General features: G+C 37.8%; 10 protein-coding genes, 1 long non-coding RNA gene and 2 other non-coding genes across 13 annotated transcripts; 9 read left to right on the plus strand and 4 right to left on the minus strand.

The window, feature by feature from the left end:
- Positions 1–7,999: 7,999 nt before the first annotated feature.
- Positions 8,000–9,434, minus strand: LOC126618468 (uncharacterized). The gene has a single exon (XM_050286546.1). The coding sequence runs from the start codon at positions 9,180–9,182 to the stop codon at positions 8,211–8,213; it is 972 nt and encodes a 323-aa protein (XP_050142503.1). The 5' UTR covers positions 9,183–9,434; the 3' UTR covers positions 8,000–8,210.
- Positions 9,435–11,777: 2,343 nt separating this feature from the next.
- On the plus strand, positions 11,778–11,848 carry TRNAG-GCC (transfer RNA glycine (anticodon GCC)). Its single transcript has one exon. It is a non-coding gene; the product is annotated as a tRNA-Gly (tRNA).
- An 8,859-nt stretch (positions 11,849–20,707) lies between these two features.
- LOC126618470 (uncharacterized) lies at positions 20,708–21,961 on the plus strand. The gene has a single exon (XM_050286548.1). The coding sequence runs from the start codon at positions 20,776–20,778 to the stop codon at positions 21,238–21,240; it is 465 nt and encodes a 154-aa protein (XP_050142505.1). The 5' UTR covers positions 20,708–20,775; the 3' UTR covers positions 21,241–21,961.
- Positions 21,962–35,118: 13,157 nt separating this feature from the next.
- LOC126618469 (probable proteasome inhibitor) lies at positions 35,119–38,330 on the plus strand. Its single transcript, XM_050286547.1, has 8 exons — positions 35,119–35,437; positions 35,537–35,708; positions 35,805–35,957; positions 36,168–36,260; positions 37,282–37,359; positions 37,470–37,498; positions 37,592–37,739; positions 38,041–38,330. The coding sequence occupies exons 1-8, from the start codon at positions 35,263–35,265 to the stop codon at positions 38,114–38,116; spliced, it is 924 nt and encodes a 307-aa protein (XP_050142504.1). The 5' UTR covers positions 35,119–35,262; the 3' UTR covers positions 38,117–38,330.
- Positions 38,331–39,097: 767 nt separating this feature from the next.
- LOC126618471 (uncharacterized) lies at positions 39,098–40,310 on the plus strand. Its single transcript, XR_007621727.1, has 2 exons — positions 39,098–39,763; positions 39,976–40,310. It is a non-coding gene; the product is annotated as an uncharacterized LOC126618471 (long non-coding RNA).
- A 35,956-nt stretch (positions 40,311–76,266) lies between these two features.
- On the plus strand, positions 76,267–79,409 carry LOC126619581 (uncharacterized). The gene is made up of 6 exons (XM_050287987.1): positions 76,267–76,709; positions 77,284–77,371; positions 77,967–78,148; positions 78,446–78,506; positions 78,603–78,651; positions 79,160–79,409. The coding sequence occupies exons 1-5, from the start codon at positions 76,584–76,586 to the stop codon at positions 78,617–78,619; spliced, it is 474 nt and encodes a 157-aa protein (XP_050143944.1). The 5' UTR covers positions 76,267–76,583; the 3' UTR covers positions 78,620–78,651; positions 79,160–79,409.
- A 2,121-nt stretch (positions 79,410–81,530) lies between these two features.
- On the minus strand, positions 81,531–82,727 carry LOC126619872 (uncharacterized). The gene is made up of 2 exons (XM_050288292.1): positions 82,060–82,727; positions 81,531–81,744 (listed from the first exon to the last, which is right to left on the minus strand). Exons 1-2 carry the CDS (start codon positions 82,397–82,399, stop codon positions 81,728–81,730), a joined length of 357 nt encoding a protein of 118 aa, XP_050144249.1. The 5' UTR covers positions 82,400–82,727; the 3' UTR covers positions 81,531–81,727.
- A 673-nt stretch (positions 82,728–83,400) lies between these two features.
- Positions 83,401–83,472, plus strand: TRNAP-AGG (transfer RNA proline (anticodon AGG)). The gene has a single exon. It is a non-coding gene; the product is annotated as a tRNA-Pro (tRNA).
- A 256-nt stretch (positions 83,473–83,728) lies between these two features.
- On the minus strand, positions 83,729–87,349 carry LOC126619871 (rop guanine nucleotide exchange factor 7-like). The gene is made up of 7 exons (XM_050288291.1): positions 86,566–87,349; positions 86,175–86,291; positions 85,891–86,045; positions 85,443–85,517; positions 85,073–85,363; positions 84,638–84,994; positions 83,729–84,546 (listed from the first exon to the last, which is right to left on the minus strand). Exons 1-7 carry the CDS (start codon positions 87,179–87,181, stop codon positions 84,040–84,042), a joined length of 2,118 nt encoding a protein of 705 aa, XP_050144248.1. The 5' UTR covers positions 87,182–87,349; the 3' UTR covers positions 83,729–84,039.
- Positions 87,350–92,244: 4,895 nt separating this feature from the next.
- LOC126619601 (probable glutathione S-transferase) lies at positions 92,245–94,062 on the plus strand. Its single transcript, XM_050288013.1, has 2 exons — positions 92,245–92,708; positions 93,432–94,062. Exons 1-2 carry the CDS (start codon positions 92,397–92,399, stop codon positions 93,783–93,785), a joined length of 666 nt encoding a protein of 221 aa, XP_050143970.1. The 5' UTR covers positions 92,245–92,396; the 3' UTR covers positions 93,786–94,062.
- Positions 94,063–99,522: 5,460 nt separating this feature from the next.
- Positions 99,523–109,765, plus strand: LOC126619600 (glutathione S-transferase U8-like). Its single transcript, XM_050288012.1, has 2 exons — positions 99,523–99,971; positions 109,200–109,765. The coding sequence occupies exons 1-2, from the start codon at positions 99,657–99,659 to the stop codon at positions 109,551–109,553; spliced, it is 669 nt and encodes a 222-aa protein (XP_050143969.1). The 5' UTR covers positions 99,523–99,656; the 3' UTR covers positions 109,554–109,765.
- Positions 109,766–113,930: 4,165 nt separating this feature from the next.
- Positions 113,931–115,531, plus strand: LOC126619602 (probable glutathione S-transferase). Its single transcript, XM_050288014.1, has 2 exons — positions 113,931–114,288; positions 114,949–115,531. Exons 1-2 carry the CDS (start codon positions 113,974–113,976, stop codon positions 115,297–115,299), a joined length of 666 nt encoding a protein of 221 aa, XP_050143971.1. The 5' UTR covers positions 113,931–113,973; the 3' UTR covers positions 115,300–115,531.
- A 21,929-nt stretch (positions 115,532–137,460) lies between these two features.
- Positions 137,461–138,761, minus strand: LOC126620086 (universal stress protein PHOS32-like). Its single transcript, XM_050288561.1, has 4 exons — positions 138,465–138,761; positions 138,162–138,271; positions 137,957–138,075; positions 137,461–137,689 (listed from the first exon to the last, which is right to left on the minus strand). Exons 1-4 carry the CDS (start codon positions 138,637–138,639, stop codon positions 137,599–137,601), a joined length of 495 nt encoding a protein of 164 aa, XP_050144518.1. The 5' UTR covers positions 138,640–138,761; the 3' UTR covers positions 137,461–137,598.
- Positions 138,762–144,179: the final 5,418 nt, after the last annotated feature.

Genomic DNA, 144,179 nt, shown 5'->3' on the forward strand with positions numbered 1-144,179 from the left:
CAAATGACATTAGGAAATATTGTGAGAGAATGATCTCCTTTTATAGAAGAGAGTTTCTAGCTTTGTTCTTACTTTGACTCGTGTCGTGCTGTAATTGACCTCTGATGTTGACACGTGTCGCGCTATGATTGGTTTCTGATGTCGACACGTGTCGCGCTGTTATTGGCCTCCTGGTTGAAGGGAAACTTTTCTGGGTCCTTGACGATATAACGTTGACCGGTGCTCGGTAGTTTCGAGATTGGTCAAGTATGGTACAAACAGTATGTATTTGGTACGTTTATATTTATTTATAAAAAACCATATTTAGTACATATATTTCCTCTTGATTAAACATATATTTCTCCTTGGTACATATTTGGTACGTTACTTTATATATCTTCTTGGTACGTATTTGGTACGTTCATATTTCTTTTTTGTATGTATTTTGTACATTTATATATTATTTTGGTACGTTTATATTTATTTTAAAAAAACATATTTGGTACGTACCAGCCTCAAGCCTCCGAAAATAGAGAATACGTCTAATTATCTCACATGATATCAATATAAAATAGTGAAAACAACCACTAATTGAAATTGATAAGTCCATTCAAAATTCAAAAATGAGGATCACAGAATTCTAACGTGGGAGAAGAAACCAACGCCTCAAAAGTGGGAGAAGAACTGGCTTCCTAAAAAAAAGGCCACATACATAAATATATCAACCTAAAAGGATATATATGGAATTTAATAACTAACATTTTAAATTTAAAAAACACAATAATTACATGTAATCTAAATAAATATAAAAATGCTGACATGGCTATTGTTTAGGTTTCCTAATCAAATTTCAAAATAGAACCAATGTTTAATCTAAAGAGTATTAGAAAAATGCAGGGATTCTAATTTTCCCAAAAAAAAATATGGGTACAAATTAAATAACAAATATGAGTATATATTAAAATTCAGAATTATGAGTAAAAATTAAAACTAAAAAGAATATTGGTAGAAATTAAAAAAAAAAGATACAAATTATAAATAGAAATATATGAAAAAATAATAAAAATTGAATTTGGAAATAATTAATAAGTTTTTTTATTTTTAATATTAACACATGATGACTTGTAAATAATTTAATATTCAAATAATAACATGAAGAAAAGTCAAGAGAACTTGATCAGAAAATGAAAAAGAAATAAAGTTTCATTGAATGAGAAAGAAATGAGGGATGGAAACTGTCACGCCCCGACCCGAGCTCGACTCCGCCATAGCACGATATTGTCCGCTTTGGGCTCGACCACACCCTCATGGTTTTGTTTTTAGGAACTCACGCGAGCAGAACTTCCCAGTGGGTCACCCATCCTAAGAATTCTCTAGCCCTTTTCTCGCTTAACTTCGGAGTTCCTACTAAACCCGAAGCCAATGAGCTCCCAAAAAACCTCATGTTAATTGGAGGTGGGTATGTACATATAAGGCATAGATGATCCACTCTCCTGGGCGATGTGGGATTTAACAATCCACCCCTCTTAAGAGCTCGACGTCCTCGTCGGCACACTCGCACCGAACGGCAGAGTGTCGCTGATACCATTTTGTCTCATCCCAGTCTCCAAGGGAGTCATCTGGGGAGGACGAAGTAAGGACTGAATGTCATTAGCAATGGCTTCCCCAAGTTGAGCAATATCGGGAAAATTAGACTCAGATGAAGCACGTGGCTCTCTACGAGGCGGCATGGTTCTGACATAAACCATCAAAATGATTAGAATACTCACAAAATATGTAGGACTGCCAAACCTAGGCTCTGATACCAAACTGACACACCCCAACCGGAATCGAGGTATGATGGCCGTCACGTGAGGATAACGTAGCCATAAGAGCAATGCAGAAGTGACAGTGATATGAAAATGTGAGTAAGTAAAAACCAACTAGCTAATTCACACTAGACAAGTAAATAAATACGAGTGGAGATGTTTAGAGTATAGCTACACATAATCAGAGCATAGGTAACCTAAGTGCAGTCGAGCAGGCTAAGTATTAATTATACAGGACATGAAAGAAAGAAAGTTCCGACATTATTTGAAGTCTGTCAGACCTGCCGTAGAATCCTCGTAAGCCACCAACACGAACTTCTACCTAGATACTGGAAGGGCGCAAAACAGAAAACGTGAGTGGGCTTTTGGTTTTCTATATATACGTATATATGCTTTGCGTTTTCCCAGAAATTGTTTTAAATGGATTTATGATTTTAAATGCCATGTCAATTGCATTATGCTTTAAAGTATGCATTAATATAGATATGCATATTGTTGCTTGATGCTGCAGACGCCCAGGTAAGCTTCAAGTGAGTATATATTGATGATAGTGGATGCATTGTTTGTGATTATACGTAGATGCATTTAGAGCTCATTATCCTGCACTCCGGTGTTAGTGCTTCCGCTCGTAGCTAGGGCATAGTCCTTCAAGTGATGTTCACCTCCCGCACCGCATGCTCACCTTGGATCCAAGTTTGATGCACAACCTTGTCGTATAGACCACAATAAGTGGTTCCGACTCGTAGGTGACCCACGATTTATCGCACAGCCTTCACGTGATCGTAGCACTTGAGCGTACTTATTTACACCCAACCTTGTCATCCAGACCACAATAAGTGGTTCCGACTCGTGTGCAGGCATATCTGATGAGCTATAGGTTTAGCCGTACATGTCACGTTAGGTGACTCCGGCTGACATATCATTTATATTGATTTATTTCACCTGGCTTACTTACTTATTTCATTGCTGAGATACTTGACATGGCATATACTCGGTTTTCATTACTCTCGAGCATGATTTCTACATACGTATGTATTACTATTTTCTAGGAAATTATACGGGTTTTACGGTGAGGGGTTATTACTTTTGGAAAGAGAAATGGTTTTGAAAAGCTTTGTTTTTTCCCACTCACGTTTTCTGTTTTGCGTCCCTCCAGGTTCTAGGTAGAAGTTCGTGTTGGTGGCTTACGAGAATTCTACGGCGGTTCTGACAAACTTTAAATAATGTAGGAACTTTCTTTCTTTCATGTCCTGTATAATAAATACTTAGCATGCTGGACTGCACTTAGGTTACCTATGCTTTGATTATGTGTAGCTATACTCTAAACATCTCCACTCACACTTATTTACTTGTCTAGTGTGAATTAGCTAGTTGGTTTTTAATTACTCACATTTTCATATCACTGTCACTTTCGCACTGCGCTTATGGCTATGTCATCCTCACGTGACAGCCAACATGTCTCGATTTCGGTCAAGGTGTGTCAGAAACCTAATTTATTTTTAAATTTATCACAATCCAAATATTTTAGCATGAAGTATAGTTTGAAGTATATGACCTTTGTTAGTACACTTCAGTAATTAAAGAAAGGATAAACTAACACTTCTTTAGTCTCTTACACATCCTTAATTAAACTTGTCTATTTGTTTTTGTTTGATTTATTTAATTTGATGATAAAAAATAAATAAAAGTGTGTGAAAATTACCTCCCCAATCAATATTAAAAGGTTGACATGGGGAGGCCAATGGTGTAAATTTTTTAATTATAAGGTTATGTTTGTCAATTTATAAACGACAAAGTCTAAGTTGACCTAATTTATTGATTACAATATATATTTTACACTAAGAGAATGGAGAAAGTTTGAACTGAGAACGCAATAAGTAAAAAAAAAAAAACAGGCCTAACCACCAGGACGATCCACCTCGTGTGAATTGACCTTATTTAACTGAGGTTTAGTGGTATTCCTCTTTACTTGTAAGTGGGAGGTCTTAGGTTCGATTCTAGCCAAAGGTAAATTTGAACTACATTATTGTTAGTCAATTGTGAGGCTAATCTCATCCCCTCATCCCTTAATGTAAATAATATTATCTTTTAAAAAAAAACTAAGAATTTTGTAGAAGCTTTATCAAATTCAACTAGTCAGTGATTAAAGTAAAATTAAAAGGAGAGTGACTAAAGGTGGATTTATTCAGACAATTTGCTTTTTTATTTATTTGAAACGTGTTGTCAGTGTCTTCATAAAAGTTAATTGCTAAGAAATAGTATGCATATTTTAAACATGTTGTAAAGTTTTGGTCGAGGAGTCATCGTCTCTTTGAATGCTTCCAAGTTTCAACATACATTACCAATATGCCAACATTACTCCAAGATCTTTTTGGCAGCTTTCCCTAATCTTAGGTAAATTAAAATTTTAAACTAACTTTACAAATTAAATGATATGTCACTAATAAAAAATAAACACGTTAGTCAACACTTAAGTAGTAATCCAATCATCAACAACTACATTATTTAGTTTACAAAATTTAGTGTCCCTAATGTTGGTCCCAATAAGCATGTAATTATCAAATCAGAACCAAAACTAGATATATATTTCATTTCAATGAATTCAATATAAATTTGTATAAACAATTCAACAATCTTAAAACATACATGATAAACTATTTAATTGATAATGCTGTGGATGTAGGAAGACCAAATTTCTAAACCGAATTTTATAAGCCAAGATGTGGATGTAAATGATTGGATCAGTACTTAAGTGGTAATTAACGTGCTAATTCTCTATTGGTGACATATAATTTGGTTTGCAAATTTGACCTCCCAGCATTATACTTTGATTAATATGTCGCCGTTATATGATTTTAACCAGTCCAACAATTGAGATTCATTGTGACGACCTGGACGGTGGCTGGCCAGTTTCCGTTGTGGCTACCACAGCGGCGGCTGCACTCGTCCATCAGCAGGGGTTCTTTCTTTTTTGTCTTCCCTGGTTTTAGAGTTTTGTATGGGCCTTTGGGGTGTCCCTGTGGACCTCCTTTTTAAGTGTTGATTTGTTGTGTTAGTTTTGTGTTCTCATTTCAGTTTTCATTTGAATTTAACTGAACAAATTCAAACGTTTCCAAAACAGGCGTGGAGAAATGAAGTTAACATCAAAGTAAAAGAACATACGCAATCACGACTCAGTTACGTCGATTTCTTATCTGCAAACTACAAACTAAACACCAAAAGTCAGCAAACTAATCCTCAATTATTCCATCATCCAAATCAGATCTTCACATTAATGATTACAGAATTTCACTGATAAGATAGAATCCACTAAGAACGATTCGAGAGTATAATGTGTGGAAGTTGACTGCGTTAGGCAAGTGGTGCTTCTAGACATGATTGCTAAATCTGACCTTTGTTATATTGAAAACTTTGAATGCTTGAGGAGATTTCAGGTATCAACTTATGAGTGGAGCTATACCTAACATTCCCAGAAAGTAAGGATTGTGACTGAACGTACAGATCAGGATGGATAAGGACGACGCTCCTGATAAAATTGATGCATCCTGGTAAGAGTTCAACTATACATGCATCGATGGGAATAATATGACACAGAATTTAATCAACTACAATGTAAGGTATGACAGAAAGTAAATCCACAGAGAACATCAATAGGTGATAACATAGTATATGCACAAACCTTTCAATCTTTGTGACAAGGTAATGTGACGTGAAAACTCACATCAAGCTTCGAGAAGGCTTAGAACCCTGGAGTATCTGTATTTCTCTTACAGTTTTCAAGCCTACCGTCTTTCTCAAATGCAATTGTGACCCAAGAAATAGAAAATACAATTGTGACTTCCAGATGTATTTACTAGCATCATGTGGGAAAACCAGGAAGCAATGGGGTACATATTCAAATAAACTACAAATAAACATTTCAAATGCATCATCATTTCCAGCACCAGCATCATCCTTTCAAATGTGTCATCCTTTCAAATGTGTCAACAGTTCTGCAGGTACTCTCTTCATTGAATACCTATTTGCACTACCCACCTAGTCCACTAGACAACCACAGGCAAATGATCGATTCCAAAGTGGCTCTATCATCTAAAGTAATCAATTAAATCAACATTGACTACATTATCCAGAAGGGAAGTCGATAAGAGAAAAACAATAGGCAAAAGGAACTGGTGTGGCCCAAAATCATGAGAAGCCTATTCATATCCATGTCAAAAAATGTTTTCCCATGATTAAAGGAGGTGGACATAAACCTCAAATACAAACTACTTTACAATGAAATCATCACGGTGTCAGTGCTCTGAGATACCCTTTGAGCCAAATATATGGTTGGGATAACCATATCTTCATACTGAAAAATATTCCTTATGCAATATGTCCACCAATAGACAATTTGTCAATTTTAATGTTTTAATTGTGGGGTGGGCATAAAAACAGTCAAACCAGAAAACCGAATCGAATTGTGAGAAAAAAAAAACCCGTAAAAAACTGCGTTAACCAAAAAAGTTAAAACCGAAACAAAAACCAAACCGAACCGTTTCAAATGGTTTTGGTTTGGAAATATTAAGAACCAGGTTTGGAAATAAATTAGGGTAAATTACATAGTAGCCCCTCAGGTTTGAGGTCTATTACAACCCCATACAACATCTTTAAAACATTTCACTTTCATACCTCACGTATTATTTTATTTCAAAATAATACATCCGTTACATTTTCCATTCATTGATCCGTTAAGCGTTGACATGGCTGCCACATTTGTGCCACGTGTCTATCAAATATGTGACGCATGGCAAAAAAATAATTTTTTAATTTAAAAAAAAAAAAAACCAAAACTCATCCCATCTCCCTGTAAACCCCCCTTCCCCCACCACCACAAACCAAACATAGATCCCTTAAAAAAATAAAAAAAACGAGACCCATCTCCTCGTAACCTCCCCGCCCCCCCCCCACCCATCCCATCTCCCCGTAACCCTCCCCCCTCCTCCGGGACCCAGCTCACCCACAACCCAACCCCCACCCCCTTTATCCCTTCTTTCATTTGCAACCCCACCCACCCTTTTTTACTCTCTGCAACTCGCTCACACTCATCTTTCTCTCTCATCCGAACCTGTAAGTCGGCGAGTCGGTCGGCTTCGACAACGAGGTATGTATTTAATTTTGTCCTTCAAATTTAGAATTTTTTCGATGCTTGGTTGGTGGTGGAGTTAGGTTTGCTAAGGGTGGGTGGAGTTGCAGATGAGAGAAGGGAGAAAGGGGGTAGGGGTGAGGAGGAGAAAGAGATCGGGGAAGGTGGGGGTTTGCTGGGTTTTTTGATGGGAGGAGAGGTGAAGAGAGAGTGGAGGAAAGGGAGGTGGGTTGGGGGGGTGGGGGATGGGGGTTAAGCTTTCTGGGTTTGTTTGTGGGGGTGGGAGGTTATGAGAGGTGGTTTTTAGTTTTTTTTTATTTTTTTTTAAAAAGAAGATTCAGGTAGTTTTTTTTTATAATTAAAAAAAAATTCCATGTGGTGTGCCACGTCAAAACTTACCAAATCAATAGATGGAAAATGTAACGAATGTATTATATTGAAATATAAGACCATGTGCATAAGCTCAATATTTTTCTTCACTTCTCTCCCCCTCCTTTGTTGTTTTATCACTTTTCTTTCCCTACATTATTTTTTTCCATTCTTTTCTAGTATATTATGCATTATGTACATTTTAGTTTTAGTTTAAGATCTACACTTTGGTCTTGATACGAGTCTTTTTATCTTTTGATTTATATTTATATGCACATTTTCTATCTTCCGGTCACAATTCTTATAGATCAAGTAGTGGAAACTCAGATTTACTTGAATTTGTGGTTGAAATGTGTTTGGTATTAGGAGTAGAAAATTAGAAAAAAAAACATATATATAATTTTGGTTAGAACCGTAAACCGATATGAACCGAACCATACAATTTTAGTAATAAATTTAAGCGGACCACACCGAACCGAATCGATGAAATTTTTCGATTCTAGTTTTATTTTGAGGATGGAATCTGGCCGAACCGGACCATGCCTACCATTAATTGTGATCAATCTGTGGTGACGATATCTGTAGGCAAAATAAGGAAGAGAAATGCTAATATCTACCACCTGTGTGGTTCATCAATCATCCCTCGTAACATGTCGTAACATTCTTTCTTTTTCTAAAGAGCACATCAATCTTCTTAAAATCTGACATTGAACTGCAGTTCCAAAATAAGCTGCCATTGAGTTTATTGAAAAATCATGTATAACAAGCATCACGTAGACTAAAGAGAAAATAAAACAAACATCTGTAGCGTGTAAGTGGGTGTTATTGTGTAAGTGCGGGTGGTACAATTGCTGAGCATGAAATGGCCCTTGCCATTCACTTAATTCTATGCAAATGGCTCTTGCCAGACCAACTTATGAGGAAAAAATTCATGGCTTGCCGTTATGCTCTCTAAGTTCATAGCTTCCATCTTGCTGCAAGCTCATATCAAAAACTTCAGATCCTGAATCATTTCGCTTGCTACTCCGAGTCTTTCTTGTTGGACTCTGCCCTCTCCGTTTCCTATCAGAACCAGCTTCTGCACCGCGCATTGTGGGACTCGGTCCTCTCTGTTTCCTATCAAAACCGGCTTCCGCATTATCAAACCCAACTGAAGACTTAGAATTTCTCCTATTCCCTCTCTCCACCACTCTGCCATCGTACTTCTTCCCACTTTGGCCATTCACACTCAACGATTCCAGAGCATGTTTCAGATTCAAACCCTCCCCATCTGATTCCTCTGAATCGAACGACCCACTTCCCAATTTCCCCTTACCCTTAAACCCATCTCCCAATTCCTCAGCTCCTCCAAATCCTCCATCTTCAAGCTCCAAACTCTCCAATTCCTCCGGCCCAGAAATCCTTTTATACGGCCTCACACTATGAACAACCCCTTTGGGGAAAAACCTCGCGGAGGGTAAGTCCTCCATGGTATGAAACAGCTGCGGGCCGTCCCTCTCCGTCCACAAATCGAATCCACCAGGCTTCTGAAACCTATCAGCCAAGACCTTGACTTGCTCGTCGGCGTTGACAGAAAACAAGTTCGGAGCTTTCTCGACAACCTCCCATGGCCGCTCAAGCTCGGACACGGCGGCTTTGAGCTCGGCCCTCTTTCGCATCTCGTAGATTTGGCGCTCGCGGCAGAGCCGCGCCTTGAGGAGCTGCTTGGCTTTTTTCGCCTGCATGCGCTTCCACTGCCACTTGGATACGCCGCCGGGGAAGGTTCTGGGCCCGCCGCCCATCCGGATTATCATGGGTTTGGGTGTTAGAGTTAGGGATTGGAGGGAGAGGTGGGAGAGCTCCGTGTGGAGGAAGAGAGGGGTTGGGGACGTTAAGGCATTGGAGAACGAGAGGCGCTGCATTTGGGAAACGAATTAGGGATTGAGTGGAGAAATAGGGGGAAGTTGGAGAATTGAAATTAGGGTTTGCAGAGATTGGAACGGAGGAAGAAGATGGCGGGAAGTGAGGGCAGCGAAGCCACTGTGTTCCACTGTGGAGTGTGGAGTTTCCGAATGTGTGGCGGTCGGCTTTCTTAGCATTTTGGATGAGGGAGTAGGGAAACAACCCGACCCGGACCGGCTCATCTATAAATCTTAGGCTTATCTTTCGGGCCCTTAACAATCTGTGGGCCGGTAATATATTGAAATTTAGCTCACTTTTTTTCACGCACTTAATCAAATCTTGAATTACGATAATTAGGATTAAGCAGTAAAGCAAAAGAACTTTCCCCGGAAATCTCATGGGCTTATAAAATTGTTGTTGTATACTCTAACATTAATTGTTGGTACATTTCAAAAAGTTATTGGTGTACTTGTCACAAAGTACTATTGACCAGTCTGATCTATGTACTAAAATAAAATTGATATATAAGAAAGATATGGTAAAATTAATAAATAGATACAAATATTGATGGTGTATACGTTGGAAGTGATGAGGTTGGGTAAGGCGTAGAAATAGGCCAAGTGCAGCCGTCAGAATCTTCCAATGTTAAAAAGTAAAATTGGATACAAATATTGTAATAGTGAATTGGTAGTAACGTATCGCATCATAACGCTCACACCAAGAAATCTTGAACTTGAATGTTGAACCAAAAATCAAGAGTTTGATCTTGTGCAAAGGTGTCCAAGCTTGATCCCATATGTTCATCTCCAATAACTATTAAAATTTAGGTATATTGGTCGATTTGTCTTCGAACTTATATGAAACTGAAATTGGCAGCTCTATACAAGTTGGGAGTGCAAATCAACAAGTACCTCTAAAATTTATGCTTCCAAAATCAAATTTTAGCATATTTTTTCCCAACTAAAATTTAGCATCTCAACTATATCAATTGTTGAACAATTGTTTTAGCCTCAATTTTTTTTATTGTATATATTAGTCTCGATTTTCTTCAACAATAATCCAACTGAATCAAATTTCTCTTTTCAATTAAAATCAAATAAAAAAAAGAATAAATAACATTTTGCATCCTCAATTTTTAGTGTAATTGCAAGATTAACACCCTAAAAAGAAATACTCATCTCATAGAATCAATTCGAGTCATTCTCTTGTTTTACAACAAAAGAAAAAAGAAAAGAATATTGCAACAACTAAGAGATCATGGCTCACTCCTATTGAATGTTGCAACAATTAAAAGATCATGGCTTACTCTTATTAACTATTTGTTCAAATTGATCTTGTCGTGTGGTTGGTGACCAAGTGTTAGCATGGCGCAAAAATGTTGGGAGAAGAAATAGTGCTAAAAAACAAATATGGAAATTTCCCATTGCGAGTTGAAGATGGTCTAGATGGTCTAAGGCATACATACTATAGCTAACACCCCTTGATTAACTACGATTGCTTAGAAAGAAGAGGTAATGTAGCCAAAGGCACTAGGAGATAATTAAAGTAACGCCAAATTGAACAATTTCGGTATCATCCACCATCTCATGATGTGCGGTTCGGTTGAGCAAGACATGAGAAGAAGGTGGAGTGGAGGAAATGCTACCAAGATTAGTTATCAAAAATAATATCCTGTGTATAAGAAAGAAAAGGAGAATTACATAAGGAGACTAGATCGGTTTAAAATTGAATGACTACTTCTAACAATCATTAATAACCATCGTTCTTTCAAAAAAGTTAAACATGAATTTGATAGTTCACAAGAAAACCCTCATCATCAATTTTTTGTGATCGGTAATTTGGTAGTCATGGAAGATGAAGCAGCGAAACTTCCATGCTCGTTTGAGTCATTTCAATTTTCATGACTTCGAGAGGATAATTAATAATGAGTTATCTAATAGCTTTTATTTTGACAGTATTGATCAACACTACTTGGCTCTTCTATCCAATCACAAACGGACATTTATCCAAATAATTGAAATTATAAACATGGATTGAATACATGTCCATATGTGATTAAGTTAAAAGTATGAGTAGTTGTTGAATTTGTAGTAGCCAAATAGTGTTTTTTTTTTCATCTATTAAAAAAAAAATTATATATATATATATAGGAGAGCAATTAATTTCTCTTTATCCTACAAACGGGATGTTTTTTTTCTTTATTTTTATATTTTAGTTAGTTTTTGTTGGTTTACCGTTATACTTTTGTTTATGAAAACACCTAAGGGAGAGTGTGATACGTAGAGGGATCTTTTACAAAAAAAATAAAAGAAGCTATTATTTGGCAGTTGGATTAACAACATTTTACACTTTTCAAGTTTAAAGTGAATTTAAAATGAATCGCTAAGTTTTAATTTTTTCACATTGTACACAAAGATGATTTGAAATCATATCAAGTTATGTTTTGTCTGTTTAATCGTATGGTCTTTCGTTAAATTGAGAAAATTGCAACTGTGGAACCCGTTTCTACACTAGATAGAAGCCACACTTGCATCACCATAATTCTGAAGGTAATTATGGAATTACCTCTTAGTAGTTAATTTGTAATAATGATAAACTAACCTTCATAACGTAAAGCACCAGTGGTCTAGTGGTAGAATAGTACCCTGCCACGGTACAGACCCGGGTTCGATTCCCGGCTGGTGCACTTATTTTTTCAACCTTTTTCTAGATCCATCTTTCTTTTTTGGCACTTTTCCAACTAAGATTTCTGATCGAACAATGTTACATCGAGATTCAGCAACCAACTTAATCTGCCTGGCTCGAGAGTTGAAGCCTGGAGGCACGTGTGTTCTTGACAGTGAGGAGCCTCTGCGCACGTGAAACTGCAGCCAATCTCTTGCCCTACTAGGGTTTGACTATCACCATTCACCAGTCGATCGATGAGCTGGCTTATAAAAATGAAGGCAAGCAACCCTAATCCAATCACACACCCTTCGTGCACAGACAGTGACTTACAATTTGACAGAAACCTTGTAATTCATATGAGACACACCGTGCCGCGGTCTCAAGTTGTCCAAAACAGTTGTTTCCTGCTGCATGACAATCGAACACATCTTCCTAATCTAAATTTTTAATCACTAAACAAGTACTTGATTTCATAAAAACTAAATTAAAATATTGCATGAGAAGTTACGCAGCAACAGAGAGTAGGTGCTTAAAATATCATGAAACCCTAGCGCTGTGTCTCTGATTTCCCAAACACTACCACAATCCAGGCTTGTAGATTCCATGCTGCTGCTATTATTTATCACCAACTCTATCGAAAGAGTTCTTATATACAAACAGACCAAGATATACGATCGATGTACATATTTAGTAGACATGCTCATATTCCTAGCTAGATCATGAAAATGCACCCCCGGCTGTATGATCGAACCATTCGAAGCGACCATTATCTTATACGTTCATAATTCCAGAAAGCAAAACTCAATGCATGAATGCTTGAACATGGCAGTCATAGTGTTAATAGCATGTAACCATGTTCTATTCAAGAGTGAGAATTCCGACGTTCTTAAGATGTTCACAGAAGATGCAACCTTGTACTAATTTCTTGGAGACCATGTTGATGTACAAATTAATTACTTATTTAATCCATTTTGGAGTTGTTATTTAAAAGTAATTTTACCAATCTGTTGACGCTTGGTGGCTGGGACTAGATCAAATTTGAATTCCAATTTGTCGATATGTAAGACACAATGTGTTGAACTGTTGTCTAATTTAATAAGTATGCACAATCTCAGTATTTATTATACAACAACAACAACAACAAAGCCTTTTCCCACTAAGTGGGGTCGGCTATATGAATCCTAGAACGCCATTGCGCTCGGTTTTGTGTCATGCCCTCCGTTAGATCCAAGTACTCTAAGTCTTTTCTTAGAGTCTCTTCCAAAGTTTTCCTAGGTCTTCCTCTACCCCTTCGGCCCTGAACCTCTGTCCCGTAGTCACATCTTCGAACCGGAGCGTCAGTCGGCCTTCTTTGCAAATGTCCAAATCACCAGAGCCGATTTTCTCTCATCTTTCCTACAATTTCGGCTACTCCTACTTTACCTCGGATATCCTCATTCCCAATCTTATCCTTTCTCGTGTGCCCACACATCCCACGAAGCATCCTCATCTCCGCTACACCCATTTTGTGTACGTGTTGATGCTTCACCACCCAACATTCTCTGCCATACAACATCGCTGGCCTTATTGCCGTCCTATAAAACTTTCCCTTGAGCTTCAGTGGCCTACGACGGTCACACAACACGCCGGATGCACTCTTTCCATCCAGCTCGTATTCTATGGTTGAGATCTCCATCTAATTCTCCGTTCTCTTGCAAGATAGATCCTAGGTAACGAAAACGGTCGCTTTTTGTGATCTTCGCTAGATTGCTCCGGTCATTAGTGTGGATAAGTATATAAATGGATAGAGATAGGAAAGCAAACACAAGATGTACGTGGTTCACCCAGATTGGCTACGCCCACGGAATAGAAGAGTTCTCATTAATTGTGAAGGGTTTACACAAGTACATAGGTTCAAGCTCTCCTTTAGTGAGTACGAGTGAATGATTTAGTACAAATGACATTAGGAAATATTGTGGGATAATGATCTCGTAATCACGAAACTTCTAAGTATCGGAGTGTGGTGTCGTCTTGACTTGCCTTATCTGTCTCATAGGTAGATGTGGCATCTTCTCTGGAAGTACTCTTCCTCCATCCAGGGGTGGTATCTTTAACTGGTGGAGATGCACAAGGTAATGTATCAATTTCACTTGAAGCTTACTTGTAGTTTCAGGCTTGGTCAAGCGCGATACAAACCATGTAGTAGGAGTCCCCCAAGTCGCCGAGCTAGGGGGTCTGCTGAAAGAGGTGACAGACAAGGTAAGCAATCAGAGCTCCGACTGATTGTTCACCTTCTCCCCATCTTGCAGCAGCATGAAGGATAAAGAGAAGAAAAATGAGAAGAGATGATATGAGATACTTTTGCTTTTGAAGAAGTAACTTTCCACAGGCTTATTCTTGAACTGAGCTGGAGGGTTTTCTGGTTTCCTCCAGAGTATAGGGCCGACTGAAAAATTTGAGGGTCAAAACAAGTCCATCAAATCTAGAGTACGTTCCACCCTGCTGATATGGGATACTTTTGCTTTTGACAGAGTAATGGATGTATCGGCACGTGTGCTGTTACGCTTGTCTCCACATGCTTCCTTGTATCCTTCGCACTTGCCCTATCTGTTCCTCAAGCAGATGCGGAATCTTCCCTGGAAACATAAGATGATGAAGATGAGTACTCGAGAGCAATGCCAGGTAAGTAATCAGGTAAGGGGTTCCAGGCAGTCAGTTCCTGGCTGGAAGCTTGATTCCAAGTACTGACTGATTGCTCTCTTTCTCCTTGTCTTGCAGGTAAAAACAAGGCCAAAAGAAAAAATAGGAAAAAAGCATGATATGGGATACTCTTGCTTTTAACCCTGATGATATGAGATATTCTTGCTCTAGTATAGCTTGTTTGCAGAGGTATTATCGGGGGGAAAGAAAGCTGAATATTTCGAAAGGCTTTGTTGGGAGTGCCCTCTCAGATATGATGAAGGGTTGAGCATTTTTGCAGGTCTGCCTGTCCGTTGGGGATGGAGGTCGACATATATAGGAGTCTCCCTAACAACAAGTAGTAATGCTATTCCTTTACCCTGCTTGGTCATAGCACGGTAGTGGGAGCTGCCAGTTTCACATGTTTTAACTCTGTCAGAGCACTTTGAAAAAGTGGTCTGTGGTATCTGGCTCTCGAGATTCGGAGAACGATGCCTCTTCGATTTTTGAGAAAGCAATCATGCTGGGGGTCTGATTCTCGAGATTCGGAGAGCAGTGTCTCTTCGATTTTTGAGGAAGTAATCATGTTGGGAGTCTGGCTCTCGAGATTCGGAAGGCGGTGCCTCTTCGATTTTGGAGCAAGCAATCTTGTTGGGAGTGTTGTCTCGAATGTGAGTAAAGGTTGGACATGTTTGCTAGTCTACCTTGCCACGAAGCACAAAGGTTGACACACAGGGACTTTCCAATTATCCAGCAATGGTACTGTTCCTTTACCCTCTCTTCGATTTTGAGAAAGTAGTCATGTTGGGAGTCTGGCTCTCGAGATTCGGAAGACGGTGCCTCTTCGATTTTGGAGCAAGCAATCTTGTTGGGACTGTTTTCTCGAATGTGAGTAAAGGTTGGGCATGTTTGCTAGTCTACCTTGCCACGAAGCACAGAGGTTGACACACAGGGACTTTCCAATTATCCAGCAGTGGTACTGTTCCTTTACCCTTGTGGGTAATAATATGGTAGCTAGACCTTCAAAATTTATGTGTCTAAACTTTGTTAGTGCTGTTTCTTTGCTATTCTTTTACCTTTCTTGGTCAGAGCGATGTAGTGGGAGCTGCAAGCTTCACGTGTTCAACTTTGGCAGAGAACTTTGGCAAAGTGATCTGTGGTACCCATGAGTTATTGTTGCGTGTGGGAAGTGGGTGATTGAACAGTAAGATTCATGTGCTTTCTACTTCACCAGAAGTCTTCGACAAAATGCCCATAATTTCTGCAAAGCTGAGTGTGCGTGTGACAGGTGCTGACAAGGCTAGAAAAGTAGGTGCCTCTTCGATTTCTAAGATCGGCCCTCGTGGTCTCTGAGCAGCCCAGCTTTTGAGAAAGCGAGCGCCTCTTCGATTGATTCGGAGAACGGTGCCTCACCGATTTTTGAGAAAGCAATCATGCTGGGGGTCTGGCTCTCGAGATTCGGGGAGCAGTGTCTCTTCGATTTTTGAGAAAGTAATCATGTTGGGAGAGTGGCTCTCGAGATTCGGAGGGTGGTGCCTCTTCGATTTTGGAGCAAGCAATCTTGTTGGGAGTGTTTTCTCGAATGTGAGTAAAGGTTGGGCATGTTTGCTAGTCTACCTTGCCACGAAGCACAGAGGTTGACACACAGGGACTTTCCAATTATCCAGCAATGGTACTGTTCCTTTACCCGCTCTTCGATTTTTAAGAAAGTAGTCATGTTAGGAGTCTGGCTCTTTAGATTCGGAGGACGGTGCCTCTTCGATTTTGGAGCAAGCAATCTTATTGGGAGTGTTTTCTCGAATGTGAGTAAAGGTTGGGCATGTTTGCTAGTCTACCTTGCCACGAAGCACAGAGGTTGACATACATGGACTTTCCAATTATCCAGCAGTGGTACTGTTCCTTTACCCTTGTGGGTAATAATATGGTAGCTAGACCTTCAAAATTTATGGGTCTAAACTTTGTTAGTGCTGTTTCTTTGCTATTCTTTTACCCTTCTTGGTCAGAGCGATGTAGTGGGAGCTGCAAGCTTCACGTGCTCAACTTTGGCAGAGAACTTTGGCAAAGTTATCTGTGGTACCCATGAGCTATTGTTGCGTGTGGGAAGTGGGTGATTGAACAGTAAGATTCATGTGTTTTCTACTTCCCCAGAAGTCTTTGACAGAATGCCCATAATTTCCGCAAAGCTGAGTGTGCGTGTGACAGGTGCTGACAAGGCTGGAAAAGTAGGTGCCTCTTCGATTTCTGATATCGGCCCTCGTGGTCTCTAGGGAGCCCAGCTTTTGAGAAAGCGAGCGCCTCTTCGATTTCTGAGATCGGCCTTCGTGGTCTTTGAGCAGCCCAACTTTTGAGAAAGCAAACGCCTCTTCGATTTCTGAGCAGGCGCCTCTTTGATTTCTGAAGCTCCGTCGAGTGCAGATTTTTATAGAGGCTGGCATTAAGTTCCAAAGCACACTTGAATCTCCACCAGTAGAAGCTTCATTCTTGCACTTCTAATATCTTGATTTGTCCGACCTCTTCTCTCTTCAACACCTTTGAAAATGTCTGGCCCCTCCGACCGTCGTTTTGACTTGAACCTTGTTGAAGAGGCAGCCCCGCCTTCTCCAGACAACATATGGCGCCCATCCTTCGTCTCCCCAACTGGTCCTCTTACCGTTGGGGATTCCGTGATGAAGAATGATATGACCGCTGCAGTGGTGGCCAGGAACCTTCTCACTCCCAAAGATAACAGACTACTTTCCAAACGGTCTGATGAGTTAGCTGTTAAGGATTCGCTGGCTCTCAGTGTTCAGTGTGCAGGTTCTGTGTCTAATATGGCCCAACGCCTATTTGCTCGAACCCGCCAAGTTGAATCATTGGCGGCTGAAGTGATGAGTCTCAAACAGGAGATTAGAGGGCTCAAGCATGAGAATAAACAGTTGCACCGGCTCGCACATGACTATGCTACAAACATGAAGAGGAAGCTTGACCAGATGAAGGAAACTGATGGTCAGGTTTTACTTGATCATCAGAGATTTGTGGGTTTGTTCCAAAGGCATTTATTGCCTTCGTCTTCTGAGGCTGTACCGCGTAATGAAGCTCCAAATGATCAACCTCTGATGCCTCCTCCTCCTAGGGTTCTGTCCAGTACTGAGGCTCCAAATGATCCCCCTCCGGTGCCTTCTCTTTCTGGGGCTCTACCGACTGCTGAGACTTCTCCTAAGCAACCTTTGTGAAGGCTCCCTCTTGTGTGTTTATTTTGACTCATGTATATGTACATATTTGTAGCTTATCGGGGATATCAATAAATAAGCTTTCCTTCATTTCAACGTATTGTGTTAAATACACCAAAGCCTTCTTCGCTAAGTTCTTTGAATTTTCTTTTGTTGAAGCTTGTATGTTGAAGCTTTCTGAGTGGAGCATGTAGGTTGAGGTAGTGTTCCCTTAATTTCCCGAGTGAGGAAAACTTCTTGGTTGGAGACTTGGAAAATCCAAGTCACTGAGTGGGATCGGCTATATGAATCTTAGAACGCCATTGTGCTCGATCCTGTGTCATGTCCTTCGTTAGATCCAAGTACTCTAAGTCTTTTCTTAGAGTCTCTTCCAAAGTTTTCCTAGGTCTTCCTCTACCCCTTCGGCCCTGAACCTCTGTCCCATAGTCGCATCTTCTAATCGGAGCGTCAGTAGGCCTTCTTTGCACATGTCCAAACCACCGTAACCGATTTTCTCTCATCTTTCCTTCAATTTCGGCTACTCCTACTTTACCCCGGATATCCTCATTCCTAATCTTATCCTTTCTCATGTGCCCACACATCCAACGAAGCATCCTCATCTCCGCTACACCCATTTTGTGTACGTGTTGATGTTTCACCGCCCAACATTCTGTGCCATACAGCATCGCCGGCCTTATTGCCGTCCTATAAAATTTTCCCTTGAGCTTCAGTGGCATACGGCGGTCACACAACACGCCGGATGCACTCTTCCACTTCATCCATCCAGCTTGTATTCTATGGTTGAGATCTCCATCTAATTCTCCGTTCTTTTGCAAGATAGATCCTAGGTAACGAAAACGGTCGCTCTTTGGTATTTCTTGATCTCCGATCCTCACCCCTAACTCGTTTTGGCCTCCATTTGCACTGAACTTGCACTCCATATATTCTGTCTTTGATCGGCTTAGGCGAAGACCTTTAGATTCTAACACTTCTCTCCAAAGGTTAAGCTTTGCATTTACCCCTTCCTGAGTTTCATCTATCAACACTATATCGTCTGCGAAAAGCATACACCAAGGAATATCATCTTGAATATGTCCTGTTAACTCATCCATTACCAACGCAAAAAGGTAAGGACTTAAGGATGAGCCTTGATGTAATCCTACAGTTATGGGAAAGCTTTCGGTTTGTCCTTCATGAGTTCTTACGGCAGTCTTTGCTCCTTCATACATATCCTTTATAGCTTGGATATATGCTACTCGTACTCCTTTCTTCTCTAAAATCCTCCAAAGAATGTCTCTTGGGACCCTATCATACGCTTTTTCCAAATCTATAAAGACCATGTGTAAATCCTTTTTCCCATCTCTATATCTTTCCATCAATCTTCGTAAGAGATAGATTGCCTCCATGGTTGAGCGCCCTGGCATGAACCCGAATTGGTTGTCCGAAACCCGTGTCTCTTGCCTCAATCTATGCTCAATGACTCTCTCCCAGAGCTTCATTGTATGACTCATTAGCTTAATACCCCTATAGTTCATGCAATTTTGTACGTCGCCCTTATTCTTGTAGATAGGCACCAAAGTGCTCGTTCGCCACTCATTTGGCATCTTCTTCGTTTTCAAAATCCTATTGAAAAGGTCAGTGAGCCATGTTATACCTGTCTCTCCCAAAACTTTCCACACTTCGATTGGTATATCGTCTGGGCCTATTGCTTTTCTATGCTTCATCTTCTTCAAAGCTACAACCACTTCTTCCTTCCGGATTCGACGATAAAAGGAGTAGTTTCTACACTCTTCTGAGTTACTCAACTCCCCTAAAGAAGCACTCCTTTCATGTCCTTCATTGAAAAGATTATGAAAATAACCTCTCCATCTGTCTTTAACCGCGTTCTCTGTAGCAAGAACCTTTCCATCCTCATCCTTGATGCACCTCACTTGGTTTAGGTCCCTTGTCTTCTTTTCCCTTGCTCTAGCTAGTTTATAGATATCCAACTCTCCTTCTTTGGTATCTAGTCGTTTATACATATCGTCGTAAGCCGCTAATTTAGCTTCTCTGACAGCTTTCTTCGCCTCTTGCTTCGCTTTTCTATACCTTTCACCATTTTCATCGGTCCTCTCCTTGTATAAGGCTTTACAACATTCCTTCTTAGCCTTCACCTTTGTTTGTACCTCCTCATTCCACCACCAAGATTCCTTTTGGTGTGGGGCAAAGCCCTTGGACTCTCCTAATACCTCTTTTGCTACTTTTCGGATACAACTAGCCATGGAATCCCACATTTGGCTAGCTTCCCCCTCTCTATCCCACACACATTGGGTGATTACCTTCTCTTTGAAAATGGCTTGTTTTTCTTCTTTTAGATTCCACCATCTAGTTCTTGGGCACTTCCAAGTCTTGTTCGGTCATGTCCAAACTTATTTGATATAGTTCAATCCTAAATGAGTCATCAAACAATCTCAATGCAATTCAATGTGTACGAAACAAGATATATTGAAGAAATTAGAGAATGGTGTCATCTAGTAAGTTGCTACCTAGACCTATTGCTAAGGGCATGGTCACTGATCACCATATGAGCTGTTGCCATCCCAAGCAATATATTGATACGATCGATATTAAAAAACACCGACCAAAATTTATATAGCTACTTCTGACCATCTTCCAATCTTTAGTTATGGATCTATGGGAACCAGAGCTTTCCATTTAATTTATTTTTCTTCTGTTCGTAAGTTATAATATCAAATTATTGGCATGTACAACTTGACAAATAAACATGTTACTGATCTTGTTCCCTTGATTCAAATATTAGTTGTATTTCCGATATTCTAATGATTACACGTGTAATCTTCTTGCATTTCCCCCCACAGACAACCCCATTAATTCAAAGTACAGGAACGAATAGATTATTCCTAGAATCCGACAATTCGAACTTTCCATCTAATTATAGGGTCTGCATGCACTCTTCTGCTCACATGCAAACCCCTATATAATATATATATTGCTCTCAAAGAATCCCTCTATTCATCCTCCTCATCCACTCCAAACATCCAACACCCATTTTCATAAGTTTTCTCAGGAGAAAAAAAAAACACTCCATTTCGTAAAAAAGATGGCTCAATCTCAATGGCTTCTCCTTTGCTTGATCTCAGCAGCTGCTTATGTGAGTGTAACCATGGCTGATGAAAATGCTCATCAAACCCTAGGGCAGTCTCCTTCAGCTTCAATCGCAAGCACCCCAGCTCCAAGTCCATCTCCACCTGTAATTAGGAAACTGGGAATGCACAACCCTAGTAAGGCCAACTCCAAGTCTTCTGACGCACCAGCTTTAAGCCCGAGCAGTGCACCTGCAGCTTCCACAAGTGAAGCGCCGGAGACTGAAGAGAGTCTGAGCATCCCAGAGCAAGAGATCCACCTCAAAAAGCACCACCATTCGACGGATAAGTCGGTTGCCGGTGGCGGTGTGATCCTCGGAGGACTTGCCACCACCTTTTTGGTTGCAGTTTTCAGTTACATTAGAGCCACTGCAAGACATAAAGCTTCAGCGACTAGTACTACTGGTTCTCAAATTGCGTAGTTCTGTCGTATGTATGTTAATGGGTGTGTTAATTATGCGGCTGTAAAGAAATTAATACGAAGTAAAATATGATATTGAAGTATGAAGATAGCAGAATGTATGAAGTTTTAGAAGAACAGAAAGTTATATGAAAATATTGAGAGAAAATGATAGATGTAAAATGTATTTGATTTTCCTTACTATGTTGTTTTACAATTCACACTTATATAAGTGTTTCCAAAACTCAATCTTACAAAGTAAGTAACCTCCTTTTAACTACCTCCTTATGTCAACCAACTATCTCCTTATTCCAACTAACTATATCTCTAACCACTAAGATTCCAACTAACATACCAACCTTTATAGTCTCTTGACAAGTGGCATTAGTTACCCACTGATATCCTTTTCACTTGGACCACTATTTTCCACTTCATTCTTCTTACATCCCCCCTCAATCTGATGCTCGAGAGCACTGAGCATTAGATTGGCACAATGCTGCTGAAACAAGGGTGTAGACAAACCCTTTGTAAGTATGTCTGCAGACTGATCAGCAGATGAAACATGCTGAACCTGAAGATCACCACGAGTGACCCTCTCCCGAACAAAATGATAATCTATTTCAATGTGTTTGGACTTAGCATGGAACACAGGATTTGTAGAGAGGGCAATAGCAGATATATTATCACAATAGATCATGGGAGAAAAAGGTAAAGAGATATGCATATCACAGAAGAGCTGTCGAATCCAAGCAAGTTCAGCAACTGTAATAGCAAGGGCACGGTACTTAGCTTCTGTGGAAGATCGAGACACAGTATGTTGTTTCTTTGATGCCCACGAAATAGGATTTGAACCAAGAAACACAACAAAACCTGAAGTGGATCTCCTATCGTTTGGATCACCTGCCCAATCTGCATCACTATAAGATTGCAGATGCATGGGACCTGGTTTGAAGTGAATACCATAGGTAGATGTGCCTTTGAGATAACGAAGAATTCGCTTGACAGCAAAGACATGAGAAACCATAGGATTATGCATGAATTGACAAGCCTGATTAACTGCAAATGCTATGTCAGGTCTTGTAAACGTGAGATACTGAAGTGCACCAACAACACTCCTATATTGTTCAGGACTGTGATAAGGTTGTCCATCATCCTTAATCAACCTGTGATAGGGTAGACATGGTGTGCTACATGGTTTAGAATCCTATAAATCCACTTTATCAACCAACTCAGTGATGTATTTTGTCTGTGATACAAATAAGCCTTCGGATGTATAAGTAATCTGCAATCCCAAAAAGTAATGCAACCGTCCCAAGTCCTTCATTTCAAATTCTTGAGTGAGAGCGTGGATGACTTGATCGATTAATTGTGAACTGCTACCAGTGCGAATAACATCATCAACATATAAGAGTAATAACATTGTCCCATGTGAAGATTGTTGCACAAATAATGAAGGATCTGCAGGAGAGACTTGAAACTCGAGACTTGGTAAAAAACTGGTAAACCTCTCATTCCACGCTCTGGGAGCCTGTTTTAATCCATATAATGACTTCTAGAGCTTACACACATAATCGGAAGGATGTGAGGCACTTGCAAAGCCTGGAGGTTGGGCCATATAAACCTCCTCTTGAAGTATGCCATGTAAGAAGGCATTCTTTACATCGAGTTGTCTAAGAGACCACTTGAATTGAGCAGTCAAAGCAAAAATAAGCCTGATAGTTGTATGTTTAACAACAGGACTGAATGTCTCTAGGTAATCAACACCCTCCTCTTGACTATACCCTTGGGCCACAAGTTGAGCCTTATACCTTGCCACTGACCCATCTGCATGTTTCTTTATTTTGTAAATCCATTTGCAACCAACTAAGTTCTTATCAGGTGGTAATGGAACTAAAGACCAAGTCTTTTGAGAGTGAAGAGCATCTATTTCCTCTTGCATTGCCACCTGCCATTCTGAAACTTGAGATGCAGATTTGAATGTTTTGGGTTCTGAAGTAGTAGTAGCAGTAAAAGCTTTCTTTTTGAACACCCCATTCTTAGATCGGGCTTGCATAGGATGTATATTCATAGGTATGGGGAGAACAACACTTAGTTGCTTCTGTTGAAAGTCAGGATCCACAGGGAAAGAGTGTTGTGTTGTGGAGCTGGTTAGGTGGACTGCAGGATCACACGATATATGTGATGAAGGAATATGATTTGGGGGATAAGAAAAACATTCTGGAGCACTAGATTCAACTGTTTCCAAGGAATCTGAGGCTCTGGATGCAGACAATGAATCTGAGGCACTAGATGAATGCATAGACAATGAGTGCGTAGTTCGAGATGATAATGAATGAGATGAAGGTGTAGATGCTTGATTGGTTAATGGAATGATAGGTGTGACAGATGAGGAATGGATGTGAGCATGGGATTCATTCAATGGAGATGAGGCATACACTAATTTTGATGGTTGACACATACTGGAAGTGGAATATGGAAAGCTATTTTCATCAAATAATACATGCCTAGACATAAGAATTTTACCAGTTGCAATGTTAAGACAAATAAACCCCTTATATTGACCTGCATATCCTAGAAACACACAAGTTACAGTTTTAGGATGAAGTTTAGAAGTGTTGTAAGGTTTTAAGAGTGGAAAACATGCACAGCCAAAAACTCTGAGATGTTTTATATCGGGGACTTTGTTATATAGTTTTTGAAATGGTGACTGCATATGTAAAGTAGCACAAGACATCCTATTAATCAAATATGAAGCAGTACTACATGCATGAAACCAGAATTGGGTTGACACTTTTGCAGTTTGAAGAAGTGTAATTGCTGTTTCTACAATGTGTCTATGTTTTCGTTCTACCAATCCATTCTGTTTAGGTGTGTAAGGACAAGATTTTTGATGTAAAATACCATTCTGTGATAGATATTGTTGAAACTTAGTGCTTGTAAATTCACCACCCCCAATCAGATTGAAAAACTTTAACTATAGCAGAGAATTGGGTACACAAATAGGCATGAAAATGAACAAAGGTTGCAAACACTTCTGATTTATTTCGTAATGGAAAAATCCATGTGTATCGAGTACAATCATTTATGAAGGTTACATAATATCTAAAACCTTCATAAGAAAGTAAAGGGGCAGGTCCCCATACATCACTGTGTATTTTTTCCAATGGTATGACAGATTTGTGTACAGGAAAATCAAATGGTAACTTGGTAAATTTGCCCTCTAAACATGGTGTGCAGATCGATAAACATGGATCTAATGATGTAGAAACTTGACATTGATGTAGAATTGCAGAAGTGATTGCATTGGATGTGTGTCCTAGTCGTTTGTGCCAAATGCTGGACTGAATTGGTTTTGCAAGAAAGCATGAATGTAATGCAAGTGGGATAGATGATGTCTTCTGTGAAATGTTGAATGGTATAGGGTAATAACCAGCTTTACATAGCCCCTTGAATAGGATCTTCCCTATGGATTTGTCCTGAATCCAAAAAGAAACATCATCACAAATGAATCTGCATCTATTATCTTTGCAGAGTTGATAGATAGATAACAGGTGTTGTGAAAGTTTTGGAACATGTAGAACATTCCGAAGTGTAAGAGAGTGTTGTGGAACTACTAATTTAAAAATACCAATACTTTAAATACTCAAACCTGCACCACTTGCAGTGGTAATGGTGTCTGTGCCCTGATATGGAGTAGACAGCTTCAATTTTGCCAACTTAGATGTCATATGTGATGTAGCACCAGTGTCTGCAATCCAAAATTGTTCAGATAATGCTGAAGGTTGATAGTTAGCATGCATTGCAGAGAGATTAGCAGTTGGAGGCCTTCCTTGATACGCAAAATTGCTCCTGTGATAACATTGAACTGCTGTGTGCCCGTATTTCCAGCAAATTTGACATTGAGTAAGAGTAGGAGCACTCGAGGGTGGAGTAGTATGCCTTTGAAAACAGTCTGCAGCAACATGGCCCTTTTTATTGCATATTTGACAAATAGGAATGTCAATTAGATGATCTGGACAATGGGATTGGTATGGTTTGGGAGTACCAAGAATACCAGGATTACCATTTGAAAATCTTGGACCACTAGTATATTGAAATCTTCCTCTGCCTTTGCCTCTGAAATTATTCCCTTTATTGCCTCCATAGGTAGAATAACCACCATTGAAATTGTTATATGGCCCATGTCCATGACCATGATTAACAGAACTTGATCCTCCATTTGACTTGAAGGATTGATCAGAAGAAGACCTTGGTTGATCTTGATCGAGAGCAAGAGCTTTCCCTTTATCGGATTGAGTGCTAGCAACCATGGCACTGCCAAAAGACAACCCAGAGGTACTGTCAAAAGATTGCTCAATGATAGCTTTTTCGGCCAATAGTTGAGACCGAAAATCTTTGAGAGAAATCCCATTTTCTCTTCCTCTGATCACACATCGAAATGTGTTGAAATCTGCAGATAAACCTTTCAACGCTAGGATGATAATATCATAATCATCAAAATTTACCCCAGCGGCAACAAGATGATCTCTAGCATCTTTGATTTTTTGAAGATAAACCGACACAGATTCTGACCCTTTCTTGATGTTCTGAAGTTCTGTCTTCATTTGAAAGATTGTAGCCTTCGTAACAGCAGAAAACCTTTCGGTGAAATTGAGCCACATCTCACAAGAACTCTTACTCCCAATGATGCAGGACATGGCAGTCGAAGATAGTGTAGCAATAAGCAACTGCATTAATGCACGATCGTGCATCTTCCAGACCAGGTAGTCATCGTTTTCGACTCCTTCAGCATTCGAAGCATTATCAAAACGTGATGAACACTTTCTTGAACCATCCACAAATCCCATGATTCCATGACTTTCTAGAAGCAACCGAACCTGAAAACTCCAAGTAAGATAATTCGAGTCATCCAATTTCACTGTGACTGAAGTGGAGATTGTGGAGAGAAGATTGGTGATGGGTGACTGAACAATCTGCAACTGAGCAGCTGTAACCATTTTCGCAAATTCTTGAAGCACACTTTCACTGATGCGTTTAATCAAACAGTTGGTGGGCAGACGAAAAGAAACCAACTGTCGAAGCACCTTGTATATTTCTGGATGCCAAAACTCACACAAATATTCAAACTAGAGGGTGTAGAAGAGAAAGAAAATGTGATGAAGATTGAGTGGAAGCACCGGATCGATCGGCCGGCGATGATACCATATGAAGATAGCATAATGTATGAAGTTTTAGAAGAACAGAAAGTTATATGAAAATATTGAGAGAAAATGATAGATGCAAAATGTATTTTGTTGATGCACAAAACCGGAGGTCTTGGAACAACGTAAATCCGACTGTGAATCTGCAAGAAATGTAAATAACACAAGATGTATCGTGGTTCACCCGAGGTTTGGGCTACGTCCACATTGAATATGTATTTCTCTGATAGTATTTGTGAGAGAAGGAGCTCTGTAAATGAAGAGCTTTGAGAGGGGGTGAGAGGCTTCTTCGTTTGTAAGGGTGAGGATGTCCTTTTATAGAATAAGGGCTCCTCCCCTAATTACATATTTGCCCCTTCCTTTATTACATAATTACATTTAAGTCCCTCGAGTATTTATACGAGGTCTAAATACGAGGCCCTAAATATGGTATAAACAGTAGTCCCCTAAGTCTTTAGTCAAGAGAGTCTTTTGGCTGGAGACTTGAAATTCAGTCCATGTGTGGGCCGAAGTAACTAGATGTTGTCTTGAACTGATGTTCGATATGAGGCAGTGCTCAATCTGAAATGACGCTCAACTAGAAGTAGCACACGCTGTGAGACTGCTTGGCTCGTGGCTTATGTTGCCTTGGTTGGCTCGGCTTGCGGCATTTAAAGGTGAGGGAGTCCCTTTTATAGAATAAGGGTTCGCTCTTCAATACATGAATGATGGGCTATAGTTGATGCTCTTTAATGATGGTGAGGGAGTCCCTTTTATAGAATAAGGGCTCGTTCCTCAATACATAAATGATGGGCTAGAGTTGATGCTCGTGGCGAGGCGGTTGCTCAGTAGGCGACGATGCTCTCTAATGGTGGTGATGAAGTCCCTAAAATAAGGGCTCGCTCCTCAGTACATGAACAATGGGTGCTCTCTAATGAAAGTGAGGGAGTCCCTTTTATAGAATAAGGGCTCCCTCCTCAATACATAAATAATGGGCTAAGTCCCCCAAGTATTTTTCATGAGGCCCAATTGAGGCCCAATATATGGTACATAATGTAGTCCCCCAAGTCTTCGGTCAATAGAGTCTGTTGGCTGGAGACTTCAAATTGAACCCATGTATGGGCCGAAGTGGCAGTTGTTCGGAGACGGTATTTGTATACCCTGCACTGAAGCTTTGTAGGTGAAGCTTTGCAAGTGAAGCTTTGAAGCTAGAGTTCTGTAAATGAAGCTTTCGAAGTTGGAGCTTTTGTAAATGAAGCTTTGGAAGCTGATTGACATAAGTGATGCTCATGAATGTTTATGTTGATTAACATGAGTGATGCTCATGAATGTTTATGTATGATTGTCATGAGTGATGCTCATGAATGTTTATGTATGAATGACATGAGTAATGCTCATGTACAATTTGAAGTACTAGGCGTACTTTTGATCACCTGGTTGGTGGCATGAAGGAGAGTACGGGTTGTACATTTCATCACCTGGTTGGTAGCATGAATGACTAGTTGCCAAATTAGAGTACGGGTTGTACATCTCATCACCTGGTTGGTGGCATGAATGGCTAGTTGCCAAAATTAGAGTACGTGTTGTACATCTCATCACCTGGTTGGTGGCATGAATGGCTAGTTGCCAAATTAGAGTACGGGTTGTACATTTCATCACCTGGTTGGTAGTAATAGCGGCGGGTTGCCGAATAATTATGGAGTACTGGGCGTACTTTTGATAGCCTGGTTTGTGGTAATAGCGGCGGGTTGCCGAATAATTATGGAGTACTGGGCGTACTTTTGGTCACCTGGTTAGTGCTATTTTGGGCTTATGGGCCTTCACCCTCCACAACAGGCCAGCCCATTTATTTTGGGCTTTGCTTTTCTTTTTTCTTTTTTTTTTTACCCTCTGACGGGGTTTATACATATTACCCTCTGATGAAGTTTATACATATGTCTCTGAAAGATAAAATAAATTACATCATTATGGTGGAGTGTTTATTCCTTGTTTTTGCTTTCTCTTTTGCTTCCTCTTTTCTCTAAAATGACAGCTACTTTGAAAAGCCTTTCCGATATTGCCCATTTGCTTTTCTCCGGCTTTTAAAAAATAGGAACATGCATCCGTCAACAAAAGCAAAAGTACAAACTTTCTCTTTTAGCTTTTGCTTTTACTTTGCAGAGTGCAGATAGCATTCACGTTCTCTGTTTCTTTTTCTACTTTTGCCGACAAAAGCAGTGGATGATGTTGGCGTGACAGGTGATTGAGGAGAGGCAACTGGATATGACTGAGGATGAGCTCTTTGCTGTTGATAATTATACTGCAGATAGTGGTTATGATAATTATATTGATCTGATCTTTTGATTCTAGAATTGGAATTCGGGGTACTCGAATAAGAGTAAGGTCGAGAAGGGTTGATTTCAACTGTTTTGATAGGATCTCTCTGATCAAACGAAGCTCTGCCTGGATTGATCTCATGTTGCCTTCTTCTTGTCCAACCATCAAGCAAATTAAATTTCTCCTCTAACTCCTCATGCTCACCAGCATCTTCGTTGCTGCTACCACTACTCAATTTCTGGCTAGAGAAGAAATAAGCAAGGCTGGTACTCCCTTCATGCTTCAAGGCAGTTTGCTTGGTTTGCTGTTGATATTTAGAAAGAGAACTTCAATTTTCTGTAACATTGCTTGGTTCTCTTTCATTTTGCCTCCGAGTGAGGTGAGGTAAGTGGAGAAAGCAGGGACGAAATACTGGCATGGTCTTGGAGACAGGTTGGACGAAATAGTTGTTGACCCAGTCATTGCCTCCGAGAGTTATGAGCACAAATGCACTGTTCACTAGCCGTGTTACCTGTTTTGCTCCAACAAGCGCAGTCAGTCATTGCTGGTATTGTTGGAACAATTCAAACTGCCTGAAGATCCTTATAATAGTAAGCAGGAAGAGGAGGAGGCCCAGATCTGATGGCGCCACGATCTGGTGGGAGATGGACCCAGATCCACCGTCGTGAGTGGAAGCAAAAGCGAAGCTGGAGCTGGTGACAAAATCTCCATCAGTGGTACATTCCAAGTTTTCGAGGCTTCGACTAAAACAGCGACGGAGGGTTCGAGTTCAGGAGCCGGAGAGTTAAGGCGAAGCGAGCCACGGGCTTCCAATTCGAAGTTCGACGACAGGGTTTCGTTCACTTCCATATTCAACCCAGGCAGTTTATTTGGATGACCAAGTCAACCCGGTTCATGATTCGGAGGATCCGATTCCTGTGATGGATCTTCAGAGCCTGAAACTTGGAGAAGCTTGACATCGATGAGATCAGGGATGCCAAAGATGCACTGATGGACTGAAGCTGGTGTTTGTGTCATTTTTCTGGGTGTCTGATCTCACAGAGGCGGCGGGAGCTAGGAGCTGCGAAAAAGATCTCGTCCTCTTCGTTGGGGACGTCGACAGCGATCGGACGATGGAAAGATTGGGGTGCGGCGGAGGATTGGTGGGGCTGCGGAGCAGATGATGATGATGGTTGAGACGATGGAATCTCTTTCTTTTTCTTCTGGATCTTTTTTTTTGTTTTTGCTGAGGGATTAGATTAGAGAGAGAGACAGACAAAGTGTGTCTGTGTATCGAGAAGTGGGGTTTTTGTTTAGCTTCAATGTGTTTTCCATAGAGAGAGATGAGTGATTTTGAGATCTGGATCTTTTCTGTTTCTGGGTTTTTGCATATTTTTGCAGATTCACAGTGGTGAAATGAAAAATTGAAAGAGAACTGACATAGCTTTTCGTGTCGATTCCCACAGACGGCGCCAAATGTTGATGCACAAAACCAGAGGTCTTGGAACAACGTAAATCCGACTGTGAATCTGCAAGAAATGTAAATAACACAAGATGTATCGTGGTTCACCCGAGGTTTGGGTTACGTCCACATTGAATATGTATTTCTCTGAGAGTATTTGTGAGAGAATGAGCTCTGTAAATGAAGAGCTTTGAGAGGGGGTGGGAGGCTTCTTCGTTTGTAAGGGTGAGGATGCCCTTTTATAGAATAAGGGCTCCTCCCCTAATTACATATTTGCCCCTTCCTTTATTACATAATTACATTTAAGTCCCTCGAGTATTTATACGAGGTCTAAATACGAGGCCCTAAATATGGTATAAACATATTTGATTTTCCTTACTATGTTGTTTTACAATTCACACTTATATAAGTGTTTCCAAAACTCAATCTTACAAAGTAAGTAACCTCCTTTTAACTACCTCCTTATGTTAACCAACTATCTCCTTATTCCAACTAACTGTATCTCTAACCACTAAGATTCCAACTAACATACCAGCCTTTATAGTCTCTTGACAAGTGGCATTAGTTACCCACTGATATCCTTTTCACTTGGACCACTATTTTCCACTTCATTCTTCTTACATGAAACACGTAAATTATCGAGGCCTTGAACATTTCAACTAGTGTTAATAGAAATTGGACGACCACATAATTTGATCACGAATTCATTTGATATTTCAAATCAATTAGGCAAGAGTAATGCTATTTAGACATATAAATTTAACCTCGTAGCTGACATACATTCTAACAGAGATATGAGTCAAGTACAATAGCGTGTTATCTTTTTAAGGTAAAAGTCTCAGATTCAATTCGAAACCATAAAGAGACAAAGAGTTAGAACGGAGAAAGGTTTTCCGCAAAACAACGTCGCTCATTACATCTAGTGCTTTCTCAAACCAACAACAAACAATATCAGACAAAACACCAAAACGGATGAGACGTTGCGCAACACTTTTAGATTAGCATTTCACATGGCAGTTTAATCTCCAATCATCGATTGCAGCAGGGCTTTCGAGTGTTCCACGATATGACCAAAGTGTGACACATATATAGACTAGGTATGCAAAGCTGCAATAATCTGCGGGAATTGCTATCCATGATAATTACATTAGGCCACCAGTAATTCACACACACCTTTTTAACTTCTTATTTACCGCTCTTTATTTATAACCATCAAATTAAATAAATCAAATAAAATCAACGGTAAAGATTAAGGGGCGTTTTGATATAGGCACTTCGTTATTCAATTTCATTGATTAAACATATGTTCCTTATAAGAATTTGATTACACTTTTTTTCTATAATTTTATTAGAGGTACGCTTGATAATATTGCTACGTTTGATTACTTAAAATATGAATACATTTGATTTTATGCTCCACTTTGATTTTGATACATTTAGAATTCTAAATGTACCAAAAATCGATACGTTTATTTTCATATGCACCATAAGTGGTAATGATGAATTAGTTAAATTAATATTTCAAATAAAGTCATGAATTTAAAATTCCTATATTGTAGGAAATTAATTGCAAGTTAACTATTGAGTTGGCAATTGATCAAAACATTTTAATCAAATTTTGTGAAGAGCAGATGTTTAGTCTAAACAAGTTGAAAAAAATGTAGGAGATTCTAACTACTCCCAAATTTAAATATGACCATCTAAGAAGTTAAAAAGAAGGAAAATACCTCAAAATAAGACAATTTCTTAATCTTGTGACAGAATTAGGACAAACCGGCCATGCACAAGCCAATCACACCATGCACAAAACCAAAATTATTAAAATACCCACATATAAATGGGTTATTCCTCCCATTTTTTTTTATTTCTCTCTCTCTACTCTCTCTCCCTTCATTTCTCTCTTCTCTCTCTACTCTCTATCCCTTCCTCAGATCTCTAAGCTCTGCTTTCGAAACGATGGAAGTTCAAAGAGAAGTGAGAAGAGTGAGCTGGGATTTGGGTTCACCGCCTTCTACCTCTTATTTCGAACAAAGGGATGTGAGAGAGAGGTGAGAATAGTGAGCTAGGTTTTGTACCATATTTTCTGTTTTGGTCGGAAAGTTCCATTTTTTCCAGTGACTGAAGCTTCGGCAAACATAGTAAGGTAGGGTGTTTAGTTCCAAGTTCCTTCATCAATGATTTATGGAATAAATGGGTTGTTTGTAAGATGAATTAATACTTAGAAGTTAAATTAGGTTTGTGTTTCATGTTGGGGCATATGAGTTGTGGAATAAAATTCAAGTTTTGATGTGCTACAAGACTGGGATGGAACAATATCTGGTTCAAATGTTCAATTGCAGAAATTTGTGAAAATTTTTCAGTAATGTGCATGTGGTGCACATATGGTGTGCATGGCTACATCTTAATATGAGAAGCGGGAATATTCACTAATTATGATGCATGTATGTTGTACCCTAGAATTTGTGAGTATGACCACAACCTAGTTGGCCTCAGCGAAAAACAAATTAAGAAAAAACTTAGAGGACGTTAAGGGTCATGCGTGTCCGTGAAATAACAACAATGAGTATCATGTTTTCCACATGCACGGTTAAGCAGTGGTTAATATACGTAACGACTTTTCAAACTGTCATCGTTAAAGTTTCTCTCGTTCTATGCATGTCATGTGCATGTACTGTACATATTATGTGCATGTGGTGTGCATATAGTGTATTATGTGTAGATGGTGCGTATTTACATCTTTGATACTCTTCACATTAATGTAGTTTACTACTTTTTCCTTTTGATTCAGAGGTAGGCTCTGGAAATACGAAAAAAGTAAACAAGTTCGTAAAACAACTTCCTTTTATTCAGTTGAGTTCTTTCATGGCCATTCAAACTGCAATTTTTTAAAATCCTTGAAATATTTGAACCCAATCAAATTTGATACCAAATTCAAATTAATGAATCTTCGATTCTTCATATAAAGTTTAGGGTCATTTTTCTGATTTTGAAGAGAAAGCTGTGAGCTATGGGCTTTTGGGTTAAGCCCAGATTTGTGAGCATAAAATGTGCATCTCCTGTGCATGTCATGTACATACAGTGTATAAGCGAGCTTAAGACGAAGAAAGTGAACGAGTACGTGAAACAATTTCGTCCATATCCTTCTTTCTTCCTTCTTTTCACTCTGATTTGTGTCTTTTCCCTCAAATTTATCTCTTCTCCAAAATGCAACTAACTTTTAATACGTTTTTTTCATTTAATTGCAGCAAAAGCCAAACCCTATTTTAGTGCTTGTAATGAGAGAGGGAGCAGAGGGAGGGAGAAGACAGAAGAAATGAAAACCCACATATAAATAAGAGAAATGATAAAAAATCAAAAATCAAAATTGAAGGATTTGAGTCTCCTCAAAAAAAAAAAAAACACCAAACCGACAACTCCATAAATCCATCAATCAAAAAACAAAATTAAGCAAACCCAATTCACAAAACCTACAAATGAAAAGGTAAAAATCGAAGATGAGTGGGTTAGAGAGAGAGTTCTTGAGCATATTCGAAATTCAAAATGTAGAGAGAGGAGAGAGAGAGAGAGAGGGGGAGAGAGAGAGAGAGAAAGAGAGAGAGTTTGGATGAAGAAGATGGAAGAGCTCTTGGATGAAGAAGATGGGTGGCTTAGGGTTCTTTGAACTAGAATTGTGGGAGAGAGATTTCTCTCTTTTCTCTGTTTCTCTCTTTACAAAATGATAAATGAGAGTTGAAATTTCTGGATAACCTATTTATATGGGAAGACAATTTGGTCATTTTAAGGTATAGGAAAAATCTTATTTCTGTCCGATTATTGTGCATGCCGTGTGCATATTCAAAATATCATATTTATATCCTAAGATTAAGAAACGAGAGACTTTGGATGCGGTCCCTAGCTATGAATATTCTTTGACTAAAACCTTGTTGGTTTTCAATTTTTGATCCAAGTCCCTGAAATTAATGTGATAATTTATTTCTCTGTATGTTATTATATTTTTTTTGAATTAAAAATTGAAATTTATAATTGTTTATATTAATAAGATTTTAAATAAAAAACCATAATTTGTGGGATTAAAAATATTAAAATATAAACATACTATTGTGTGTGTGTGTGTGTGTGTACACATGGTTACATTCATAAAAAATTAACCAACAAATTAGTGTATCAAAACATAGGTACATTCTTCAAAATCACAAAAAAAAAAAAAAAGATATTAGGCTTAATAAAATTAGTAAATTTCTTCGATTAAACTTAACATGGATACATTCTCAAATCAAAGAAAAAAGATTATACCCATATAAGTTTAAAAATGGATTAGAAAAAAAATAAATATATTTTATATAAAAAATGGTACATTATACATATAACAAATTGGTATATTTAAGAATGAGTACATTTTAAGATTAAAATTTTGAAAAAAATTACATGAATGGTACATATAATTAGCATGCGTACATTTGACAAAATTAAAAATGGGTACAAATAAATAAAAAAATATGGGTACAAATACAAATAAAACTATATAAAATATGGGCACAAGAAAAATTAATATATGGGTACAAATTAAAACTGAAAAGAAAATTGGTACAAATTAAAAAAAGGTTGGAAATTAAAAAATGGTACAAACTAAATATAACAATATATGATAAAAAATTTAACCATAAATATAAATATACTAATTGTAATATTTTTAACATTAAGTGAATATATTTAGAAATAAAAAATATTTTATTATTGAAATAATTAATGATGTTATTAATACCAAGGACCTTGATCAAAAAATGAAAAGGAATAAGGTTTTAATCAAAGGAGTAGGAAAATGAAGGATGAGAACCTAATTTCTCCTTAAGAAATTGTCCAATTTTGAAGTATTTTTCCTAAAAACAATGAAAATTACTGTTTTCCCATTTAACCGACCGTTTGAAATATACGAGGCCGCTACCGACTCCATTGGGCCCAAATCTATATTCACTATACGGCGAACACTCTCGTCTCTTCCGTCCTTCGTCCTTCCAGTTTCCCAAAGGATTTCCTTTCGCGGAAGGAAAAAAAAAAAGAAAAAGCAACAAGAAAAGCTCACCGATCAATCGCACTGATTCACACAGCCATGGCGAACGACAAGTCGGTGATGGCAGTAATCAGAGCCGCGAGGCCGAACTTCCGCAACAACGACGACAAGGTCGTTTTCGCCGTTCACGCCTCCTTCCTCGCCGCTGGCTACGTCCTCACCGCCGCCGGTCCCCCCGCCTTCTCCGAATCCGCTCTCTCCTCATCTTCTACGGGTACCCACTTGTTTAATTTCGATAAGTGTTTAACTTTTCTTAGAAATAATTGATAGTTTTCCTCAAATTTTTGTGGGTTTTGTTAATTTGGGGTTGCAGATGAAGTGGGCATGGAGCAGTGGAACGAGCTCGACGGCGAGTACGCATTCGTCTATATGAACCCAGAAAAGGGCTCGAAGAAGGTGCTGGTTAAGTGCCTTACGATGAACGGCAAGTTGCTTGTGGATGCACTGGCTGATGGGAGCTCTCAGCCCGTCCATCTCGAAATCGAGTAAGCTTCTGCTGCGATTCTTTGGGCTTTTACAAATTTGGTAGTTTTATTCTGGCTTGTTAATGGGTTTTCTGCGGTTAACGAAACAAATTACAGTGTTGGTGATTATGTTGGAGAGGATGGGGGCAGCAATTACTCCACACAGTTCAAGAATTTAGAGAATCTGGTGAAGAAATTGGATACTGAAGTTCTGTCAAAATTATATGGGTCTGGATCGTCCACGTCCGGTTCTTCAATTAACCCTGTAAGGTAACTGGGTTTTGTCTTTGAATCGCTTCGGTTCTGCGGACTTTTTTGTTTTTAATCTGAGTTTTGCATGCATTATTTGATGTAGAAGTGTATTAATACTCTGCTAAAATAGTCATCGTTAATTGTTATGCTAATTTATCGGTATATAGTTTAAGTATCAGTGAATGTTCTTTTTACGGACTAGTTTCTTTTTGTTATGGAACTTTGCAGTTCAGAAAAGAGTGAGAGATCAACAACTGAGTCTGTTTCTGGACCTTCACGCTTTCACACTGGACCTTCAGCCCCTTACACTGATCCTTCAGGGTATCTCTCTCCTGCTTTCTCTGCATATGTGTATTTTATGTCTCTGTACGTGTGATTCTAAGCGGTCTATATGTTTGTTAAGTTTTGCTAGCTTATGCTTTGGGTTTTGTATAAAGTCTGTTTCTTTGATAAATCTTAAATGCCCTTTTTTGGTTGCTACCTGCCTGTTACACCCTCCCTAGATTGTTATAATATATGTTTGTTGTGGTATTAAGAGGGGGACATTGATTCAGTCCCTACAAAATGGAGCAACTAGTTGATGTCTATACATTCCAAAGTTAATGTCACATTGATAATCATTGACGCTGATGGTCCTCCCTTTTGGGAATTCGTCTGTTGACAAGGTGTGTCATATTCATCGCCTTGTAGAGCAGTGGTACTGCCTTTACCATTTGGGACTGGCCAAGAGACCAACATCTTATCAATTTTCAATTTTAGAGGGTCCATCTATTAGATTCATTTCAGTATGTTTAATTAAGTCGAGATGGGATTAGTAGCTTAGATTGTAAGGCATTTGTATGTGAGACTTGGCTTAGGTTTTTCAAGAGTCTAAAACTAGTTATGTATCATGCTTTCCTGTTTATAGCATCGTATACTCTTTTCATTATCTAATTTGGAAGATTGTTTTTACTTCTTAAGTCTCCCCATCAATTTGTAAGGAAATAACTAGGAGCCTAGGAGGTTCAAATTATCATTTTATAGATTTAAAATATAAATAAATCAAAACTTTCTTTCTTGAAAGATTATTAGTAAAATGGCATCCTATTCTACCTTGTAAGAGGAACCTAGATGTTTTAATTTTTTCAGAAGTTTTTCATTCAGATTAATTAGAGGTTAGTTGTTAAGAGAGTTTGGGAATTGCATTGACTTTGCTAGGAAGAAAGTAGACAGTCATGGCAATATGTCTTTTTTGTTGTGATCGGAGTGAGTTAGCAGCGTCATGCTTAAAATTTTCATTTGTATCCTTGAAAGTTTCCAAAGCATGCAGTTTACTCTATATGTTTTCTGGCTTGCTTTGCAGAATTGCGTATCCTCCTGTCATGCCTTATGGTGGTAGTGATGTTCTTCCTGGGCCTGGTGCTGGAGTCTACCCTTCAAGGTATCGTATTTCAACAAGACATCATATTGGTGGTCATTGCAGTTTCAAACCCGGTTTTACTGTTTTACTGTTCGACATTTGACAACATGCTTGTTATGTCAATCTTTCAGGGGTGATGGTAGTGGAAGCATGCTTGTAGGTTTGTACAATACTTATTTACTCTTATTGTGCTGATAATAATCACATTACTTTTTTTATTAGGACTCACATTTCATTCGTTGTGTCAAAATAGGACCCCATGACCCTCGTTGGTTTGGTGGCGTTGGAGACCCTGGGTTTAGTTTTGATCCCTCTAGGCCAGCAGGTGTTCCACCAGGTGCTCGTTTTGATCCCTATGGGCCCCCAGGTGTTCCAGGTTTTGAGCCTAATCGATTTGCAAGGTACGTGGAATAGCAAAGTTTCACTAAAATTGAAATTAGGTTCTTCCCTGGTTCCCACCTGATAGAGCTTTCATTATTTTTAAGTTTAACAAGCCTTTTTTTTTTTCACTCGAGGCCTTTGATCGTACTTAATCCGTCATGGTGAATTGAGATTATTACCTGTGTTTTCACTGTTACTTTCCAAATGGATGTACAATTGTTTACGGCGTTTGGGAAGTGAACAAATAATGAATGATAGATGCAAAGTTTCCAATAATACCTTCACTGGAGTATAATATGGTGTGATTTCTACGTCTTCCAGGAATCCACGGAGGCCGCCGGGAGGTGGCACTCATCCAGACCTGGAGCATTTCGGGAGCGGCTCAGATTTCATTTAGACATGCTGTTCAAGCCATAAGTAGTTTGTCATCAAATAAGAAACTCGAGTACTAATAGGAGCTGACAGAGGATCTCTCTTTTTGCCTTTCTTGTTTGGCATGCAAGTTGCTATGTAAATGTAAACGACAGGGTTTTCATAGTAGTATCATATATGTTGTCTGTATATTTAAAGTTTAATATCAGTGTCGTGTATGATGTATTGCATTTTTTTCACCACCCTTCCTTCTAGTTCCTAAGAAAAATAGACTTAAAGTATCATATGCCCCCGCCCCTTACGTGGAGGCTGACGAGCTGCATATGTAATCTGTTTTTGGCTCCTTTGAAACGAATATCTACCCTTTGAAGAAAATGTAAAGCCAGTTTCTCACCTGTCTCAACAACCATCATCAGACCATGAAAATCCTAAACGATGATGGGCCTCATCTACGGGCCCTTCTAGATGTCGCTTGGCATCTTGGATCAAGAGCGTTTTCACATGAGAGCAACTCCAGCGGATGCTGGTTGCTCGGGCGACAGGGGAGGAGAAAGGGCCTGAGGGCCGGTGGGAGCAGCTCCAGCGGGGAAGGGCCCGAGTGAGGGTGGGAGCCCGAGCGAAGGGGGGGTGGGGAGTCGACGGGCCTGTGGCCGAGGGCTTTGTAATTTTTTATTTTTTTTGTGTCAGAGAGAGAGAGAGAGGGGTTTTTTATTATTTAAACAAACAAACAAAACTATTATTTTAATTGCTTATTGTCAGGGGGAAGGGTTCCAAAGGTGGAGATGTAAATGGCAATTACTGTTCATTAATGGTAGTTACTATTCATTTAAGGCAGTTACTGTTTAATAGGGTGGATTGAATAGTGGATTGCTAGGGGGAAGGGCTCTATGGGTGGAATTGCTCTGAAATTACGTTATCATGGCAGCATTTAAAATGGTGCAAGTCTCTTTCAGGTTTTGTAGAGGTGATGCAGAGATTAGTTCTCATATTCTTCTCTGTAGTTGAGATTACTGTAAAATATCGTTTGTACAAAGAAAAAAGAAATACATAACTTTGTGGTATTATTCGTTCAATAGATGTTTGACATTTAAAAAGAATACTTCCGATTTAAAAAACTTTTGACACTTAATACTTTTTTATTACAAGAGATTTTCTCTGATGATTAAAGTCGGCCACTTAGAAAAACTAGGAGTGAGAATGAAGAAGGAAGCTTCCATGCAATTCCATGTAAAATTCCAAAACCTGCAGAGACGTAAGAATCCGGGAAACGTGTGAAACATTTACCTGCGTTTTCTCTAGAAGCCCATCTTTTCTTTTTAGTCCTCCAAATCAAGAGAATTAAACACAAAAAACCACCTACCTTCTAGATTGACAGAGACATTTCAAATATAATAAACCCTTCATTGTTATCTCATGTGTTTCCATACCTTTGTACCTTATATATGTTTTTTCTAGTTGGAATTAAAATATCTACTTCGGAACCCACTACCATTACTAATTCCTAGACTTTCTGCAGCTGCAAAAACGCACAGATCTTGCTGGGAAAAAAGCACAGATATGAGCCTTCCAAAGTATTCTCTTCTTCCTTTCTTGTTGCTTCTGGTGGTTGTTTTTGCATCTGGGAAATCTTCAGCTGCTGAAGGAAGACCACTCTCCCTCTTGCCACAACAAGGTAAGAATTTCAAGCAACGTTACGTCTAACATGTATTCCCAAACTCTGAGAGATACTCATCCATTATTGCGGTATTTTAAGCCAATCACGCATTGTTATGCATGAAGAGTTTGGTTTGAAATACCGCTACCAGAGAAATCACAGATTACAGTTTCTGATTTTGGATATAATTGAATTGACTTAGTTAGATGTCTTGTGTGAATAAATTGCAGGATATGCGAAGGTTTTTGGTACACTTGGAATAGTTTGCGAGTGTTGTGATGGAGGTGAATGCACAAGTACCTGGACTGGGTCTTGCAGTAAGCTGACATGTCTTCCTTGGAAACAGCATTAACAGCCCTACAGATTTTTTTTTTCTTTTTCTTTTCTTTTTCTTTGGCTTTCTCTTCTTCTTCTACATACTTTGTAAAATTAATATACTAGTGGAATTAGAGGGTTATTTTTCCCCTTTTAAGCTGGGTCATGTAAATCGTTATTTTACAGCTAAGGGAGTAACCAGATAATGATGCGATTGACCGATAAATGGAAACATTGTTCTATGAGTTAACTGTTTGATTGCCTGTCTAATACTAATGATTCTGAACTAATAATTGCCTAATTAGAAGATATTTGATGCTGGTACATAAAAGTTTATGTATTGGCTCGATTAAGTTATAAGCCAACTAGTTTTGTTCGTGCAACTTGTATGTATCATAGGTGGTTAACAACATTTACTCTTACACTTGAAGCTTTGAGTCGGATTTCTCCCCTCATTGAACAAAAACAAAAAATAAAAAAAAAAACCTGCCAGCATCTACTCAGAGAACCAATCCTAGTGTGTTTCATTGCTAAAGAGTGTGGGTGTGGGGAGATTTTAGGTGGAATTGAGATCAGAAACGTGGCTGAAATTTCTTCACTCGCATCAGAAAAAAAAACTTTCCACGTTTAGAGCTTTCGAAAGGACATGATATTATACATAGCCGCCCATTCAAATGGAGCTGGGTCCTAAGGTACTCCATTTTTCTTTAATTCTTAATTTAAAAATAAAAATCAAATATGTTGCGGGTTATATATTAGTTAGAGTGTAAATAGTAGTTTATTGTCCCACATTGGTAAAGTACATATGTAATACAAATTGTAACTCCTATAAATACTCCACTTTGGAGATTAATGAATATATAAGAAATTCCCAAATATTGTCAAATATATTTTTGGTATTTACCATGTTCAGTTCAATATGGCATCAGAGTAGTTCGCTCTTGGTGACCTGTGTGCTTTAATTTTGTGCCCACATTTTTTGTGATTTTCTTCGTTAAAAAAAAAAAATGTGAATAGTGGCGCGCTACAGTACAGTGTGTGAACAATGGTCAGTGATTGCTACAGTGTTGTGAATAGTGCTCTGCTACAGTATCTGGTAAATTGTTTTCATTCCGCTGTGTATCTTTTGTGCCTTTATTGTTCGTGATTTTTGTTCAATGGCTCAATATAATCATAGTGTTGTTATGCATCTTGGTGGAATAAATAAATGGATAATAGATACTGGGGCCACTGATCATGTGACTAGTGATCCTAGAGTGTTTGATGAGTTATGTGACTATGTTCGTGATCCGTATGTTACTAGTGCAAATGGAGCACATTCTTCTGTGAAGGGTGAAGGCACTATCTCTCTGACTCCAACCTTATCATTGGTCCGCGTTTTACTTGTTCCTGATCTTAAGTGCAATCTTTTGTCGGTAGAAAAACTTCTTGATACCTTATATTGTTCTGCTTACTTCTACCATACGTATTGTTATTTTCAAGATATTCAAACTCAGAAGATAATTGGTCATGGTAAAAGAATAGGGGGTTTGTACATCTTGACTATGGAGGATACTGTTGTTTCTGGTTCAAATAATCATCAAGTTTTAAGTGCTAAAGTGGATGACAGACATCAAATTTGGTTGTGGCATCGACGATTGGGACATCCATCATTTAGTTATATGAAACATCTATTTCCTTCTTTGTTTCGCACTTGTAGTGATTTAGAGTTCAAGTGTGAAACATGTGTCATGGCTAAGAGTCATCGTGCTTCATTTCCTGTAAGTGATTCTAAAGCTACTTTGTCATTTGATTTGATACATTCTGATGTGTGGGGTCTAGTGAAAGTTACTTCTAATGGATTCTGTTGGTTTGTTACTTTTATTAATGATTGTACTCGGTTAACTTGGGTGTTCTTGATGAAGAATAAGAGTGATGTTCCGTTACTTCTTCAAGAATTTTGTACAATGGTGTCTACTCAGTTTCAAACCAAAGTTAAGGTCTTCAGGTCTGATAACGGGGGAGAATATGTGAATCACACTTTGGCATGTTTTTTTCGTGATCATGGTATTATTCACCAGACAACTACTCCGTTTACACCCCAACAAAATGGTGTGTCCGAACGGAAAAATCGTCAAATAATGGAAGTTGCTCGCTCCTTGATGTTGGATAAATGTGTTCCTAATCATTTGTGGGGTCATACTGTTTTGGCCGCTGTGTATTTGATCAATCGTGTTCCAAGTAGGGTTCTTGATTTTCAGACACCGTTCGATGTGCTACAACAACATGTTTCTCCTATTTCTGTATCAAAGCTTCCTCCGAAAGTGTTTGGGTGTATTGCATATGTGCATGTCTACTCTCATCAGCGGAGTAAACTTGATGCATGTGCTCTCCGGTGTGTCTTTATTGGGTATGCTAACAATCAGAAAGGCTACAAGTGTTATCATCCTCCGACTCAAAAAACTTATATTACCATGGATGTCACCTTCCATGAGTAAGTTTCGTATTTTGTGAAGCCCTCTTCCGACTCTCCACTTCAGGGGGAGAGGGGGAGTGAAGTGCAGATTCGAAAAGATGGTATGGATGATGTGTTACAGGCAGAGTTAGGAACAGAACCTATTATGTTGCGTGATACTGATCAGTCGACTACAGATAGTGATCGGTCACCTGTTATTCCCGGAACTATTTCTACTGACGATAGATCAGATGTGCCCAGTGAGTTGCTTGTTAGTATGTTTGACGAATTGCCTTCTAATGATCGGTTGTCTGCTGCTGATATGTCTAACAAATTGCCTGATGATGGTTCGTCCAGAGATGATTCTTCTAATAGTTTGGTACAAGATGGTGGCATACATGAGGTAAATTCTGACGATTCTTCTACTTATCAGTTGCCTCCACGAGCTAGTCGTGGAAAACCTAAAGTACAATATGAGCCTGATATGCATGCTAAAGCCAAATATCCTATCAACAATTATATGTCTATTCATCGTTTATCCAAACCATATGCATCTTACATATGTCAGCTATCTAGTGTATCAATTCCAACAAAATTGCAAGATGCATTGTCTGACCCTAAATGGGTTAATGCCATGCAAGTTGAGATGAAAGCTTTGGAAAAGAATTCTACCTGGGATTTGGTTCCTTTACCAAACGGAAAAAAAGCCGTTGGTTGTAGATTGGTGTTTACTATTAAGCACAAAGCAGATGGTTCTATTGACCGGTATAAAGCTAGATTAGTTGCTAAGGGTTATACTCAAACCTATGGGGTGGACTATCAGGAGACATTTGCTCCTGTTGCCAAACTTAATACTATGCGTGTTCTTCTGTCCTTAGCAGCAAACCAGGATTGACATCTGTTGCAGTTTGATGTTAAGAATGCTTTCCTTCATGGTGATCTTAAGGAGGAAGTGTATATGGATCTCCCACCTGGTATTGGAACACCTCTTGGAAAAGGTGTTGTATGCAGGTTATGAAATGATTTGTATGGTTTGAAACAATCTCCTAGAGCGTGGTTTGGGAGGTTTACAAGTTCAATGAAGAAGTTTGGGTATATCCAGAGTCATTCAAATCATACTTTATTTCTAAAGCGACAAAATGGTAAGCTAACTGCATTGATTATTTATGTTGATTACATGATAATGACTGGTGATGATCAGAAGGAGATACAACGTTTTCAAAAGTACCTAGCTACTGAGTTTGAGATGAAAGAATTTGGTGAATTGAAGTATTTTCTTGGAATCGAGGTTGCAAGATCCAAGCATGGTATTTTTCTGTCTCAACGGAAATATGTTCTTGATTTGTTAGCTGAAACAGGTATGTTAGATTGCAAACATGTTGATACTCTGATTGAGCAGAATCATCGTCTGGGCTTATTTCCAGATCAAGTTCCTACTCATAAGGAACGGTATCAGAGGCATGTGGGGAGATTAATTTATTTGCCTCACACTCGCCCTGACATTGCTTATGCAGTTAGTGTGGTAAGTCAGTTTATGCACTCACCTAGTGAAGCTCATAAGGATGCAATAACCCGTATTTTGAGGTACTTGAAGATGGCTCCTGGCAGAGGCCTGTTTTTCTCCAAGAATGGTCATTTGAATGTCGAAGGGTATACAGATGCAGATTGGGCAGGTTCTATCACTGATCGGCGATCTACATCTGGATACTTTACGTTTGTGGGTGGTAATTTAGTTACTTGGAGAAGCAAGAAACAAAAAATGGTGGCTAGGTCAAGTGCAGAAGCTGAGTTTCGTGGTATGTCACATGGTGTGTGTGAGTTGTTGTGGTTGAAAAAATTGTTGAGAGATCTTGGGTTTAACCCCAAAGGTGCTATGAAACTTCATTGTGATAACAAGGCTGCTATTGAGATTGCTCATAATCCAGTGCAACATGATCGAACAAAACATGTGGAGATTGATCGACATTTCATTAAGGAAAAATTGGATGCTGAAATTATTATGTTTCCGTTTGTGAGATCTGAAGATCAACTTGCTGATGCTCTTACTAAGGTTGTGTCTAATAGTGTGTTTTCCAACTCGCTTGACAAGTTGGGCATGCGTGACATCTTTGCACCAACTTGAGGGGGAGTGTTGCGAGTTATATATTAGTTAGAGTGTAAATAGTAGTTTATTGTCCCACATTGGTAAAGTACATATGTAATACCAATTGTAACTCCTATATATACTCCACTTTGGAGATTAATGAATATATAAGAAATTCCCAAATATTGTCATATATATTTTTGGTATTTACCATGTTTAGTTTAATATTGGTATTTACCATGTTCAGTTCAATAAAATAAAGGTACTGTACTATAGGACGTGATTGTTATTCCTATTTAGATCCTTTATTTGGGAAGGAAAAAAAAAGTAATAAACTACATTACTAAACTTACCTACCAAAGAGGAAGAAGGACGAGAGAGGGAAAATTTTAGATAGGTTATGTTATATGATTTTTGGACTAGGATAAAAGAGAGTAATAAATTGGATATAACATAACCTACCCAAAAGAAAGAATGAGAAAAGAAAATGCTTTAGAATTGTATTTGGCATATTTGCAGAAGAGAAACATGAGTGAGAGAAAAATAAGAGGTATTAGTGACTTGAGTGTATGCCAACAAAATTAATGTAACCAACGTTTATCGTCCAAACATCATAATCGGTATTATTTATTTATTTATCATCATTTAAATATTATATATACAAAAAAAAATTGAAAATCTTTTAGCTAATCCTATGCATGTCTCCCCATAAGAGGACACAAGCATTATCCTATAAATGATAGATCCTCAATCGACCTTAACTCAAAGAATCCATGAGAGAACTCGAAGAGAGAGAGAGATGACAAAAGGAATTCAATATTATTTCATAAACTGTTTTCTGTTACTTACCAAACCTAACTATATAGCAACTTTCCCCAATTACTCTTATCCAAAATACAACTATACTAACAACCATATTACAAGTTGTTGATGCACAAAATCAGTGAGGACTTTGGTACAACATAAAGTGTTCAGTTTGTGACCTTCGCTAGATTGCTCTGGTCACTAGTATGGATAAGTATGTAAATGGATTGAGATAGGGAAGCAAACACAAGATGTACGTGGTTCACCCAGATTGGCTACGTCCACGAAGTAGAGGAGTTCTCATTAATTGTGAAGGGTTTACACAAGTACATAGGTTCAAGCTCTCCTTTAGTGAGTACAAGTGAATGATTTAGTACAAATGACATTAGGAAATATTGTGAGAGAATGTTCTCTATTTATAGAAGAGAGTTTCTAGTTTTATTCTGACATTGACACGTGTCGTGTTGTGATTGGCTTCTGATGTTGACATGTGTCGCGCTATGATTGGCTTCTGATGTCGACACATGTCGCGCTGTGCTTGGCCTCATGGTTGGACGGAAACTCTTCTGGGTCTTTGACAGTATACCATTGACCAGTGCTCAGTAGTTTCGGGATTGGTCAAGTATGGTACAAATAGTGCTCCCCTAAGTTCCCGAGTAAGAGAAGCTCCTCGGTTGGGGACTTGCAAGATCCAAGCCATTGAGTAATCACGAAACTTTTAAGTACCGAAGTGTGGTATCATTTTCACTTGCCTTATATGTCCATGTAGATGTGGCATCTTCTCTGGAAGTACTTTTCCTCCATCCAGGGGTGGTATCTTTAATCGATGAAGATGCACAAGGTAATGTATCAATTTCACTTGAAGCTTACTTGTAGTTTCGGGCTTGGTCAAGTGCGATACAAATCTTATAGTAGGAGTACCTCAAGTCGTCGAGCTAGGAGATTTGCTGAATGAGGTAACAGACAAGGTAATCAATCAGACTTCCAAGTAAGCAACCTGGATCGGAGGTTCGACTTCGGCTTCCGGTTGATTGTTCTCCTTCTCCTTCCACAGGCTTATTCTTGAACTGGGCTGGAGGGTTTTCTAGTTTCCTCCAGAGTATAAGGCCGACTCAAGAATTTGAGGGTCAAAACAAGTCCATCAAATCTAGAGTACGTTCAACCCTGATGATATGGGATACTTTTGTTGTTGACAAAGTAGTGGATGTATCGGCATGTGTTCTATTACGCTTGTCTCCACATGCTTCCTTGTATCCTTCTCACTTGCCCTATCTGTTCCTCAGGCAGATGTGGTATCTTCTCTAGAAGCATACGATGTTGAAGATGAGTACTCGAGAGCAATGCCAGGTAAGTAATCAGGCAAGGGGTTCCAGGCAGTCAGTTCCTGACTGGAAACTTGATTCCAAGTGCTGACTGATTGCTCTCTTTCTTATTGTCTTGCAGGTAAGAACAAGGCCAAAGGAAAAGACAGGGAAAAAACATGATATGGGATACTCTTGCTTTTAACCCTGATGCTATGAGATACTCTTGCTCTAGTGTGGCTTGTTTGCAGAGGTATTATTGGGAGGAAAAGAAGCTGAGTATTTCGAGAGACTCTGCTGAGAGTGCCCTCTCGGATGTGAAGAAAAGTTGAGCATTTTTTTATTTGCAGGTTTGCCTGGCTGTGGAGGATGAAGGTCAACATATATAGAAGTCTCCCTAACAACAAGTAGTAGTGTTATTCCTTTACCCTTCTTGGTCATAGCAATGTAGTGGGAGCTGCAAGCTTCACATGTTTTAACTTTGTCAGAGCACTTTGAAAAAGTGGTCTGTGGTATCTGGAAAGCTGATGTTGCGTGTGAAGATTGCAAACAAGCTTTATCCAAGGAAATCTGGCTCTCAAAGTTCAGAAAGCGGTGCCTCTTCGGTTTTCAAACAAACAATCATGTCGGGGATCTGGCTCTCGAGATTCAGAGAATAGTGCCTCTTCGATTTTTGAGAAAGCAATCATGTTGGGAGCCTGACTCTTGAGATTCGGAAAGCAGTGTCTCTTCGATTTTTGAGAAAGTAATCATGTTGGGAGTCTGGCTCTCGAGATTCGGAGGGCGGTGCTTCTTCAATTTTTGAGCACGTAATCCTGTTGGGAGTCTGGCTCTCGAGATTCGGAGAGCGGTGCCTCTTCGATTTTTGAGAAAGCAATCCTGTTGGGAGTCTGACTCTTGAGATTCGTAGAGCAGTGTCTTTTCGATTTTTGAGAAAGTAATCATGTTGGGAGTCTGGCTCTCGAGATTCGGAGAGCAGTGTCTCTTTGATTTTTGATAAAGTAATCCCGTAGAGAGTCTGACTCTTGAGATTCGGAGAGCAATGTCTCTTCGATTTTTGAGAAAGTAATCCTGTTGGTAGTCTGGCTATCGAGATTCGGAGAGCAGTGTCTCTTCAATTTTTGATAAAGTAATTCTGTAGGGAGTCTGACTCTTGAGATTCAGAAAGCAGTGTCTCTTCGATTTTTGAGAAAGGAATCCTGTTGGGAGTCTGGCTTCTAGATTCGGAGAGTAATGTCTCTTCGATTTTTGATAAAGTAATCCTGTTGGGAGTCTGGCTCTTGAGATTCGGAGGATGGTGCCTCTTCCATTTTTGAGCACGTAATCCTGTTGGGAGTCTGGCTTTCGAGATTCGGAGAGCTATGCCTCTTCGATTTTTGAGCAAGCAATCTTGGTGGGAGTGTTTTCTCGAATGTGAGTAAAGGTTGGGCATTTTTGCCAGTCTGCCTTGCCACGGAACACGGAGGTTAACACACATTGGGACTTTCTAGTTATCAAGCAATGATGCTGTTCATTTACCCTTGTGGGTAATAGTAGGGTAGTTGGACCTTCAAAATTTATGTGTCTAAACTTTGTCAGAGATATTTGGCAAAGTTATCTATGGTACTCGAGGAGATGATGTTGCATGTGGAAAGTGGTGCCTCTTCGATTTTTGAACCAACGGCCCTGTTGCCCTTTCTTTTATAAGTGCACCAATTGTGTGCAAGAAGTACATTCAAAGAGTTATTGCTTGTAGGAATTCTCCCCTTACTTCAGATATTTATTGCACCTCATTTCTCCTTCATCATTTCTGAGAATGTCTGGCCCATCCGATCGTCGTTTTGACTTAAACTTTGGTGAAGAGGCAGCCATGCCTTCTCAAGACAACATATGGCACTCATCCTTCTTATCCCCTACTGGTCCTCTTACCGTTGGGGACTCTGTAATGAAGAATGATATGACCGCTGCGGTGGTGGCCAGGAACCTTCTCACTCCCAAAGATAACAGACTACTTTCCAAACGGCCTGATGAGTTGGCTGTTAAGGATTCTCTGGCTCTCAGTGTTCAGTGTGCAGGTTCTGTGTCTAATATGGCCCAACACCTATTTGCTTGAACCCGCCAAGTTGAATCATTGGCGGCTGAAGTGATAAGTCTCAAACAGGAGATCAGATGGCTCAAGCATGAGAATAAATAGTTGCACAGGCTCGCACATGACTATGCTACAAACATGAAGAGGAAGCTTGACCAGCTGCAGGAATCTGATGGTCAGATTTTACTTGATCATCAGAGGTTTGTGGGTTTGTTCCAAAGGCATTTATTGCCTTCGTCTTTTGGGGCTGTACTGCGTAATGAAGCTCCAAATGATCAACCTTCGGTGCCTCATCCTTCTGGGGTTCTGCCTAGTACTGAGGCTCCGAATAATCACCCTCTGGTGCCTCCTTTTTCTGGGGCTCTGCAGACTGCTGAGACTTCTTCTGAGCAACCTTTGTGAAGGCTCCCTCTTGTTTGTTTATTTTGATTCATGTATATGTACATATTTATAACTTATCGGAGATATCAATAAACAAGCCTTGCTTCATTTCAACGTATTGTGTTAAATACACCAAGGCCTTCTTCACTAAGTTCTTTGAATTTTTCCTTTTGTTGAAGCTTGTATGTTGAAGATTTGTAATGAAGCATGTAGGTTGAGGTAGTGCTCCCTTAATTTCCCAAGTGAGGAAAATTTCTCGTTTGGAAACTTGAAAAATCCAAGTCACTGAGTGGTCGTGAGACTTCCGAGTATCAAGGTGCAGTAGCATATGGTAGGAGTCCCCCAAGTCTCTGGTCGAGGGAGTTGACGAATGAGGCACTTCCTTTCTATGTGATAGCCCAAAACTCCTTATTCATATATATTTGTTATGAAAGTTGTTAGGCCCAAAGAAGATGAGGCCTAGTCAATTTTTTTTTTCTTTTCGAATTTTCGAATTTTCGAATTTTTAAATTTCCGAATGTTTGAATTTTCGAATTTTCGAAAAAAAAAAAAATATATATATATATATATATATATATATATTAAAGCTTTGTAGGTGAAGCTTTGGTGTTGAAGCTTTGTAGGTGAAGCTTTGTTGGGCACCATGAATTGATTTTGCTTCACACTATCTTGATCAAAATAGTGTGAAGTTTTTGTAGGTGAAGCTTTTGTGTTGAAGCTTTGTAGGTGAAGTTTTTGTGGGTCAAACTTTTGTGGGTCAAGCTTTTGTGGGTCAAGCTTTTGTAGGTGAAGCTTTTGTGGGTGAAGCTTTTGTAGGTCAAGCTTTTGTGGGTCAAGCTTTTGTGGGTGAAGCTTTTATGGGTGAAGCTTTTGTGTTGAAGCTTTTGTGGGAAAAGCTTTTGTGTTAAAGCTTTTGTAGGTGAAGCTTTGGAGTTGAAGCTTTGGAGTTGAAGCTTTGTAGGTGAAGCTTTGGAGTTGAAGCTTTGTAGGTGAAGCTTTGAGGTTGAAGCTTTGTTGGGCACCATGAATTGATTTTGCTTCACACTATCTTGATCAAGATAGTGTGAAGCTTTTGTTGGTGAAGCTTTGTAGGTGAAGCTTTTGTGGGTCAAGCTTTGGAGTTGAAGCTTTTGTTGGGTAGCATGAATTGATTTTGCTTCATACTATCTTGATCAAGATAGTGTGAAGGTTTTGAGAATTTGTAGTTGTCCTCCATTAATGAAGCTTTTGTTGGTGAAGTTTCGGAGTTGAAGCTTTTGTTGGTGAAGCTTTTATGGGTGAAGCTTTTGTTGGGTACCATGAATTGATTTTGCTTCACACTATCTTGATCAAGGTAGTGTGAAGCTTTTGAGAATTTGTAGTTGTCCTCCATTGATGAAGCTTTGTTAGTGAAGCTTTGGAGTTGAAGCTTTTTTTTTTTTTTATGGGAAACTAGAAATTTGAAAATGTGGGAGAGACAACATATACAAATTTTGCTTCCACATTGTTGAGCAAGAGATTGTGATGCAAGCCACACCTTGTAGTAGTCGAAGGTTTGGATGAACCATATAAATTGAATTTGCTTCGAACATTTTTGAATTTGCTTCGAAGGTTTGAGAATTGTAGTTTCCCTCTATTGATGAAGCTTTTGTTGGCACCATAAATTGGTTTATCTTCACACTGTCTTGATCAAGAGTGTGTGAAGCTTTTAAGAATTGTGGTTGAACTCCTTTGATGAAGCTTTTGTTGGTACCATAAATTGGTTTTGCTTCACACTGTCTTGATCAAGAGTGTGTGAAGCTTTTGAGAATTATGGTTACCCTTCATTGATGAAACTCTTGTTGGCAACATAAATTGGTTTTGCTTCACACTGTCTTGATCAAGAGTGTGTGAAGCTTTTGAGAATTGTGGTTGCCCTCCATTGATGAAGCTCTTGTTGGCACCATAAATTGGTTTTGCTTCACACTGTTTTGATCAAGAGTGTGTGAAGCTTTTGAGAATTATGGTTGCCCTCCTTTGATGAAGCTCTTGTTGGCACCATAAATTGGTTTTGCTTCACACTATCTTAATCAAGAGTGTGTGAAGCTTTTGAGAATTGTGGTTGCCCTCCATTGATGAAGCTATTGTTGGCAAGTTGTCAAATGATATTAGAGTACGGGTTGTACATTTCATCACCTGGTTGGTGACATGAAGATGAGTTCCTTCTTCACCTGGTTGGTGGCATGAGTGGCAAGTTGCCAAATGATATTATAGTATGGGTTGTACATTTCATCACCTAGTTGGTGGCATGAAAGAGAGTACGGGTTGTACATTTCATCACCTGGTTGGTGGCATGAAGATGAGTTTCTTTTTCACATTTCATCACCTGGTTGGTGAGAATAAGGGCAAGGTGTCTAGGCACATTGTAGCAAGTGTCGAATGACATAAAGTATGTTGAATCCTTTCAAAGCACAGTTGGCTTATGTATGAATGTGTTGGAATGTATGATTGAACGAATATACTGTGAAGCTGTTCGTTTATTTGTATAGTCTTGTTGACATATACTTAGAATTTGTTTCATGTTGGAAGCATTCATGTTGAAGCTTTAAACCCAAGTGTTTCATTGCTAGGAATGTAAGAGGATTAGGACCGAGTTATCTAAATCACCTCTTTATTGAATTCATGCCAAATAGTCTTCGTTACATAGGATGTCGAACGGCTGAAGCTTAACACTTATACAATGTGAGTTTACTTGTAATAGTACTTCAAGTGATCAGCGTTTCATGGATGGCCAAGGGTCTTGCCATCGGAGATTCTAAGCTTGTAGGAGCCAGGGCGACTGATGCCAACAACTTCAAACGGTCCATCCCAGTTTGGACTAAGTGTTCATTCACTCAGGACTTTGTTGTAGAGTAATCTTTTCTTCAATACCCAGTCCCCCAATTTGAAAGAACGAGGTTTGACCCTGGAGTCATAGTAGTTGGAAATGCGCTGCTTATAGGCGACATTCCTCAAGTGAGCCTGGTTTCTGTATTCCTCGACTAGATCTAAGTTGAGGGTAAGTTGTTTGTCATTTTCCCTTTGCACGTAGTTCTGAACTCGAAACGTTGCTTGCTTAAGCTCAACTGGGACAACTGCCTCTGTACCAAAGGCAAGTGAGAATGGGGTTTCTCCTATTGATGTCCGATACGAAGTACGATATGACCAAAGAACTTAGGGTACAAATTCTGGCCAACAACCTTTAGCCTTGTCCAAGATGGTTTTCAAAGTTCGCTTGATTATTTTGTTGATGGCTTCAACTTGTCTATTAGATTGGGGATGAGCTGGGGAGGCAAAACATAAGTTGATGTTGAACTTAGAGCAGAACATCATGAACTTATTGTTGTCGAATTGTCGCCCGTTGTCAGTAACTATCGCATTGGGAATGCCGAATCTGCAAATGATGTTCTTCCATACGAAGTCTTCTATTTTTGCCTCAGTAATGGTTGCCAAGGGTTCTACTTTGGCCTACTTTGTGAAGTAGTCAACTACAACGATTGCATAGCTAACCTTGCCCTTCCCTGCAGGCATTGGGCCGATCAAATCAAGTCCCCATTGGGCAAAGGGCCAAGGGCTGATCATAGTGAGTGGCTCCTTCATGTCAAAGATTGCTTTGATTTTCTCGGGATTAGCCTCAATGCCTCGTTGGCTTATCATGAAGCCTAAGAATTTGCCAGAGCCTACCTCGAAGGCACATTTGTTGGGGTTCAACCTCATTCGATACCTCTTCAGAATGGTGAAAGTTTCAGACAGGTTGGTGATGTGTTGGTCAGCATGTTTGCTTTTAACTAGCATATCATCAACGTAAACTTCCATGCTCTTACCAATCTGTTCGGTAAACATTGAATTGACCAGTCTCTGATAAGTTACTTCTGCATTCTTTAGGCCGAAGGGCATGACTTTATAGTAATATAGTCCCCTGTTAGTAGTGAAGACTGTGTGTTCTTGGTCCGGAGGGTTCATGAGGATTTGGTTGTATCCTGAGTAAACATCCATGAAGCTCAGAAGTTCACACACTGTCGTAGAGTCTATAAGTCTGTCTATGAGAGGAAGAGGAAAACTATCATTCGGGCATCCTTTGTTTAGGTCGGTGTAATCGACACACATTCTCCACAAGATCTTTTGGAGCATGAGACTTTCCTTGGTCGGATTCTTCTTAACAAGGACAACATTTGCTACCCACGTTGGATAATTGACTTCGCGGACGAAGCCTATGCCTTTGAGTTTTTCAACTTCTGCCTTCATTGCCTCGTACCGTTCAGCGTCATAGGATCTTCGCTTCTGTCTCACTAGCTTGGTCTTGGGGTCAATACTTAAGCGATGACAGATGATATCGGGAGAGATGTCTGGCTTGTCCTCGTATGACCAGGTGAAGACCTCAGTGTTCTCTTGGAAAAAAGAGATCAATGCCAACCAAATGGGTGGTGACAAGGTGGTGCCAATCTTCACTATGCGATCCGGATAATCTTTTGAGATAGAGACCTTCTCCAACTCTTCAGCGCGTTGTGCTTGCTAGGTGAAAGAGTCATCTCGAGGATCGTCGGGTTGACTGTTGCCACCGTGAAGATCCAAGTTGTCTTCATCTGGGCTAGTCTTTATGACTTGGTCATGTATAGAAAGGGTTTCCTTGGGCACAGACAGGTGATGTTGCTTGATCGAAGTGTTGTAACATGATCGTGCACTAAGTTGATCTCCTCTGATGTAACCATTGCCATAAGGGGTTGGAAATTTCATCAACAACATATGTGTGGATACCATGGCCTTGAGATCATTGATGCATGTGCGTCCCAAGATGACATTGTATGCCGTTGGGCAATCAACCACCAGGAAGTTAATGGTAATGGTAGCTGTGTAAGGGCCTGTACCAATGGTGAAAGGTAAGTGTATGCTCCCCAAAGATTGCACGATATCACCGGAGAAGCTTATCAGAGGGGAAATCGAGCGATCGAGCAAGTGTTCAGCTACATTAAGTACCCTAAAAGCTTCAGCAAACATGATATTGACCGAAGCCCCCGTGTCTACCAGGATTCGTCGTACTTCAAAGTTAGCTATGTGAGCTTCCACAATCAGTGGGTCGTTATGAGGGTAGATGATACCTCTTTCTTCCTCAGGGTAGAAACATATTGGATCCCAATTAGGCTTTTGATACTTACCTCCCCTGATGTCTTCCACGTGAAACACTTGGTGGTCAGACCTTAAAGCTCATTCACTATTTTTCATGGCCCTGTTGGAAGATTTAGATATGGGTGTGCCACCACTTATGGAATATATCACATTCACCTGGCGTTGGTTACGGTTACCCTTTGAAGGGTGAAGAAGGAATTGATCATTTTTTCCTTCACGTGCCAAAGCTTCAACATGATCAGTAGGGGTGATACACTTCTCGCCGTCATAGCCGTTATGCTCGTGGTAGCAGCAAAATGTGCCCGTGTTCTTCATGGGCTTGTAATCTGGGTGCCTCGGCTTTGGCTTCGGTATCAAGTGTGATATGCTAGGGTAAATGGCTACGCATGTGGTGTTTAAGGGTGTGTATGCCTCATACCTCGAGGTAGGGGCTGTCCTGACACATGCTTAACCCACTGTGTTGACTGCCTGGGGTCAGGGATTATCATGGCGATACCCTTGGTTATCGCAGTAGTGTCCCTTACTCCTTTTACTAAAATGAGACAGGTGAGGATGGAAATATTTCCTTTTGCCTTGAGATTGATATGTCTGTTGACTTGGTAAAGTATTAAGTAAGGTAGGGGGAGGCACCGCTGCCGTTTGGATGGTCGAGGTCTTCTCATTTGGTTAGATCTGGCTTCCACTCCCTACTTGCTGATAAGGGGTGGCTATGGGGGGTTTCCCTTGATATGTCCTTGCCTCGGCGGAGGCATGGTTGTAAGCCTGTGCCATCACCTCAGAGTAAGTCTTCTAAGTGTTGGCATTGATCATGTACTTGAAGAAACAGTCACGTAGGCCTGCCATGAAGGCTTTGAGGGCAGTCTTGTCGTTTGCCTCGGCACAACGGGAATACTCATGGCTGAAGTGGCCAGCATATATATGTAATGAATCATCTGGCTTTTGGCGAATAGTGTACAAGTCATCTACAGAATGCAAGGGATCGGTCTGGAAGATGTGTTAAGAGACAAACAGTTTCCTCAGTTCCTCAAATGAGTCTACTGTCTCAGGTGGAAGACAGCAATACCAGTTTAGAGCTCTGCCAGAGAGGGTGGAAGGGAAGAGAAGACATCGCTCTTCGTCGATGTGCATCTAATATGCCATGGTGGACTCAAAGAGGTTAAGGTGTTCAATTGGGTCCTCCCTTCCAGTATAGAGTTGTAAACCAAGCTTTTTTTTTGTCTTCGCTTGAAGGGGGTGTCGAGGATCCTCCTTGTGAGAGGGCCAGGCTTGGGTTGGTTCCAGTCAGGTATCTTGGCCTGACGTTCGGCCTTCAACTTGTTTACTTCCTCAATGAGCTGTAGGACAAGGGGGTCCTGAGTGGAATCATGTACCACTGGGATTTTCTTTCGTAAGTCTCCATCGCCTCTTGGAAATAGGAAAGTTTGAGCAAGGGCGTGTGATTTTTCCTTGGACTCGCCGTACTGACTTCTAGGGCGAGTCTGTCGGAATACCTCAAAGTCCCCTGTACCTTCATGTTCCTCTGGGACCTGTCGTTCCTTCCCTAGATTAGCAGCTGGCCTGGGTCGTGGGAGGGGACCAAGTCTTTCAGAAACCCTTGGGTCATTGATCTTCGAGCATATATGGAGGGGATTCTCTCAACGTTGCCTTAGGAAGTCTCGGCAGTCACAATAAACAGCTTTCGATCCTTCCAACCCTTCTGCAAAGAGGTGTCTTCCTCCACTTCTCTTGCTTCGGGTCGAAGCAGCTGGGTTGAGAGAAGTCTCATGTTGATCAATGTTTTGATGATTAGCTCGCTCCTCATCAGGGATATCCATGTCGAAGGAAGGTGACCATCCGTGTTGGGGGGCACACATGTGATGATTGATGTCCACAGGGGTAACGAGCTCGCATGTTTGAGTATGCCTAGTTTCGTGGAGCGTCTCAAAGAGTTTCTCATACTGCTCTTGGAGGACCTCATTCTTCATTGCTATCTTGTTGTTCTAAGCTTCTAGCTCATTGACTTTAGCTTGAAGAGCAACCCTCGTTCCTTCCTTCTTTCGTTGCTTTGCACTAGGTGCAAGAGGGGTGTCATTCTGTGTGCTGTGGCTTTCTTCGCTCCCCATGTTGGAGAGGGATGCCTGGTCAAAAGAGAGTGTACGAATGGTGGAAACCAGCTTGACAAAGTTGAAGAGAGTGGGAATAAGTGTCGTTACCACAGACGGCGCCAAATGTTGATGCACAAAATCAGTGAGGACTTTAGTACAACAGAAAGTGTTAAGTTTGTGACCTTCGCTAGATTGCTCCGGTCACTAGTATGGATAAGTATGTAAATGGATAGAGATAGGGAAGCAAACACAAGATGTATGTGGTTCACCCAGATTGGCTACGTCCATGCAGTAGAGGAGTTCTCATTAATTGTGAAGGGTTTACACAAGTACATAGGTTCAAGCTCTCCTTTAGTGAGTACAAGTGAATGATTTAGTACAAATGACATTAGGAAATATTGTGAGAGAATGTTCTCTATTTATAGAAGAGAGTTTCTAGTTTCATTCTGACATTGACACGTGTCGTGTTGTGATTGGCTTCTGATGTTGACATGTGTCGCGCTATGATTGGCTTCTGATGTCGACACATGTCGCGCTATGATTGGCCTCCTGGTTGGAGGGAAACTCTTCTAGGTCCTTGACAGTATACCATTGACCAGTGCTCAGTAGTTTCGGGATTGGTCAAGTATGGTACAAATACAAGTAATACAGCTCAATCACTCAGATGTTGCCATCTGGCACAATCACAACCCTCTTAGTTACTAGTAATTCAATTAGAATCCTAACATTACTCCCCCCTATGAAATTAGCCTTGTCCTCAAGGCTGAAAGTCAGGAAACTTCGACTGTAAAGTATCCAAGTTTTCCCAAGATGCATATGTAGCATGGTGATTTTTCCAATGCACCAACACTTCTGTGATTGAAGTTGCTCCCGTTTGATCCACTCTATTATCCAAAATAGCCTCTGGTTCTGGTTCATCTTGTATTAAGCCAGCATCTTAAACTAATGGTAAGGAAATAGTATGAATGACTGAAGTTCCCAGTTTATGTTTGAGACAGAATACATGGAACACTGGATGAATCTTGGAGTGACTTGGGAGCTTCAATTTGTATGCCACAGAACCCACGTGAGCAAGAATCTCAAATGGACCATAGAATTGAGGATGCAGTTTATGGAAATGATGCAAAGCTAAAGATTTCTGCTGGTATGAGACCAACATGAGATAAACGAAATCCCCCACATCAAATGATCTCTCAGTTTTCATCTTTTCTTGAGCAGCTGCCAAGTTGGTTTTCAAGAGTGATAAAACTCAAGTCCTGTCTTTCAAACATTGATCCACCATATCAAGCTTTGTTGTGCCCGATTCATAGAGTGGAAGATATAGTGGTGACTGTCCATAAACCACTTCATAAGGTGTCATTTTAGCTGCAGAATGGTATGATGTGTTGTAGCTCCATTCTGCCCAAGGAAGCCATTTCAACCATTGCTTGGGTTGTAAGCTGCAAAAACATCGGAGATATGTTTCCAAACATCGATTTAAAACTTCAGTTTGGCCATCAGTTTGGGGATGGAACCCAGAGCTAAAACAGAGTTTGGAACCTTGGAGTTTAAAAAATTCTCACTAAAATGAGCTGATGAAAACTAGGTCCCTATCAAATACAATGGAGGAGAACATTCCATGCAATTTGAATACTTGGTCAGTGAATATTTGAGCCACTGAATGAGCTGTGTATGGGTGAGCTAAAGGTAAAAAAATAGGCAGCTTTTGAGAATCTGTCAATAATGACAAAGATAACTGATTTGCCCTTGCAGGGAGAAGTCCTGTGATAAAATCCATAGCTATATCAGTCCGAATTCTCTGAGGGATAGGAAGTGGATGAAGAAGTCCAGCAGGAGCAAATGTCTCATACTTATTCTTCTGACAGATATCACATCCAGCAACCATTTCCTTGATATTGCTCTTCATACCCTCCCAGTAAAAAGAATGAGATGTCCTTTTATAGGTCTTAAGTAACCCTTCATGTCCTGCAGATGGTGTACAATGGTGTTCTTCAAATATTTTTAGTCTCTATGGACTTGTAGGACTGATAACAATTCTATTTCTATACTTCAAAAACCCATTATCAATATGGTATTTAAGCAAATTCAGTGGTGCATACTCTGAGGGTGTTTGTAAAACAGTTTGAGACTTCTGTATGATCCAATCATCTTTTTCGTTGTGCCTCCTTAGATCATCAAGCCAGAACATACAAAGGTAGGACACTGCAAGTAGCATACTATTGACATCTATACATTCCATTTGAACTGCAGCATCATTACTTGATCACTCCCCACAACCATACTGGAAACTATAGTAAGGTCATTACTAGTGTCAGCTGCTGCACTAACATGAGAATTTAACACTCGAGATAAAGCATCAGCTGTTTTATTGTCACTGCCTCTCTTGTATTGGATTTCATAATCAAAGCCAAGTAATTTGGAAACCCATCTTTGCTGGATAGGAGAATTAACTCGATTTTGAAGAAAATACTTGAGACTGTGGTGATCTGTCTTTATAATAAAGTGGTTCCTAAGCAAATATGATTGCCACTTTTTAACTGCATGAATCACAGCTAACATTTCTCTTTCATATGCAGATAATGCTTGATTTTTTGGTCAATAATGCAATAGGTCGACCCTCTTGCTGCATGACTGCTCCAATTCCCGTGCCCAAGGCATCACTCTCAATAATAAATGATTTTGAAAAATCTGGAAGTGCTAAAACCTGAGGAGACATCATTGCAGTTTTTAATTCCATAAATGCATTAGTGGCTGCACAACTCCATTTAAACCCATCATTCTTAGTAAGCTGAATCAATGGTCCATTGATTTTTCCAAAGTGAGGAATAAATTTCTTATAATATCCAGTTAAATCGAGAAAACCCCTTAAAGCTTTCACAGAAGTAAGCAGAGGTCAATCCGCAATAGCTTTCAATTTTGAAGGTTCAGCAGCTACTCCATGCTGAGAAACAACATGGCCCAAGTATTCAATTTGTGTTTGCCCAAGAGCACACTTAGACATTTTCACAAACAAATGATGATCTTGGAGTAAACTGAAGGCAATACTCAAATGTTGTAGGTGCAATTCCCAATAGACACTATATATTAGAATATCATCAAAGAAAACTAAGATAAATTTCCTCAAATAAGGCATAAAAATCGTATTCATTAGGCTCTGGAATGATGCAAGGGCATTTGTGAGACCAAAAGGCATAACTAAGAACTCATAATGCCTTTCATGAGTTCTAAAGGCAGTTTTCCCAATGTCTTCGGGGTGTATACGAATTTGATGGTAACCAGATCTAAGATCCAATTTTGAGAAATATTTGGCACCAAAAAGTTCATCCAATAACTCATCAATCAATGGTATAGGATACTTGTCCTTGATTGTGAGTAAGTTGAGTGCCCTATAATCCATGCACATCATCCAAGTACCTTCTTTCTTCTTCACTAAAAGCACTGGAGATGAGAAAGGGCTATGACTTGGCCTTATAAAACCAGATTCCAAAAGCTTATTGACACACTTCTCTATTTCAGTTTTCTGAAAATGACTATACTTATAAGGTCTAGCATTCGGAGGTTTGCTTCCGTCCAACAATGGTATCCTGTGATCATGGGATCTTGATGGAGGTAGTCTAGATGGGGTTTGAAAAATAGGCTGATATTTTGCTAATAAAACTTGCAGATCACTGTCTTGGAGAGAAGACAACTGAGAGTGAGTGGATGGACTTGTGTTTTCTGCACCAACTTTCAAAACAAATAGGGCAGCTTCTAAGCAATGTTCATAAGTGAGTAACTTGTCCATTTCTAAGGAAGAAATGGATTGAGGCTCTTGGGAATAAGGATTAGATATGGAGAAAGTAGTATTGCCAACTACAAACTGCATAATCTTCTTGTCAAAATCCCATAGCACTGGTCCCAATGTCCTCAACCATTGTATGCCCAAAACAATGTCACAACCACCCAAGGGAAGAGCATAGAAATCTAGCACAGTAGCATAATTTTGTATTCTAATAGAAACCTTATCTAGACAACCTGTAGTAGTGAGGGATCACCCATTTGCAATCTTAATAGTAAATGGGTGTGTAGTTTCCAGGTGACCTTTCAACTGTTTAACTAGTGAAATATCAATGAAATTATGCGAGCTCCCTGAATCTACCAAGAAAACAGCAGGACAATTGAATACTAACCCTTTTATTTTCATAGTTCGGATGGACTTTAGAGCAAGCATCCCATAAACTGCACAGGCAGTAACCTCAGGCTTGTCATTGTCCTCCGAATGGTGCTCAACAAGGTCTCTATTATCGTACACATCCAAGAGTAACACATGTCGTTTTGGACCCACACAAACACGCTATCTGGAAAATTTCTCATCACAGTTGAAACATAATCTTTTCTTTCTTCGAAACTCAATTTTTGCTGGTTTTAGGCGCCTAAATTGCTCATTTCTTGAAGAGTGCTCAGGCTTTGGTGTGTTAGTGACATCAGATAATGGGGTAGGCTTGAACTGAGATGCAAATGAAGAGTTTCTTGGAAAAGATCGAACCTTCAATTCTACCAGTTTGGCATCAACCTGTTGAGAATAAGCAATGGCTTCATGAACATTAAATGGTTTCAGAATCTTGACATCATGGCAAATTTCTGGTTTCAATCCACCAATAAAACAACTTTTCAAGAGTTCGGGGGTCATTTCGACTGTTCGATTTGCTAATCACCGAAATTCCATGATGTAATCCCTGAGCAACCCAAATTGGCGAAGTTTCACCAAGTTTTCAGTGCAATCCATGAGGTCAGATGAACCAAATTCCCTGCAGAAAATCTTTGTAAAATCTTCCCATTTAGGATAATTTCTGACGCAGTTAACCCATTGAAACCATTGAAGTGCTTCACCTTCCATATGAAAAGAAGCCATACGAATTTTCTTGTCGGTCGGAATATCAAAGTAATCGAAGTAATGCTCCACCTTAAAAATCCACCCAAGAGGATCATCCCCTTCCTGAAAGCGAGGAAAATCAAGTTTAACCAAAGAGGGTCTTGGTTGAAACCCTAATTCATGGTGGTTGAGATGTTGAGTTCTTGAATCGTCACGCAGATTGGGGTCAAATTGAGTTGCCTCCGATGAATCTCCCGGACAACCCATTACACCATTTTCCATAAAATAGCGATGAAGCTTTTCAATTCGAGCATCTAATGAACCTTGACGCTCTTCCATGGCGTCGAACCTTTGGAGTAGTGGGGTGAAAGTGTTGTTGATTGCGGCAAGCTGATTCTACGATTCCATAGCTTTCTTCGTCGACATACGAGTCATACGGCATCAGAGAAGGGATGGAAGAGTCAAGACTGGCTTGATACCAATGATAGATCCTCAATGGACCTTAACTCAAAGAAGCCATAAGAGAACTCGAAGAGAGAGAGAGAGAGATTACAAAAGGAATTCAATATTATTTCATAAACTATTTTCTGTTACTTACCAAACCCAACTATATAGCAACTTTCCCCAACTACTCTTATCCAAAATACAACTATACTAACAACCTTATTACAAGTAATACAACTCAATCACTCAAATGTTGCCATCTAGCACAATCACAACCCTCTTAGTTAATAGTAATCCAATTAGAATCCTAACAATAAAGCATTTCTACACTAAAATCAACACAAATAATTAAATGCATACTTATAGATAAGTAAAATGTGTGCCTAAAGGATGTGGAGGGTAAAATTGGTATAAAAAATTCTCTCAAAAAGTGGCTAAACCTTAATCTGACTCATCACAATAATCAGGAAAAACTTGCTTACCTCAATTTTTGTTAAATCATTTTGGCCTATTGTTTATTAAATTGAGCATATTTTTGTCATTTTGGTCCTTATGTAACATAATTTTTCACGAAATAACCAAAATAATTGATGATGGGCAAACTTAGAAACCACTTTAGCTTAAAAGCCTAAACTAATATTTATTCATGAGTATTTGATGCATGGGACGAGGATGTGTTATGCAAAATAAGTGAAACACAAAAGACACCAGAAACCATGCAAAAACATGAAGGAAGCGGAGGGAGGAGCCAGATCCCAAAATTGGACCCTAGCTACTTTACAACACGCGACCCTCATTATGATCTATTAAGTTAGGTTGGTGTCTTATACGTTGGGTAATGAATTTATTTTTTTAACGTGGAGAGATACTCTCATTCAACCAAACACGTCACATGAGAAGCATATATCGATCAATTGTTTACTTTTTGAACACATGGTAAACATTTACCAGACCGTTGATATCCTTAAAGCTACAAATTGAATACAAGAGAGAATTTCTCCTTAACCTGGGGATTTGGAATTTCTGCAGTACATTTTCTCCTTTCTTCTATTCTTATGCATGACTAAGATCTGGAGACATGCATCTCATTGGCTTATAGACATAATTAGCCTGCAAGCTTTCTAAGTTTCTAATTAACTAAAGTTTGTGTGTGCACGTGTTTTAGGCGCGAATTTGAGAATATTTCTTGATCAATAGCCAATACATTCACTAAATTTATAGTGTCAGGCTAGTTGCATTATGGGCTTGTTAGACCATACCCAACCCCAGCTCACATAAAATGAAAGAAAAAACTCTTGATATGGACGTAAGGTCGCAATTAAAATCAGTATAGAGAAAAGGTCCCAAATTAAAATTTTTTGTTTCTTATGTTGAATAATAAAACATAAACGTCAAAGCCCTTACTCATTCTCCTTCCATAAGTTCATAGTTTTAGATTCGAACCCATGCTGTCATAGAAAGGCACAACTCATTTCCATCACTGCTGTAAATGACCACTTAACATAAGTTCATAGTTAAATCAATACTTCTCGTTCATTTCTAGCTCATTTCTCTACCCACATTCAACCTCACTAACTTGTTAGACCAATGTTTGGGAAAAAAAAAAAAAAAACTTGTTAAACCGATGTATCCAGAAGAAAATCTTACTATATCAAATATCAATGCTCACTTAAAAATTTGAAGAAATATCAAGAATATTGTCGATGTATAATGCGATTTGATATATTGATTTGAATTTCTATCATAAAATAAAATCAATTTGTTATGAAAACTCTATCTAAGAATGTGTTTATGTATAATATTGTCGCCATTTTCAGTTATGAAAACTCTATCTAAGAATGTGTTTATGTATAATATTGTCGCCATTTTCATGTTGCTACTTTTTCTAGAGTCTTTGCCTAAGTAGGTCGTGTTGAGAATAAATTCCACATTAATGAGAGGATGGACCTTACACGTACTTATAAGTAGTTGAGCTACTCCTCATATAACCATTGGTTTTATGGTGGAACCTCAACTTTCTTTATAGTATCAGAGCAGGTTGTCCAACATGTGAACCCCAACTGCTACACGTGCTCTACGTCACCCGATTTGTGTTGTACACTTGTTAGGCTTTGAAAATTCACTACACATGAGGGAGACGTGTTGATAATGAATCCCACATTGGAGAGGAGGGACCTTGCATGTGCTATAAGTAGTTGGTTACTCCCCATATTGACAACACAACTCCGGTGACATGGAACATGTGCGGCTGTTGAGCTTCACATGTGCGACAACATGCTCTAATACCATGAAGAAAGTTAAGGTTCCACCATAAAACCAATTGACAATATGAGGAGTAGCCTAACTACTTATAAGCACATGCAAGGTCTCTCTTCTCATCAATGTGGGATTTGTTCCCAACAGGTCAAAGACAAAGTATATGAAGTGCGACTACAGTGGGAACATGGGTTTAAATGAGATGGGGGTTAGGATTGGAGATCATGAAGTACCAAAGAGCGAATGCTTTCGCTATCTTGGACCTGTCTTGCAAAATAACAGAGAAGGATAAAGATCTCAACCATAAAATACTTCTTGGATGAATATAGTGGAAAAGTGCATCAAGTGTGTAGAATATTGGGTGGTCAAGCATCAACACATAAAAAAAAAAAAGTGTAATGGATATGAGAATGCTTCGTTAGATGTGTGGGCATACTAGAAGGGACAAGATTAAGAACGAGGATATCTGAGGTCAACTAGGAGTAGCCACACTTGAAGATAAGATGAGAGTTTGGACACATGAACCGAAGACGTATAGATGCTCTGGTTAGAATATGTGACTATCGGACAGAGGCTCAGGGCAAAAGGGGTAGAGGAAGACCTATGAAGTATTGGAAAAAGACTCTAAAAACATATGGAGTACTTGGAGCTAATGCAAGACTTGGTAAGAGAATCTAAAAAGACATGAAGTACTTGTAGCCAATGAAAGACTTGTAACAAAACTGAGCGCAATAACATGCTATGATTTATAGAGATGACCCCACTTGGTAGAGTAAAGCTTTGTTGTTGTTGTAAACACAATGCAATGCCTCATTGAACTAAGTAAGACAATGTCTTACCTTTGAAATGAAATAGATTAAAAGAAAAGGTGACGTTTAATAAAAAAAAGTGATCCATGAATCGGTTAATTCACAAGTCAAAACAAATGCAACTATGAGAAGAAACCATAATTACTCATAAACTAAAGCTTAGTTGATTGTCAAGGAAAACTGGTGTCCGAATACATTTTCCTTTTTCGAGAAGTTGATTAAAATGATCATTTTAAACTCAATTACTAAACTAATCGTAAAATATTAACGACATATGATGAAATAAAATATTGATTACATACTGAAAATTGATTATTTAAACCTTTAAATACGTTATGCGTGCTGTTCTTGAAGGCCCAATTAGAATAAGATCAGATTAAGTGGTTTAGTCCAAAACAATAACAAGGCCCACGTCCCCCACCAGTTTCAATTTTGCACACTTGCTTCTAATCGTGGCAAAATATCATAAAAGCACGACTGCAAATAGTGCCTTACGCCTTGCTTCATTTGATCAAGAAACAAAAAGGACTTGTAGTTTAGTGCAGGACAGATGACAAAAATTTCCATACAAAGTTTGTAATTGAAGTGTGACGTGTTCAAGGGCTAGGAACATGAATAACGCAGTGAACGTGACACCTGATAGGGAGCTCATGATTTTTATTTTATTTTTAGCCGAGTGAGGAAAGAAGGATTATAATGATAACTCCTTTGGCAATACATGTTCGTTTGGGGAATATTTCTTCAACCATTTTTAATTGAGAGGTTTTTTAAGAAAATTTTGCTGCATTGATCGCAAAAATTAGTGTCTGGCTACTGGTACTTTATTATATATTGAACTAAACAGTATTTAAAAAAACAAATGAATTACCAATTTAGTCTCTGAATTATTAACTTAGTAAAAATTAGGTTCCTAAACAATTTTTTTAGAAAAAACAGTCATTGAATTATAAAAATCTACCAATTACATCCCTAATATTATATTTGAAACTACTATATTCAATTTTCCATCATTTAAGTCATGTTACTTACATGTGATACACATTCGATAGTAGATTGGTACTTTTACATAAAAAAATAGTGTATGAAGTTAACTTTGGAAGGTAAATTAGACGTTAGATTTGCAACCTATATGAAATGTTAAGGGCTTATAGGCGAGAAAATGACAGTTTTACACTCTAAAGTGTGTTAAGTGACTTAAGTTGACAAAAAATTGAATATAATAGCTTTGAATATAATAGTATGGATGAAATTAGCAATTTTTAATGAATTTAAGGGACTTATTTTATCAAAAAAATAATTCAAAGACCTAATTTTCACTAAGGTGATAGTTCATGGACTAAATTAGCACTTCACCCTTTAAAAAACGGTTTGGCTACAATATTTATAAGTACTTAATACTATCACCAGATGATGGTTAAATGCTTTTTAAATGTCCTTACAACACATCTAATTGTGAGATAAGGATAATATTAAGTGATTGTCAATGTGAGAATGTGATGAGGACAAAGTCCCACATTGATGAGGGACCAAATCATGTAGGGATGTATAAGAGGTTGTACTACTTCCTATATCGTCAATTGTTTTATGGTGAAACCCCAACTTTCTCCGTAGTATCAAAGTAGGTTGACCCACGTGTGAAGCCCAATGGCCACACTTGCACAATGTCACCCTGTTTGTGCTGTTCACGTGTTTGGCTTTAAAATTCGCCACACGTTAGAGAACATGTGAGCAAGGTTCTAAAAAACACTAGGCGCTAGTCAAGCAATGGGCAGGGGCCTAGTGCCCAGGCAGCTAGATGGGGCCTAGGCAGCTAAGGCGGGTGCCTAGGCGTCCTAGACGGATTTATGTAAATTTAATATATATCTTGTAAATAAGTGCCTATTTACACTTAAAAATATATATACTTGTATGGATAATAAAAGAATGATAAAATGCAAAAATTGAAGTAGAAGAATACACAAAGTACACCAATACAACAAGTTCAATATTTAAAAAACAATAAGCATATAATCATAATGAGGAGTATACTTGGATGATAAACTAAATTCTTCTTGTTCATGATCCTTGAACTGGATTGGACATTGATTAAATTATTTAACCTTGTTGTATCTAGTTTATTTCTTTTCTTTGTATGTATCCCCTCAAAAGTGCTCCAATTCATTTACAATTGGATGAACTTGTAGTCAATCCATCCTTTGCAAATTAGGTACACCATTTCCATAAGTATACCACCATGAAACTAAAAAAGAAAAAAGCACACAATTAATAATATAAAAAAAATAAAAACCAAACCACCTAGGTGCCGCCTAGCCCGTCGCCTAGGACCGCGTAGCCCACCTAGGTGCCGCTTAGGACCACCTAGGCAGCCACTTAGCTCCAGACCAATTTTTCAAAACGATTTGTCCTAAATTGCAGTGGGCCTTCACCGCCTAGGCCGATTTTTAGAACACTGTGTGTGAGAATGTGGGGACACAGTCCTACATCGGTAAGGGACCAAACTGTGCAAGGGTTTATAAGAGGTTAGGCTACTCCCCATATCACCAAATTTGCCACATCTGAGAGGGTGTGAGGACAAAGTTCCACGTTGGTGAGGAGTCAAGCCATGAAAGGAATTATAAGAGGTTAAACTACTCTCCATATTTCTTCCATATATTATGTCATCGATGACTCCACTTCGGTACATTGAATTTGAATGTTCTTTAAAAATTGGCTACAATACTTACTAAAGAAAATAAGGGTTCTAGCATAAAACCAACTGATATTATGGAGAGTAGCTCAACCTCTTATAAGCCTTTGTTCCCTCACCAATGTGAAATTTTTCTTCACATTCTCACACGCTCTCTTACGTGTGGCAATCTTAAAGTACAATATATGGACAATATAAAGGAGGTAACATGGAGCCTGTGTGGCTATTAAACTTTACAGTGGGCCAATTTGCTCTGATACTATAAAAAAAAATTGAATTCCACCATAAAACAATTGATAATATAGGAAGTAACCTAATCTCTTATAATCTCTTGCATGATTTAGTCTCTCACCGATATGAGACTTTATCTTCACATTCTCATAGATGGCATGCAAGAAAAGAAAGAATTGGAGGGTGGAGACAAATCCAAAATTAGGACCCTACTTTAGAACACGCAACACGCGACCCTTGCAGGGACGTATACGTTATAGCAAGAGAGCTTCTTATGTGGGGTAAATGAATTCATGTTCTTAACGTGGCTCTTTTGAATTTTTGCAGTTACTTTTTCTCTCCTTTTTTCTTCTGTTCTTATCCATGAGACGGTACAGGCTCATCTGATTGGCTGATTGGCTGATAGCCATGCCGTTTTACGATTGTTCTCCTCGTAATCAGATGTCGGTGTTACAATCTTATCCACATCTCTTATGATCACTGATTGCATGTTTATGCAGCTCACATAGGCTTTGATTAAATCTGTGGACCTCTATTAGATATTGTTTGAGATCTTGTTTGAGATCACAAAAGTTAAAACAGCAGTTATCAGAGTTAAATCTAAGACTTTCTACTACAAATAAAATACGTAAAGAACGAAAATATCATTAGACCGTGTTCCGTAGTACCGTGCCAAAATGCCATTTCTATTATAACAACATTAATCAACTGGTATAATGATAAATTTCTTTCCGAATTACAAGATGTTCGAAGTTCGAATCTCTAACCCTAAATGATTACAAAAGGCTATATTACATTATCCATATACTTCCCTTGTGATGGATTTAAGCAGAAGTTCTTTCCCAAAAACCTCTCTCCTTCTTTCCCAATTCCGAAGTTCTTTTTCACTCTCTTCCTCTCTCCTTCAAGTTTAAAAACAAAAATAAAAAATTTCACACACTTTGTATGTTAGGCATATACTAGTGACTATAGTATGAACTGTATGTGTGTTTTACAGAAGATTGTATGTACATTTAATTTATAAAAAAATCAATGAGATACACGAGAGGCTTACGCGATCGTTACGAAAAAGAAAATATTAGGCGCTGATGTGATCATATGCAAAGAAGTCATATGGGCAAAGTAATTTGCTTGACTAAAGGCGCCAAGAGAAAATACTGAAGGAAACAAACAAAAGGGAAGTTGGGACTTTTTCCGTGCAACTATATGAAATTAGTTGGGACTTTTTTCCCTCCTCCAACCCTTAAGATCATCTCCAACCCTTGGGCTAAAAGCCAAATTTTTTAGCCCAGAAACATCTTTTCTGCTCAAACCCTTCTGGCCTAAAATTTTAGTCCGGAATTATTAAATAATGAACTTAGGCTAATTTTTTTCTTAAATCAATTTTAAAAAAAATAAAATAAATATGTAGACTATTGTAAATTAATTTTATAAACATTTTAATCTAAAAAAATTTAAATTCTGATAAATATTGAAAAATCATTAAATTTTTCACAAAACAAGCTTTCAACTTTCACCAACCTTAATTAATAAGACATAAATTTAATAAAGTACATAAACCACATAATAAACAACATAAACTTAATACAAACAACAATTAATAAACTTAATTAATAAAGCACATAAGTATTTATTGAGTTTTGTGTGGATGTTTGAACAAATACATAGGTATTTATAGAGTTTTTGGGTAAATTTTATGTTAAATAAATTTATTTAATTATTTTAGCCGTTGGATTTTAATTTGGGCCGTTAGATCTTTTTTTTTTTACCGTTAAATTTGAGTATATTCAATCTCAACCGTTGGATTCAATGTATTTTAAAATAACATATTTTTTAAAAATGAAATTTGAATCTGGACCGTTGGATCAACCAACGATCCTTAAAAGATGGCCGTCAGATGCGGAAAAGAGCCGTTGGGCTTGGGCAAGTGGGCGACGTGGCCCTGACGCTGGGGTCCCATGCTGTTGGGACGTGATGGCAACCAGCCCACGTGGGGCGCATCCGCGAGTGACCGGGGCGAGACTGGCCCAAAATCAGGCGAGTCCACGCGTGTTTGGGGGGAATTTGGCCCAACTTTAGTATTTGACTGTTAGCTCAATGTTTTAGCTTGGGTTGGGTGGTGTTTAGGGGGAAATTTTGGGGGAAATTTTGGCAAATAGCTCAGGGTTGGAGTTGGTCTAAAGCCATAAAAGATGTAGCTATTATTTGAAATTTTAGGTTTTCCTACAAAATCGCCTAACTATAATACAAACTTTCAAGTTGATTATTTAGTAACATAAATCTAGGTTATCATTATTGGCACTTGTAAAGATTTATGTTGCACTAAACATATGGAAATATAAAAAGAAAAACACACTTCCTTGATATGAGTGATTTTTTTGTGTGCCAATAATAGCTCTCAAATTTTGCTGTATTTTAGTGTATCTATATAATAAGAATTTTAACTGTGAGATCTTGATCAATGAACTAACTAAAGATTTAACGGCTAAAAATTCTGATGTATAAAACATCCGGATTCAAGAAATACATTTTTTTACAAATAATGGCATTAGTGGGTTAATTCTTAGTTGTTGAGGAAAAAGATTGGTAGAGATCAAATTCGCACCAAAGTGTACAGGCATGATCTTTTTCTTAAACTGTGATACCATCCTGCAAATACTTTACATTATATCAAAAGTGATTTAGATTTGAAAATTAATTTACAATACTTGTTTCCTTCAATTTTTTTTGTGTTGGTGGTCATCAGCCACAAACTCAAGTCATAATCTTATAAACTCAGGTCATATGGATTAGATTTGGGTCTGGATAACCTTCCTAATTTAGGTTTAGTTTCTTTTATTGCATTACGTGTGTAATAAACTAATAATTATGATTAACATATTCTTCTCATTTTTTTTTCTTTTGATAGAAACATATTTGTCTCATGGTTGGATGGATTCAATGAACTTTACCTAAGATTTTGTGTGAAACTTAAGCGGATTCCTGCATGGTAAATTATTAAGAATTTTCCACACGTAATTTGTCACAACCAAATCTTACTCATCCTCTTTTTTTCCTAAAAAAATAGGGTAACTATCACTAAATATACGTACTGAATGATTTTTGTTGAAAGAAATGTTAAATGAATTTTTTTTTAAATCTTTTTGAACCTGCCAATTTTAAAAAAAAAATAATAATCCAAAGGATAGTGGTTTTCTAACTTATACCATAAAATTACGTACTGATATAAATATCAAAGATGACACTCATGATGATAACATTCAATAGGTACACAATCTAAATAGACTTCAACAAAATATACAATGTCAACTTAATCAAACTAGTTGTCCTCGTACTGATGGGTTTGAGGGTGAGAATGCATGAGAATAAGCAAAGAAACATATCTAAGTCTTGAAATCATCTACACCTAACTCATATAATTGAGATAGATGACATCTGAGAAATTTTACGTACGAAACCTACAAAACAATGAACAGGAGACACTATATGACAATGAGCAGCGCCGACACAAGAAGCTAACAATGAACCAACTAGAGTCCATAACAATTTTGTGCTCAGCACCATTAGCAAAGATTCCATTTGTAACAAACTGATGACATGCCAAACAAAATTAAAATGCTCACTACAGAAACTCACAAATTAATAAACCTTGTCAAAGAGGCATTATTGACGAAGAAATGAAAAATAGATATGCTGCAATTCATGAGAAGATGAAGGAAGAAGGCTTAAAGAAGGAGAGGGGCTGCCACCAGCCCTAAACCGGAGCAAAAGGCCAGTGGCTATGAATTTTGCATATTCAAGGTTTCCTAAGAGGAGGAGAGATAAGAGAGGGGCTGGAGTTTTTACTAAAATTGTTCGTGTAGCTTGGTTAGGAACTCAAAATACAATTGTACTGAAACAAAATCCACATTAGTAATTCAATACTTTTCAACGCATCTACTGCGATTCCTTGATTTCTTATAGTGGATTGGAATAATTGTTTATGGCGTCTTTTTTTATGCATTTTATTTGGAACCTGGATTGTCTGCCTTCCCCATCCCATGCCCTTTCAATGCCCTCATATATTTTATGGTCACGGTTAAATTACGTTAACATTTTATATTGATTTTTTATAGAAATAATAAGGCAAAAAACAATAAGAATATAAAATGTTGACGTGACTTAACCGTGACCACAGAAATAAGAGAGCATGAAAATGATATGAGATGAGGAGAGCAGACAATCCAAGTGCTTTTATTTGTATCCATAATTATCGACAAGGTAATTAGATTGCATACTTGAACCTCTATTTGGTAGGTAGTTATGCTTATCATTAATGGTCCACGATTTCAATTTTTATTGTCTCTGCCCATCCTCGTAACATTTCATTTCATCTTTTTATTTTTTATGATTGTCTCTTTTTGCGGGTTTGGTCTACGTCCCCCGCTTTTAATTGGTTAATCTGTGTAATTTTTTTGTTAACATAAAAATAAAAGGGAGGATGGATGGGCGTGAGGTTCTTGAGTGTACTAGAAACGCTTTTGCAAATGCAACTCATTTGTGAAAAGTGAATGTTGTGTTATGTCTTCAATAATGATGTTTTATTTTTGGTAATGATGAAGCGTAGAATCCAAAGGTTTAAGGGTTCAGTAGAACTGCTTTTAAAATGATTAAAAGCGATTTTTATGAAAAATATTTTTGAATTCAATATTTAATCATTTTAAAAGCATTTTTCAACGAGCCCTAAGTGGACTATAATAGTGTTCTTTCCACTTGCATTTAAGTTCAAATTCCCCCATAATACATATTTGTATGAAAATTGATTTTGATGTACTCTTTCTTCTTATGTGCGTCTTTGAATTAAGGAAAACTAATGAAAAGGATTTGAAAACTTCGAGTTTTAATGATAAGGACAAAATAAAAGGTAAAGTGAATAGTACCAAGATTGACTTTTTAGTGTAAAAATGTGATTTTTCGTTAAAATGAACAGTACCGAGTGCTTTCGTTAAAGTTCCTTTTGAATTAGTGTGTACAGAGAAAGACAAAAGTGAGTGAAAATCAAATTCTTCTGTAATTTTGGTTTTCTTACCGACGAAAAAGAGAGAGAAAGAGATCATGAATATTAAAAAGGGAACTTTAATGAAAAGCATCCGATACTGTTCACTTTAACGAAAAACCATATTTTTATACTAAAAAGTCAATCCTGATACTATTCAATTTACCCTTTATTTTGTCCTTATCATTAAAACTCAAAGTTTTCAAACCCTTTTCATTAATTTTCCTTATTAAAAAAGGAAGTTACTCGGTTTGTGTGGTCTACCCACAAATTGCCAAGTGAAAAAAACGAGTGAATGATATTGTGAAAGAATAAACGAATGAAAGAGTGAATGATTCATTTGTATAGAAAGGTGACAATCCATGTGGCCTAAAATTGAACACACGTACATCATGCGGCGACCCTCGGTTGTACACAACGCGATCGACGACGATGACGACGCCGACTGGACCTCCTGCCATGTCCCATCTCTCATTCCTCGACTTGTGATGTCCTCACTCGCTCCTTGTGGGGTGCTCGTGGCCCCTCGTCCCATCATCAGATTTCTAATCAACTCAACTCCACTACTTACATATCAAACCATTATTAAACACTAATAGTGGATGTTAATTATTAAACACTAATACTTTCTTCAAACATATCTTGTATTAGTATTACTGATGTCGATGACTGTATATGCAAACTTTCTTATCCGACAGAACGAATCACAAAGATTGAATATATTTTTTCTTACAACAAGATGTAATGTACATTTTATTGTTTATATTTCACCTCCAGATCACTCATATTAGCAATATTTAGAGCTCGTTCGGTTTTGCTTTTATCAACTAGTATTTGTTGAGTATGACCTCATGGTGCCACTAAATGCTAGACAAAATCATGTATCGGCAAATTGTGCCATCTCTTGGCAGGGGTCGGTAGACCTTGTGCACACCGCTCGGCTAACCTCATCAAGCCATACGTACAGTTCTTGGCATGTGCCATGTGCTTGATCAAATGTCTAAATAACCTCGTCATAATGACTTTTTTTTGCCATAATTAAGAATGAAATTACTATTATTTAACTTAAAACAATGACCGTATAGGGTACAAAATCCTAAATTCAGTAGTGAGTGGCTTAGGCAACATAGTACAATAGATTGCCTAACAAGAAAAACCAACTCTTTTATCATGTTCTTCAAAGAGAGATGCTAGCACCTTTCTCATTTGAACTTTCTCGTTCCATCTTCTCAAATCTCTTTCTCATCTTGCAATGTTGTTGATGATCAGAACCGACTACTATCTAGATGGCCCTTTAAAGATCAACCTTTGTAAAAAACAACCAAATAAGAAATCGTTTAATTGTTTGATTAACGTTGTCAAATTTATGAGTTTACTTGAAAAAGATGGGACATGGATCCTCTCCAGATTCATTGGTCCTAATCCACCAAATCCTATAATCCGGGGCTATTGAAATTTGATCAAACAGCTAAAGTTATTATAACTTTTAAAGTGGACCCCTGTTTGTAACCGTTTGATCAAATTTCAATAGCCCATATTACGGAATTTGGTGGATTAGGACTAATGGATCCGGAGAGGATCCATGTCTAGAAAGATGGTTCGTGTATTTATTAGATAATCATCATATGAGTAAAATATTTCAGATTTAGTTATTTTTTGTGCATAAATAGATAGTTTTGATCAACAAACAACATTTCATGGTAAGAAAAAGAGTAAGAAAGTAAAATGAAAATATACAAATGAGAAAATTCCTAGCAATCCTCTTGTTCAAATACTCATCATGGTATACAGTGTTCTATAACTTCCAACTTCCAAACTCCAAATCCAAGCTTACAAAAAACAGGGGAGGGGAGAAGAAGACCCATCTATGTTTGGTCCGACAAGATAAAAAGATAAGGTGGCTGTCTCATTTTCTTTATGCACCCTACCCTTAACCCTATTTATTGTCCAAAACAAGCCTAAAAGAGTACGTTGCAAAAAGTCAAATATGGGTCTGGTTTGGCTAGCGTTGTTACTATCCACAGGGTATTCGAGGCAGTAAAAGGTTGGGATTTATTTGAATGGCTCACAACGATAAAAAAAATTTCAATCTATTGAAAACACGATTCAATACATTATGTGTTATAATACAATTATTAATTTTTTATTTTAAATTTTTAACTAATTATATAATTACACTTGATGTATTTAACGGTGTGCCCTACACTCGTATGCTAACATTTCTCTTCACAACGACGTCACCCTGACCACTTGGCGCAAATCTGTAACTTCTCTTGACAGGTTGGAGGATGAAGAGAGAAACAATAGAAAAGCACAAAATAAAATTAGATAAAACCAACCGACTAATATTATTGTCTAGTGTTGTTTTTCTCTATTATAAGTGAAAATTCCATGTTTAGTTTACAGGAGTAATCATGACGTATTATACTTGTATTTAGTGAGGATTCTCGCTAGATCTTTTTTGGATCTCATGTAACATCCCACATCACCCAAGGGAGTGATTCTTAAATGTATATTCTCATCCTTACCTAGCACGAGGCTTTTTGGGAGCTCACTGGCTTCGAGTTCCATCGGAACTCCGAAGTTAAGCGAGTAGCGCGCGAGAGCACTCCCATGATGAGTGACCCACTGAGAAGTTGCTCGTGAGTTACCAGAAACAAAACCGTGAGGGCGTGGTCGGGGCCCAAAGCTGACAATATCGTGCTACGGTGGTGGATCGGGCTCGAGAAGTGGTCCGTCCTGGGCCGGGATGTGACATCTCAGAAATCTTCAAATCACATCCGCTCATCGTACATCGTGTAATCAGAAATTATTGTAAATTAATTTATTTAAAATTGAATATAAACAGTACCTAACAAAAACTGACCGTACAATATACGATGAACAGATGTAATTGAAAGATTTCTAAGATCCTCATAAAGAGGATCCAACCAGGATCCTCACTCACTTGTATTGATTTCAATCCTAGTTGTCTCGGCTCGGCCCAGGTCAATTCCTATACCATTGCAATAGATTGTCCATGTTCACTGAAATGTAGAATATCTTTTATAAATAAAAAAAGAGAAGAAATATTTACGATTATGAGCATGAAGAACGTAGCCATGTGATGTATCATTTAATATGTTGAAATATAAGTATAATAATATTACGTGAAAGTGCTTTAGAAAATGCCGAAGTATTGCTCCAAATGAAGCGAGGTGCAAGGAGAGAGGAAAAAATACAAATAATATTTTGGTATTTTAGCTAAAATAATCTAAAAATTAGCACTATTAATTATCATTAAGTGAAGGGGTTAATTTGACAAAAATACCCTTCAAAATGTTCACATTTGACAAATTTTTCATAGAACGACAAAAATAAAGTGGACAAACTCAATATCACTTTTATCGATTTATATTGTCGGGAACTAAAATAAAAAGTATCCCAATTTTAACCACCATTTTAACTAAAAAAATCTTTTTCTTAATTGGCAAATCATTCCAAAATTTAAAAATAAAACCAAAAATTAAATTAAATAAAAAAATACTTAGGAAAATTCTAAAAGGGTAGGCGTCGTCTTTGGCTTATAAAATGGGTGGGAGCGACGGTTTCGTATTTTAACTGAATAGAGGTTTTGAATTTTGATCTTTCACGTGCCTCTCCCTTTCCTCACTCTCCTTTATTTTCCGATTCTATTTGCTCTCTCTGTATCTATCTATCTATCTATCTATCTTGCTTTCCTTCTGTTTTGTTTCGCAGCAAAACGAAAATAATAATCATCTTGCTGCGGTTTTTAACTTTCTTTTTTTGTTAAGCTTCGTTTGACGGTGCTACTTTTCAATATATTATATACACCCCCCACTTATACATATATCACCCTATATATACACCTTGACTCTGCTAATAAATAAAACAGAGAGCGAGAGAGGTTTAGGTTTCTTATAGGGAGAGAGAAATGGAGGGAAGAAAGCAAACTGGGTCGTCGTCTTCATCCTTCACTTCTGAGCTTTTCGGATCGAAGGAGTCATCTGCTTCTCCTGGGATTTTTGGGGCCATATTTGCGCCTCCCTCCAAGGATTTGGTATTATTGCTATTATTCCCCTGTTTATTTTTCTGATTTTCCGAAATTCTTGATGGTTTTTTTCTTATTGTTTTCTTATTATTCAATTGGGTTTTGGTTTTTATCTCTGCATTTTTGAATTTTTGACAATTCTTGCTGGGTTTTGTTTAATGGAAAATGGGGTTCTGTTTTTTCATTGAATGCTTAAAGCCTTCGCCTTTGTGTCATTTTACAATTTACATTGTTTTGGGGATGTTTTTACAACTTTCTCTCGTAAAATCTTGGTGGGGTTTATCTATATTTTCTCCCAAATTAGGTGGAAACCCTCAATTGTCATCTGTTTTCTGAATGGATGATAACATTATTTTATTAATGAAAGGGTTTAGAATTATAAAAGTTGTATCTGTTTGTTCTTTTGAATGGATTTTGCTTTATCTCTCCTCTAAACTTTTGCTCTTTGAATCTCTCTCTCTCTCCCTCTCCCTCCTGACTGACCCTTTTATTAGATTAATAGATTCTGTAAAGTGTGTGTATATATTTGTTTATTTTTCTGCTGTACCATTTTCTGAGCTGAATTGTGATGTTGTTGATTCAGGTGTTAGGGAGGGAATCTGTGCATTCAGAATTCACTGGGAAAAAGCTCTCGGATGAACCATTGCACTTCACGCCCGGAGATCAGCCAGGTTTGCATGCTTTTTCTACCTTTCATCTGTTGTTTTTCTTTTGTTATGGCCAAAGTTTTGTATTTTTGTATTTTTGTATTTTTTTTTTTTTTTTTTTTTTGGCTGTTTAGTTTAGATTGCTGCTTTCTGCATGCCAGGCATAAACTGGGTTAACCTATTATTTATGAACATCACTAGGGGCCCTTGGCCAAAAGTACTTCTGGGTTGTACAGTATATGGAAGTTCTTTCTATTTATTATGAAAGCACTTGAATTTTTATTTTTTCGACGTGCTTCTAAGAAAAAAATTTCTAATGAAAAAGCTCGTGAGCATAAGTGATTTCTAGAGAAATATATATTTAGTCAATCTGCCTTTATACTTTTTAAAGGCCTCCATACTTTACCTTGGAAATAGAATTTTCCTTCTGCACTACTCATTCTAAAGTGAAACTTTTGCTTATTTTCTTTTGCAAAAAAAATAGTTTATCTTTGGGTTGCCTTTTTTTTTTAAAAATTTATTTGTAATCGCAGACCAAGTAATTCTTGGTTTTTAAAGTATGAATTGTGTGTTTGGGAAGTGTTTGATTGGGATGGATACCGTTTTGTTGCTGCTGCAGATGGTGCCTCTAAAGAGAGCGAAGGTGAGAGTAAGAGCATATCAAATAAGGACATAATAAACTCCATCTATAGGGATCAGAGAGTGCAACAACCTTGCCATCTCAGTTCATCAATCTATTATGGTGGCCAAGATATTTATTCTTACTCCCAGAGTAACCAGAGCCCTGAATATAACTCTACGGTGAGCGTTTTTCTTTGTTATGCTACGTTTTATGCATAATCCAAGAACAAATAGATTAATCGTAGAAATTCTGCCTTATCATCGGGTGTACTGTGTGTCTGTATCCTTTTGTGGTGGGACATAACAAGTGACATGATGAGAGAAATTGACACACGGATGTGACACGCTAGATTTTATCTTGTGTGGCATGTTTTGTCAGGGGATGTAGCAAGTTGTACAAAATTACTATATAATTAAGGACTTTTCATTTAGATTAAGGCTGTTCTTAATTGGGGGATTATTTCCTGATTATTTCAGTACAAGAAAGATGGGACCGAGGATGATTCGGGAAGTGCCTGTAGAGGAAACTGGTGGCAAGGTATAAATTATACTGCATTTGTTTACTGGAGAAATCTGTATGTACTGTTCTCAACTTCTGACGTCGTTTCTTCTTCCAAATTATCCATCTCTGCAGGTTCCCTCTATTATTAAGTGCTCCTTTGCCGAGGCTTATGCTCGTCAAGGTATTTTACTTCTGAAACATTACTAGGAATCTACGATCCGAGTCTCCAACAATCATTCTAATAATTAATATCTAACTTGACCTATGGACGAATACGCAAGCATACGTTTTAGTATGTACAATATAGACACTTCTTGTCAGTCGCACGTCATCTAGAATTTAAATCCCCGACAATCATTCCATTAATTACATATCTAATTTGACCTATGGACGAATACGTAAGCATACGTTTAAGTATGTACTATCTAGACACGTTCTGTCGGTGGCGCATCGTCTACATTTACCTTATCTATTCCTTTCTTTGATCTCGGTGAATTTCATTTATTAACTTGCCTATTGGTCAATCATGACATTTTCCTTTAGAATCTTACCATATTTACCATAGTTTTTTTTTCCCTCTTATTAATACGTATACAAAGGTTTTTATCACAAACGGTTCATTTAGTTTCTAACTTAACTTTGGTTCTTCTCGTTTCAAATTGATCAATGTTGTCCTCTATGCTTTGCAGATATATAGGAAGGAAATAGGGTAGCAGCAGGTGGTTGTGGACAGCTGGTTTGTTTTCCTCAAGACCCAAAACACAGTACTCACACATATATATATATATATATATGCACCTTCTTTAGGTTCTCTGTAAAATATGTACTCTCTGTTACTGTAAGGGATGTTTGGTTTAGTGAAATTAACCTCAACTCTAATGTAGTTGAAGATTTGGATGTTATTTTAGTTTTTGTTAAATGAATGGTTTGTACTACTAATTGCATTTGGTTCTCCTTATCTCTATTCTCTTATTTGTTGCTTTTAGGATGGATGGATAGTTTGTAGTCTCTGATCTACTCATCTGTGGTCCATGAAATTTGTTACCTGAGACAGAATCTTACCGACGGGGATGAACCCAAACTGAGCCTATGTTGTACGTGTGGCTGGTTTTTTAAATCACCTCAGTCTCAATGATAGGGTTATCCTCACTAAAAATATGTTCTTTTGTCAGATTATGTGTATGAACTACCAGTCTGATTGATTTTTGTTGGTGTTTAGTTCACATTTAATCTTAACAATATAAGTATGATAAAGTTGTTCTTTCATCAAACTGAATATAAATCGATAATTTGATTGATTCTTGTGTGAATGTGTAGTTCAAATTCATTATGGTAAGATAAGTACGACAAGAGAAGTAACCCCGTCTTTCACTCCACCCAATTCCTCTTATTCACTTCGTCGCTTTAAATGGTAAAAAAGAAATTGGGTATTTGGATATCCACTAAAACAATACAACAATTTATGTGGAAGAGATTAATCATTACTATAGCGTCATATTATCTTTATCTTTTATATATAAAGCCAAGGACCTAATGAATAGTGTTTTGGTGTCACAAACTATACAAAAGAAAAAATTTAAACAAAAATATTCCTCAAACAAAAAACTTCAAAAGCAAGCAACTAAAAATAATTCATCAAATATGACAGGGGTATTTTCATCATTTTAACAATGTTTTTAATAATTAATTTTTTTTGTACATTTTTTTTAAATAAGTAGTACCTTACCATAGGCTAGTAATAATGTGATTCAACAAGTTGTTCATTAAATATTATTTTCCCTATTTTTAAACATGTTCAAACATCTTAAGAGGCATGTAATGCCGGTTATAAAAAAGGTCTTTCGCACGCAGATAATAATATGATTAAATTAGTTGTCAAATGATTGTTCTTTTATTTTTTTAACAAGCGATATTATCTACACTAAGAGGAAGGGAGTGGGATTAGCTTCACAATAGGCAAGCAATAATGTGATTCAATCAGTTGTTTATTAAATATTATTTTCTCTATTCTTAATATAAATTCAATAGAAACCGATTTTATTATGTGGATTCAACTACTTTATTTGGTTAATGAGAGGTTTCTTCTAATATGATCTAAGATTATTCATTTACTTCAAATATTTGACTTTTCTTTTGTCAATTTACGCGTATAAATACATTTAAAATGTGTAAGTTGTCCATAGCACACCGTAATTCAAAAAATATCATCACACGTGTGCATGAAGGCTAATTTTAGTAATGCAAACCCCTTATAGAGAAAAAATTTTACCCAACATTATATTATTGAATCGAAAAAGAATGACGATGAACCTGTTCCTCGTAAGTCATTTTCAGTCGGATTAAAAGTTCGTTCACTCTCCTAGCTAACCTCAAAATTTAAGATTCCATTTGTTAGTGCCAACATACAAGAAACTGACAAATTAGTCTTCAAAGGCGGTGGTGGCCCATGAAACCCAGGATTATCCTGCTTTCCAAACCGTCTTTTCGATTTCTTATCCCAGCTTTCGATTGGGTCGACCTATCCAAGTAGCAAACCTAAGGAATAGTCCTTATCCGATGTCTGGTGAGACATAGCCTTCACCATGGTCGTTAATTAAGTTCTGGTCGTTAAAGAAGATTGTAGGCGTGGAGGAAGACTCTTCTGCCACGCTTTTACGAAGTTGCTTCTGATTTTGACGTTACAATGAATGTTTTGTCTCCAATTGTCCAAATCCAATCTTTCATTGCAGCTTATGACTAATTCCAATTTCATTAAGGGTATGTTTACTTATCGAAAATGAACGTTTATTGTTATCATGCGTTTGTTTATATGATTTATAAAAAAAAATTAAGTGGTACTTGCATTAAAAATCAATTATTTCGTATCTGAACTAAGATATCAGAACACTAACAAGTAGGTAATTAGTTTATCTTATACTTGAACAATCAGAAACCATTATGATTCATGATTTCTCATCATTCTCATTCGAGATTTCTCTCATTCAAATTACGTTAACATATCAATAGAATCCAAGACAACTTAATGTTTAGGTGTAGCACAAAGCAAACAGGTTACAAGGATTCCGGGAAATTGCATATTTTTATTGTACGAGAAGGAAGGATACATATACATGATACGGGCTACTAGCTTTAATTTATTGCCAATTTACAAAGCAGTAATCCTACTTAATTAGTCACACTAGTAGCCAACTACTTCAAATATATTAACCAGACGTACGACTCCATGGCCTAAGCCTTCAACCTTTCCTTACCTTCATTCACGGCAGGGTATAGCCTGCAACATTAACGTCGCATTAGGTCATATTATATTAGTAAAAAATAGTATTAAACACAAAGAAAATTTGTTACTAGCACTCAAACAATCTTATTCTACACTCCAAACTTTCTATATTAGGAAAGAAAAATACACTTGTGAGGAGCGTAGAATGAGATTTTTTTTTGTGCCAATAACACTTCCCAACACAAAAAAAAGTTGGGTTGTTATTAATAAATCACAGTTTGACAATTACGTAAAAAAAACGTTGTTTTTTATGTTTTAGTAGTTTTTCTGTATGTATCAGATTGAGAATGCCTGTATTTTTGAATTTACCTCCGCACTTGTAACCGACTGGGCGGTTGGCTAAGTTGCAGCGCTTGGGAATGGTTATCGCAACCTCAAGCTTGACACCAGAGCTCTTGGCGACGTCAGAAAGCAGGATGGCACAGAGGCAGCTAGTGTTTTGTCCCATCCTCTTGACTATCTGACAGCAACTAGCGGAAACAGCAGCCTTTTCATCTTGTGCGGCATCTGCACAAGGAGCAAGCTTGGCGGCCTCTTCGTCTGGACTAGCTTTTCCACAAGCACTTGCCCCATCAACCCTTTCAATCATAGCAATGCTAAAAACTGCAAGAAACCCTAACACGCAAATAAATTTCACTGCAGCTGCCATTTTTGTGTTGGTTCACAATGCAGAAGTTTGAAGTTAATGAAAAGTTATATCTCACAATTCCACAATGGTGCAATGAAATAATCTGTGTGTGATGGGGTTTTTATACTTGAATCTGAGCAGAAAATGTGGGTTTTCTATTCATCCACTCACTACTAGTGGAAGTGGCACTAGAACCAAATTATTGCTTATTTTTAAGCACTTCTGGGTACAGAAATTGGTCTGAGACATCTGTTTCACTTTGCTCCAATAAAAGACTGGCATTTGATCATTAGAGATTTTGAGATGAAGCGATTACTGACAGTGAGGATCATCAAAAACCCTTGTTGCTGAGACACCTCACCCCAATTCTCCAAAAGCTCCATTACCGACCATGTTCCATCCTCTTCGTATGTGAATACGTGTTGCCAACTACCACACTAGGTTAAACCCAACTACCAACTACCACACTAGGTTAAAACTGTTGAACCACTTCAACGAAAGCAGGTGTACGCTTAAGTCCGTTAGTTAAAATATAGTATATCAGCCTATTGCACTCAAGTTCGAATAATCCTCCTTGAAATTTTTTTCTTCAATTAGCCAAATTGACTTGTTTATATGGACATGCAACTAAAATTTCAGTATTATAATTAACAGACCTCCTAACAATTTTAATTCTAGTTCCTTCTGCATGTAGATATTGGACATTTCTTAATGATCAAGGCCTAGTAAGTACTAACTCAAGTGGTTAAGAGCAATTTATCTCTGCATTCGAAATTATGTGTTCAATCTTCACATCACCAACATCGCTTGGATAATAACAATCACCCTCCATCCTCCGGCCAAAGAAAATGTTAGTTCAGAATACTATGATGCAAGAAACAACGATAAATACGTGAAAACCCCTTGAAGAAGAGCTAATTATGGCTCAAAATAAAAAGGCTTTTTTTCTTAAGGACTTCTGTGCAAATTCATAACAGTGGGACAGCTAAAATAGATATATACCTGTCTTTATCAGCAAAAGTGGGCATTTGGTCTAGTGGTATGATTCTCGCTTAGGGTGCGAGAGGTCCCGAGTTCAATTCTCGGAATGCCCCTTTCTTTTTATCCCTTTTGTAAGTTTTTTTGTCCATGGCAGATGAGATGACTGTATTTTTGCAATTTACCAGTATTTTATACGGATTTATGACCAAAAAAAAGTAACGAATTCATAAATAATAACATAATTATTGTGAAAATTGCCATCATTATTTTATTTTATTCAGGAAATCCTAGAGCAAAGTCTGCTGATACTGCACAAAGTTGAACACTTTTGCACTGAATTTTATCATATGATTCATCATATCCACAGCATGAGAAAACAATAAGACTTCATATATTCTATCCAAACTAGTGTAAAATGTTTAGTTCTCTCTTTACAACCACTGTTTGATCGAGGTCAAACTGCGACTCGGGTCCGGAACAAACTCAAGACTGTAATACAGGGATGCACATCTAAAACATAAAACACTCAACTCATCACCGTTGCAGACATCTTGTTCTAACGAGAGTCGACAACCTAATGAACCTTCCCCGCTCTCAGATGTCCTCCTATGTCCTTAAAAAACACGCATAAAGGACCTAGTTGAAGTGGCTGAACACTTCTGCATGGTCAGCCGATGGATTCATTCTTCTGTGACTGAGTCTGGTGATCCCGGGCTCCTTGATGCTTTTGTACACTCAAAAGAATCCATTCGCATGTGAGACCCTAGCGTTTCTTGCATTGTGTTTGTTACTGAATCTGGTTTCTCAATTGGATCACTGTAGTCCTTTCCTTTTGCATCGATGCTAAGATAATCAGTCAGGACTTTTTTAACGCCCAAACCACGTTGAGGGATCTTGCCGCTGGTGATGAATGGTGATCTGTCTCCCCTCAGAGGGCTAACTAGCTGTGAGGGTGAAAAGCTTGGCGTGGTGAAAGGTGTTTTGTATGGAGTGCTTGAGATGGGCACCGAGTATTGAGTAGGAGTGCCCTTGTGTGGAATCATACTGACTTTCGAGATTGATGGGAACTGATCAGAATGTCGTGTCAAGTCATCTACATAAAGCAGGTCATCAATGCGTGCCACGATGTTAAATGCCAGGCTCTCCAAAACCCTTGAATAGCTCTCCAAAATGGATTTCCCGACATCCTAGCAGATCAAAATTGACCAATTAAGTACAAAGAAAAAACAATTAGAAGGCACCAATGAGAACAAAGCTTTTTAGTGGTAAAGTCGGAACCTTATTGTGCTGAATCTTGCTCATATCGAGGGCCGTCTGTGGAAGACCAGGGAAGCGTTGCTTCAAGCACATTAACAGACTTTCTGCTCTTTCTGGAAGCAACTCCTTTTTCTCTGCATCAATCATCAGCTCCTTGACCATTTCCCATGATGACTTCGAACCAAATCTGTTCGCAATACTTGTAGGTTTTGGGTTTGCTTTTTTACGCCACATATATATTGAGGCCTCCACTCTATTCGCAATCTCTATGGCTTGATGTTCAGAGGACAAATCAAGGCAATCAAGCAGGCATTCTGCGGAGAACTGATCTGATGTAATGTATCGATAAATAACATCCCCTAAGCTTACTCTTCCATTCTGAAACCAAGTTAAAACAAAAGTTTAACAACTATGTCTTTGTAATCACATATCACAGGTATCTTGAACGTTTCCAACCTTCGGAAGAGATTCCAGATATGATTCGGGGACTTCCATATCTGCTAGAGTAATACTATTGATTGCCATGGCAGCTTTTAATATTTGGCTCGTGCAATCACGCTTGTGCTGCAATTGCTTTCTTGAATTTTCATGGAGTCCACCAGGAGGAACTCGGGGCACAGGTAGCCACCACTTTTCCTCTTGGCGCTGAAATGCTCTTCGGAAAGAAGTTGACCCATCTGCATCTGGGGCCAGAATCCCTTGATCAACATACCAGAATTCCGTATTGTTAAAGCCATCTAAGATTTCCTGCAAGGATTGGCTAAATTCAGAATGGAACTCACAAACTGGATCTAAGTAGCAGGGGAAAAGTTTTTTAGAACCTTACAAGAAGCATGTTATCCAATTTACGAAGGGCAGGGAGATTAACGTAAAGATCTGAGCGCGGTCTGCAAGTCATGACCTGAATTGAAATATATATGAGTCAGAACAATTTCAAGGAACTGATCATTTATTAGCCCCCTAACCCAACGTTTTCATTGCCCTACCCTTTATAGTTGAGGTTGCTTATCAAAATATAATCACGTGATTTATATGAACATAAAAGGCTCTACGCCTGCATTTCTATTTCAATGAACCACGGTTAAAAATAGCGCACGCTTCATTACTGCAATATACTAGGAATTGCTCACTAAAACTCACAATCGAGACTTTTGACCATTCTTTCAGATGTTTGTTGCCACTCAGTACAATATATAAAGCTGCACCAAGGGTTTCCATATCGAAAGCTAAATTACTATACTATTCTTTTAATCGATGTTGGAATCAGATCGTACCTCCAATTTGCTTCCATCAGGAAAAGTCTGCCAAGAAGGTATCAACTCAACAATGTGATCACTCACACAAAGAAGCCATTCCATCTCTCTTCGCCACATCGATTTCTTCTCTTGCGGTAGAGGTTCTAGTCTCCATAGTTGCCCGAATAGGGTAGCTGCAAGAGGGAACCAGAGAATAATAAGAATTAGCATCAGAATCTATAACAAAATTTTCGTTAAACAACGCCGCAAATCAACCAATCCTTAGTGTTAAGACATTGAGAAAATAAATTAAAAGTGCGTACCGCAAAGATTAGTAATGGCATTTGATATAGCCAATGCTGTGCAAACCCCATTTCCACAACCTGACATATCTTCTCCAAGCAGCAATTTCGAAAACCTCTCCTTCATCAACTCAGTCTCTACAATCCCATAATAAACCAAAACCAAATTATGTTAGATGAAAATGCATCAAATTGACATGTAGCTTGGTTGTCAGGCCCATTTCGAATTGTTTATGTAAGTGTTAAAAGTGCTTTTTGACAACTTTAAAAGTGCTTCAAGGTCCTAAAAGCACTTTAAACCCTAAGTAGGTGCTTCTAACAAGAGCATTTCCATCAAAAGCGCTTATGAGCAAAAGTGCTTCCTACAAAAGCAATCCCAGACCAGTTATGAATTGGAGGGGAATAATAATACCTGATATTGTTGACCCTTGTTTCTCTAGTTTCCTATCATCCGAATGGGTTTTCTCCGCCGCTTCATCACCGTTCTCACTGGTGCAATCCGGCGCCTCACCTTTCTGAACGGGCCAACCCAACGACGGCGGCGAAGACGACTCCTCAGAGCTGCTGTGGCTCTGCTCCTCCTCCTGCCCCGTCGTCTCCGACCTCAAAAAATACGAACTTGAACTGCTCTCACGACCCTTCTCCTCAATCAAATCCTCAAAGCTCCCATCTTTATCCAAAGCTTCAGCAAAAAAATCGCCACTTTTCTCCCCAATAGCTTCATCTTTCTCCACCAAACCCTCCATCGAAGCTCCTCCTTCGTCACCAAAACCCGGCAAATCGCAGAAAGCAGAGTTGTTCACCACCATACCATCGTACGGAAGCTTTCCTAAGCAGCAGGAGTTGTAGATTCGAGCTCTGCAATGCAAGTTCCGGAGATACTTCGACGCCCAGAAACAGAAAATAGAAAATGGGTTGCGGCTGTTGAAGCTTCTGAAGCTCAGCAATGGCGGACAGAGCTTGAGTTGCTGAAATTGTAGGTGGGTTCTTGATTCTCTTTCTTCTTGGTGAGTGAAAGCTCCATCCATGGGGTCTCAACCATGTCTGACAGCGAAAGGTATGATTTTTCCGGAAGGAGGTTCGGTTTATTTATATGAACAAAAATGTGGAGCTGGCAATGATTAATGGAGCTTGCTCAAACACATGAACAGCGAGAGAGAGAGACGCATTTGAACTTTGAAGAGCGTATGTTTCTACCTTTTATCTTCGCATGGTTCGAACTTCGGATTATCTACTTTTTTAATTAACTTTTCGAAAATTATTTCTGTAATAAAAATTAACTAAAACTAATTAACTATATTTCTCACTCTAACACAGATTTTAAAAAAGTTAATCAAACAGGTAAATGATCAGAATTAAAAGTTCAGTTAACATATAGAATGTTTCCATCATCAAACTACATTACAAGATTAAATGAGAATATCTGAATAAGAAAAGGGGTGTGCTATCCACACAGCCCATTTTACTTCTCAGATACCCCTTGATAATTTTTGTCCGTTGATCCTCTTCAATTCATCTGATCCGACGGCCGAAAATTAAAAAGATGTGTGAGAAGTAAAATGGGGTGTGTGGATATCACACCCCACCATTGTCAATATCTTCTTTTCACAGTACAAAAGATCAATTTTAAACTAAATTAAGAAATTTTTAAACTCGGATGCAAAGTGAGTGAATCCTCTTCAATCAATGTGTTTTTGAATCAGACCTAAACTGCCGGTGGCTCTCTTTCTCTCTGTTAGCATTTGCTCTGTTTTGCTTAAACAAGGATTAAAATGATAAATTGTGTATTAATAATTCTAACTTGGTTTTGAAAAATACAATAAACAATGCTTATGGGAATCGTGCAATCGATGGATCTCTCAATGATGCCTACCAATTTATCCTTGGATTCGGTGTCAAGTGACCGCATTGGACTTGGATTCTCTGTCCTCCCATTTCGATGCCCTTTCCGTGCCCTCCTGTTTTGTGTGGTCACGGTTAATTCATGCTAACATTTTATATTGTTTTTTTATAAAAATAATAAGACAAAAAAATAATAATAATATAAAATATTGACGTGGCTTAACCGTGACCACACAAACAGGAGGGCACAGAGAGGGCACCGAATTGGGAGGGCAGAGAATCCAAGTCCGACCGCATTACCCTTCCACCTGAAATTGCTAAGCCCAATGTTTCACCACTGGTTATTTAAATTATATTTTATAAATATATGTTGTGATTGTTGATAATTAAATTATAAATAATGATTAAATTTTTAAAGTTAAATTTGCAAATCTAATGATGTTGTTGTTGATGATTGGATTATTACTTAAGCGTTGATTAACATGCTTATTTCATATTGGTGACACATAATTTGTTTTGCAAATTTAGTTTAAAATTTCAATCTCCCTAGCATTACTCTTAAATTATTACTTTTTTTTTTAATAACACTTTAGATTATTACTTAAGTGTTGATTAAAATGCTTATTTCCTATTGATGATGCATCACATAATCTACAAATATAATCTAAAAAATTGGTAATCCTGGCATTACTCAATTACTAATCCTATTGGGTGAAGTGTGATCACAGTAAATGGAGGAGATGTGTGGGAATTTTGTTCTATAAATTTTGGGATCTAGTGCTCATACAAGTAAATAGTTCCATAGAGTAAGATAGAAGTATGGTTAGAGCATATACGTTAATTATCTTTCATATTTGTTTCTTAAGAAAACTAATGAAAATGATTTGAAAACTTTGAGTTTTAACGATTTAAACAAAATAAAGGGTAAAGTGAATCGTATCAGAATTGACTTTTTTAGTGTAAAAATATGGTTTTTCGTTAAAGTGAACAGTACCGGAAACTTTTCGTTAAAGTTCTCTTGTTTCTTATGATTGGAAAACATGTGTTGCAGTCGTGATTAAACTAAGATAAAAGATATTAAACATTTAACTATATTCCCATTGTAGTCAAGTATCTCATTTTTTTTTTTAACAAACGATATTATCTAAACTAAGATAGAGGGGGTTGGCTTAGCCTCACAATGGGCTAGTAATAATGTAATTATAATTCGCATTTGACGAGAATCGAACTTAAGATCTCTCACTTACAAATGAAGAAAAATATCATTAGACCGTAGTACTAAATGACAAGAATCTCATGTTCTTAAAACACTAGTATTAGTGTTTCGTTTCACCCAAAATTAAAAGGCAAGAACTAAAATGAATCTTAGCAAACTCTTGGTAAAGAAATATAACTTTAAAAAAATATCTTAGCAAACTCATTTTGAAAATACAAAGAAACCCCAAAAGAAATTTTTACATGCAGATGAAGTCCGGGGCATTCCAGTAAAACCAGCCTGCTTTTAGAAGCAGAGTTTCCAATTTCATAGAATGCCAATAAATAATTCGAATTTTAGGGTAAAGTATTTTGGGAACAACAAAACAAAGTAATGGTGGAATATCGTAATCTTCTCACAGGAGTTTCAAATTGTTTATATAAACATTTTTTTGTTTACATCAACATTATTATAATTAAACTAGCAACTAGTTTTTACTTTAAGTTTACTATATCAGATTAAGTTACTGAATTTGGAATATACTCAAGGCTTATTTGTTATTACTGCCCTCGTAAGTTATAACTCTATTCCAATTCTACATTGCCAGCTGAAGCAAAAATTACACCACATCGTTTCTTGAAACTCAATTTTGCATCACTTTCTTACATTATGTCCATTTTATTTAAAAATTTACGCCACTTTGTTTTCTGAAACTCATTTTTTGCATCACTTTCTTATATTCTGTCAATTTTGTATCTATTCAGTCCGCTAACGTGGCATGATCGATTCCCATTTGTTTCTGTTTTGATTGCCATTTGTGCAAAATAATATATTATATTAAAAAAAAAAAAAAAAAAAAAAAAAAAACTAAAGTTCTTCTTCCCCTCGCGTTACCGCCGCACCTTCCTACCCAAAATACACTAATTCAAACTATCAACCCACCAACTCAAAATCAAAATTTGGGGATTGAGTATTGGAGTTAAAATACTTGTGCGAAATGCTTTTATTTAGGTTTTTTGATTGAGTTTTGTTTGTGATCACAATTGGGAAGAATGCTGAAGCCCGAGGACTGTGCATCAAGGTCATTGTTACTGGAAATATTAGAACAAGTTTGGTTTGGTGGGTCTTCACTATCTGATGAAATTTCGGGTTCTTGATTTGAACTTCCAAATGGGTTTAACAGTTATCGATCATGCCAAGTCAGTGAACTTAACAGATTTTTAAAAGATTAACGGAGTATGAGAAAGTGATGCAAAAATTGAGTTTTAGAGGGAAAATGGCGGAATTTTGAAATCTTATAGACAAAGTTAAAGTCAATACGACTGGAAATTAGTAGTGAACCCCTAAATCGTCTCCTTGAAATCTTATCGGCAAAGAAGATTTGTTCATGGTTGAATGGAGCAGTTCATAATTGAGTTTTGTTTATGCACGGGACAATATAAAGCATTATCATGATTAATGATGGCCAAAGTAGTTAGTGAGAAAGAATTAAAATTAAGATCAGAATTGGGTACTAATTAAAACTCTCAAGTCTCAACCATCTAAATTAATCTCCATTTTGTTTTGGTTGGTGACTTTCCGTGCAAGGCATTACTATGTAATTCCAATTTGCGTCGGATGAAGGATATGATTTTGGTTGTTGTTCTTGTTCCAACTTCCAAGGCTCCTCCCAACCGTTGTTTGGATGTTGATTGCTAATTTGAATAGACGTAGAGGGAAAGACAAGCTTCAATTCCAAGCTGCTTCTGAATCTCTACAAATTACAAAAAGAAAGAGGAAAGAAATGGAGCCTATGATAGTATGATGGGCCACTTTTGTGTTTTAAGTTGTTGATTCCTTGTTAAAGCTTGTGTTTCCATTTATTGCCATGGCTACATCCTACATTTCAATTTTCAAATGCAAACTTTCATGATGGTAAACAACTTACATGGTATGAGTATTGATCCCGAAGAGTCGGAAGCTGGCCATTTGGGCCTTTTCTTTCCAAAAAGATGTGAAACACGCTAGATAATTGATGGACCACATTGCTAATTATTTGGTTATTGTTGTTTGCAAATGTGGGACTATGATCATTTGTTTAGAGGTATGAACGAAGCATAATGGACCCAAGTTGAGTTGTTTACAATCAATTGCATAACACCCGTGTGGGTGATTTTTTGTCGTTGTAAAATTCACATTTTGATCAATGATTATAAATCTCTTACATGCGTTAGCGATTGACATTAGCAAAATTTTACAAGTTTTCTTATCAAATAACAAATTTTCATTAAAAAGCTACAATTCAACTATGACATCAAAACATCTACTCTTTACTTAAACAAAAGACACAAAACTAAAGCGGACAAAAACTACACAAACAACTATATAAAGCAAACATCACCCAAATTGATCTTAAGTCAAGTTCACAAGAACCATATCCACCAAAACCCTAAAACGACTCATTAGCCTAATGGGTACTACTGCCACCGCATCTAACCATGAAGAAGATTCTGAACATTTTCTCCGGTGATCCATCTTTTTTGAGACTTCATGTCTTATTGATGCCCAGCCTACCTTGTTGAAAGTAGAATAAGCCCACTTTCAAGGCTTGTAAGCTAAAAAACAATAGCACTTTGGAGCCCAATTGCCTCTTCGTTGCAAATTGTTAGCAGTTTGTCGTATTTTGATCTGGAGACTTTGTTGACGTTATTGACACTTTAAAAATCTCGTTGTGTACTACTCAACTCATAAGTTTATTTTCCTTCTTAAATATCGAAAGTTTGAATTGTGCAATAAAATTAGAAAAATGTCAATAACGTCAGCACCACCCAATAGAAAAGTTTAAAACTTTATGAAGTCTTGGTCATAATATATTGATTATTAAGGCCCTTAGCGCTAAGCAATGACCAAACACATCAGAAACAAAATTTAAAGTTTACATAAGTTGGACTAAGTCAATACAAACAGGTACGATAAAATTAAAACCAATAAAAACTAGCCAATGGTTTCAATGAAGAATTGTCAAAAAGCAATGCTATCCAGATCTTTCCTCCACCAAATCACCATTTTAAAAAGATTACTGGACTATTGACTTTGAGTAGAGTTGTCCTAGCGGCCAAGTAAACACTGTCTTCCTATCTCTATAAAACCCAGAAGGAGTTTAATCCAGTGATATTATCCACAAAAGGTGATTAATTAGCAAAACTTGATTAGTTAGTGCTTATATCATGGCTGAAGTGAAGCTGCTGGGGTCTTGGGGAAGCCCATTTAGTAGGAGAGTGGAAACAGCTCTGAAGCTAAAAAATGTGGAGTATGAATTTGTTGATGAGGACCTGCAGAGCAAGAGTGCTTTGCTTCTGAAATCCAACCCAGTTCATCAGAAGATCCCTGTGCTCCTGCACAATGACAGACCAATAGCTGAGTCCCAGGTCATTCTTGAGTACATTGATGAGACTTGGAAGGAGGGTTTTCCCATTTTGCCTAAAGATCCTTATGAAAGAGCTCAGGCACGTTTCTGGGCTAGGTTCATTGATGAAAAGGTAAAAATGTTTCACTTTAATCTTTCCGTATTAATTATATATAAAAAAAGTTATCTTCTTTATTGTGCATCTAAATCATTGATGATCAAGGTTATTTTTAACAAAGTTGATTATAGCATGAATGTGTAGTTTACATTAACAGCATGTTTAACATAAGCATGTGCATGGTGATTTTGCATTGAGTATATTAGCTAGAAATTCTTTTGTGACTAAAAAAAGGTCGTACCCAGTGCAAAAAACTCCCGCTTTACGCAGGGCCAGTGTAAAATGTTTATTTAACTAAAACTTGGATCATTGATTAAGTTGAATTTTGTTTGAAATGTGTACTTGTGCAGTCTGGATCAAACATAACAACACATGTCTGACCCCACATAATATGTTGGTAGTATAGAATGTATATGCTATGGAGTATGAATTATTGATGAAGTTGGTTTTTGTATGACATATGTAGTCTAGATTAATAAAATTTATATCATACCGTCGAGGTTTCTTAAAAAAAATGTGGTCTAGACTAACAACTTGAAAACATATGTCTGGTTACATAAAATCTGAATTAGTGATCAAGTTGATTCTTATATGATATGTGTGGTCTCAGATAATAGTTATACATCATTAGTTTGGCAAGTGAACATTATATAGTCCAATTTTCTGACAGCACTAATTAATTTTGCACACCATAATATGCCTAATAAGCTAAATTCATATTTTGTTTGCTTATTTTAGTGCTTGCCTGCAACATGGAAAGCTCTCTGGGGCAGTGAGGAACCTGAGAAGGCTGTGGAAGAAGCCTGTGAGCTTCTGAAAATATTGGAAAATGAGCTCAAAGACAAGAAGTTCTTCGCAGGAGAGACCGTTGGACTTGTGGACATTGTTGCCAACTTCATAGCCTTCTGGCTTAGAGCCATTCAAGAACTTGTTGGAGTGGAGCTGTTGAGCAAAGAGAAGCTTCCCAAACTCTACAATTGGAGCGATGAGTTTTGTAGTGTTTTTCAGGAAAATCTGCCTCCCAAAGATAGATTAGTTGCTCACTTCCGTGGTCGCCTACAAAGCACCACCACCACTACTACTTCCAGCTAATTAAAATGGTTCATAAATCAGTCATAAGATGGTTTACTTCGAAGCATTTCGTAGTTCATGATATTTATAAGAATAAATTCAGGATTGCACTTGTGGCTAGATCGCGTTCTCTTGTGCGTGCGCGCTCGCGTATGATGCATATATATATATCTTGTTAGACGTGATATTACTATGTACTCTAAGCTAGATTGAGGGTTGGGCAGAGTTCGAACACCGAAGTGCAATGAATTGACGAAGAATGTCTAATACACTTAGGTAATCCATCATTTGCAAAGTACTTAGTTACTTATATATTCTATATACTGCCATATTTTTTTTTATGAAATCTCTGAAATAAAAGTTTTTCAACTAATTATCATTGAAATATATGATTTACCATTTACCCATTTACATATAATCAGAACAACGTTAACTATAATATTTGCCTCCTACAGAAAAATGTAAAAAATACATAGTAAATCAGTATATAATACGCGTATGACAAATGAATTTTTCAAAATAATTCTATTTTCCGTACAAGTTTCAATAATTCATTAAATTACACATTTTAGAACCTTAACATACAATATTCGTATTATACACGTACTTACATACATTTCATGTTTAGTACACGTTATTTTCACACATCTTTCAGTGTCACACATGTGATGCCCCGATCTCGACATTCGTCCATGATCGACACGTGATGTTAGAACATACCAACATCTAACTTACCTACCTTTCTCGAGACATGACCAGAAATAACGAACAGTTTTATACCGTAGTATCGTTTCCTATTATTTTATAAGTGCATCTAACCTTTGCGTTAGACTGTCTACGTACCCTTTCACAAGATCAAGTCATTCATAGTTCACCCTTAGATAAACTCTAACATTTCTCATGGCATTCCTAACTATAAAATATAAAGTTATAGTTAACTTCGAATGTAAGTGATGAATCTATATGTCATTCCATCTTTCACATACTTCAAAAAGATTTCTAATAACAAAACCATAACCAATAACATTTCAATGGATCAACAAGGCAAAAAGTTTAATATTTACCCACATTAATCAATCAATACTATCAAACATCACTTCACTAATCATAACAAAGCCAACATCTGTAAGGATTGCCGTAATTTTCCACTAGTATTATAAGGTAAAAACATTGTAATCTTAAATTACAAATACAAGTGTAACCTTGAGCAACATCTACTCACAAGAATCTAACGTTCCGGACCAACTCAACGCAACCAACTTGGGAAAAGGATTATGGACCAAAAGGGATTCCAGACCAACTTAACTTAATCCAGCTGTAGAATGCGCATTGACCCCCAATGTGGATTAACCAGGTGGAACCATAGGCATCCATCCAATAGGGTGGTTCCCCAATACGGATTAACCAAGCAGAACCACCTATGGATCTAATGTGGTTAGGTAAGCAATGATCCCTAAATGCGGATTAACCAGGCGGAATCACCCCTATAAAGCATATGGTTCCCCAATGCGGATTAGCCAGACGAAACCACCCATGGAAATAATGAAGCCAAGTAGGCAGTGACCCACAAATGCGGATTAACCAGGTAGAGTCACCCCTAGAATGTGTAGGGTCCCCTAACGTGAATTAACTAGGAGGACCACTTATAGAAGTAATGAACCACGTAGGCAGTGACACCCATTGCAGATTAATCAGGCAGAGTCACTCTTACAATGCATATGGTCCCCCAATACGAATTAACCAACGGGATCATCCATGTACCACATTGTTACATGGTGCAATCACATTATCACACATCATAAATCCTATTATACATTCATTCAACAAGAATCACAATTGTAAGTACACACATGCACTATTGAATCCACATGAACAACAATTATCTAATCACACATATGTACAAGTTCTACATAATACTTCTAATATGGCCACCATCTTATCTCCTCATACTAGTATTTGCACAATATCGTTACTGTCATTTAGAATTCAATACACACATAAATTCTGGTTAGGTGTCACTTACACGCAATTCGAGGCACACATCCTCCAAGCAGTGTTCTAAAAGTCGGCCTAGACGGCTGCCTAGGCGATGGGCAATGGGTTGCCAATCCGATTAAGCCCAAATCGTTGTATAAGTTGGAAAACTCATTCGACAACGCCAGGCAAGAATCTAGGCGGGATAGGCGGAGTAGGCGGGGTTGGGCGGCTAGGAGATCTGCCTGGGTAGTTGATTTCTTATGGAAAAATAATAGTAGCCACAATGAAAATTATGAAGTTCGGTGACCACTGAGAAGAACTGGAGAAGATAGAAGGTCAGAGCAACGAATGAGAAAACAATGAATAATTATAAATAAACTAGGCTTACGACGTCGTTTCCTTATCGTTATATTATATTTAATTCAAGTGGATGCCAACATATTCCCATTCTCCAAAGTTAAATGGACTTGAAAATTAATGGACATTTGACCCAATCAAAATCGTCCAGTATGAATCTAGTAATACAAATGATAATGGGCTTTTTCATTTCTAATTTTTTATTAGAGTAAGAAGACTTACAATAAGTTTTTAATATATTTGCTATTTTTAAGTATAAGAATGTAATTATTCATATGTTTTATGATAAATTTAATTAAAATAAAGGAACCACCCAACCCAACCCAACCCACTAGTACTTTTATTATGAACCACCCAACCCACTACGTGGGATTTTTACTCTTTTTTTTTTAAATTTGATATAATCATTTAAAATGTCTTAAGTTATATGGCATATATGTTTAATGTGTTTTTAAATTTTGGACTTGTTAGATACTCTTTTTATATTTTATCATTTTTTTATTATCTTATTTATGGATTTCATACAAGTATAATTTTTTATGTGTCAATATGCACTTATTTATAAGATATACAAAAAATTTACCTAAATCTGCCTAGGCCGCCTAGACGCCCGCCTAAATCCCGCCTAGGCGTTAGACACCAGTCCGCCGCCTGATTAACGCTTAGCGTTTTTTTAGAACCTTGCCTCCAGGATGGCTCATTGAGCAAGATACGTCCACTAAACTTTGTTAGGTCTCTAGTAAACTAAATTTGATTAATTAAAGACGTTTTGGGAAATTTGACCAAAAGTCAACCCTTGGTCAACGCGATCAACGGTAAGGTCAACAACCATATGTAATCCAATCCGTAGATCCATACATTAGAATTCGATCCATAACTTTTTAAATCCTCAAATATTATGTATAACCCCATGCTATAATTTCATGACAATCAAACGGCCAGATTGTACGTTCAACAACTATATTAATCCAATCGCAAGATCCGTATGTTAGATTTCAGATCCATAAATTCCTAAGGTCCTCAAAACATACAAACAACAACACTATAATTTCAGGACGATCCAACGAGATATGTATCCACTAAAAAGATCAAGTGGTAGTAAATTACGAAACTAGGTCCAAATGATCGAATTGCGTCAAACGGGGGTATCAAAAATAGATTCAAAGCTTGAAGGTGGTTTCCATCGGGATGACAATGGATCGTTGGAAACCCTAAAATTGTTTGAATGCCGATTCGACGTCACCGGGGCTCCCACGGCATGAACCTTGATTGGGTTTTGTTGGGGGTCAAGGTGAGTTGAAAACTAGTGGGGGTTGACGTCGGAATGCACGGAGGACGATGATCGTCGGTCGGGAAACTCGGGGATTCCATGGTTTCGATCTGCCACGAACAGCAGCCAAACGACGAAGACTTGGGGTGGAAAATAAAGCTTGAGGAGCACTGAGTCGATCTATGGTGGCGTTGGTTTCATTGTCGTCGGAATTCGACGAGATCGTCGTCAGAAATTCACCCGGGAAGCAAGGCATCGAGGGCTAGACAATAGAGAAACGGGTCGTACATACCCAGTTTTTATTTCGGAACCCCCCTAATATGGGCTGGGTTGAGCTGCCATATATGAGTGAAATTACCATTTTGCCCTTAATTTTGGAAGCCCGTAGTTCATTCCAACTCCGTTTTGTATGTAGTTTTCATCTACGCGCTCATAGGATGGAGCTCAATCCAAAAACACTAAGAGTGGCCTCAAAAAGTCTACGAATTTTTTATTAAGAAAAATAAAATTTTATAACTAAATAACCAAATTTCCAAAATTAAATGAAATATAAGATTAATTTTCCTAAAAAATACGAAATATGAATTATTGAATAGTGGAATTCGGTATTGGGATTTCACAACACATATTGTGAACGTTTTTAATTTAATATATTATTGAAGAAATAAAATAATTATTTAATCTATTAAAATGTAAAAAATGGTCAAATATTTTAAAGTAATTTTTTAGAAAAGTTACCAAATAATGCACGTACTATACCCCGTTTCGTATTTTACTAACTATGAGAAGTGACAAATTTTTTCTTAATATATATATATATAATGCCTTGTTTCCTATGATGCCATCGAAAACAAAGGTTTACTACCATCTGTGACCAAAACTATTATCTTTTAATATCACCTAGTTGTAATTATTAATAAGATTAGTAGTCCTCTCCTTTTCGGGCGCTCTATAAAACCGTCTAGTGAGGAGATTAGTTCACGCGAGTCCTCTTTAATCTCATTAAATTTAGTTCATGCACGTAATAAATACAGGATTATACTAATAAGTAATCAAGTCCAAACTATTAAAAGTTAGTGATGCCAAAAAAATTATCCTAAAAGGTCTAAATAGCCTAAATGGGTACTACTGCCACTGCATCTGACCGAGGAGAAGATTTTGAACATATTATCTGGTGATCCATCTGTTTTGAGACTTTATGGCTTATCGAGGCCAAACTTACCTTGTTGAAAATAGAATAAAGTCACTTTCAAGGCTTGGAAGCCCAACCTGAATAGCATTTTGAGGCCCAATTGCCTATTCGTTGCAAATTGTTAGCAGTGTGTCGGTATTTTGATCTGGAGACTTCTAATTGCAACCTAAATCTAATTATCTAATCAACATACCTACCATTTGAAGAGTTTTTTCTCTTTATTTGTGAACTAGAGGTCTTAAGTTTGATTCCTCTGAATTTGAGTTCAACACGATTACAGTTAGCTCATTAAGTAGCTTAAATACCCACCCTCTATATTGTTGTTTAAAGAGAAAAGGGCATTGCATCCTTGACACTCAAAATCTCATTATTATGTACTACTCATAAGTGTATTTTCCTTTTTGAATAATGAAGTTTGAATTGTACAATAAAGTTTTTGAAATGTCAATAACGGTAGCACCACCCAACAAAAATAGTTTAAAACTTTAAGATGTCTTGGTCACAATATATTGATTATTGAGGCCCTTAACGATAAGCAATGACGAAACACATCGAAAGCAGAATTTAAAATTTACATAAGTTGGACTAATTGAACCCAAATGGAGAATAATACAATATCAATACAGCAGACAAGCTCATTTGGATGGACCTGGATTGTCTGCCATTCTCATCTCCTCCTATTTTTGTGGCCACGATTAAACCACGTCAACATTTTATATTCCCATTGCTTTTTGTCTTTTCATTTCTATAAAAAAAATTAATATAAAATATTGACGTGACTTAACCGTGACCACATAAATAAAAGGAGATGAGAATAAGATAGAATGGGGGAGGGTAGACAATTCAAGTCTCATTTGGATATGGTTTTCAATGAAGAATTGTCAATAAAGCAGATTTTCTAGATCTTTCCTCAATCAAATCACCATTAATTTTAAAATTATTATTGACTGCTGAACATTGTGTAGGGTTGTCATAGCGGCCAAAAACACTGTTTTCCTACCGCTATAAAACCCTTTAAGGAAGATTAAACCAGTCATAATATGCACACAAGAAGGAGATTAATTAGTGTTAAACTTGATTAGTTAGTGCTTATAGCATGGCTGAAGAGGTGAAGCTGTTGGGGGTTTGGGGAAGCCCATATAGTAGGAGAGTGGAAATAGCTCTGAAGCTGAAAAATGTGGAGTATGAATTTGTTGAGGAGGACCTGCAGAGCAAGAGTGCTTTGCTTCTGAAATCCAACCCAGTTCATCAGATGATCCCTGTGCTCCTGCACAATGGCAAACCATTAGCTGAGTCCCAGGTCATTCTCGAGTACATTGATGAGACCTGGAAGGAGGGTTTCCCCATTTTGCCTAAAGATCCTTATGAAAGAGCCCAGGCACGTTTCTGGGCTAGGTTCATTGATGAAAAGGTAAAAATGTTTCACTTTAATCTTTGTGCATTAAGCATGTAAGAAAAGTTGTCTTGCTTAACAGTGAATCTGAATCATTGATGATCAAGGTTATTTTTAATAAGGTTGATTGTAGCATGAATTTATGATTAACATTCTCTTAACATAAGCATGTGCATGACGATTTTTGCATTGAGTATATATATTAGCTAGAAATGCTTTTGTGACTACCATGTTGAAATATTAATATTAAAACAACTTTAATATTATTTTTTTTTTAGAAAACCTGGACGGTGTAGAACAACTTTAACATTAATATTTCAACACTTCCCCTTAATGTGAAGTAGCTGATTTCTTTGAGCTTCCTATGACTTGTGGAACTTTATTCTTTGGATTTTCGGATTTTGATGCTAACATGGATGTCACAAGAACTCTCAGAGCATCTCTAATAGAAATGTCAAAAGATAAATGTCAAATGTTAATTTAATGGCTAATGTGGCAATGTAAGATTTTCTCCTTTTCCAACTAATTTTTTTTTTGTTATAAATGATACTTGTAGGGCTCATTTTAAAAAGAAATCAATTAAAATAAATTTTCAAGATTTATAATTGGTCCATTAATGGGATCCATACAATAAAATAATTAAAAATTATTTGACATCACCTTTTCTCATATGTTAAATTTGACATATGAAAACTCATACCATCTTCAAAGGAAATGTCAAATCCTAAGTGGAATGTCATGTAATCAAAATTGAAGGTATGAGCAAACTCCAATCGATATGTCAATCATATGTGGATTGACAAATGAGTTTTCATATGTCAAATTTGACATGTGAGAAAATGTGATGTCAAATAATTTTTAATTATTTTATTGTGTAGATCTCATTAATGCACTAATTATAAATCTTGAAATTTTATTTTAATTGATTTCTTTTTAAAATGGGTCCTATAAATATTATTTATAACAAAAAAATAATGAATTAGAAAAAGAGAAAATATAACATTGCTACATCAGCCATTAAATTAACATTTAACATTTATCTTTTGATATCTCATTTGGAGATGGTCTCATATGTCTATCCATGTAGAATTGATTTATCGGTTGGAGTTTGTTCCAACCTTCAAATTTGATTACATAACATTTCATTAAATATTTGACATCTCCTTTGGATATAGTCTTAAAACTGCCATCTTTTTGCCTTCGGATTTCTTGACACGAGAGTGATTTTCTTTTCCTCTTTTTTGAATTTGGATCCTCTTTGTGAGGATCCCGAAAATCCCTTAATCCTGTTTGTTTATCGTACATCGTGTAATCATAAATTATTTTAAATATTTTTATTTAAAATTAAACACAAACAGTACTTGATAAAAACTGATTGCATAATGTACAATAAACATATATGGTTCATAAATCTTTAAAATTCTCACTAAAAAAATCCGAAGAGGATCCTGATGGCTTTTTTTGCCTCTTTGGGGTGCTAACTTTGAAGATTACCATCCTTCTTCTCCCATTTTTTTTTCTCTGTTTGCCATCTTCGCGTGGACTCCCCCTTTCATTTACTCTTTTTTTTTCTCTCTCTTTCTTTGGGTCGGTCTGGGACAATTTCAAAAAGCATTTTTTGCACAACATTTCTAACAATCTGGAGTGGATGTAAAACTTAATGAACCTCGGGTTAATACTACAAGGGTGCGTTTGTTTGGCCTCATTAAATGGGACTGGACTGGACTGGACTACAGTCCCATGTTTGGTAGGTGCTGGGACTAAGTTAAGTGGGACTAAAGGGGACTCGTTCCGACTAGAGAGCTCGCTAGAGGGTCTTAGTGAGACCCCCCAAAATGAAGCGGACTGCTAAGACGTTCGCTCTTCGCGTCGTCTGCTCCATGACCTTGCCGTCAAATCCTCACAATCCTTCCCCGCATGGATCTTCCTCTCTCTCCCTTGCTCTATCTTTGCACTGACATCCCCGCATGGACCTTGCCGTCAAATCCTCACAGTCCTGCTAGATGCCAAGCCGATCGGCATGACCCAACCTCGATGTCGAGCCGATCTGCAAGACCCAACCCAGATCATGTCCTTTCCCACTCTTTCCTCGTCCTGCTCGAATCAGAGTGTCGTTGTTGGGTATACAAGGAACGCAACTGCGATTTCGATGTCGATTGAAATTCAATTTTTGATTGTTTATGTTTTGGGAGCTTTATCGATTCAAATGGAGGAGAAAGATGTGGTTGCAAGTAGTGGAATTTGGATGGAGAGCTTTATCAATTGAAATGAAAAAAAGTTGTGATTGGAATCTATGGAGTTTGGACGGAAAAAAATAGACAGAACATAGGTTTCAGGCAGGAAAAAGAAATAGAAAAAGAAAAAAAAAGAATTAATTTTATTAATTTTATTATCCTACTTCTAATCCGATACTGCACCAAACGCTTCACTAAGTTAGTCCTGCTTAGTCTAGTATAAGCCAGTCCAACTTAGTCCCTGAAGCTAGTCCAGTCCGAGATAGTCCGGTGCAACAAACGCACCCCAAAGGTTTTGGATCCATGCATACGTTAAACTTGATGATATGATGATGTGACAATTCAAGGTTTTACAATTCATTGCTCGGATTCAAGCTTCTTACACTTTCATCTTCTACTCAATGAAAAATCTTATGTTCATTTTTAGTAATTGATCTAGATTGAGAAATTTTATTTGAATTCATATAACTTTTTTCTACACTTAACTTACTCTTTACGTCCATACTAATTTTAATGCAAGAATCAATATCATTTTAACTCCAAATTTACTAACAAAAATACCCTCACAACCTCAATTTAATTGTGTAATTTATCTTTACACACATTTGGAAAATAAAATCCCAAAATCAAACATTTGTCGTGCAGGTCATTAACGTTTGAATATTAAACTGTAATTCCTCTAGACGAACCAAATATTGAGCCTTACATACTTGCAAAGATCTAGATGTCTAGTTTACAGAGAATTTTACAGTTTGTGATTCCAATTTTTCTAGGAGATGTTATTACTATTTTGGTGTAGACATCTCAAAATCAAAGATTCGAATAATAAAATGTAATTCCTCGAGATGAACCAAATATTGAGTCTTATATGCTTAGAAATATCTGAATGTTTAGTTTATAGAGAATTTTACGGTTCGTGATTCCAATTTTTCTAGAAGACGTTATTGTTATTCTAGTGCAAACATCGCAAAATAATTATTTCCTGCGAATTTGCAAGTAATGTCGAGATTCTAGAGATTTAGTTGGGTCCAAATCAGAAAGCCAAAGATTTGTTTCTTTGATCAATGTCACCCCAAATCAATGCCCTGTAGAGCATGCTATCTTTACGCACGTACACGACACGATTGCCCAATAAAAGTCTTTGTAGGCATCTTCAGGTAGTAAAGAACCAAAACACTTGGTAACACAAGATACAGATGTATAATCCCTAAAAAAAAAGTTGATGTAGGCATATTGTCAAACTAACCAAGAGTGGATTGTTCTAAAAAAAAACTCATCCATTCCACAAAATGTGATCCACCATAATCAAACTCGATCAAACACTATGCCAAATATATTGTAAACCCGAATTCTGCTTCAGATGAGGATAATTTCTCTAATGGCTAAAACGAATTTAATTTAGAAGTAAAAGATGCAATTCAAAGGAACATACGAAGAGGACACAAAAATATAAGAAACTCCACAGTCACCAAATTCTTGTTTCTAAACTTTAAAAAAAACTAAAATCAAACAAAAAAAACTTGCATAAATCGATTCATATTTTAGTTAGAGGATTCAAAACTTCAAAATCACCAAGCATGAGTCAAAAAGAGTTTGATTTTCTCTACGAGAGCTCTTAGGGTTTTAGTCAGTTTGAACATAAGATAAAAATTGATGATGGTAGAATTTGATTATTGGATATGGGTTTATTGATAAATTTTCATTTTATTGTTAATTTCATATTGTACTTTATGACAATTACACAACAGGATAAAAAAAAAGATAATTCACTTTAAAATTTAAATTGGGTGGAGAAAGAGGTCAAATGGTTCCAAAAAAAAAAATTATCATTGTTGCATTCCTATTAAATTAGGAATGTGATTGTGTAAATCCTAAAGTATTTGGATATCTTTAGAAGATTCTCTAGGATTAGATATTATCCAATTAGAATTGTAATCCTATTGGGGTTAGGAATTTACCTTCCCTACTACTATAAATAAAGGCACAATGAGGTGATATAACACATACCTCACAAATACACATCTCTCTTCTCTCTATGTGCCGCCGCCACCTCTCTCCCTGTCCTTAATATTGATTAGTAAATTAGGCCTACAATACGTTATCAGCATGTTCTTGTCAGAAGCTAAGGAACTAAAAGTTCGTGGAGGAGACTCTTCCACAACATCAAAGGCTCAATTGTTTTATGCCAATTAGATTCTTTTAAAATAAATTAAGATATCTAAACAACCGTGAAGCATGAAAACATTCTTTATGATCCATGAACCCCCTATATTTATATTTTCCTTTTGATACACACACACACACACACACACATTCATGCAATACGCAATTATACTCTGTGGAATGTGTGAGTTAAAGCATCAAAATAATTTAGAAGCCATAAGGGTCCCTAGAAATTGAATAAAAAATGGGATTTTTTTGCGGCTGAGCCGCTGCTTCCCGCCACACTGCCGGTGGCACCGATGAACGCCGGCTGGCCTACAGCCACGCCGTCCCTGAACGACGTGGTTCTGACGGTTGGACCTTCGGCCTAGTTTCGGTCTCCTACGGGGCATGCAGCCCTAGCCCAGTCCACCAAAGCTGCAGCTCTATTGAGCTTGCTCCCGCGCCCCTGGCCCAAAACCAGCAAGCCTGCTGCTTGCTAGGCTTTTCCCTCCGTCTCGGCCCCCTTGCAGAGCTCCACTTGCTGCTTGGCTCGCCATGCCACGACCCATATACAAAGCCAACCTTCAGTTGGGTTTTGTCGTGCACTAGCCCAAGCCAACAAACGCTGGGCTTGCTGCCTCCCTCGCTACGTCCTGCATCTAGAAGTCAGTTTTTAGCTGGGCCTCTTGCACCCTAGCCCAATGCTTGTAGCCTTGAGCTGCTGGGCTTTATCCCAAACACGGCCAGCTGGCCGCAGCCAAGGAGGATGAGGAAGAGATTTTATTAGTTGTAATCCTATTGGGAGAATTTATCTTTTCTACTACTATAAATGAAAGCACAATGGATGATATAACAATACACCTCTCTCTGCTCTCTCTGTGTTGCCGGCCCCCTCTCTCCCTGTCTTTAATATTGTTCAATAAATTAGGCCTACAACACTCATCTAGATTTTGTCTCAAAATGGAATGCATCATTGACCAATATATATATATATATATATATATATATATATATATATATATATATATAGGGAAGTGTTATTAGCACTCCAAAAATTTCATTCTACACTCCTCACAAGTGTATTTTTTTTCCTAATATAAAAAGTTTAGAGTGTAGAATGAGATTTTTAGAGTGCTAATAATAATTCCCAATATATATATATATATATATGTATGTATATAGCAGTTTGATAACTGCAAGTAGTGTGCTTGCCCTCAGACCTGGGGTGTTCCACTACTCCATAATGCAATCTTTATGGTCCTACTTTGAAGGAATTACAATTAACCAAGTTATTAACTCCTAACTGTGAACTCTAATGTCTGACAGAGATAATGAACGGTATAAACCCTGATCATAATTAGTAGAGTCCAAAATAAGTTTTAACAGTGGAGTCATCCCGAGTCACCTTAACACGATTTCTCGACAATAATCCCATTCCACGGTTCTCGCTCCGGACCGTCCTTAGTAGAGATGCCGTCACCTCTGACAGCATTTTCACCAACACCGGATATTTGGACGGGAAGAAAAGCTTTGCTTTTTTTTCTCTACTTTGCTGCGTCCTTCATGGTGCTTGCAGAGGTTGAGTGCTTTCCTTCTTGTAGCTCTCTTTTCTTCAAGTTACCCAGGGTGATTCTCCCTAACATCTATTTCTATAAGAACTCACATGGAAATAACCTACCTTGTTTTTTTGACATGTTTGTCGGATAACTCTCTCTGACTCTCTCTTGCTCACGGCTAAGATGATGGAAGAGCTTCTCTCACACTCGTGTTGTTTTGTGCTAGGCTCAAGCTTCTAGCTTTTCACCCTCACACTGCACACACTATAACGTGCGCCCAGTACAGTTGCTTGATCAAATACCAATTCAGCTTTGAACTTTGCTTTAATGCTCTTTCAATTGAATTATGTCAGATGCTGGAAATCTACACTTTGCAGACTTGATTTTTGCAGAGAGCAAATCTTTGCTGCAGTTTTTTCTCTACTCTTTGAAGGGTGTGGCTCTTATTTTCTGAACTCTCGTTCACTCACAAATGAAGGGTTCAGCAAGCTCGTTTCCAAAGCACTTTGCACTCTTGGTGCTCATGTCACAAGCTTCTGTTTTAGCTTGAACATGTCTTACTCTTCTCTTCTGTGCTTTGACAAATTTTCTGGATTTTTTTTCATAAACTTGCTCCATTTTTTTTCTCCTTGGCATGCTAAGATGAGCCCCATGTGCCTTCTTGCTGCCATCTCTTTGTTGGTTTGGAGGAAGAAATCAAACCCAAAATGGGTACCTTCAGGTTGTTGGAGGCAGTGAGCAAAGCATTTCTTCTTTGTCATCTGTTGCCTTCTCAAAATCCATTTCTCTTTTGGTTTTGCTGATCTCTCACCACATACGGCCATGCTCTCTTCTTGTTGTTGGATTTGACTCAGAGGTCGAACACTTCGTGCTCAAAACTTGTTCTCCTCCAACGTAAAGAGAAAGATCTGAGGTCAGCTCCTCTTCATAGAAGTTTAGACTTGTTTCTTTTCTATAGCATGTCTTCTTCTCTTTCTCTTTGAACCAAAACTCTGATACCATGTTGGTATTCAAGCAATCTTTCATCTCAATAAACTAAACACACGGATTAGGCTAGAAAGATGAAGCTATATGACAAATATGAGCAACAGCTTGCTGCAGAAACAGAGTGCAGGGAAGAGCTTTTCACGAAGAGAGATTTTTCTGATTTGGATTAATAGTCCCAAAACTTAGGACAGCTGCTAAGGCTATAGTGCAGCAACATTACAGTCATCTATTCCATACACGTGGTAGCAGATTAGAGGTCACAAAATATTACAAGGTTACCAAACGGAACAATTTAGGTACAACAAAATATAAAGCAGCAGAGTATTAATTTCAACACTCCCTCTTAATGCTTTGCTGCTTCATTCCCAAAAGTTCTCTTACGTACATGAATCTATCTTTTGGTAATTCGATATCAGCAACTTGATCTTCAGTCTTACTGTAGACCACATCCACTTCCTTGTCTTCAACAACACCTCTGATGTTGTGATGCTTTAGAGCAATATGTTTTGATTTGCCGTGACAGACATGACTCTTGTTCATGGCAATAGCTGACTTATTGTTACAAAGGATAGAAGTTGTTGATTCTTGTTTCTCACCAAAATCTTGCATAATTTTTCTAAGCCACACTGCTTGAGAAGTTGCAATTGAAGCCGATATATACTCAACATTTCCCGTTGATAATACAACTAACTTCTGCTTCTTAGATGCCATGAAAATACACTAGTACTTAGAGTAAATGTATACCCAGAGGTGCTCTTTAAGTCATCCACACTACCTCCCCAATCACTGTCACAAAATCCAAACAATTTTGGCTCAACATCGCTTTCATGCATAATACCAAAGTCCATTGTACCTTGTATGTATCTGAGGATTCTTTTTGTAACTCCATAGTGAGTACGAGTTGGTTTGTGCATAAATCTGGGCAACAAGCTTGCAACATACAAAATATCAGGTCTAGTTGCTGTCAAATACATAGATTTATCAGCATCACCACTATCATCTTATCTTTAAAACTTTTCATTCACAACTAGAGGTGTTGCTACGGGCTTGCAACCAATCATTTTGAATTTCTCTAGAAGTGTTTTTGCATATTTCTTTTGAGTAATAAAGATACCATCGTATGATTGAATATACCAATTCCCTAAAAATAATGCAACATGCTTAGAGCACTCATCTCATATTTCCTCATCATGTCCTTAAAATTCAAGATTATTCTATCACTATTTCCGGTATAAACCAAATCATCAACATATAAGGAAACCGTAAGGATATCTGAAGTCCCTTGGTTTTGACTTAGAGGGCAAGTTCACTCTCGCTTCTTTGAAATCCCAAATGGTTGGTTGCATGTGAATGAAAAGGTTCAAAGAAAAGATGATAATAGTGATGCTGATGAATCTAGTAGTGAATGAGCATCATCACTAGAGATGGTAGTTGTTTTAATATCAATGTATAACAGGCCACAACTGCAAAGCTAGTGAGTGTGACAGAAGCAAGTGGGTAGACTTTTCCTGTAAGGAAAAGCTAACTATATAAAAGAATAGTGTGGTTTAAAATATATTCAACCAAGGGATTTCTCTATATATGAGAGAAAGTGCATAAATGCAAGTGTGTGCAACTAGAGCTTGTTACCATAGTGTGCAAGCCAAGAACTTGTTATCAGGAAGTGTAGAGTTGGAAACAAGTTTGGACTCTAACATAGAGCCGGCCTCTCATGAGTTCCAAGAAACACTAACAAAATCATGATATAAATGGAAACAAGTTTGGACTCGATTGGAGCCGACCTCTAAGTCAAAGTTTATGTTTATTCTTCTTCTCTACCTTGTCAAAATTCGAACATACTTGTGTACAATATTTATATTACTAAAATTTAAATCATTGATTAAGTTGAATCTTGTTTGAAATGTCTACTTGTTCAATCTGGTCAAACCCGACAATACATGTCTAACCTCACATAATATGTTGGTAGTATAAAATTTTATGCTATAACTTATGAATTGTTGATGAAGTTGGTTTTTGTATGAAATATGTAGTTTAAATTAATATTTCGTATCAATAAAATTCATATCGTACCGTTGAGGTTCTTTTAAAACAAATGTAGCTTAAATTAATAACTTGAAAACATGTCTGGTTACATAAAATGTTTGTCAAAAAACTGAATCAGTGATCAAGTTGATTTTTGTCTGATATGTCTGATCTCAGACAAGTGAACATTCTATAGTAGTATTTTCTTGCCCATGTTCCATCTTATTGACCGCACTAATTAATTTTGCACACCATAATATATGTCTAATTAGCTAAATTCTTATTTTGTTTGTTTACTTTAGTGCTTGCCTGCAACATATAAAGTTCTGTGGGGCTGTGAGGAACATGAAAAGGCTGTGGAAGAAGCTTGTGAGCTTCTGAAAATACTGGAAAATGAGCTCAAAGACAAGAAGTTCTTCGCAGGAGAGACGGTTGGACTTGTGGACATTGTTGCCAACTTCATAGGCTACTGGCTTAGAGCCATTCAAGAAGTTGTGGGAGTGGAGCTGTTGACCAAAGAGAAGCTTCCCAAACTGTACAATTGGAGCGATGAGTTTTGCAGTGTTTTTCAGGAAAGTCTGCCTCCCAAAGATAAACTAGTTGCACACATCCGTGGTCGCCTTCAAAGCACCAACACCACTACTACTTCAAGCTAAAATGGTTCATAGAACCATAGTCATAAGATGGTTACCTTCTAAGCATTTCATTGCTCATGGTATTTTATAAGAATAAAATCAAGATTGCACATATCGCTAGATCGGGTTCTGAACATATACATGTATGTATATGTATCTGTGTGATTTCCTTCGAAGCATTTCGTGGCTCATGATGTTTTATAAGAATAAAATCAGGATTGAACTTGTGGCTAGATCGGGCTCTTTGAGGGAATGGATCCTCATTTTTTTTCAAAAAATAGAGATTAGTTGTGGGGCCTACACCATATTGAACTTCAACGATCTAAACCATTTATTTTTCAAGTTGCAACTCGTAGTTCATCTTGTAAAATATTAGCCAAATAAAAAATATTTTAAGTATCTAATTGAGTTCAAAGAAATTGATAAACATTATGTTCTAAGAAACATTAAATTTTATCGTGATAATTAAATAGACAAATGATCTCGAATTGATTGAACTTTTGCAAGGATGATCAATAAATCGAGACTTACAAAATAGACCGTTCAGATCGTTGAAGTTCGTTGTGAAGTGGGTTCCACAACTAATCAACATTTAAAAAAAAAACAGGAGTTCCTTCATGTAAAGGGCTTGCAAAGCTCTATATATGTATGTGTGCGCGCGCGCTCGCATATGCATACATATATATCTTGATAGACGTGACAATACTACGTACTCTAAGCTATATTGATGGAGGGAGAAAGTTTGAACACCAAAATATAATGAATTGACGAAGAATGTTTAATACACTTCTGCAATCCACCACTTGCAAGGTTCTTAGTTTACTTATATATTCTATGCACCGCCAATTTTTTTTTATGACATCTATGGAATATAAGTTTTTCAACTAATTAGTGTTGATATATATGATTTACTGTTTACATGTAAATCAGATCAACATTAACTATAACATTTGCCTCCTACAGAAAAATGTAAAATACATAGTAAATTTGTATATAATGCAGGTACCCGTATTACACACATATTTTTCAAAATACTTTCATTTTCCGTACATGTTTCATTAATTCATTAAATTACACGTTTTTAGAACTCATACACATATTATTCACTACATACAAAGAACGAAGCCAGAGATTTGCATGGATACCTGGTATCCTCAAACAACAAAATTACAAATTAAAAAGTAAAAGAATGTACTAAACAAAACACTTGTATATTAATCCATAAAGTCTTTCATACAACATATTACAATATCTCTCGATGCATTTTTATGTTTTTAAAACGTTACATGACAACCTCATTATCAATACCATCAAATATATATATCTCTCTCTACAAAAATAACCATGTTATCATTCATCCTTGATCTCCCATCCAATTTCTCAATCAATCTAGAAATTTTCATAGGTGAAAATGCTTTTTCAACGATGACAGTAGCACATAGAAGAGTTAATACTAATGTCACAAACAACTTGAAGAGTTTCGCACACACACACACAAAAAATTGAAAGAGGGCATGCGCCCTCCTTGGGCCCAAGGTGCCTCCTCCATCTATACTACATACATGCTTTTCACATTTAGTACATGTTATTTTTCACAGATGTTTGAATAATACACACATCCTAGACGTATTTACATGTAACATATTGTTGAAGAAACAAAAATAATTATTTAATTTAATTTAATCTTATTAAAATTTAAAAAAAAATGGCCGAATTTTTTAAAGTAATTTTTAGAAAAGTTGCCGATTAATACATCTACTTATTTTTTACGTACTATACCCGTTTCGTATTTTAGTAAGGCTAAATCGCAAAAATATTCCTTGAGATTTCAAATCAATAGAAGTGGTCCCTGAGATTTTTCACCATCCATCATTTTCGTCATTCCGTTAAAAACTCCATTAAGTGTCCCGAAGCTCTTGGCTGGAAGTATGGGCAATTTTCAAAGATTCGTAACTCAATCGTTTCTTAACCAAATTTGACCCATAATGTTTCAAAATGAAGATAGGAAAGTGTAGAATAAGGTTATACCTATTTGGAAGCCCAATGGTTGCCGAAGATGGTCGGAAAATAGCCTCAATGTTGACTGGTTCGAGGAAAAACTGGAAAACTCGCCGGAAACTGGGTAAACTTTAAACGTTCATAACTTCTTCAATACTCAACGAAATCAAGTGATTAAAATCATAGTTCTCGACAAGACAAAGAGAATGGTACCTTTTTCGACAGCTAACTCGTCGTGGTTTGGCCGAACAACGGCTCGAAAATGACTGTCTTGGTTTCGAGTTAGCCACTTTCGAGCATTTTCCGGCCAAACCACGATGATTTAGCAGTCAAAAAAGGTTTCATTCTCTTCATCTCGTTGAGAAGTATGATTTTCGTTTTTGAATCACTTGATTTCGTTGAGTATTGAATAAGTTATGAACGTTTAAAGTTTACCCAGTTTTCGGCGAGTTTTCCAGTTTTCCCTCAGACCAGTCAACTTTGAGGCTATTTTCCGGCCATCTCCGGCAACCATTGGGCTTCCAAATAGGTATAATCTTATTCTACACTTTCCTATCTTCATTGTGATATATTATGGGTCAAATTTGGTTAAAAAAAGATTGAGTTACGAAGTTTTGAAAATTGCTCAAACTTCCGGCCAAAAGCTCCGGGACACTTAACGGAGTTTTTAACAAAATGACGAAAATGATGGATGATGGACAATCTCAATGACCACTTCTATTGATTTGAAATCTCAGGGACCAAAATGATGTGTTATACAAATCTCAGGAACCATTTTCACGATTTAGCCTTTTAGTAACTATGAGAAGTGCAAAAGGACTTCTAAATTTTCTAGGAGTAGTGACAATATTTTTCTTCATGTATGTAATGCGTTGTTTGCTATGATGTCATTGAAAACAAAGGTTTACTGAACAAACTTATAACCATGTGTGACCAAAACTACGGTCTTTCAATATCACCTAGTTGTAATTATTAATAAATATTAGTAGTCCTTATTTTTTTGGGAGGTCTCGCCAAGACCTAACGTGAGAGGTAGTTCACACGAGTCTTTTTTAATCCTATTAAATTTAGTTCTTGTATGTAATAAACACAGAATTATACTAATATGTAGTTCAATTCAGTCCATTAAAATTTAGTGAAGCCAAACAAACATATCCTAAAATGACTCTTTAGCCTGTATGGATACTAGTGCCACCGCATCTGATCATAAAAAAGATTTGATGACCATATTCTTCGGTGATCCATTTTTTAAGACTTCATGGCTTATTGAGGCCCAGCCTACCTTGTTGAAGGGGTGTGCTATCCACACACCCAATTTTACTTCTCACACACCCCTGAATAATTTCTGTCCGTTGATCTTCTTCAATTCATCCGATGCAACGGTTGAAAAATAAAAAAGTGTGTGAGAAGTAAAATGGAGTGTGTGAATATCACACCCTCTTGTTGAAATAGAATAAGCTAACTTTAAGGGCTTGTAAAATGCAATAACATTTTGGAGCCCAATTGCCACCTCGTTGCAAATTGTTGGTAGTTTTTAGTATTTTGATCTGGAGACTTCTAAATGTACAGTAGAATCTAATTATCTAATTAATACATCTAGCATTTGGAAAGTTTACTCTAAGTTAGAAGTTTTAAGTTTGATTATTTTGAATGTGAGTTCATCATGATTATAGTTAGCTCATTGTGTAGCCTAAATACTCACGTCGATATTGTTGTTTAAAGAAAAATGTGTTGTCCTTATTGACACTAAAAAAATATCGTTGTGTACTACTCATAAACAAAACTACATAAGCGCATTTTCCTTTTTAAATAGGGGTGTGATATCCACACACCCTTTTTTACTTCTCACACACCCTTGTTAATTTATGTCCGTTGATCTTCTTTAATTCATCCGATCCGACGGCCGAAAACTAAAAAGGTATGATTGAAGTAAAAAATGATGTGTGAATATCACACCCCTTTAAATATTGAACATTTGGATTATACAGTAAAACTTTTGAAATATCAATAACGACAATAACCTCCCAATAAAAAGTTTAAAATTTATTGAAGTCTTGGACATAATATATTGATTATTGAGGCCCTTAACGCGAGTTGGACTAATGAATACAAATAGGTATGTATATGATAAAACCAATAAAAACTAGCTAGTCAATGACCCAATTAATGGAGAAGAATATAATACCAATACAGCAGATAAAGCTCATTTGGATTTGGTTTCAATGAGAAATTGTCAATAAAGCACATTTTCTAGATCTTTCCTCAACCAAATCACAATTTTAAATTACTATTTACTATTGAACACTGTAGAGTTGTCTTAGCGGCCAAGTAAACACTGTTTTCCGGCCACTATAAAACCCCAGAAGGAAGATTAAACCAGTCATAATATGCACACAAGAGGGAGATTAGTTAGTGTTAAACTTGATTAGTTAGTGCTTATATCATGGCTGAAGAAGTGAAGCTGTTGGGAGTTTGGGGAAGCCCATTTAGTAGGAGGGTGGAAATAGCTCTGAAGCTGAAAGGAGTGAAATATGAATACGTTGAGGAGGACCTACAGAGCAAGAGCGCTTTGCTTCTGAAATCCAACCCAGTTCATCAGAAGATCCCTGTGCTGCTGCACAATGACAGACCAATAGCTGAGTCCCAGGTCATTCTTGAGTACATTGATCAGACTTGGAAGGAGGGTTTTCCCATTTTGCCTAAAGATCCTTATGAAAGAGCCCAGGCACGTTTCTGGGCTAGGTTCATTGATGAAAAGGTTAAAATATTTCACTTTAATCTTTTCGTATTAAGTATATAAGAAAAGTTATCTTGCTTTATTGTGCATCTAAATCATTGATGATCAAGGTTATTTTTAACAAAGTTGATTATAGCATGAATGTATAGTTTAGATTAACAGTCTGTCAACATAAGTATGTGCATGGAGATTTTGCAATGAGTATATTTGCTAGAAATTCTTTTGTGACTACGCGTGTTAAACTATATATACTACTAAACTTGACAATACATGTCTGACCCAACATGATATGTTGGTAGTATAAAATGTTTACGCTACGTACAAAATATGAATTGTAATTAAGTTGGTTCTTTGTATGAAATATGTAGTCTATAGGTTAATAAAATTTCCATATCAATAAAAAATTTCTCGTACTGTTGAGGTTTCTTTAAAAAATTTGTAATCTAGATTAACAACTTGAAAACATATGCCTAGTTACATAAAGTTTTTATGTCAGAAAAGCTTCATCAATGATCAAGTTGATTCTTTTGAGTCTTATAACATTAGTTTGACAAGTGAACATTACTGAGTGTATATAATTCTATTTTCTTGCCATGTGACAGCTTATTGACCGCACTAATAAATTTTGCAAACAAAAATATGTCTAATAAGCTAAATTTTTATTGTGTTTGTTTACTGTAGTGCTTGCCTGCAGCATGGAAAGCTCTCTGGGGCAGTGAGGAACCTGAGAAGGCTGTGGAAGAAGCCTGTGAGCTTCTGAAAATACTGGAAAATGAGCTCAAAGATAAGAAATTCTTCGGGGGAGAAACGGTTGGACTTGTGGACATTGTTGCCAACTTCATAGCCTACTGGCTTGGAGCCATTCAAGAAGTTGTGGGAGTGGAGCTGTTGACCAAAGAGAAGCTTCCCGATCTGTACGATTGGAGTGATGAGTTTTGCAGTGCTTTTCACGAAAGTCTGCCTCCCAGAGATAAACTAGTTACTTTCTTCCGTCGTCGCTTTCAGAGCACCACCACCGCTACTTCCAACTAAAATGGTTCATATCATAAGATGGTCTCCTGAAGCATTTCGTGGCTGATGATATTTTATAAGAATAATATATATATACTCATGATATTTTATAAGAATAATATATATGTAATGAATGACGAGGAATGTCTAATCCGCTAATGTAATCCACCACTTGCAAGGTTCTTAGTTTACTTATATATTTTATGTACCGCCAAATCTTTTGTTATGACATCTACACATAAAAGTTTATTAACTAATTAGCGTTGAAATACATGATTTACATACTATTTAAATAAATCAAATCAACGTTAACTATAATATTTACCTCCTATGGAAAAATGTAAAATACATAGTAAATTTGCGTATAATACACACTAGCCTTTTTGCACACGCTGATGCGCATGCAAAAAGCCTTTTTTTACATCACGACATTGGCATCAATTTCCGCCTACATTTTCAATGCGCTTAAAATTGAACCAAGCAGAGCAACCTGTATGGGAAAAGAGGGATACATAATTTAGGTAAAAAAAATTCAGCACTTGAATTTCTTATCTGCATAATTTTCTTAAAAAAATAATCAATGACTTGAATTTTGGCATAGTCTAGAATGTCAATTCCTCCTAATTGCGTGTAATTACTTTCAAGGGAGATAAAGCCATCTGCAAAGCAGCATAAAAAAAACCTAAATCTTGCAATAATCAAATCACTGCAAGAAAAAACAAAATAAAAAATCCAACTTTAACATTCTTTTTGCATGAAGCAACAATCTTGCCGATAGAATGAAACGAAAGCAGAGAGAAACATGATCAGAAGGAAAAATGAATTTGATGAATGATAGACAAACGTTTGATGGCGAAAGAATCAGTCGATGTTGAGGAATTCGAACTTTTGTCACTGATTTGGTCGCTCAATTCTTCTCCCGATTCTGGTATGTTGGTTGTTCTTCCTCCGGAGAAGCACCAAGTTTTCACTGAAAAGTAAATAATAAAAAACAAAAATGAAAATGAATTTGGTGAATAGTAGACAAACACTGGATGGAGAATGAATGCAGAGGAAATGGAGAATCCGAGATTGAAAGTTACATGCGATAAGAATCAGTTGATATATAAATTCCCAAAACAATTATATGGCATGGATGAAATTAAATGAAATCAATAAAAAGTGGAGAAAAGAAACCGGCTTCACCCACACAATCACTAGAGAGATACCCAATCCTTGTTCATAAATCTGCAAGATAACATAACATAACTACGTGCTAGAAACAATGAAAATAGTGTGGTGATTGAAAGCAGCCACTAATATCGAAAGTGAATTGCTCTAGTTGGGAGAAGCAAAACATGCCAAAAACCCAACTGCTCCCTTCCTTCTTGTGCTGGAAATTCCGATACTCTTCTCGAGTTTCTAAGGCAACGAACCTTAAAGTTTGTACCCATTTTGAGAGAAGAATAGGGGTTTCTTTTTCCCTCTAACCGCCCCGCTTTGTTTGTGAGCGCAAAGACATGGAGGAATTGTTTGTGAGCGCTGAAACATGGAGAAATAAGGAATGAGTAATACATGTGCAAGGAAAAATTGCACAATCCAACATATTGAACTCGAATTATCCAACAACTGCATGGGATTAGTGAAAAGCAAACCTGTAATTTGCTTCAAGTTGTGAGCGAGCAATGGCTTTTATATCATCTTTGTTAGAATATATAGAATGAATGGTTGGGATGTTGACAAGTGTAACAAGATTACATTTTCTGTTGTATAGTTTGTTAAGATTGTGAAAGGGACTATAAATACTCCTACATGTAATATCTTTCTCATGAAGTAATATACAAAGATTCAATACAATTCTTCCCTCTCTTTTCTGTATCTTCTTCTACAAGATATAATCTTAGTGAGATCTTCTCGGTTTATCATGATTAACAATCTTCTCCTCCTGCAAAACTGTTTCATTTTTTTTATCAGGTTCTTATTTTGTGTCCTTCCTTCTATATATCTCTCATCCCGCAAACTGCTTCTTTTTGCACGATTAGGGCGTTTCTTTTCCTCCTGAGCACAACTGCACGTTCACATTTATCTCTCTTTCCGCAAAACGGTTCCCGGTTAGGCGCATAGCAGTTTCTAATCTATTCCCCACGTTTATCTTTTCTTTTCTTTTTCTTTTTCTTTTTTCTAATTTTTAATTCTCTTTTTGTTTAACATATTTTTCTTTTTTCTTTTTGACAAAAGTATCCCTGCTATTTTGTTTCTATTATTTTCAGCTAGTTGTGGATTTTTTTTTGTTTGAGGGGCTTTATAGTTCAATTTTTATTTTTATTTTTATTTTTAATTTTTTTATGAAGCTTTGAGACACCAAACTCTCATTCTGACTTTCTAATATTAGAGATTAGATATTAGAGATATCATACACAAATTTTTCAAAAATACTTCTATATTCCCTACCCGATGTAATAATCCATTAAACTACACATTTTTAGAACTCTAACGTACAACATACACGTACGTACATACTGTTCACGTTAGTCCACGTTATTTTCACACTTTTTTCAATAATACACATACTCTAAACGTGATTTTAACATGTTATTGAACAAACAAAATAATTAATTAATTTAATTTAATAATAGTAAAATTTAAAAAATGACCGAATTTTTCAAAGTATTGTTTAAGCAAATAATGCACGGATGTACTTGTTTCGTATTTTATTAACTATAAAATGTAAAATGACTATTTTAAATTTGAGAAATTAGGTTCACATCATTCTTTTTACTACTCCATTGATTAAAATTCTATTCATTTTCAATTAGTAATAATATCATTAATAATATCATTAATTATTTGAATAATAAAATATTTTTATTTTTAAATATATTCCTTTAGTGTTGAAAATGTTACAATTAGTATATTTATGGCTAAATTTTTATCATATATTTTTATTTTTAGTTTGTACCTTTTTTTTCATTTTTAATTTGTACCCATATATTAGTTTCTTTTTGTGCCCATATTTTTTTAAGTTTTATTTGTGTTTGTACTCATGTGTATATCGTCACGTGACATTGTATATTTAATCAATGATAGAAAAATTACATATGGTATATTTATGTTTTATGCCTAAACTTTTTATCATATATTTATATTTTAGTTTGCACCCACTTTTAATTTGCAACATTTTTTTTTTAATTTGTAGTATTTTCTTTTTAGTTTTATTTTGTACTCATGTATTAATTTCTTTTAGCACCTATATTTTTTAAAAATTCATTTGTACTCATAATTTTTTAATCTTTTATTTGTACCCTAATTTATTTATAATGTACCAATTCTTTTTCATTAATGTACCACTTTGTTATATGTGATATGTACCAATTTTTTTAACACTATGGATACATTCTTTTGCCATTTATTATTTCTTATTTTTACATAGTTTTTATATATTTATTCAATCAAAATGTTTGAATTTTTTTATTGTAACCGTTTCTAATAGTATTATTGTAGACATCGAAATTTCGGTAAATAAATGTTGACCGATAAATCAAAGTTTCAACGCTCATGTATTAAATAAATTTTACACGTAGCGTGTGTCTAAACAAAAAATCGAAATAAATTGGAAAAGTCATCAAACAAGACACGTGTCAACACCTGGCAGAAACGACTTATTTCATCTGGAATATTATATTCAAAATTAGGCCTTGGAAATTTCTTTAAATAGAAGGCTAATTCATTCATTTAAGGGGAGGAATTCATATTACACCTTGAAGCTCTGAAGCTCTGAAACTCCGAAGCTCTCAAGCAATTCCCGAAAGATCAAGAAAGCCCTTTTCGATCAACAATCATCCTCCTTCAAGATCAAGCCCCAACGACCCTTGAAGAAAGTGTTCTTCATTCTTCATTCATCATTCTTCCAAGATCAAGCCCCGACGGCCCCGTGAAGAACTTCCACCAAATTCAAGATTAAGCCCCGACGGCCCTTGAAGAAAGTGTTCTTCGTTCTTCGTTCATCGTTCTTCTAAGATCAAGCCCCGACGGCCCCTTGGATCAACAACATCAACAAATCCACACGTCCAACCGTTCTTCAAGATCAAAGCCCAAAAGCCCCTGGAGATCCGTTCATCACTGTTCTTCAAAGATCAAGCCCAAAAGCCCCTTTGAAGATCTGCTCAAATCCACCTTCAAGATCAAGTCCACGGCCCTTGAAGAACGTTCATCCTTAAATCAAGCCCAACGGCCCTTTGGATCAATCGCACATCCACAAATCAACACCTTACGGAGATTGAATCAGAGGATCAAATTTAAGAGAGATTGTAACCCAAAATCATCAAATACAAATATTATTTTGTGCACGTTGTTCTTGTATCTTTCGTTTTAGGAAAATTTCGTGTTTACAAATTTGGCACGCCCAGTGGGACCATCTCTACCTCTCATCTCTTTTTCCGTTCAAGAAATTCAAGCACACTTCCAAAATCAATGGCATCAAGGAAGGCTCAAGCTATTCCCACAACCAACACGAAGAACAAGAGCATCCTTGCCACAGGCGGCGCCATTTCAGGCATCGTAACTCGAAGCAAGGCAAGAGCTCTTGTTGCCTCCTCTTCCACCCCTACATCAACCCTACCAAAGGAACAAAAGTACCCGAGGTACGAACCTGTGATCACCCTGGCCTCGTTAAGGGCACCAAGGGAAGAAAGCCCGAAGAAGTACTCCGAGTCTTTGTTTTCCGATGTTGACTCAAGCGACAGCACATCCATGCAAGTTATGGCTACCGGAGCAACTTCAATCGATGAGCAGCTGGCTCAGATGAATGAAGCAATTGCAAGGTTAACCCGAACTGTGGAAGAAAAAGACTTACAAATTGCAGCATTCGTCAACCGACTGGAGGCGCAGGATGGCGAGAAACCCAACCCGAAGATTGATCATCTGAAGAAGGAAGACGACGAAGAAGACGAGCCCCCGGTGAAGAAAATCGATGTGAAGCCGGAGCCAGACCAAGCAGCGGCACTCATGGGATCTCTTTCTATCCATTAGCTGCAAGAGATGATCACTAACACCATCAAGGCACAGTATGAAGGAAGCTCTCATGCCACCACGTTGTACTTGAAGCCTTACTCCAGGAAGATCGACGCCTTAAGGATGCCGAAGGGCTATCAACCGCCGAAGTTTATGCAATTTGACGGAAAGGGAAACCCAAAGCAACATGTCGTACATTTCGTCGAAACCTGCAACAATGCAGGGACGGAGGGAGATTACCTCGCCAAGCAGTTTGTGCGCTCGTTAAAAGGAAACGCCTTTGAGTGGTACACAGACCTGGAGCCCGAGTCCATCAACAGCTGGGAACAGTTGGAAAGGGAATTCCTCAACCACTTTTACAGTACCCGCCGCACTGTGAGCATGCTGGAGCTGATGAGCACGAAACAATGGAGGGAAGAACCAGTCATGGACTACATCAACCGATGGCGTAATCTAAGCCTCGACTGTAAGGACAGGCTCTCCGAGATTTCTTCAATCGAGATGTGCATCCAGGGCATGCAATGGGGTTTACAATACATCCTTCAAGGTATCAAGCCACGGACTTTTGAAGAATTAGCCACCCGTGCCCACGACATGGAACTGAGCATCGCCCACCATGGAAAGAAAGAGTCAATCACCGATTTCAAAAGGGATAAGGTGTTTACTTCAAGAGCAGATAATCATGGGAAAAAGCCCGCCAAGGAAGCTTTTACCACCAAAACCATCCCTATCAAGACCTCGTCCGCACCCGTCAAAATCTCCTTCAATAACAAAGCAAAAGAGATAAAAAGAAGTGAGTCTTCCCACACCCAAGATAGGTACAAAAACACTTTGAGGGAACTGGAGCAGAAGGTATACCCTTTTCCGGACTCCGACATGGATGCAATGCTGGACGACTTGCTGGAGAAGAAGGTGATTGAGTTGCTTGAATGCAAACGCCCTGAAGAGATAAATCGTACCAACGATCCCAAGTACTGCAAGTACCATCGTATCGTGGGTCATCATGTGGGCAAATGTTTCATCCTAAAAGAACTCATCATGAAGTTGGCACAGCAAGGGCGGATTGAGTTCGACCTAGAAGACACAGCCGCAACGCATACCACTACGATCGTGTTCGGGTCCTTTGATCCCGTGCCTCTTCAAGAAATACCCGACCATTCCTATCAATGCACAAGCTACACGACACTTTCTGCACAACCATCATTGGGGGCAAACGACCAGGATGCACCTATCGATGATGAAGAAGGGTGGACATTGGTGACTTATAAGAAGACGAGAAAGCCAAAACCACAAGTTATAAAGCCAAAGGGGGAGCAAGCGAGAAAGCATCGTCGTCGCAACAATAGGAAGCCTAAAAGAAGTATAAGAGCTGCTAAGTCAACATATGCTGGGGAACCTATGGAGCAAGAGCCACGTATTCCTGTCTCCTTGCACGAATACTTCCCGGATGACTTCTTCCAACAGTGCACTATCACTGCATGTCACATGGTCGAAGTAGAAATGGAAGAACCCTCAAAAGGCAAAGCTGTCACCACTGAGGGGGAAAAGACTCCTACAACTGAAGAAGGTCTGCCAACACACTTTAGCATCGAGGGAGCGCTCCGGTTGCCAAAAAAGATGCGAAAAGCACTGGCAGTGGTCTTGGCAAGTTCCGACGACCATGAAGTGCAAGAAAGCAAAAACGAAAGCTTGAAGCTTCAACCACATGAATGTGCCACATGATGTGCCGCCGAGGACGCAATCCACTTCACCGATTAAGACTTGCTACTAGGATCCAAGCCTCACAACCGACCTCTCTTCATCTCTGGTTACGTAAGGGAGCACAAAGTCAGCCGCATGCTTGTGGATGGCGGATCAGCCATAAATATCATGCCAAAGTCAACAATGACCACAATCGGCATCAAGGTGGATGAACTATCCCTAAGTCGTCTACTAATCTAAGGTTTTAATCAAGGAGGACAAAGAGCGATGGGCATGATCCGAGTAGAGATGACCATTGGTGAACTCAAGTCAAGCACAATATTCCATGTGATTAATGCAAGAACTTCCTACAGTTTGCTCTTATAAAGGCCTTGGATCCATGCGAATGGAGTAGTACCGTCCACCCTTCACCAATGCTTAAAATTTTACCGAGAATGAGTAAAGGTGATCTATGGCGACACCAAGCCATTCACCGAAGCCGAATCACATTTCGCAGACGCCAAGTTCTACATGGATGAAGACATGGTGCCCGAAACTCTTCCAAAAGAGATCAAATCCATGGGCAAAGCAACACCTAAAAAACAGGAGTGGCAAGCCGTGCCCAAGAAGCAAGAAGAAGAAGCTATGCCATCTTCAAACAAAAACGACGATGAGCTTGCTAAACCTGCAACAACCAAAGGGAATAGGACGCCTTCAAATGGACCAAACATACCCGTTTTCCGATACATCCCAACATCGAGAAGAAAGAATGGTCAATCCCCGTTTGAAACTGCAGCAAGCAAAGCCGATACACAGCGGCACATGGATAATGTAAAGTTGCTCAAAACAAATGCAGTTTTGCCTCTGACATAGCTAAACGACATTAAGGTTGCAAGGCCATCACAAGGCTTCATAAAAGGCCTACCAAAGGGGGTAGAACCAAGCTTTCTCCCAACCAAGAGGACCGAAGAAGGTTTTGATCCAAACGCCTACAAACTCATGTCGAAAGCTGGGTACAACTTCACCTCCTCTGCAAATTTGGGAAAGAAGGATTTGAACACCATCAAAGACAACGAACGTGATCTTACTAAAACTCAGAAGAAGTTGGATGAGCATGGTTACGGGGTCAACAACAACAAAGCTGGACTTGGCTTCACACCAAATGCACCGGTGAAGATCTCCAGCAAGGCAAAAAATGCTAGCGCTCAACATATCAGTGTGAGCATTATACAAGATAAAGAGGAGCCTCGAACTGCCCCTCAGACGTCAGTATTCGATAGAATGAATCGTTCAAGGACCAGAGTTTCGGCACCTAAACTCATTGGCGATCAAAACAGAACTTCCGTCTTCAAAAGGCTTAACACGTCAGTATCTCGAAGCTCTGTTTTCAAAAGGTTATCGAAACCTAAGAAGCAAAACAATACGACTAGCTTTCCTCCACGACAGTCAGTTATGGAAAGACTTGGAGAAGCCAAATAGCCTTCCAAAAGGGGAAAGACAACACCAGAAGTAGAAAAGATCGATCGTCTGGCAGAAAAGGATGACGTTCGAAGTTCCATTCCTTCAAGAATGAAGCGCTAAACAATTTTAGAAGTTAACACAGTTGGATCACTGAAAGTGAAAAGGCGCACCATCATCCACACTGGACAATCTTCATGCCAACAAGCTCGAGAGGTCAACACCGAAGAAGAGGCCCAAGACGTCTTCCACATCACAATCCAAGAAGGTGAAGAAGATGAAATCCTCGAGGAAGATGTCATTGCAGCACCGTCACAACTCGAAGATGGAGGGCAAGCCACAGTTGACGATCTCAAAGAACTCAACTTAGGCACAAGTGAGGAACCAAAGCTTATCTTCGTAAGTGCATTACTAAGTGCAGACGAGATAGAGAAGTATTACCAGCTGCTATTAGAGTACAAGGACGTCTTTGCTTGGACCTACAAGGAAATGCCCGGCCTCAACCCTATCATTGTTGTGCATCATCTTGTAGTCAAGCCTGGAACGCGACCAATAAAGCAAACTTAAAGACGCTATCGATCCGAGCTCATCCCACAAATCGAGGCTGAGATTGACAAGTTGATCGAAGCAGGCTTCATTCGAGAGGTGCAATACCCTAAGTGGATCTCTAACATCGTCATAGTTCTTAAGAAATCTGGACAAATACGTGTTTGCGTAGACTTCCAAGACCTCAATGATGCTTGCCCAAAGGATGACTTCCCATTGCCAATCATTGAAATCATGGTGGACGCGACCACTGGCCATGAGGCACTATCATTCATGGACGGCTCTTCTGGATACAATCAAATTCGTATGGCTCTTGAAGATGAGGAACTAACAGCCTTCCGCACTTCAAAAGGTATCTACTGCTACAAGGTGATGCCCTTTGGCCTGAAGAATGCTGGAGCTACATATCAACGCGCAATGCAGAAGATCTTCAATGACATGCTACACAAGAATATAGAATGCTATGTAGACGATGTGGTGGTCAAGACAAAGAAAAGACCAGATCACTTGAAGGATTTGCGAGTAGTGTTCCAATAATGTATATTTGGCGATGCTATGGAGATGAACCTGTTAAAATGTATATTTGGCGTCACATCTGGAAAGTTCCTCGGCTTCATTGTCAAGCATCGTGGCATTGAAGTGGACCAATCAAAGATCAAGGCCATTCAAAGCATGCCCGAGCTAAGAAACCTGCACGAGTTGAAAAGTCTACAAGGACGGCTAGCCTTCATCAGACGCTTCATCTCCAACCTTGCAGGGCGTTGTCAACCGTTCAGTCGACTCATGAAGAAAGATGTTACATTCGTATGGGACAAAGCATGCAACAATGCTTTTGAAAGCATAAAGAAGTATTTATCAAGTCCACCTGTCCTGGGGGCACCTGTACCAGGGAAACCGCTCATATTGTACATCGCTGCTCAGGAAAGTTCAGTTGGAGCACTCTTGGCACAGGAAAACGAATCCCAGAAAGAATGAGCGCTCTACTACCTCAGTCGAACGCTCACCGGCGCTGAGTTGAACTACTCCCCAATAGAAAAAATGTGCCTTGCCTTGATGTTTGCCATCCAAAAGCTCAGACATTACATGCATGCTTACACCATCCACTTGGTTGCTAAAGCTGACCCGGTCAAATATGTCATGTCCAAGCCAGTTGTGACAAGACGACTAGCTAAATGGGCATTGCTTCTCAATCAATACGAGATCATCTACGTCCCAGCTAAAGCCATCAAGGGACAAGCGCTAGTAGACTTCCTTGTCGACCATCCAATCCCAGCCGATTGGAAAATCTCAGACGACTTGCCTGACGAAGAGGTGTTCTACATTGACATATTTCCGACATGGACGATGTTCTTCGACGGATCTGCATGAGCAGACGGAGCGGGGGCAGGAGTAGTATTCATGTCGCCACAAAGGCAAATACTACCTTATTCATTCCAACTAAACGAATTATGCTCCAACAACGTCGCTGAGTACCTAGCACTGATCATTGGGCTCCAAATGGCAATCAACATGGAAATCATAGCCCTTGAGATATATGGCGACTCCAAGCTCATAATCAATCAACTCTTGACTGAATATGAGGTTAGGAAAGATGATCTCGTTCCATACTTTCGGCTGGCAACGCAATTGCTACAAAGATTTGTGGCCGTAACACTAGAACACGTGCCAAGAAAAGAGAATCAAATGGCAGACGCTCTCGCCAACCTAGCCTCGAGCATAACGTTAGGAGAAGACGAAGCCATAAATGTGCCAGTCTGCCAAAGATGGGTAATCCCGCATGTCGCTGAAATGGTACTAAGTGATACAAATGTTATTTCCATACTTCCGGTCAACGTTGAAGAATGGAGACAGCCGCTGATCAACTACTTGGAGCATGGAATACTCCCAGATGATCCAAAACACCGTTCTGAAGTACGTCGACGAGCGCATCGCTTCCTCTATTACAAAGGGACACTCTACCGGCGATCTTTTGAAGGAGTACTTCTGAGATGCTTAGGCGATGAAGAAGCCAATCAAGCCAAGGAAGAAGCACACTCAGGAATATGTGGAGCGCATCAGTCCGGACCGAAGCTTCATTTCCAGCTCAAAAGAATGGGTTACTACTGGCCAAGCATGGTAAAGGACTGCCTAGAACACGCCAAAAGGTGCCAAGCCTGCCAATTTCATGCCAACTTCATACATCAACCGCCTGAACCATTACACCCTACAGCTACTTCATGGCCATTCGATGCATGGGGATTAGACGTAGTAGGACCAATTGCACCAAAGTCATCTGCATGAGAAGCTTACATCCTGGCTGCAACATATTACTTCTCCAAGTGGGCTGAACCCATACCCCTGAAGGAAGTCAAGAAGGAAACTGTTGTCCGTTTCATCAAAGAACATATCATCCACCGATATGGCGTGCCTCGCTACATTGTCACTGACAACGGAAAACAGTTATCCAACCGACTCGTGGACGAGCTCTGCGAGAAATACAAGTTCAAGCAGCATAAATCCTCCATGTATCATGCTCCGGCCAACGGTCTTGCAGAAGCATTTAACAAGACATTGTGCAACCTCCTGAAGAAGGTAATCGGCAGAACAAAGAAAGACTGGCATGAAAGAATAGGCGAAGCACTTTGGGCATACAGGACGACATATAGAACGCCTACCCAAGCTACACCTTATTCTCTCGTATATGGCGTGGAAGCTGTTCTACCACTCGAAAGTCAAATCCCCTCGCTAAGGATGACTCTACAAGAAGGCTTGACTGACGAAGAGAATGCAAAGTAGCGCCTTCAAGAGCTGGAAGCCCTGGATGAGAAAAGACTCGAAGCCCAGCAACACTTGGAGTGTTATCAAGCACGACTCTCCAAGGCCTTCAACAAGAAATTTTTCCCTCGTTCTTTTCAAATGGGAGATCTCGTCCTTTCATTGCGTAGGCCTATCATCACAACTCACAAGACAAAGAGCAAGTTCACGTCAAAATGGGATGGACCATACGTAATACAAGAAGTCTACACCAATGGCGCCTACTTAATCATGGCGGAAGACGGCTTGAAGATCGGCCCTATCAATGGCAGATTCTTGAAGCACTATTACCCCTGAAAGGCGACAACTCATGCTCTTTGTTCGCACGAGCCTAAACTGCATGAACCAAAGCTCCTGGCCCGCAAGAGCATAAACTGTGTACGGTAAAATCATCATCAAAATCACTGTTAAATTCATCACTCATTTGAACTACGTTATGACTTGATCCCTCCTCAACAAAGGGTACGTAGGCAACTTGAAGCATCAAAACTTCAAGTACAATCACACCATCTAAAAAAAAAAAAAATATATATATATATATATATATATATATATATATATATATATATATATATAACACTTTGAAGATTGAAGAGCAAATTCAAGAACATAAGTGCTTTATTTCTCTAGAAGAAGGAGTTGGCTCCAAAGCCTTATTATTAAAATAAAAAAAAATAAAAAAAAACATAAGGTACTACTTGAAAACTATGTCCTTAAAACTACGAAGGCGCTCTTCAAGCGAGCCTTCCAAAGTCTTCAAAGTCTCTACCTCGATGGGAGACAAGATGGGCAACTCCATAGCCATGCCTTTCTCTCGTTCTAGGCACGAAATCTCCTCTTGGTACTGAGAAAGTGCAGTTCCCTGCTCCGCAAGAACACTTTCAAGTTGCGATGCTTCGATTACCAACTGCTCCCGCTCTCGCACCAATGCATCTAGACGCCCCTGGACAGAAGTTAAAGAAGTCTCTGTGACTTGATAATTTCCTGAAACAGCTTGCTGAAAAGACCGGACTTCAGCCAGTGACGAGTTTATCGTTGCTAGCTGATGAGCTCTAACATCTGGACTCAACTTCTCCAAGGAAATAGCACGCAAGGAAGAATACTCAGTCGAGGCAGCCATAAGTTCGGCAATCTTGATCTTCAAGGATGAGGAATCAATGTTAAGGTTGTCAATCGCAGAAACAAACTTCAACAAATCCTCATTGAGCAACGTAAGGTCTTCCAGTGGACACTTAGAAATCCTCGCTTCAATATGGCCCTTGATCTCCATTGCCGCACCAAGACTGATACGACGGATGAGTTGCTCAATACCGCTAAGGTTCGGCCCTCTCAAAGAGATCTCAGAGCTAGCTGGCAAAGGTGTTAGACGCATGACAGGTTCTTGCATACCTCCACCTACACATGGCAAACTCGGGAAGTTCGGCGGATTTGGAACAAGCTCTACACCAGGCGGATCCCCGATCTCTCTATCTGTAGGTAGGCCGCCTATAAATAGCATCTCCGTATAGGAATAAACATCTACAGTTGCCAAATCAAAATGACGGGAAGGCCCAACCTAAAGACAACAAAGAAAGATGTTAGAAACAAAAGCCAAAATCATAAAAGCAGAAGAAATCATAAGAGAATATAAAGTACATACATCTCTCTCAAATGGCGCACGGTCATCGAATTGAGGAGGTCTAAACACTTCTTTCTTCTTATGACGAAAATTGACATCACTGTCAGCCTAAGCATCCTCAAGTGGTCGCTTGTTTGAAACTTGTTGACGCTGCTGCAAAATAAATCCATCTTCGTGCGAGTCACCTTCATCTCCTGCCTCTTCAGAAGCATCTGAATGTCGAGGAGACAAGCATGGGCGTTGAGGAGCTAAAGCTACAGGTCTATCTCGCAAAGGAGTGACACTCGCACAATCAAAAGGTACCAACTGTGTAGAAACCACAGAACAACCCTCTTTTAACGCATCATGATGTGAATGGGAAGAATTGGTACCACTTGCCGTCCCTAAATTCTCATAATATACCTTTGACCACCAACGTACGTAAACACGGGTTACTGGATTACTCTTGAACTCGTCATTGGTCGGCAGGGTGATAGAAGCATTTGTACATGCACGGGTACACGACTCCCAATGCATATACACGGCTTGCAAGGATTCTGATCGAGCTTTCTCCCTCAACGTGCCTAGCACATTTTGGACAAAACCAAATTGCCTACTAAAGCGATGAGGACTGTACGGCTGAATAATACATCGGTCTTCTTGCCGTAAAGAAACATACCCTGAGCGGAGACTTATAAGGTAAGACAAGTCTGAAAAGTGGATATGTGAATCATCTATGATGTTTCGCCGCACCGTGCCAAACCTCGCCAGGCGATCCATCTTCAATCATTCACAACTTCTAAATAATGCTTGCGCCTGCTGATCGTCGAGACTCTTCACAGAAAACACGCCAGAATACTTCGTCATCAAAGATCCTAGCTTGACTACGGAAGGCCCAGACTTGTCTAAAGTTGACGAAGAAAAATGAGTTCCAAAGTACTCACCCAACCAACCGTACACATAATGGTAAGGAAGTACCGCATCACGATCTTCAGTGCTTGCCAAGTCCGAAACAACTCTTAAGCCGTCGTAAATATTGGCTAAGACCGATATAGCAAGGCTAAAAGATTCGCTTGCAGCCATCTTGCTAGCAACTTTGAAGACTCTAGGACGAATTAAGTTGACATCGTCTTTAAGGAAGACAAACTTACAAAGCCAACAAGCTAAGAATGCAGCTAAGTAAGATTCTTCCAAGTGCTCTAACGCCACGCCAAGATCCTCAAATGTCCTTAACTCGTTAGGGATACGGTGCCCAGCTAGACCAATGACGCCTGACGGATCAGAATCTCCCTTAGGCCTGGTTGTTTTGTTACGACCATTTTTTTTCAAAAGCCTCTTGTACTTCACGGCATCCCAATACCAAAACCGGATCCACGAAGAAATCTTCACGCCTGACTTACCGGGGGCCTCTTGGAAAAACTTATGGTACGCCCAGAACAAATAGCGGCAGCTAGCAGGCAATCCTCGACTGTTGCGACAAGAAAACTCCTCCACACTAGGAACAACCTCGTCATAAAATTTTCCCTGGATGGGCAGACCCCCTAGCTTGTGGAGATCCCTAAGTGAAATCGACATCTCCCCTTGAGCCGTGTGAAGCGTGTTGGTCGCTGAACACCAATGCTTAAAGAATGCACAAATGACGGAAGGATGGCGATCATAACTAAACAAAGATGCGTATACAGCATGATAAAGGCCTGTGTTGGTAAGTACATCTTTGGAGCGGCTCAAGACATCTTCAAGCCATTCCCAATAAAACTCAACGAAGGCGGCTCCTCCAGTAGTCGACAAGGTGCTATTCCAAGCTATAGCTCCGCTACGGATACGATCACCAAGAAGCTTAGACTTAACCAAAGGGTTGTCACGATCATGGTGCGAAGAGTTCAAGATAAGAATCCTCGATCTGCACACCTTCCTCTTTGTAGTTGGTCGAACGGAGTCTACCAGCTCCCAAAATACCTTAGAAGACCACGACTTAATATGCATGGAGTTGTCTTTTATGGGAAGAACAAGTGCCTTAGGGCCAGTCAGTGGCACATAAAGCTTCAATGTCGTTCCACTATCTTGTGGATCGCCTTCCTTCGCAAGAATGGTGATGGTTTTGTTTTTAAAGCACTTAAGAAACACCATGACTGCAACGGAAAAGTCAGCCACAAAGCTTGAATAAGCACAACAAAAGTGGGCAGCTACAAGACGGTCCTTCAAAACACGTTACAGTAGCAAAGAAATCCATCGGTGAGGGCACAAACACACTGTGTATAAAAATAGACACATTATATGGTATTATATGTGTGTGCGTATATGGGTGTGTGTGCACACACACACACACATATATATATATATATATAAGACACAGCAACCAAGTTCCATATACAAATATATATAATGTGTACACAATGATGGTGATGGGACGATTGAAGGAATGTATATATATTCTAGAATCATAAACAGATTATATATATATATATATATATATATGAGGTCCAAAAAAAAAAAAAAAAAGCTTAAAAAAATACCTAAAAGCTTGCTGTTACTGCACCACGATGTCACCCGTCTGCATCATCCCTCTGCTCAATCTTCTGCCCATTGCCAAGCAACCTATGGGGGTATTTATAGGAAAAAAGAAGAGAGGGTGAAGATTAAAAAAAAAAAAAAAAAAAAAAAAAGATGGTGCGGATTGCACCATCTAAAAAGCAAAAAAAAAAATAAAAATATAAAAAATAATATAAATTAAATAAATTAATAAATAATAAATAATAAATAAATTTAAAAAAAACGGGGGGGATGGTGCGGATTGCACCATCTCAAAAGAAAAAAAAATTTAAAATAATATATAAAAAAAAGGGGGGATGGTGCGGATTGCACCATCTCAAAAGAAAAAAAAATTAAAAAAAACAATATAAAAAAAGGGGGGGATGGTGCGGATTGCACCATCTGAAAAGAAAAAATATATATATAATAAAATAATATAAAATATATATATATAATAAAATAAAATAAATAAATAAAAAGGGGATGGTGCGGATTGCACCATTGAAAAGAAAAAAAATTTAATAATAAAAAAATAATATAAAAAAAAGGAGGGATGGTGCGGATTGCACCATCTGAAAAGTAAAAAAAATAATAATAAATAATAAAAAATAAATATATAAATTTAAAAAAAAAAGGATGTTGCGGATTGCACCACATGAAGAAAAAAAAAAACAAATGCATTGAGAGAAATAAAGTCCATTTCATTGATTTCTCTGGAAAAATTACAGACGGAACATTTACATACCAAAAAAAAAAAAAAAACAAGTGCAAACAAACAAAAGCCTTCATTGATCAGGTGGCGCCTCAGTACTCGGCGGAGCCCCAGATCGGAGAGGCACCAGAGGGTGATTATTCAGAGCATCATCACTCGGCGGAACCCCAGAAGGAGAAGGCACCGAAGGTTGATCATTTGGAGCTTCATTACGCGGTACAGCCCCAGAAGACGAAGGCAAATGCTGCTGGAACAAACCCACAAACCTCCGATGATCAAGTAAAATCTGACCATCAGATTCCTGCATCTGGTCAATCTTCCTCTTCATGTTTGTCGCATAGCTATGTGCGAGCTTATGCAACTGTTTATTCTCTTGCTTGAGCCCTCTAATCTCCTGTTTGAGACTTATTACCTCAGCTGCCAATGATTCAACTTGACGGGTTCGAGCAAATAGGCGTTGGGCCATATTAGACACAGAACCTACACACTGCACACTGAGAGCCAGAGAATCCTTAACAGCCAACTCATCAGACCGTTTGGAAAGTAGTCTGTTATCTCTGGGAGTGACAAGGTTTCGGGCCACCGCCGCAACAGTCATATCATTCTTCACCACCGAATCCCCAACGGTAAGAGGACCAGTAGGGGATATGAAGGATGGGCGCCATATGTTGTCTGGGGAAGGCGGGACTGCCTCTTCACCAAGATTTAAGTCAAAACGACGGTCGGAGGGTCCAGACATTTTCAAAGGTGTTGAAGAAAGAAGAGGTCGGACAAATCAAGATCTTAGAAGTGCAAGAAGGGAGTTTTCTACAAGCAAAAAATTCAAGTGTGCTTTGAAACGAACTGCGTGCCTCTATAAAAATCAACACTCGACGGGAGTTCAGAGATTAATGAAGCGAGCTCAGAATTCAAAGAGGCCAATTCAAAAATCGAAGAGGCAAGCTCAGAAATCAGAGAAGCATCTTGCTTTTCCAGACGCGTTAGCACCCATCACGCGCAAACTCAGCTTTGCGGAAATCGCGGGCAATTTGTTAAAGCGCCAATCCCAGATATCGAAGAGGCGCCAGTCTTTTTCAGCCTCGTCAGCACCCGTCACGCGCAAACTCAGCTTTGCGGAAATCATGGGCAATTTGTCGAAGCGCCGATCCCAGATATCGAAGAGGCGCCAGTCTTTTTCAGCCTCATCAACACCTGTCACATGCACACTCAGCTTGGCGGAAATTACGAACAATTTGTCGAAGATTTCTGATAAAGAAGACAGCACATGAAGCCATACTGATCAATCACGCATTGGTTGCCGACACGAGTAAAAGAATAGTACCTCTACAAGTACTAAAGAATTTCCTATAACTGTCCACCTTCACCCTTCATAGCAAGGCAGACATACATAACATTTCTTCATCTCCGAGAACCTTTCTTCATCTCCGAGAATGTCTTCCCAACGAAGCCTCTCGAGTTACTCAGTGTTTCTTATTCCTTAGGGTACCTCTGCAAACAAATGACACCAAAGCAAAAGTATCTCATATCACTAGGGTAGAAAGCAAGGGTATCTCATATCATGCGTTCTCCCTGTCCTTTCCTTTGTCCTTGTTCTTACCTACAAAGACAAGGATAAAGAAAACAATATGCCAGAACCTCCACTCAAACTCGGATGCCACATTTGCCTGGAGAACAGATAAGGCAAGTGAAAATGATACCTTGCAGCATGTGGAGACAACGTGCAGAAGAAACAAGCAGAGAAGAATGCAGTCTTCACAGTCAGCTCAGCAGAAGGAGTCCGAGCTGAGGAACTCAAAAAGCTGCCACATCTGCCTGAAGAAATAAGCAGAGAAGAATGCAGCCTGCACAGTCAGCTCAGCAGAAGGAGTCTAAGCTGAAGAACTCGAGAAGATGCTACATTCTGCCAGAAGAATAGATAAGACAAGGGAAAATGATACATTGAAGCATGTGGAGACAAGCACAACAAAGCACGTGTCGATTCATCCGCTACTTCTTCAAAATCAAAAGTATCTCATATCATCAGGTTTGCAATCACTCTGGGTGGAGGACTCGTTTTGACCCTTAAATTCTTGGGTCGACTTGCTAGGCGTTGTGGGCTGCATGTGCCGTTTCACCACCCTTGGATCAAATCCTTAAAGATCAAGTCACCAACTGGAAGAAGAACCCATCAATCTTGAAGATCATACCGTTGACCAAACTGTTCAGGTGTGAATTAAAAAGATTGAACAAAGCAACAAGCCGTCACCTTCACCTCGTGCCTGCTTGCCATGTGTTCGAGTCAACCTTCAAGAATCAAGCCTCAACAGCCCTTGAAGAAGTTTCCGGCCAAATTCAAGATCAAGCATCGACGGCCCTTGAGGAAATCACAAGTCTGATTCAAGATCAAGCGTCCACCATATTTGAATCAAATCCAGTTCAAGAATAAGCTGTGGAAAATCAACAATTGGAGGAATCCAGAAAATCCTCCAACCCAGTTCAAGATCAAAGCTGTGGAAAGTCAACAAGCGCAACAAAATATGTGCCGATTCATCCACTACCAAAGCCAAAGATCATCTACCACATGAAGCTCCTTGTGGTCCAATTTCAACCTTCAAGATCAAGCCTCGACGGCCCTTGAAGAAATCTCCAACCCAATTCAAGATCAAGCCTCAACGGTCCTTGAAGAAATCTCCAGACTAATTCAAGATCAAGCCTCGACGGCCCTTGGATCGACATCTACATTAAGGGACTTCAAAACGCATCTCCTACACGTGACAAGCACATGTATACGACGCGCCTTGATGTGGGGGCATTTGTAGACATCGAAATTTCGGTAAATAAATGTTGACCGATAAATCAAAGTTTCAACGCTCATGTATTACATAAATTTTACACATAGCGTGTGTCTAAACAAAAAATCGAAATAAATTGGAAAAGTCATCAAACAGGACACGTGTCAACACCTGGCAGAAACGACTTATTTCATCTGGAATATTATATTCAAAATTAGGCCTTGGAAATTTCTATAAATAGAAGGCTAATTCATTCATTTAAGGGGAGGAATTCATATTACACCTTGAAGCTCTGAAGCTCTGAAACTCCGAAGCTCTCAAGCAATTCCCGAAAGATCAAGAAAGCCCTTTTCGATCAACAATCATCCTCCTTCAAGATCAAGCCCCGACGGCCCTTGAAGAAAGTGTTCTTCGTTCTTCATTCATCATTCTTCCAAGATCAAGCCCCGACGGCCCCTTAGATCAACAATCATCCACCTTCAAGATCAAGCCCCGACGGCCCCGTGAAGAACTTCCACCAAATTCAAGATCAAGCCCCGACGGCCCTTGAAGAAAGTGTTTTTCGTTCTTCGTTCTTCGTTCATTGTTCTTCTAAAATCAAGCCCCGACGGCCCCTTGGATCAACAACATCAACAAATCCACACGTCCAACCGTTCTTCAAGATCAAAGCCCAAAAGCCCCTGGAGATCCGTTCATCACTGTTCTTCAAAGATCAAGCCCAAAAGCCCCTTTGAAGATCTGCTCAAATCCACCTTCAAGATCAAGTCCACGGCCCTTGAAGAATGTTCATCCTTAGATCAAGCCCAACGACCCTTTGGATCAATCGCACATCCACAAATCAACACCTTACGGAGATTGAATCAGAGGATCAAATTTAAGAGAGATTGTAACCCAAAATCATCAAATACAAATATTATTTTGTGCACGTTGTTCTTGTATCTTTCGTTTCAGGAAAATTTCGTGTTTACAATTATAATGAGGGATTTTAAATTTATAGGATTATAAATCTCATAAAATATCAAACAATTAATGTCAAAACTATAAAAATATAAATATTAATTGTAATATAATGAGGTGTACAAAGTCAAGGGACTTTGATCAAACTTTGAATATCAATAAGGTTTTAGTCAAATAATGTTAAGGATTAGGAACCGCATCCAAAGTATCACTTTTAAATTTGTTGGCACTGGACAATTTTTCTTCTTCTTATATATGTAATGCCTTGTTTGATATGATGTCAATGAAAACTAAGGTTTACTGAAGAATACTTATAACCATGTGTGACCAAACTATTGTCTTTTAACATTACCTAGTTGTAATTATTAACAAATATTCTTAAATAAGCTAAGTACATCTCTAATCATTTCTCCTTAATAAATCAACCAATAATTGCAAACAAATACCTGTAAAGAATTCAGACAGCAGACAGGTTGTATGCCGTTCATGTGATTGATAAAATTGAGGGTTCATCATAAAATCAATTGGCAATATGGGGATTAGCCCAAGATCATATAAGCACATAGCAAACATTGTCCCTCATCACCAATGTGGGACAACTCTCAACAGTGATATCCTCCTATCGGTTTTTATGATCCTGAAAAATAAATTAAATGACAAACCTTAACGACGACAATTAAAATTGAAAAACGAAAGAGTGGGCAACCGATGAATGAAAGAGTGGCGACCGATGAACTTATTGTAATTTAGGAGCAACTTGTCTGTGAATCTGTTGACACATGATGTTACCAACTCACTAATATTTATTTATTAATGCTACACTTCAAAATATAAACTCGTCACCTACCGTGTTAAAAATTCGTACCTCTATAAAACCAGAAGGAAAAGCCCCACAAGAGAGATACGACTACTGCTACCGCTGTAATATATCATGGCTGAGGAAGTGAGGAAGTTTGGGGTTTGGGGAAGCTCGTTAATTATGTCACAGAGTGGCCGTATACGTAGCTCTGAGACTGATAGGCGTGAAAACCGAATTTTATGGTGAGAACCTGCAGAACAAGAGTGCTTTGCTGCTCAAATACAACCCAGTTCACAAGAAGATTCCTGTGCTTGTCGACAAGGACCACAACGAGAAACCAATCGCAGAATCCCTAGTTATTCTTGAATACATTGACGAGAGTTGGAAGCATCAAGGCTCTCCGATTTTGCCTCAAGAACCTTACCAAAGAGCCAATGCATGCTTCTGGGCTAGCTTCATTGATGAAAAGGTAGGGATTAATGTTTCGATTTAATCATTTTGTATCTGATTCAACATAAAATGCGTGCTTATGTTGCTCGACAGTAAATCTAAAGCATTGAGTATGTGTGGATTCTCACTGGAATGTCTGCAACAAGTTACCACGTTATAGTCTAACAACATAAGATTGTCTATTTTTATGTTTTCAAGGTTTAGTATGTGCCGGGAATATACAAAGCTTTTTGGGACAAGGAGGACCATGAGAAGGAGGTGGATGAAGTGCGAGCTACATTTTGTGATAGGATAACATTAGGGAGATTAAATTTGTAAATAAAAACTAAATAATATGAAAGTTGATGATGAATTATACTTAAACATTGACAAACGTGTTTATTATTATGGGAACTTTAATGAAAAGCACCCGATATTGTTCACTCTAACAAAAAACCACATTTTTACACTAAAAAATCAATCCTGATACTATTCACTTTACCCTTTATTTTGTCCTTATCATTAAAACTCAAAGTTTTCAAGTCATTTTCATTAGTTTTCCTTATTATTATTGGTGACGTATTTTTTGTAGTAAGTACTTTTGTCATAGCTCTATTTAAGGCACAACAAATTTTGTTACCCAAATAAAAACACAACAAATTTATTTATTGAAAAAATCCAAATGCTTAACTTTTTAAGGATTTTTTGTCAAACTTCGTTGGAGACACTTTAGGTATTGAAAAAGGGTTATACTAGCAAAAATATTATTTGGGGTAATTATTTTTAATATGAAATATAATTAAATCCATAAACGCGGGTAAAGACAATGAGACAGAGATGTTCGTTGAACAGTGTTTTGCGGTCAATTTAATTGGCTATGATTTCAAGAACAAACTAATACACAAAACCAAATGTATGCATCTTCAACAAAGCAATGCCAACGTCGAAAATAATGGCAGATTATTATAAAAACCGATCCAAGTTTCTAATTATTTATCGATAATACAGATTATTATAAAAACCAGATCCAAATTTCTAATTAATTATCGATAATATAGTTTTAATGTTGTTGCATGCTCGGGTCCTTGACGATGGTCACAGGGATTGAAGCATTGGTGAGCACAAAGTTGCTCACACTCCCCAGTACGATCCTGTTTAATTTCCACAAAACAAATAGATTAAACATATAATCCAAATTAATTAAGACAACCTTATTAAAAAATTAAAAGAAAAACTTGAAGCATTTGTCCTAAACTGAAAATTCGTGAGTATTTTTTTTTTAAATTTATTTCCCTATGTGCATGGAATATTTAGTTCAATTACCGAAGTTTCAACTCGATTAAAATTTAGGGACAATGCTTCAATTTTTTTAAGTTGATTATTGAAAAGAAAGAAATCTAAGAAAATCGCACCCATACCTTTTGATGGTGCTAAGCCCTCTGCTTCCCATGACCAAAGAGTCCAGCTTCAGATCTTCAACTGCTTGAAGCAGCTTCTCCCTTGCATCTCCCCAATACAATTTTGTCACAACAATCACCTGCAAATTAATCCCATAAAAAATCAAACACAAAACAATCACTAATCAAAACCCAGATAAAGATTATCCAATTAATTAAAGCAAACCTCTTTCTGCCTGGAAACAGTGTCGAGTGTGTCAAGAACTTCCATATCAGTTTGGACACCGTAATTCTTCATAATCTGTGGCTCCCTAAACTCTGTCAATGGAATCAGAGCTACAAAAATTAAAAAAAATCCCAGATCAGAAACATAACCAATTTGATTCAAAGCTTCAAGCTTTACCTATAAATAAATAAAAGTATTAGATCATAAATTCTCTATGCAGGACTAAGAACCCAAAACCCATGGATAATGAATCAATAACATGTCACCTTTGTCATCTACGAGATTATAAAGATATATACTTACGAGAACCGGATTGGGCCCAGAGCTGGGAGCGGGACTCGCCGAGGGAGTTGGGTTTGATGTGGATGATGTAAAGGGTGTCACCTTTGTCAGCCAAGTTCGCAATCGCCCATTCCAAAGCGTTCTTGCTGCTCTTCGAGAAGTCCATCGCCACTCCAATCTTCCTATCCTTTCCCATTCTCTCTCTCCCTCTCTCGCTCTTCTGCAACTCTAGGGTTACAAATCCGACAAGGAAACACAATCGTTGCGTGAGAATTTCCCCTTAAAAAGGATGGGTTCGAAGCTTGTCTTGTAAGCAGAATATAAAGGAAACGGAATGATGACGCGTTGTAGGCTATGTAGCTAATGGTACTGGGTTGTGCGTTTTACTGCTGGCTGGTATTTGTTTTTCGTTTCATCCTGACCGTCCACGTTGGGCCATGGCCTTAGTGGTGGGTCCGACTTTTGTATAATACGGGACTAAAGACCGTTGGATCGTCGCATGGGGCTCTATGCTATGGTCACGTGATAGAAGCATGAGGACACGATGACTGTGAATGCATTATTATGTTTGGGATTAGCATGGCGTGTATGTAAGTGTATGGATATTGGATATGTGTTAGTTTAACGAATCAATTGCTTTGCTTATAACCTTAAACTATTCAAAGTAGTGGAATGGTTTTTGTGTTCTTATTTTTACCTCATGTAATTATACTTTACTTTTATTTTTAATAATTAATGGATTGAATAAAGTTTTGTTTGTTTAATTTTTTTTTCTTCTTCAGAAAATGAGGACAATTAATGATAAGTCACGGTTATCCACCCCTTCCGGGGGCCAGGAAGACTCACAAAGACATTAGAATTTAGTCATGGGACTCACTGCACATCAAAACTCAACGATCTAAACAGTCTATTTCGTAAGTCTCGATTCATAGATTATCTTTGTAAAAATTCAATTCATTCTGAAATTATTTGTCTATTTAATCATCACAGTGAAATTTCAATATTTTCTTATAACAAAGTCTTGATCAATTTATTTGAACTCAATTAGATGCTTTAAATATTACTAATTTGGTTAAAAAATTTCAAGGATGATTTATGAGGTGCAATTTAAAAAATAGATTATTTTTATCATTAAAGTTCGATGTGATGTGAATCTCATAACTAATCTCCAATTTTATAAAAATTAAGATATTTTCCCTTAAAGACCGCCTTCACTATATTGCAAGCGTATCTCAAACGGGGGTTTATTTTTCAATTATATGATGCTATTGAAATTATATATGTCTTCGTGTCACGTAAATTCTTGCTTTTTTTCCCATATTTGGATGAAGGAAGCGGCTTTGCACTTTCTTTTGTCATTGTCATATGACTCATACAAAGATATGAATATGATCATATCTCATCCTTAATTCGTGGCCAATATCTACGCTGGAGTTCTAATTGAATTACGTACCATAACAAGAAAATGGAAAAACCAATCCATTATGCAATGCAAATGCGACAAGCATCTTCCACGTCCACATCCATATGTATAAAACTTCGTTTGAAACTAGTTTTAAAATAGTTTAAAGCGTTTTTGAAAAATATTTTTAGAATAATCATTATTAAAAATAAAAGTGAGTTCTAGAAAAATATTTGAAGTGTTGCACACAAGACACACATAATTGATATTTTTTTGCAGAAATCACTTTTAAGTATTTTTGAAATTGAAAAACATTTAATATTTTTAGTCATTTTAAAAATACTTCTAAAAATGTTTTAAATATTGATTAAATCTTTAAGTTGACTGTTGAATGGTTTTGTATCTCGTTATAAAATGTTGAGATTAATGATAAAAGTCAAGACATGCTTAGCTGTGTAGGCTGCTAAGTTTAAACAACAAGATTAATTGTGAACCGATAATTAAAAACTTGACAATTAAAACGTTGAAGCGCTTTTTTTCTTTGTTTTATTGTTTGAATGGGATAAAATCCAGATTTTAAGGTCATGCATGCGTGCAGAAAATTCAGCACGACAATTGACAAGTCAAGGTCACCTCGATCTATCAAATCAAATTTGACCTCAACAAATCACACATTAAAGTAACGAGTAAATTGTAATTATAATCCATTAATTTTAATTCAATTAAAGCAATGATCGTTTAACTGAAAATTCATTACCATTGGTCCATCAACTCATCAAAACATGCAGCTATGGTCCCTCCACTAAAAATTCATTACCATTGGTCCCTTAACTTTAATTCAACTGGAGAAATAGTCCCTTAATTTTAATCAAATTATAGCAATGGTCATTTCAACATAACTCGTTTTAACAAAAAAATTGACATAGTTGACACAAAATGACTATAATTACACACTTTAATGAGTTGAGAGACCCAAATTATATAAATGGTTATTCCAACATAACTTATTTTGACAAAATTTGACGAAATTGATGAAAATGACTGTTGCTACACATTTTGATAAATTAAGGGACTAATGTTAATAGATTTTTAGTTGAATGACCATTACTCCAATTTAATTAAAATTAAAGGACTATTTCTACAATTTACTCTAAAGTAATTCCACCTCTAAAAGTTCTAGGCTATCAATGCCTAAACTGAATAGTTCAGTCTATTTGTATTAAAATAATTTTTAAGTAATTTTAGATAAAAAAAATTTAATTAAGGGGGAAGGAGCATGATTAGATATTTACAGAAAAAATATATAATTTTTTAAAATGATTTTTCTATTTTTTAATAGTTTAAATCATGATTGATGTCAGCGTGATGTCATACCACCCGGGCGTTGGGCTAGGCGATTCGGGCCTTAAGGAACAATCGAGCTCCCCCCTTCAGCCCAGTGGATTGGTGTGGGCTGGAAAGTTTTTTTGGGAGGGGGGGGTGGGGTAAGGGGATTTTGGGGCCTAGAGGATTTCAATGGGCTAGAAGTGCACTTAGACGGTATTTGGGTCAATAAAGATGGTGAATTTATGTATTTTAATTTTTTTTCTTATGCCAGGAAATGAGTTCTAAGATTTGAGTCTTTGCAACTAAAGAGAAAACAACTAAAAACTCAAATTTTGAGTTTTGACAATTCAAGTACGTGCATTGAAAATAATTGGAGTCAAAACTCAAATCTTAATTTTTTTTGTTGCCATGAGCTCCATCAAGGACCCAAATCTCATATTGAAACTTAAATTTGAGTCACGCTTTGCCTCAAAATCCAAATACGAGTTTTAAGTCTCATACATTAAAGAGTTTTGCCTTGTATGTAGATCCTTGTATTAAAATATTCTTACTGAGTTTTTGTTTTGGGTTAGTTTCGAAGAAAGGAAAACACACTAACTTTTGGAATTTGACCAAAACACAAATAATAATAAAAACAGTTTTAGTAAAGTTTTGGGCTGTATTATGTTTTGAAGCCCCTTGTGACTCGCTCAGGCTTTTTGAGCAGGCAGTAACAGTACAAGGCCAGAAGTGTGAGTTTTTAGGCCTGCATATTAATGGATGGGATTCTGAAAATATGTCATGTTTTCAGGCCGGCATATTAATGGATGGGATTCTGAAAATATGTCATCTTTTGTGAAGTCCACTTGGCCACTAGCGACCTGCCTGCCTAGACAGTAGACAATGGGGTTCAGAACGGACAAGGATTGTCTGCCCTCCTACTTCCGATGTCTTCATGTGCCTTCTTATTTGTGTGGTCACGGTTAAGCCACGTCAACATTTTATATTGTTTTTTTTATAGAGATAATAAGACAACAAAAATGAATAGTAATATAAAATGTTGACGTGGCTTAACCGTGTCCACACAAACAAGAGGGCACCGGAAGTGGGAGGGCAGACAATCCTTGTCCGTTCTGAACCGTGGCACCTAGGAATAGGATCTCTATTTTGTGGTATATAGGCTTGTAAGAGAAATGTGGGGGCTTTCTTAAAGTGGAAATCTTCGTCATTTTTATGGGAATTGTGCTAAAAACTTGAGGTGGCGGAGAGTTCATGGAGAGTTCATGAAGAGTCTTATTTTTGAAATAGCCTCTTTAGTATTTCTCGGACTTGTAGTCATACAGACTACAAAAGGCTAAGTAATGTTAGGAATACTAAATTTGTAGACTAAATTTGCAAACTAAATTATGTGTCACCAATAGTAAATGAGCACGTTTATCAACGTTTAAGTAATAATCCAATCATCAACTTCCATGTCATTTAATTTACAAAATTAAGTCTCCCTAGCATTACTCCAAAAGCCTAGGCTAAAATCAAGATAAAGTGTCTAAAATGACAAAATGATCCTCATTTTTTGTCAAATAATTTTGACCCATTGTTTATTAAATTGAAAGTATTTTTTTTATTCATTTTGGTCCTTTAAATGACTGATGGTGGACAAACTTATGGACCATTTCTATTAGTTTCAAAATTTCAAGTATCAAATTAAGTGGTTATGTAAATCTCAATGACCATTTTAACTAAAAGTAAAACTTATATTATGATTAATTTACACATTTCTTTTCTTTTCTTTTTTGAACAAAAGTACGAATTCATTAAGCAAAACAGAATTCATACAAACTGAGGATATTGTGCAAAATGGGCCTCCATAAAAAGGACAAATTAGGTTCCCATTCAATGTCCTTAGATTTTAATAAATGTCATTAATTATTTCAATAGTAAAATATTTTTTATTTCTAAATATATTCATTTAGTTTTAGAAACATTACATTTGTTATATTTATATTTATGGCTAATTTTTTTTGGTCATATATTTTTATTTTTAGTTTGTACATATTTTTAATTTGCAACACTTTTTTTTAATTTGTACCAATTTTCTTTTTTAGTTTTAATTTGTACTCATATATTAATTCCTTTTCATGCCCATATTTTTTAAACTTTTATTTGTATTTGTACCCCATATTTTTTAATTTATTTGTACCCATTTTTTAATTTTGCAAAGGGGTGTGCTATCCACACACCTCATTTTACTTCTCACACACCCTTTATAATTCTTGTCCGTTGATATTCTTCAATTCATCCGATCCGACGGTCGAAAATTAAAAAGGTGTGTGAGAAGTAAAATGGGGTGTGTGGATATCACACCCCTTTTGCAAAATGTACCCATGCTAATTATATGTATTTATTTTATGTTTTAAAATATATCAATAGTTATTTTTTAAAATATGTTAATAATTATGTGGGCATATTTTTTTGCTATAATTTTTGTGAAGAACAATGTTACTAATTGATTTTTAAGTATTTATTATATTTTTAAAATATTATATGAATTTGTTTAAATTTTATAATTTGTGGGACATTAAATACATAAATGCATAAGTTATATCTCTTAAATAAGGCTAAGGATCTCGATCAAAATATTTAAACAAACAAGTTTCAGTCTAACAATTAAGTTGATTAAAGATCGAAAGTAAAATGACTCATAAAAAAATAAGTAGAAAAATAGTACAATGCAAATAACCATTGAAAAAGAAAAAATACAGCAGGAAAGAAATTAATGGACTGCTTGGAGAGAGTGGAGTGTCCAACTGTTCATAGCCGTAGCTTTTAGCAATTGTTATTAACAATAATTTATAATAAGGAAATTGTTATTAGCACTCTAAAAATCTTACTTCAAATTTTCTATAATTATAAAGAAAAATACACTTATAAAAAGTGTAGAATAAGATTTTTGGAGTGCTAATAACAGTTCCCTCTAATAATTGTACTATAATTATATATGGTTGGGCAACAAACATTGAGGAATTAAC

Source organism: Malus sylvestris, chromosome 4 (assembly GCF_916048215.2).
Source record: "Malus sylvestris chromosome 4, drMalSylv7.2, whole genome shotgun sequence".
NCBI lineage: Eukaryota > Viridiplantae > Streptophyta > Magnoliopsida > Rosales > Rosaceae > Malus > Malus sylvestris.

Bases quoted from the DNA above. Each gene is read 5' to 3' on its own strand.
- LOC126618468 (XM_050286546.1), bottom strand. From the start codon at position 9,182: ATGCAGCGCCTCTCGTTCTCCAATGCCTTAACGTCCCCAACCCCTCTC.
- LOC126618470 (XM_050286548.1), top strand. From the start codon at position 20,776: ATGGCTCAATCTCAATGGCTTCTCCTTTGCTTGATCTCAGCAGCTGCT.
- LOC126618469 (XM_050286547.1), top strand. From the start codon at position 35,263: ATGGCGAACGACAAGTCGGTGATGGCAGTAATCAGAGCCGCGAGGCCG. The intron at 35,958-36,167 runs GTAACTGGGTTT...GGAACTTTGCAG, and splicing joins TCTTCAATTAACCCTGTAAG to TTCAGAAAAGAGTGAGAGAT. The intron at 37,360-37,469 runs GTATCGTATTTC...TCAATCTTTCAG, and splicing joins GCTGGAGTCTACCCTTCAAG to GGGTGATGGTAGTGGAAGCA.
- LOC126619581 (XM_050287987.1), top strand. From the start codon at position 76,584: ATGGAGGGAAGAAAGCAAACTGGGTCGTCGTCTTCATCCTTCACTTCT. The intron at 77,372-77,966 runs GTTTGCATGCTT...TTGCTGCTGCAG, and splicing joins CACGCCCGGAGATCAGCCAG to ATGGTGCCTCTAAAGAGAGC. The intron at 78,149-78,445 runs GTGAGCGTTTTT...TGATTATTTCAG, and splicing joins GCCCTGAATATAACTCTACG to TACAAGAAAGATGGGACCGA.
- LOC126619872 (XM_050288292.1), bottom strand. From the start codon at position 82,399: ATGGCAGCTGCAGTGAAATTTATTTGCGTGTTAGGGTTTCTTGCAGTT.
- LOC126619871 (XM_050288291.1), bottom strand. From the start codon at position 87,181: ATGGATGGAGCTTTCACTCACCAAGAAGAAAGAGAATCAAGAACCCAC. The intron at 86,046-86,174 runs GTACGCACTTTT...TCCCTCTTGCAG, and splicing joins TGCCATTACTAATCTTTGCG to CTACCCTATTCGGGCAACTA. The intron at 84,547-84,637 runs GTTCCGACTTTA...TTGATCTGCTAG, and splicing joins GCAAGATTCAGCACAATAAG to GATGTCGGGAAATCCATTTT.
- LOC126619601 (XM_050288013.1), top strand. From the start codon at position 92,397: ATGGCTGAAGTGAAGCTGCTGGGGTCTTGGGGAAGCCCATTTAGTAGG. The intron at 92,709-93,431 runs GTAAAAATGTTT...TGCTTATTTTAG, and splicing joins CTAGGTTCATTGATGAAAAG to TGCTTGCCTGCAACATGGAA.
- LOC126619600 (XM_050288012.1), top strand. From the start codon at position 99,657: ATGGCTGAAGAGGTGAAGCTGTTGGGGGTTTGGGGAAGCCCATATAGT. The intron at 99,972-109,199 runs GTAAAAATGTTT...TGTTTACTTTAG, and splicing joins CTAGGTTCATTGATGAAAAG to TGCTTGCCTGCAACATATAA.
- LOC126619602 (XM_050288014.1), top strand. From the start codon at position 113,974: ATGGCTGAAGAAGTGAAGCTGTTGGGAGTTTGGGGAAGCCCATTTAGT. The intron at 114,289-114,948 runs GTTAAAATATTT...TGTTTACTGTAG, and splicing joins CTAGGTTCATTGATGAAAAG to TGCTTGCCTGCAGCATGGAA.
- LOC126620086 (XM_050288561.1), bottom strand. From the start codon at position 138,639: ATGGGAAAGGATAGGAAGATTGGAGTGGCGATGGACTTCTCGAAGAGC. The intron at 138,076-138,161 runs GTTTGCTTTAAT...ATTAATTTGCAG, and splicing joins CTGTTTCCAGGCAGAAAGAG to GTGATTGTTGTGACAAAATT. The intron at 137,690-137,956 runs GTATGGGTGCGA...GAAATTAAACAG, and splicing joins GGGCTTAGCACCATCAAAAG to GATCGTACTGGGGAGTGTGA.